We start from the raw sequence: 144,179 nt of genomic DNA, 5'->3' as shown, positions 1-144,179 counted from the left end.
GATACACCGTTGGATTGTATGCAATCGCAGAACGCCGCCATTACTAGTAAAAACAATTAAAAAAAATAAAAATCCCTAAATCTATCCCCTATTTTGTAGACGCTATAACTTTTACGCAAACCAATCAATATACATTTATTGCAATTTTTTTACCAAAAGTATGTAGCAGAATATGTATTGGCCTAAACTGATGAATAAATTAATTTTTTTATATATTTTTTTGGATATGTATTTATAGCAGAAAGTAAAAAATATTGTTTTTGTTTTTAAATTGTCAGTCTTTTTTTGTTTATAGAGCAAAAAAATAAAAACCACAGAGGTGATCAAATACCACCAAAAGAAAGCTCTATTTGTGGTAAAAAAAAGGACATAAATTTTGTTTGGGTATAGCATCGCATGACTGAGCAATTGTCAGTTAAAGTGACGCAGTGCCATATCTATATATAATATTGTTTTTTGTTTTGTGTGTCACGTTACCACAACACCATTAATATCTTGTATTTTTTTAACCTCAAGGAGGTTGGTTGGTGTCATTGTGCCCCTTGTTAATTTGACATTGTATTTAGGAAATGTACCTGCCTACTTACAAAAAAACTGTCCTTTTTTAATTAAAACACATAGGCAAGTATTTGTGAATCTAAAATAGCCATTTATTATGGGTCATAATAAAAAATAAAGAGGAAGGCAACGCTGGAGAAACTTGTGAAATTGGCAAAGCCTTTGTACCCCAGGGCACACATCAACTATTTTACAGCCAAAATTGGTAGCATGAGGAGTCCATATAATAGTGAGCACAATCCGATCCTGGACTACAAGAGATCAGGAACAGCAGCAGATGACATATATGTCCCCAGGCTGTGGTCATACAACAGCCTGCATCTTTTGTCAGACCAGACTGAACTCAGGTCATCACACTTTTGTCTTCCTTCCACTCTTCCTTCCAGGCTTGCTTCCAGGCTGTGGTTTTGGAGTTGTGGTAGGAGGTGGAGGAGGAGGAAGAGGATGGTCGAACTCACACAGGTGGGTTTTGGTTGTGAGTTGGCTCCTCAACCCCTCATTTAGGGACAGATACATAATTTCCTCACAGATGAGGCGTTGGACCTCTTCCATTTCCTGCATTTTGCATGCAGCCATGGAGGCAAAAGCCTCTTGAAGAGTGGGGGCGGTTCTGAGGGCAGCATTAGCCTCCCGAATCAGCCTCCTCCATGTTACTCCCCTTCCTGGGCCTTTTGATTGGAAGGCAGAGGGGGGACCTGGGATTCAGTCAGGCTGCTGGGCTGGGCCACCTCCTTGTTGCCACTTACCCCCACCACCTCCTGGCTGCCACTTTCCCCCACCACCTCTTGGCTGCCACTTTCCCCCGCCACCTCCTGGCTGCCACATTCTACAGCCTCCTGGCTGTCACATTCCACGCCCTCCTCCTGGCTGAGGCTTTCCTGTGTATGAAAAAGGGACATAGTTTTAGTTTTTTATTCGTCAATCACACACAATTTTCAGCTCATGACTGTTGCAAATTGAATGGTAACAAAGAGAAAAGACTATCGTTCTGACCTCAGCATTTTTCATTCTTGTCCCAAACATTTTTGGCCACTACTGTCTATTGATCTGTAAAACACTTTATTAGATCAGTAATTAGTGATCAATAATAACATCTAGTTAACATCATTAATTTTACAACACTTCGCCACTTCTTCCTGGCTGGAAGGCCCAGGTTGGATGTCGGAAGCCTCAGCTGGGGTGGAAGGAAGCGTGGAAGGAAGAGTGGAAGGAAGGGTTGAGAGTGATTGCCTGACTTCAATCTGGTCTGACAGAAAACGCAGTCTGTCATAGTACCCCAGCCTGGGGACATAAATGGCATCTGCTGCTGCTCCTGATCTCATGGAATCCTGGACCTTATTGCGCCCTATTATAAGTGCTCCTCAGCCCACCAATTTTTACCTTCAAATAGGGGATGGTTGCCGTGGGAATCTGTGGCTTCAACAACTCCAGCAGTTTCTCCAGTGCTGCCTGCCTCTTTTGTTTATGATTATAATGCGGATGTTTCACCAGCCACAGACAGGGCAGCTCCCTGTACTTGTCTATGAATAGGGGGAGGAAGTTGTGATCATTGAAGCCATCCATTTTCTCCGCAAGACACAACACAAGACAAACCCTAATGTCAGGGTAAACTCTCCTAATTTTGTCCCAAAATAGGCCTCAATTTAGAAGCAGTATAGGCCACTGATGCACCAAGTTAAACTTGTACCTTCGTTAAAACGATCGGTGCTTCCGCTACTCCTTCCTCCGCTCACAGATCGTACGCGCGACGCACGCGTGTTACCCTTTATATACACTGCACATGCGTGAAACTCCGCCCCCGACGTTCTTTCTAGTCTATTCCCCGCCCCTTTTCTTTCAGCGCAGTGGGAGAGCACATGGCGAAGAAAGAGCAGGTGCATGCAGACAGCAGCAGCAGCAACAACGAAAAGCCGGAGCCACGGATGTCCCGATCCCGGAGGAGATTTAAGGCTTCAAATATGTCCTTTTTAAAGATGGTGGAGATGGTGGACATCTTGAAGAGGGCCAACTATGATGGGAAGCATGGACCTTACCCAAACCCAAATGTAAGAAAGGCCAAGATCATTGCTAAAGTTGTGAGAAGTCTGCACAGGAATTTTGGGGTAAGACGATCCAAGGATCAATTGAGGAAACGCTGGTCAGACCTGAAATTGAGGGAGCAGGATCAGTACAGAAAGATCAAGAGAGTTTTTCAAAAAAGTAAGTAGTTGTCGTGTGTTCCCATTATTATTATTACTTGCATTCTGCTCCATGTGCTTTTCTTTACTGTTGTACAGTTTAAAATGACAACTTTCAGGTTCGTGGGCACAGTAATCGTTCATCGTAAACATTGTTCGTTTGCCCACTAATACAATGTTTTTGACAGATCCAGGTTAACTACATTTGTTCAGGCCTATTTGTATTAAAAGAAGTTTATGGCATTGCTGTCTAGATGAGTTTGTACTAGAGAGAAGAGTAAGGCCTCAATTGCAGATTAGTAAGAAGCTCGTACAGGTCCCATCATCCCGAAATTAGATAATGAAAGGGATATAGGGGTGGAGGCGTGAAGGCAGTTGCTGCTACTGTCTATTCACGTGTGCACCCCCAGAATTGGAGATTGGGACTATCTCGGTACTAGATAATAATATACAGTTGCAAGAAACATTAAAAAAATTATATAAATTTTAATAATTGAAATACAAAATTACAAAAATAATATATACATACAATCATAAAATCAAAAATATATACCACAATGAATACAGTAAATAACGAGTGAAGCCCGCAAATTTTCTGTAAGGGGGGGTATACAAGACTTTTATCTCGACCGGTTTCACGGTCAGAACCGCTTCTTCAGGAGGAACAGGTCTATAAGGTAATTTGGACATCTTTAATTCATGAACACATTAAACATATGCAGCAAACATAGGTAATCACAGAAGTAATTATAAACCATAATGCAAAGGAGGTAAAATTGAGGACTAGCTCACCCACTCAGTCAGGTTCAGTGGGACAGCGGGACCCAACACAATTCCCCCCACGGCGGACACGGGGGATTATGAACAGACTCTGGTTTAATAAAGAATAAATAAAGAAAATATAATGATTGAGGTGAAAACACTATCATGTGGGGGGAGTGCACACCCAATGGGAAGGAAGGTGGAACAGGAGTGGTGGCGGTAGGGGAGGGAACGGGGATGGGAGGGGAGGAGAAGGGGGGGAGGGGAAAGGGTGATAGGGGGAGAGAGAAAAGGGAGGGGAAGGGGGAGGGGGAAAAGGAAGGAGGGGAGAGGAGGGGGGAAGGAGAGAAGGAAGGGGGGGGAGGAGGGGGCAGTGAGTGGGGGAGGGGGGAAGGGACAGTGAGGGGGGAGACAAGAGGAGAGGAATGGGATGTGAAGGAAGGGAGGGGGGAAAAAGGAGAGGATAGGGGAGCAGTGAGGGATGAGGAGTGAAGGGGACAGAAGGAGGAAATGTGGAGGAACACCAGGTATAGAAGTGCTGTGGATTATAAAGTATAAGGGGCACTCACCAGGTATTTAGTGAGCCAGAAAATACGCACATGAGCTGTGTATAATGAGAAGTGCTGTAGGCGGGTAGCATCAATAAATAACATAGGAGTAATCCGGAATTAGGTAATTGAACCTCAGGATTTTGGGGTTATAGTGATGCTGGGCACAATGAAGTATGGCCACTTCAGCTAAAAAGTAAATAAAATAAAACAGTATGACCAGCATGGACGGATCACAGCTCCGGGGGTCAGAGGTGAAGGGGGGATGATAAGGAACACACATGGGGGGGAGAGAAGACAAGAAACCCTGCAACGCTGGCAGGGGTGTAGATGTAGTAGGAGAAGATAGAAGGCAATGAGGGAGGAAGAGAGATGTCACATCCCTGTGAAGATTACAGGGACATGTAGCACATAGGAGAAGGGAAACCAGGAGATAGTGAAGAGCGCATCCCTGCACCTATTGCAGGTGCACGCTGACGCTGGAAACAGAACAAGAGTGAGGGGATGGAGGGAGGCTGCAAACATACGGAGCAGTGACACACTGACCTTTGGAACGGTGATCCATTCATGCAGCTCAGTGCAGGAGTCCGTCAGCTCGAACAGGGGTCCTGTTGGGGCCGCTAAAAGGGCTCCCCAACCCGGAAGTCAGAGCACGCTGACGTGGGCAGCCTCTGACGTAACCGGGTCTGTTTGCCCGCACTGCGCAGGTGCACGATCCCGTGCTACTGCGCAAGCGCGCGCTGGTGTCAGAGGCATATCGATCCAAGACACACAGTGCAAGCAGACATAAACAAGGCTGCCAGGGCAAACACATGTCCGCCAGGGGGAGAGGAGACAAGGATCCCGTATAACACCACCACCACTGAGAGGGAGGGAGAGCGCATCCTCTTACAGCAAGGAATAACAACAGGAATCAATTAAAAAAGGGGATATAAATAAATGATCAAAGAAAATAAACTATATCGATTACCATCAAGAGTGGGGGGGGGGGGGAATGGGAAGGAGGGGGGGAAAGGAAGGGATACGGAACGTAAGGAAGGGAAGGGAGGGAGGAAAAGAAGGGAAGGAGAAAGGGGGGTGGGGAGGGAAGAAACGGGAAAGAGGGAAAGGAGAGAGTGGGGGAGAAATTGACGAGGAAGCCCAAGGTTGTCACAAAAAAGGTTTGCAAGATACCATCTCATTGAGGCCAGGGGGGAGGGTGGCATTAAGCCGCTCAATCCATAAGGTCTCCCTCTGAAGGATTGTACGGTCCCAATCGCCTCCCCTGGGATTGGGTTGTACCACCTCGAGGACAAGAAATTGGACAACAGAGCTGTCAAATTTGTGATATAGACCAATGTGTCTACCGATCGTGGTCAATTTACCATTCTCGAAATAATAAAGGTGGTCACCAATCCTCTGTCTGAATTCTCGGATGGTTTTTCCAACGTAAAAAGCTTTACAGGTACATAACATCAAATAAATCACCCCTTTCGTGCCGCAATCAGCAAAGGTTCGCGGGACAAGGAGCTCTCCGTTGGGTAAGATGAACTGCTTGCCCTCGCAAACCCAAGGACAGCGGGGGCAGTCCCCACATCTAAATGTACCGTTAGGTCCTGTCCTAGGGGGTTTTTCGGAAGTGTAGTGGCTGAAGGTTAGTTGGTCCCGCAAGGAACAAGCCCTGCGGAACACTAATTCCGGGGTAGGCCATACATATTTAGCTAGAGTATGATGCTCAGCCAAAATATGCCAATTCTTGGTTAAGATGTACAAAGCACATTGTGATGTGCTGAATAAGTGGTGATGAATCTAACGGTATCATTTGGGGGGGGTTTTGACTGTTAAATAGTAGGGAATTGCGAGGACATGACAGAGCTCTGTTGTATGCTTTTCTAAGATTGGTAGAGGAGTATCCTCTTGGGCTAGGACTAGAGTGAGCACTGGTGGCAAACAGAACAGTATTGCCGGCCGTAGGTTTACGGTAAAGGTCCGTGCCTAGGGTGCCATCTTGTTGTTTAGTGATGTTCAGATCTAGAAAGGAAATCTGATCTGTATCAATCTTAAAAGTGAACTTGAGATTTAGGTCGTTGATGTCTAACTCATGGAGGAACTGCAAAAGTTTGTCCCTGGGTCCAGTCCATACCAATAATAGATCATCAATGAAACAGTACCACAGAAGAATGTCATCTAGGAATTCAATATATCTATCGTCCAAATGGATGTGCCTCTCCCAACCGCCTAAATAGAGGTTTGCGTAGGCTGGGGCACAGGAGGTCCCCATCGCGACTCCTTGTGTTTGCAAAAACAATTGATTGTTAAAGGTAAAGTAATTTTTCTTTAATATAAAGTGTAATAACGCAAGCACAAAATGATTGAGAGGCCATGTGGTAGTATCCTATTCAAACAGAAAGGAACCAGCCGTCCGTACGCCCTGCTCGTGGGGGATACTGGAGTAAAGTGCCTCAATATCGACAGCCACGAGCAGGGCGTCAGGAGGGATCTGGATTCCTTTAAGGCGTTGCAATAGGTCAGTGGTGTCTCTAATGTAGGACGGGAGGCTGTGGACATGTGGCATCAAGAACGCGTCCACAAATTTACTGGCGTTATCGGTTAAAGAACCTATCCCCGAGACTATGGATCTTCCTGGGGGGTTCGGACATTTTTGTGAGTCTTGGGCAGGCAATAAAAGGTAGGGACACCAGGAAATTTAGGGACCAGGAACTCCAGAGTGTCTTTGTCAATGAGGCCTGTAAGATAGGCCTCAGTGCAAAGAACCTGGAGTTCCTGTGCAAAGGACGATACATGGGATTGGGTGATGGGTAGGTACCAGTTACTATTATTGAGAATGGCCAGGCACATGGATTGGTATTGATTGTGTGTCATGAGGACGATGTCACCGCCCTTATCGGACTGTTTTATGACGACATCCGTACGTCTCTGTAAGGATTAACATGCTATAGTTTGGCTGGGGTTGAGGTTAGAGGGAAAATCAGGCCATTATTGTTTTTTAAGGTCTCTGATAGTGGCTTGGAGAAAGGCCCAGATCTCCGGACAGGTGTTGAGATCAGGGAACCTGCGAGACAGTAATAGAAAGGGTTGGAATCGTGAGACTTGGTTGGGGGTGACAGTCCGACCGGAGAGATTAAGTGCAGGGGTGTGGTGAGAAGGGGTCCCCAAAGAGGACACTCTCTGAGAAGTATCGATAGGGGGCCGGGCATCCTGAGACGGGCCGGGATCCCCCGTATCCCCCTCATCAAATAGGAGCATGAGGTCATGGAGCGCCCGAAACTCCTCCATACTGAAGTGTCTGGTGCGCTCCGTGAGCTCACGCTCCAAGTTGAGATTAGTGCGGTCAGTATCGTAAATAAATCTAAATGTGAGATTTCGTGCAAACAGGTATAGGTCCTTAATGGTCTCGGTGACTTTGAGCGCATCGAGGGGACAGAAACCTAGACCCAGCTGCAATAACGAGATTTCCTCGTCGGTCAGCATATAAGGAGTGAGGTTTATGACATTGAGGTTGGTGTACTAGAATGAAATGCAAACTTGATTCAGTGTAAGGAGAGGACATTCAGGAGCTGTTTACACATCTGGACACAGGAGCGCTAGTGTGGGACACCGGAACACCCTTTTTAGGGTGTCCCACACAGGTGCTCCAGTGGATGCTAGGAGTGTCTTCATGTGTGAAAATTGTACAAAAAAGGTAAGTATTCCATCTTTATAAAGGGAAATAAATAATATCTTCAGCTTGGAACTCTGTCAAAAAAAACAATTGTACAACACTTCCAAGCAATGTTTCATATTACTATTTCTCGCCTCAAATATCTGCGTGCTGAGTATACCTTTTTTTGATTCACATAAGGGAGAAAAGACTTGGGACATCTGAGGACACCAGTGACCCCCCCACCTCCTAAGGAAAAGCAAATCCCCACACCACAACCAGAAGATGTTGAGGAAGGAGAGGTTTATGAAGTGGGCAAAATAGTGACCACAACAGGTGAGTGTCTGAGACCACAGCTTCAGGTAATAGATCGATGCCTGCATATTTATAATACATGTTGTGTTTTTGAATTTTAGGTGGTGTGGATGTTGTGGAAGAAGAAACTCATTTCACAAGTACAAGTGCACAGATCCTCATCGGGGAGATCATGGTGTGCAATCGTGACTTACAGAAGATCAAGGAAGGCATCAATGATGTTGAAAAAACACTCAAAAACATCACTGATGTTTTAGGCAGAATATAAAACACACCTAAATTCTTCAATTTGTTGTTATTTTGAATATTTTTTAAACTTTTTGGAAGTATATTGAAAGCCAAATTTTGAAGATGTACACAGTGTGTCAACATGTGCTATCTGCCATCACGGGATATCAATGTATGCCTTTTGTGGGTGCAACCCCTTCCTCGCAACTCAAGTAGCTGAGAGGAAGGGGTTGCACCCCCGAAACACGTCCATTGATCCCCCATGATGGGAGCTAGCACATGTTGACATTAGGCATGGGATCAGGAGGGAAATCCCCATTTTGTCTCCCAATTTGTGTGCAGCTTCAAAATTTGGCTTTCACAGGGGTGACATCACCCCATCTGATGAAGGCAAGATCAACACAGTTTGGACATACTAACTAATGTCTGATATTGCCTTCAATTTATCAAAATTGAACTTTGTAAGTTCCTGAGTTGTGTATTGTTTTATGGTTTTAAACATGCCTGTTTATCACAAAAAAGGCTATTTTGTAATGTCAAACGCCAAAATATTATGTCAAAAATATGTTGGTTTGTTCAAAAACCCTTTTCTAACACACATGTAAATGTGCACAAAAAGTAAACATTTTTCTAATCAACAATGTGTGGCTTCTTCTTTCAATGCTACATAGCATTTTTTTTAAGTAAGTTGGTGTTTACAGTCAGTGACAATATGGGTTATTTACTAAAGGCAAATCCACTTCGCACTACAAGTGCACTTTCAGTGCAGTTTCAGTGCACTTCCAAGTGCACTTTTGCAGTGCACTTGTAGTGCAAAGTGGATTTGCCTTTAGTAAATAACTCCCACAGTGCTTTAACATTTGCCACAATCATGCCATTTTCGTGACTTACCAAAATTAATTCATGGTGCTGAAAATGATAAATATTTTTATCATTAATGCATTGCATACATTAACAACAAAAACAAGGTGTGTGTGTAGCAGACCCACAACATAATAGTTCGCTGAAGAAGAGATTGTCACCTCATGTATCAAATAAATTACATTTGCACTGTTGAAGAAAATGGCCAAAAAGAATAGCCCATTGGATAATATAAGAGACAGCTAAAAGAAACACAAGCAGTAAATCAAAGGAAATATTATTTCAGTTTAACTAAAAAATGTATTTTTAAAATGTTTATGAAAGATTTTCTGGCATATCAATGGCCCCCCTACCCGCAAAGTACTCCATATATTTGATACGGACCTCGCGGGCGCTTTGGGGGGGCAAGCCAGGACGGCCAGCTTCAAGCGCCGTCAGGGTTTGTTCGTTAAGTCCGGTCTCAGGCCCAACTGAGGCAACATAGTTCATTAAATTTCTTCTTAAATAGTTGTGGAGAATGCAGCATGCAAGGATTATATGGTTCAGTTTATATTCCGCCATGTTGATTGCCATAAGGAATAGGCGGAACTGGCTGGCCATTATTCTGAAAGCATTCTCCACCACTCTTCTGGCTCTGGCCAGCCGGTATTTAAAAACCCTCTGGTCCAGGGTGAGAGTTCTCATCGGGAATGGCCGCATCAGGTGATCACCCAGCCCAAATGCTTCATCAGCGACAAAGACAAACGGGAGTCCTTCCACGTTCTCTTCAGCAGGTGGCAATCCCAAGCCACCGTGTGTAGAACTCTGTCTGGGCGATGACTCCACAATCCGACATCCGGCCATTCTTCCCCACATCCACATAGAGAAACTCATATGTCGCAGACACCACCGCCAACATCACAATACTCTTAAACCCCTTGTAATTATAATAGTATGACCCTGAGTTGGGGGGTGGCACGATGTGGACGTGTTTCCTATCAATTGCCCCTTCGCAGAAAGTCCCACCGCTGGCAAATTTGGAAGCCACAGTCTGCCATTCCTGTGGCGTTGAAGGAAACTGTGGAGTCAGTTTGCACATAAACATTGCAAGCAGATTAGACACAAACATTCTTGGCCAACATCAGTATAACATTTATTTTAAAGAGTATTTAAAGACAAAAATATAAGGTCCACTTATCACATTCCTGGGGGGGGGGGATATGTTTTGGACAGGTAACCCTCTCCACTTCATTGAGAGCTGAATGCATAAATAATGTGTTTTACTTTGGCCAGCCCCTCCCTACTTACACTATTGGCAGCCCACTAGACAGGTAAGAAGTGTAATAATATAAAAATATAAATACACACTGTACAAATTGAAGCACTTTTTTATTTATTTATTTATTTATTTTTGGTATCGGTTGACTTAGCGGTTGGGGGGAGGGTTCCAAATGATTTTGGGACCCAAAAAAAAGCCCCTGGCACTCTGCATGAATTTAAGGACACAAATAACATTTGTACACATTTTAGGGGGGTGTTTAGGGTAAAGCACTACTATGGAGCTGACAAAATACATCGTTAAGTGACTAGGCTAGGTGTGTATGGGCCCAGGATAGCATGCTGGGGAGGTTAGTGAAGGCAAATATGCATGAAGGACAAAAAAGGAAGTTTAAAAAATTCAAGAATGCATAAGAACAAAGGGGACATTCACAGCATATTACAATCATGGTAATTAGGGAATGATGAAAGAAATACAATACATTAGCAAACATTAAATACATAGAATGTGATGTTAAAGGAGAAAATTTAGCCTAATATAGTCCTTCTGCAGGACCTGAATGATGGCAGAACAAGTCTGTGGAAAAATGATGCCCAGAGCCTGGGGGGAGATACCTGTCGAGAACTGCAGTCCTGCAGACTCCCTGTCGTCAAGTACCACAACGTGGCGACTAGCCTCTGCTCGGGAGTGATGGCTTGCCGCATGCAGGTGTCCATGCCTGTTAATATAAGGGGATAGCAAAGCCAGCAAACGGTGAAAAACGGGGTCCGTCATCCGGAGATAATTCCTGAAATCATCAGGATTATTCTCACGGATCTCTCGCAACAAAGGCATATGAAAGAATTAGTCACGCTGGAGTAACCAATTCTTTGTCCATGAACTCCTCTCCGCCCTGTTCATGGACTGGGCTTGGGTCAAAGTAAGAACCCCAACACCAAGCCCCCACACAGCACGAACTTTACGACAAGTACGTACCCGCAGCATGGCTTCAAAACGGTCAGCTGGCCAGAATGAACTAACAGAATGCACTGAAAATCATAAAGGCCAGAGAAGAGCGAGTTGAAAATCAGAAACGAGTGAACAAGAACGCACTGTGAATCAAATACGTACTATAATAATACGCACTGAAAAACAAATGCGAACTGACTACATGCACTGAAAACCAGATACAAACCCACAAGCACAAACCGAAGAGCAGTAACGATCGGAAAAGCACAAGGCTGAAAAGCACGAATTGTCTCTCACCAAACTTCTTCTAACACAAGATTAGCAGAAGGAGCCCAAAGGGTGGGTGGCGCACTGGCTATTGAAATTCCCTTTTCTAGTGCCGTCGTACGTGTTGTACGTCACCGCGTTCCTGACGTTCGGAATTTCTGACAAGATTTGTGTGGCTGTGTGTATGCAAGACAAGTTTGAGCCAACATCTGTCTGAAAAAAAAAACATGGATTTTGATGTCGGAATGTGCGAACATGTGTATGCGGCATAAGAGTACACAGGAGTACACAGGTTATGACTACACCCGTTTTCTATTTTGCACCTGATGGGAAATCTTCCAATGGGGACACTAGTTCTGGTGATCAGGGGGTTCCCAAGGAATTGCCTTAATTTCTCACACTTCCTGTTTGGCTATGGGACAGGAAATTAAGGGGAAATTACCAAAATGAGATACAAATGGCAAAAAAACATCTCCCTTGCTTTATCCAAGTTTTGCCTATAGTTCTACTTTACCTGTATTTAACTATTTTAGCTTCTGCACCTATAAGCCCTTATGAACTACAGTGACATTTACATTTGAGCAAAGGACTGATTAATTCAGCAACGTTTACATTGATTATACTAAAGAAACACATGCGCCGATTTTTTTGCCGGGATTTCTCCTGTCAAAAGTGTCATGAAAAATGTCTTATCTACAGAGAAAAAGATGTAACAGATTAAAAAAATGTTTGCTAACTTGCCAAAGATAACATTGTTACAACACATTCCATTGAGAATGCCTGCAATCACTGGTTGCATGCATCAGTTACACATTAGTACGGAAGCTTCTTATTCACAAATAATAATACAGGCAGAATGGCTGTGGTAGGGGAGAAGGACCAGGATGAGCGTTGGGAGAAGGACCACAGTGACGAGGGATACCCAAGCTTTAAGTATTTGTTACATCCAAGTCCTCAATTGGTTAAAAAAAATAAAAAATGTTTTCAATGATTTTATGGCTTTAAGAAAAAAAAATGGTTTTATTTACATAGTTTATATATTTCAGTAAGGTCTCCCAATAGTCCTATTAGCATTTGCGCGACTTTTTTCAGTTTAAACACAGACTAATAGGGAGCAGTGTGCACTTTCACATTTATCATGGTGAGGCATTGGAGGTTTCCTTACATTTTTTTATTAATAGTAACTTACTGTTTATTCAACAGTTCTCTGTGCCAGGTGTATTCCTTGACTAGATCTTACTTGTCCTCATGCAGATCAAAGCTACAACTTTCTCTTACATAAACTAGATGACAAACATCTCAGGCTTGGTTCACACACAGCAGGGTTCCGGTGCGTGCTGGTTCCCCATTTCAGGTCTGATTTCAGCTCGAATTTTGGGCTGAATTCTGGCCTGAAACGGACCAAAAGACGCACAACGTCCCGCTGCGGAGATATGTGAACCAGATCCACAGAGAGCCAGTCAAAATCTCCTGTTATTGTGAAATGGATGCGGGAATTCGCAATGCTGTGAACCCAGCCTCAAACAGCCAGAAATGTGATCTGAAACACAAATGACATGAAATGAGAAAAAACATCACAGTTTTTTTTTCCTGAGAACAAACTTTTCAGGAAAATATGATAGAAGGGGGAAAAGTAGCATAAAACCTTGCATGTAGCAACAATGATTTTCTTGAAATTGTCTGACCAACAGATGATCCAGCAGGCATCTTTAAGATACCAAGGAACATATGATTCTAATGGCAATATAGAAACTGATGAAAACCTTGAAGTAAGGTGCTATTTTTGCATATTGCTATGAAGAAAAGTACTGCATATCTGGGGAAAGCAGATAAAGATCAGGCAAAAAATTTCAGCCTCACTAATTGACCTTTCATTCATCAATGGTATGGGTGAGCAAACCGATCTGCATGAGTCAGCGGTGATGACAGATTAGGCCGTTTTGCTTGGGGCAGATAATAATAAGTGATCCACGCCACTTTGATTCACACCATTTTGCAGCCGCAGAGCATTTGTTGTAACACTGTCTTCAACTCAAGAAACAGCTTTTCCAGCTTGGAATTTTTCCCATATATAAAACACAGCTCACAGAAGCAGGCTGCCATTTTAGGTATGCCTGGAAAGCCCAGGTGCTGAGTACATAGCATGGCACAGCTGTAATCTGTTTAAAAAAATGTTTTTCTAAGCTCAGTGATTAAGGATATATAAGAAAATTGTGCCTCAAAAAAGAAATACCAAGTGAATATAGCTAAATGCTATAAAATGTTACTGATAATTGCATAGGTGTGCACCCCAAAGCTTAAACACACATGCGTATGTGTGTGTGTATATATATATATATATATATATATATATATATATATATATATATACACAGTATCTCACAAAAGTAAGTACACCCCTCACATTTTTGTAAATATTTTATCATATCTTTTCACGTGGCAAGACTGAAGAAATGCCACTTTGCTACAATGTAAAGTAATGAGTGTACAGCTTGTATAACGGTGTAAATTTGCTGTCCCCTCAAAATAACTCAACACACAGCCATTCATTTCTAAACTGCTGGCAACAAAAGTGAGTACACCCCTAAGTGAAAATGTCCAAATTGGGCCCAATTAGCCAATTTTCCTTCCTTGGTGTCATGTGACTCATTAGTGTTACAAGGTCTCAGGTGTGAATGGGGAGCCGGTGTGTTAAATTTGGTGTTATCGCTCTCACTCTCTCATACTGGTCACTAGAAGTTCAACATGACACCTCATGGCAAAGAACTCTCTGAGGATCTGAAAAAAAGAATTGTTGCTCTACATAAAGATGGCCTAGGCTATGGAAGATTGCCAAGACCCTGAAACTGAGCTGCAGCACGGTGGCCAAGACCATACAGCGGTATAACAGGACGTGGCACACTGCATCAAACTGGTCTGCATGGCTGTCATCCCAGAGGGAAGCCTCTTCTAAAGATTATGCACAAGAAAGCCTTCAAACAGTTTGCTGAAGACAAGCAGACTAAGGACATGGATTACTGGAACCATGTCCTGTGGTCCGATGAGACCAAGATAAACTTATTTGGTTCACATGGTGTCAAGCGTGTGTGGCGGCAACCAGGTGAGAAGTACAAAGACAAGTGTTGTCTTGCCTACAGTCAAGCATGGTGGTGGGAGTGTCATGGTCTGGGGCTCCATGAGTGCGGCCGGCACTGGGGAGCTACAGTTCATTGAGGAAACCATAAATGGCAACATGCACTGTGACATAATGAGACAGAGCATGATCCCCTCCCTTCGGAGACTGGGCCGCAGGGCAGTATTCCAATATGATAATGACCCCAAACACACCTCCAAGACGACCTCTGTCTTGCTAAAGAAGCTGAGGGTAAAGGTGATGGACTGGCCAAGAATGTCTCCTGACCTAAACCCTATTAAGCATCTGTGGGGCATTCCCAAATGGAAGGTGGAGGAGCACAAGGTCTCTAACATCCACCAACTCCGTGATGTCATCATGGAGGAGTGGAAGAGGACTCCAGTGGCAACCTGTGAAGCTCTGGTTAACTCCATGCCCAAAAGGGTTAAGGCAGTGCTGGAAAATAATGGTGGCCACACAAAATATTGACACTTTGGGCCCAATTTGGACATTTTCACTTAGGGGTGTACTCGCTTTTGTTGCCAGCAGTCTACACATTAATGGCTGTGTGTTGAGTTATTTTGAGGGGACAGCAAATTTACACTGTTATACAAGCTGTACACTCACTACTTTACATTATAGCAAAGTGTCATTTCTTCAGTGTTGTCACATTAAAAGATATAATAAAATATTTACAAAAATGTGAGGGGTGTGCTCACTTTTGTGAGATACTGTATATATATATATATATATATATATATATATATATATATACTATATTGCCAAAAGTACAAAAGTATTGGGATGCCTGCCTTTACACGCAAATGAACTTTAATGGCTTCCCAGTTTATGCCCTGCACACACGGTCGGACTTTCCGACGGAATATGTCGATGGGAGCTTGTTGTCGAAAATTCCGACCGTGTGTGTTCTCCATCGGACAATTTTCCATCAGAATTTCCGACACACAAAGTCTGAGAGCAGGCTATAAAATTTTCCGACAACAAATGCCGTTCGCGTAAATTCCAACCGTGTGTGGACAATTCTGACGCACAAAGTGCCACGCATGCTCAGAATAAATTAAGAGACGAAAGCTATTGGCTACTGCCCCGTTTATAGTCCCGGAGTAGGTGTTTTACGTCACCGCGTTCAGAACGATCGGATTTTCCGACAACTTTGTGCGACCGTGTGTGTGTGCAAAACAAGTTTGAGCCAACATCCATCAGAAAAAATCCATGGATTTTGTTGTCAGAATGTCCGATCAATGTCTGATCGTGTGTACAGGGCATAACACAAACGCATTTGTGAGGTAAGGCCCTGATGTTGGATGATAAGGCCTGGCTCGTACGCTCCGCTCTAATTCATCCCATGTTTTCTTTTGGGTTGAGGTCAGGACTGTGCAGGCCAGTCAAGTTGCTCCACCCCAAATTCACTCATCCATGTCTTTATGGACTTTGCTTTGTGCACTGGTCCGAATCATTCGGTGAAGGGTGAGTATGGCGTGGAGTTGGTTTTCAGGGGTTGGGCTTGGCCCCTTAGTTCCAGGGAAGGGAACTCTTAAGGTATCAGCATACCAAGACATTTTGGACAATTTCATGCACCCAACTTTGTGGGAACAGTTTGGGGATGGCCCCTTCCTGTTCCAACACGACTGCCCACCAGTGCACAAAGCAAGGTCCATAAAGATATGGGTGGTGGAGAATTAATTAGTGCAAAAATTCACATTATAATAGTAACTAAAACATATAGAATTAAGTGTAACAACCTAAAAAATAAAAATTCCAAAGTGCTATAATGGTGTGAACCTCCCAACTAAAAAGTTGTTGTACTTGAAGATAATTTGTATTGCAATTATCTGTAGAGGGGTTTCCACCATCCCTGCTAAGTTTAAAAAAAAATGTATGTCTTATTCTCATTTTGATGTGTATTACATGTGTATTACATGTGAAATCACATATCACTGGAATTATTGCACTTGAAGTTAATCTGTATGGCAAATATCTATAGGAGGGGTTTCCACCATCCCTGCTAAGTTTCATTTGTTATGTCTTGTTTTCAGTTTGATGTGTGTTATATGTGACGTTACATATCACAGTGACCGGTATTGTGCTAATACTATAGTTAATTGAGATTTCCATACATGTTAAGTTATTGATCAGTAATTTGTGGTGTGGGAACACATAACAGTGCTTAGCGGCAGGCCTTTTACTGACACTTTTTTATTTTACCTCCAGTATTTTATTGTAAATAGTAGTGTGGTGATTACAGTCCATTGTTGACTCCCGTAGGTTCCGCGGGCGCATACAGTACCTGGTGCATTGGAAGGGTACAGTCTGGAGGAACGCTCTTGGGTCTCATCCTCGGACATACATGCCCTTGTCCTCCTCTGTGATTTCCATAGACTTTTTCCCCTCAAGCCTGGTGGTCCTCCGAGGGGAGGGGTCGTTGAAGAGGGGGTACTGTCAGGACTGGGCTCAGCCCTTCCTTCTCTGAGCTGGCCGCTCAGCTGTTGGCTAATTGCCAGCTCATATCTCTCCACAGTGACTCACTTGTTGATATTCTGCTCATCAGTCCTGCTTACTTAAGCCGTCAAGCCCAGATGATCTCTGCCTTCGCCTTGGTCAACATCACAGAGACTTTCTCCTGCGCTCCTGTTAAAGACGTGCTTGGCTGACAGTCCTTCTGGCTCCAGATCCTGCTTGCTGTTCCACTACGCTGATTCCTGGCTTCCTGACTTTCTGGCTTGTCTGACTATCCGTTCCGGTTACCGAACTTTGTCTATGTTTTGACTACGTTTGTTCTATCTACTTTTATTATTAAACAAGTGGGATTTAACTGTACTTCTGCCTCAGTCTGATTCATGGTTTCTGACAATTTCACAGCAGCCCAGCGGGCAGATCTCGGGAGACAACCAACATGCGGCTACACTAACATGCACGGGTTGATTAGGGTGTGCCCAGGCACACCCGACACACCCCGTGCGCACGCCTATAGATAATTGTTATCCAGACTGGACCTCTATTTGAACAATGTGTCTGTGTATTCAGTACTAACCATGGGTCAACAGCATTTGAAAAGAGTTTTGTCCATTTCAACACTAGCCGTTTACATGCAGGCATCACAACAAAATCCCTTTTACTTTTAACCTCTGGCATTCCTAGGCACAATTTATTGCTAAGGAGTCCTTAATTCTCTGACTTTAGATAAGCCATACCATGGATCTAAATCCCATCTACCAGTGGCACTACCCACTGAAAGCTCTCATTGCAAAATATATAAATGAATAGTTAAACGGTATGTAAGTGTGGCTTAGTTCTGAGGAATACACCCTGTGAAAAAGTGTGCCTAACACCTAGTACACATGGGCCAAATGTCATGTGGCATCAGCCAGTTCCACAGAAACAGGTCAACATTCGGCCCGTGCGTACTGCGTACTGCGGCTGGTCCGACACAAGCCGGCCGGCTTCTGTCAAAGGAGCATTACTAAAAATCTGCAATTGGCTCCCAATCAGCGTTCTCAGCCAATAGCTGAGAGTGCTGACCAGAGTGTTCTGGTGTGGGGCAATCCCTACTGTCAGAACACAGTAGCACAGCAGGGGAGATCGCTGTACTAACATCACATAGATAGTACAGCGACTCCTCCTGAGCTGCCAGTTTTTTTTTCGTTCAGCCCTGCTGGGTTGTACAAAAAAAACAATAGTAGTGTGTACCAGGCTTAAGGCTCACTGGGAATTCAACATATGACTTTTAGCTTTGCAAAGGCATAGCAGACATAATACAAAAGGCTAGGGCAGGATTTCTCAACCAGGGTTCAGTGGAACCCTGGAATTCCTTCAGGTTGCTAGGGGTTCTTTGAACATTGAAGAGTTTCTAGCTCCCAGTTATCACTGATATCAATTATATTTTTAGTTGTGTGTAAGGGGGCAGTTTTTCCACTTGGTTAACACTGACCATTAATATAAGTGGTCCTTCTCCCATTGTCCACCAATGTAATGGAGCACTACACCATCTGCCAATATAAGAAAGCACTTTCCCAATGTAAGTTGCACTACCGTTTTCAGCGTTGGTGTTTCTTTTGTGGCTATAATTATTTTGTTCCATTTCATAATTGTTACTACTTTCTTATAGAGCAGGGATGGGTCAAATGTGCAAGATACACTACATTCTTTTATGTATTATTATATTTACAACTCATGAAGTATGCAAATGTGCCATGAGCTAGAGATGTATTCATTTTGCAGGGGTTCCTCAAGACATGAAAATTATCTGAAGGGTCCCCTAGTATTAAAAAAGTTGAGAAAGGCTGTGCTAGGGTATTCAGAGCTGTTATTTTGTTAATAGACTTTCTGACTAAGGTTGATCATTAATCTCTTACTGTTTCCTCCGGTATCCTTTTATATTACCACCCTTTGAACTCCAGTAAACAAGTATTTATATCACATCCGAATGCTTCAATTGATCTTCATCTAAGGAAGCCACCAAAATAAAATGATATGTTACAGGATCTCCTTCTCATTAAGCACAATAAAATACAGCATAAACATTTACTTTGTAATATAATGTTTTACTATGCCCACAAGAGAGAGAGAGAGATTTATTGTACATATACACAGTATATATTATAAACTGTATATACACATATAAATCATCCAAGCAGATCCACTGATATGACAATGATATTCATTCTGTAGTAAAAGCACTGCAATGTTGTCACCCTGTGGACTCGGACATGTAAATGTGTGTGAACGATGACTGGCTGCGCAGGAGGCTGGAAGCTTTTTTTTAATTTAAAAAATACCAATGGAGTCACTTTAGGATTTGTGTTTAACAATTACATTCTACCAAACCCATAGCAAAAAAAATGCATACTATGATTATTACTGGAACTTTTTGGAAAAAAATTTATAAAATACTAACGGAGAACAATTACATTCTACTAAAGAAATTTTTTTTTTTTTAAAATTGCATACTAAAATTATTATTGGTACTCTTTGGTACATATGTATTGTACATTCAAATCAGCCCCTGCCCTCAAGACACTTACAATCTAAGGTCCCTAACTCACATTCATACAATGCCTTGAAAAAGTATTCATACCCTTTTACATTTTCCACATTTTGTCATGTTAGAACCAAAAACATAAGTGTTAAGGCTAGCCAGAGGCTAGCCTGTATTTGTGGGAGGAGTCTGAGAGGGCTATTTAAGCCTCCCCCTCTGACAGGCTAGGGCTCGTCTGCGTTTCTGGGTTGGTTGCACGTCACTTCCGGCCTCCTTACAGAGCGGCAGTCGGCCGCAGCCATGATGTCCCTGCCTCTCTTATAAAGAAAGTGACACATTTTTTTTTTTTTTTTTTTGCACAAAGTTGTCACTAAATGATATATTGCTCACACAGGCCATGGGCATATGTGGAATTGCACCCCAAAATACATTTAGCTGCTTCTCCTGAGTACGGGGATACCACATGTGTGGGACTTTTTGGGAGCCTAGCCGTGTACGGGGCCCCGAAAACCAAGCACTGCTTTCAGGCTTTCTAAGGGCGTGAATTTTTGATTTCACTCTTCACTGCCTATCACAGTTTCGGAGGCCATGGAATGCCCAGGTGGCAAAAAACCCCCCCAAATGACCCCATTTTGGAAAGTAGACACCCCAAGCTATTTGCTGAGAGGCATGGTGAGTATTTTGCAGCTCTCATTTGTTTTTGAAAATGAAGAAAGACAAGAAAAAACATTTTTTTTTCTTTTTTCAATTTTCAAAACCTTGTGACAAAAAGTGAGGTCTGCAAAATGCTCACTATACCTCTCAGCAAATAGCTTTGGGTGTCTACTTTCCAAAATGGGGTCATTTGGGGTTTTTTTTTGCCACCTGGGCTTTCCATGGCCTCCGAAACTGTGATAGTCAGTGAAGAGTGAAATCAAAAATTCACGCCCTTAGAAAGCCTGAAGGCGGTGCTTGGTTTTCGGGGTCCCGTACGCGGCTAGGCTCCCAAAAAGTCTCACACATGTGGTATCTCCGTACTCAGGAGAAGCAGCAGAATGTATTTTGGGGTGTAATTTCACATATTCCCATGGCATGTTTGAGCAATATATCATTTAGTGACAACTTTGTGCAAAAAAAAAAAAAATTTTGTCTCTTTCCCGCAACTTGTGTCGCAATATAAAATATTCCATGGACTCGACATGCCTCTCAGCAAATAGCTTGGGGTGTCTACTTTCCAAAATGGGGTCATTTGGGGGGGTTTTGAACTGTCCTGGCATTTTATGCACAACATCTAGAAGCTTATGTCACACATCACCCTCTCTTCTAACCACTTGAAGACAAAGCCCTTTCTGACACTTTTTGTTTACATGAAAAAGTTTTTTTTTTTTGCAAGAAAATTACTTTGAACCCCAAAACATTATATATTTTTTTAAAGCAAATGCCCTACAGATTAAAATGGTGGGTGTTTCATTTTTTTTTTTCACACAGTATTTGCGCAGTGATTTTTCAAACGCATTTTTTGGGGAAAAAACACACTTTTTTACATTTTAATGCACTAAAACAAACTATATTGCCCAAATGTTTGATGAAATAAAAAAGATGATCTTAGGCCGAGTACATGGATACCAAACATGACATGCTTCACAATTGCGCACAAACGTGCAGTGGCAACAAAATAAATACATTTTTAAAAGCCTTTAAAAGCCTTTACAGGTTACCACTTTAGATTTACAGAGGAGGTCTACTGCAAAAATTACTGCCCTCGATCTGACCTTCGCGGTGATACCTCACATGCATGGTGCAATTGCTGTTTACGTTTGACGACAGACCGCCGCTTGCGTTCGCCTTAGCGCAAGAGCAGGGGGCGACAGGGGTGCTTTTTTTTTTTTTTTTTTTTTTTTTTTCTTTATTATTTTTTTGCTTTTTTATCTTATTTTTAAACTGTTCCTTTCTTTTTTTTTTTAATCATTTTTATTGTTATCTCGGGGAATGTAAATATCCCCTATGATAGCAATAGGTAGTGACAGGTACTCTTTTTTGAAAAAATTGGGGTCTATTAGACCCTAGATCTCTCCTCTGACCTCAAAGCATCTGACCACACCAAGATCGGTGTGATAAAATGCTTCCCCAATTTCCCAATGGCGCTGTTTACATCCGGCAAAATCTAAGTCATAAAATGCTCGTAGCTTCCGGTTTCTTAGGCCATAGAGATGTTTGGAGCCACTCTGGTCTCTGATCAGCTCTATGGTCAGCTGGCTGAATCACCGGCTGCATTCTCAGGTTCCCTGTTGAGACAGGAGAGCCAGAGAAAAACACAGAAGACGGTGGGGGGGGGGGGGCATTCCCTCCCACGGCTTGTAAAGGCAGTCTAGAGGCTAATTAGCTGCTAGGATTGCTTTTACATGAAAGCCGACCGCTGGCTGAAAAGAATGATACCAAGATGATACCTAAACCTGCAGGCATCATTCTGGTATAACCACTCAAAGTCGTGAATGGCGTACCTGAAGACAAAAAAATGGTTAACAATAAAGCACAGTAAACGGTAAAGTATAAAAAATTGCATACCTGAAAAACAAACATGATAAAACATAATAACAATAAAACATTGCAGAATAGAATACAGTAAAAAAGAGCAGAACAATAGAGAGAGAATAGAGACAGAGAGAACAATGAAACGACAACTATTTTTTTTAATTTTATATATATATTTTTTTTTTTTTTTACACTTTTTTTGTAACTAACTTTTATAACTGTAACCGGTTCCAGGTTCGGGTCTCTCAAAATGCGATGGCATCTTGGGAGACCCTGTGAAAGTGTGCCTATTCTGTGCAATGCTGTACCCTACGCTAATACTCAACTAGTGAATAGTAGCGTTCAAAACATTCACCAATGCAAAGACCAGGATTGTCAGGACAGGAGGGACAATAATAGCGGGTGTCACGCCTATATCCGCGCTTGCTGCAGACACAACATCTTTTTTGGGGGGGTTCGCTGGGTAGGGGTACTCGGGAGGACATAAAGAAAATGCCTCTCATGCAGCCGACTGCATTTGGTTGGGGATGTGAATGGGGGAAGTATGGGCGCTGCAGAAGTGGTGGGTTCCCAATTAGGATTGGCGAATACAGCAGGAAGGGCACTATGGGCACGACGGGCCTGTGTTCGTCTTCTTGGTGGCAGCGGGACACTACTTGTGCTTGCCACCTCACCAGCTTGAGCTGCACTTATGGGACTCGCCACGTCACCAAATGTTACTGCAGTGCGGGTTTGACTACGACCGGGGTGTACTAGGCCGCTGGCGCTTGCCAGTTCACCAAAACGCTACAAAAAAAACTGTTAGCGATCGCAGGGATCAGGCCTGACTCTGCGAACGCTGCAGTTATGCGTTTAGTGTTTTGTAAGTGACAGTGATCGATCGTTACTGCACTTGGGTGGGCTGGGCTGGGCAGAGGGGCAAAACGCAGGTGCTAGCAGGTATCTGGGCTGATCCCACTAACACTGTGTTTTTGGGAACCCTAAACTGCTGGGGATGCTAGTATAGATCTGATCGGATCAGATATTGATCCGTTCAGATACTATACCACTAAGGGAGGTGTATGCTGCGTGCGTGGGTGTTAGTGGTACTGGCGCTAACCTGACGCTGCCTGGGGCTGGTGCTTGCCAGTTCACCAAAATGCTACCAAAAAAACTGTTAGCGATCGCAGGGATCAGGCCTGACTCTGCGAACGCTGCAGTTATGCATTTAGTGTTTTGTAAGTGACAGTGATCGATCGATACTGCACTTGGGTGGGCTGGGCTGGGCGGAGGGGCAAAACGCAGGTGCTAGCAGGTATTTGGGCTGATCCCGCTACCAGTGCGTTTTTGGGAACCCTAAACTGCTGGGGACGCTAGTATAGATCTGATTGGATCAGATATTGATCCGTTCAGATACTATACCACTAAGGGAGGTGTACGGTGCGTGCGTGGGTGTTAGCGGTACTGGCGCTAATCTGACGCTGCTTGGGGCTGGTGCTTGCCAGTTCACCAAAATGCTACCAAAAAAACTGTTAGCGATCGCAGGGATCAGGCCTGACTCTGCGAACGCTGCAGTTATGCGTTTAGTGTTTTGTAAGTGTCAGTGATCGATCGATACTGCACTTGGGTGGGCTGGGCTGGGCCGGGCGGAGGGGCAAAATGCAGGCGCTAGCAGGTATCTGGGCTGATCCTGCTAACACTGCATTTTTGGGAACCCTAAACTGCTGGGGACGCTAGTATAGATCTGATCGGATCAGATATTGATCCGTTCAGATACTATACCACTAAGGGAGGCGTATGCTGCGTGCGTGGGTGTTAGCGGTACTGGCGCTAATCTGACGCTGCCTGGGGCGACACATATCACCGCCGGGCGATCAGGGGGCTAAACCCTTATTCGGTAATAAACGGCGGGTGCCCTGACACTATAAAAAATAAACGAACTAACCAGCGTCTCCCGTAACGGTTATACGGTGATCAGTGGTGAAAGGGTTAACTAGGGGGCAATCAAGGGGTTAAAACATTTATTAGATAGTATATGGGGGTCCCTGTCGCTATAAAACGCTGACGGCGAACCTAAATATTTACGTCCCTAACTAGCGGAACCAGTGACACTAATACAGCGATCAGAAAAATGATCGCTTAGTGACACTGGTGACGGGGGGTGATCAAGGGGTTAAAACTTTATTAGGGGGGGGTTAGGGGGGTACCCTAGACCTACAGGGGGCTAACCCTAACTGTCCTAACACTGTAACTGTCACAAACTGACACCAATGCAGTAATCAGAAAAAAAAAAAAAAACTGCTGGTGTCAGTTTGTGACAGGGGGGGAGGGGTGATTGGGGGGTGATCGGGGGCGATCGGGGGGGGAGGATCGGGGTGTTTTGTGTGCCTGGTATGTTCTACTGTGTGTGTGTGTGTTTTCACTCACATTACAGTCTTCTCTCCTCGGCGCCGGAACGGAAAATACCGAGCCGAGGAGAGATGACATCATTTCCTTTGCTGCTGTTTAGCATACAGCAGCGATCTGATTGGCCGGCGGCGATCGCGAGGGGGGGGCCACGAACGGATGGCCTCCCCCTCACCTCCGATCGCCGGGGGACAAAAGAGGACCGCCTCGGGCACCGGGGGGGGTCCGATCGGACCCCCCCACCCGCGGGAGGCAAATCACGTGTATGTACGTGATTTTGCCTGCCCGTGCCGCCTTGCTGACGTACATCGGCGTGAGGCGGTCCTTAAGTGGTTAAGCACAAATGTCTGATAATTTTATGGAGAGGACTAAGAAGATATAACCATGCCAATGGTGCAGCAGAAAACATAGCACAGTGAGGAAGGTTTGTGGTCCAGGATGATAGGACAGTCAAAATTAGAAGTGGTGCCCCACCCACAGTTGCGGAATGCTGGCCGCCTGCATACCGGAAGCAGTGAGGCCGCTTTATGGGGGCGCCATGTCCATAGTGGCGCACAGATTGCACGGCTTTCCTAAATCACCACCAATATGTGTGTAATTTAATCTCAGTATAAATACAGCTGTTCTGTGAAGCCCTCAGAGGTTTGTTAGAGAACCTTAGTGAACAAACCTTATAATAATGGCCAAGGAACACACCAGACAGGTCAGAGATAAAGTTGTGGAAAAGTTTAAAGCAGGGTTAAGCCTTGTACAAACGATCGGATTGTTCGCCAACAAAACTGTGGAATTTTGTCCGAAGGGCGTTGGCCCAAACTTGTCTTGCATACACACGGCCATACAAATGTTGGCTAACAATTACTAATGTAGTTACGTTCTAGATGTACTACGAGCCGATAAAAAGGAAGTTCACTAGTCATGCGCCACCCTTTGGGCTTCTTCTGCTAATCTCGTCTTAGTAGAAGTTTGGTGAGTGTCGATTTGCACTTTTCAGCCTTGTGCTTGTCAGTTCGTTTCTGTTTTTCAGGTCTTTTTTGATTTTCAGTGCGTGCTTGTCAGTTTGTTTCTGAACGGCCATTCTTCTACTAGGCATGTGGCGTTCTCGTCGGAGAGATCATGCTATTATTGGGCTTGTAGTTATTGCTTTGACCCAAGTCCAGTCCAGGAACAGGGGGAAGAGGAGTTCTTGGACCAAGAATTGGTTGCTTAATCGTGACCAATTCTCTCATATGCCTTTGTTGCGTGAGCTCCAGTAGAATAATCCTGATGATTTCAAGAATTATCACGGAGCACTGTTCAATCCATCATCCAAAAATAGAAAGAGTATGGCACAACTGCAAACCTACCAAGACATGGTCGTCCACCTAAATTGACAGGCCGGGTAAGGAGAACATTAACCACTTCAACCCTGGAAGAATTTACCCCCTTCCTGACCAGGTCATTTTTTGCGAAACGGCACTGCGTTGCTTTAACTGACAATTGTGTGGTAATGCAATGCTGTACCCAAACAAAATTGACGTCCTTTTTTTTCCCCACAAATAGAGCTTTCTTTTGGTGGTATTTGATCACCTCTACGGTTTTTATTTTTTGCGCTATAAACAATAAAAGAGCAACAATTTTGAAAAAAAACACAATATTTTGTACTTTTTGCTATAATAAATACCCCCCCAAAAAAAATTTCTTCATCAGTTTAGGCCGATATTCTTCGACATATTTTTGGTAAAAAAAAAAAATGCAATCAGTGTATATTGATTGGTTTGCACAAAAGTTATAGTGTCTACAAAATAGGGGATATATTTATGGCATTTTTATTTATTTTTTTTACTAGTAATGGCGGTGATCAGTGATTTTGTTATCGTGACTGCGACATTGCGACGGACACATCGGACACTTTTGACACTTTTTTGGGACCGTTGACATTTATACAGCGATCAGAGCTAAAAATAGCCACTGATTACTGAATAATGTCATTGGCAGGGAAGGGGTTAACACTAGGGGGTGATCAAAGGGTTAACTGCGTTCCCTAGTGTGTGTTCTAACTGTGGGGGGGATGGGACTGACTAGGGGAGGAGACCGATCGGTGTTCTTACTTAGTTGGAGCACACGATCTGTCTCTACTCTCCTGAGAGAACTGGGATTTGTATGTTTACACAAACACAGATCCCGGTTCTCGCTCTGTCACAAGCAAACGCGGGTGCCCGGTGGTCATCGTGCCCGCAGGGGCACGCGTGCCTGCTAAAGCGCATTAAAGAGCCGACGTACAGCTACGACGGCTCTTGCGGGGGAGCCAACCTGCTGCAGTATAACTGCGGCAGCTGGTCCGGAAGTGGTTAATCAGAGAAGCAGCCAAGAGGCCCATGGTAACTCTGGAGGAGCTGCAGATATCCACAGCTCAGGTGGGAGAATCTGTCCACAGGACAACTATTAGTCGTGCACTCCACAAATCTGGTCTTTAAGGAAGAGTGGCAAGAAGAAAGTCATTGTTGAAAAAAATCCATAGGAAGTCCCATTTGGCGAGAAGCCATGTGGGGGTCACAGCAAACATGTGGAAGTCAGATGAGACTAAAATTGAACTTTTGGTCTAAAATCAAAACTGTGCCAGGATTTATACCCACTATCGCATTTGAGTGAGTAGGGCTGCTCTGCAATTGCCCTGCAACCATGGACAATGCATGCAGTTGCAGTGCACCAGTGCAGGGTTCAAGTAGTCGAAACTGTTAGTGAGGAGCAGTGTTGTCAACTGTCAGTGTTTTTACTGGTAGCCAGTAAAAAACAGGCAGTTTTCTCCTGCCAGTAAATGCCAGTGACAGGAAAAGGGTCCCAGTAAAAAAAAATATGGCTGTGACTCTCGGATCAGAACTGTGCATGCACGGTCCAGAGCCGGCCAAGACCATCTGAGTGCCTGCTAAAGGGCGTTCGGGCAGCTTTGGTGGGGGGTGGGTTTGGTGGAGACGGTGCCTGAGCGTGTCGTGAGATGTCATGGTGCAAGGGAACTGAGCCGAGCAATCGGAGCCTAGTGTGTGGGTCTACGGGATGGGAGCAAGGCAAGCTGGGAGCGGGACTGTCAGTGCTGTTTAGACTGGAGTGGACTAAAGGGACCACCTGGCCTGTCATGTTGGTGAGGTGTCATCATCATCTGTGCTACTGCACACTGCTATCAATGTGAGAGTCAAATTTATGTGTTTGCCTTACCGTTCTAATTTCTTGCCCTCCTGAGTCCTGTCTCTGAGCTAATTACTTATTATATTGAAAATAAAATAATAAATATGTTTTTTGCCTGAGGTGCTTTACAGGCGCTATAGCGCTAAAAATAGTGCTTGCAATGCACCTCTCCTCTCACTCCGGTGTGAAAGCCCCAGTGCTTTCACACTGGAGCGCTGCGCTTGCAGGACGCTCAAAAAAGTCCTGCAAGCTGCATCTTTGAAGCGCTGTAGGAGCAGTGTATACAAAGGGTTAAATGTGTGCCTAACCAGTGTTTATGTGAACTGTGTTGGGTGCTTTTACTAGCAGAAGAGATGGAATTTATTTCCCTGCTTTGCAGATAGAAAAACTCCATCCCTCCCCTCCTGTAAGAACGGTAATCTGGCTTGTTTACATAGGCAGATCGCAGTTCTGTGTCTCTGCCTGACGATCGGCAGGTGCCAGTGGACATTGAGTACCCGGCACCCGCCCATCAGCTTAAGATGGCCCTGCATGCGTGTAATCGCATGCAGGGCCATCTTAATGCAAGGGCAATCCTGGGCACTGCCCAGGGGCCCCAGGTCAATGGGGGCCCCACAATAATCTTGCATTGCATCATACTTGCCAACTGTCCCAGATTTGCTGGGACAGTCATGCTTTTTACTGAACTGTCCCGATATGGTCGTGTTCCGGGAAGCGTCCCAGAACCTATACTGTGCCCTCATGATCCCAGTATTGTGCCCTCCTGACCCCCCCTGTACTGTGCCCTTCTGCATTCCCCCTGTACTGTGCCCTCCTGACCCCCCCTGTACTGTGCCCTTCTGCATTCCCCCTGTACTGTGCCCTCCTGACGCCCCCTGTACTGTGCCCTTCTGCATTCCCCCCTGTACTGTGCCCTCCTGACGCCCCCTGTACTGTGCCCTTCTGCATTCCCCCCTGTACTGTGCCCTCCTGACGCCCCCTGTACTGTGCCCTTCTGCATTCCCCCCTGTACTGTGCCCTCCTGACCCCCCTGTACTGTGCCCTTCTGCATTCCCCCCTGTACTGTGCCCTCCTGACCCCCCTGTACTGTGCCCTTCTGCATTCCCCCCTGTACTGTGCCCTCCTGACCCCCCTGTACTGTGCCCTCCTGACCCCCCTGTACTGTGCCCTTCTGCATTCCCCCCTGTACTGTGCCCTTCTGACCCCCCTGTACTGTGCCCTTCTGCATTCCCCCCTGTACTGTGCCCTCCTGACCCCCCCTGTACTGTGCCCTTCTGCATTCCCCCCTGTACTGTGCCCTCCTGACCCCCCTGTACTGTGCCCTTCTGCATTCCCCCCTGTACTGTGCCCTCCTGACCCCCCTGTACTGTGCCCTTCTGCATTCCCCCCTGTACTGTGCCCTCCTGACGCCCCCTGTACTGTGCCCTTCTGCATTCCCCCCTGTACTGTGCCCTCCTGACGCCCCCTGTACTGTGCCCTTCTGCATTCCCCCCTGTACTGTGCCCTCCTGACCCCCCTGTACTGTGCCCTTCTGCATTCCCCCCTGTACTGTGCCCTCCTGACCCCCCTGTACTGTGCCCTCCTGACCCCCCTGTACTGTGCCCTTCTGCATTCCCCCCTGTACTGTGCCCTTCTGACCCCCCTGTACTGTGCCCTTCTGCATTCCCCCCTGTACTGTGCCCTCCTGACCCCCCCTGTACTGTGCCCTTCTGCATTCCCCCCTGTACTGTGCCCTCCTGACCCCCCTGTACTGTGCCCTTCTGCATTCCCCCCTGTACTGTGCCCTCCTGACCCCCCCTGTACTGTGCCCTTCTGCATTCCCCCCTGTACTGTGCCCTCCTGACCCCCCTGTACTGTGCCCTCCTGACCCCCCTGTACTGTGCCCTTCTGCATTCCCCCCTGTACCGTGCCCTTTGTGTTGACTAGTCTTTGATTTATTGAATGTTTTCCTTTTGTAAAATCGATTTTATTGAAAGTACTGATGAATATATGTTTAATTCTATCAACTATTTATACTTTATTTTTCAAACGTAGGTGTGTATATTGGGGCAAGCTGGTAGGCCCCAGTGCATTACTTTACCCAGGGGCCCATGATGCTATTAAGACGGCCCTGATCCCCCTACCCGGAAGTGCGGGATCATGTGTATATATATATATATATATATATATACGTGATCCAGCGCACAAGCACAGCAGCTGCCCTGCAGCAGTAAAATTGCTTTAGGGTGGACGGCAAGTGGTTATATCACATTGCTAATTGCATATTGTATTTGTAGCCTAAATACTGAAATGTTTGCCTAAAGAGGAAGTAAACCTCCCTGTATTCTTTGTACCTAAAGGTAACCCTATAATAAGGCTTATCTATAGGTACCGTAAATACCTCCTAAACGTGTGCCATTCAGGAGATATTTACTGATATTTACTGTATACCCCGCCAATGATGTCATCGGCACATGCGCTCTGAAGGAACGGCCGGCCACCTGTGCTGTTTCTTCAGAAATGTGTGCCACTGACCGGTGGCTACCGCGTGCATGCGTGGGAGTGATGTCACGCGGTTCCGGCCAGTCACACAGCCGGAGTTTGCGGCTCCGGAAAGGAAGACAGGCGAAGATGGATGCGGCCTGCAGTGGGGACGGCGCGGGCTTCGCTTGCAGATGTCACATAATGTGCTAGTATGCGATGCATACTAGCACATTATGCCTTTACTTTACAGTGAAGAAAAAAAAAAAGGGGGGGGGACTAGCATTTACTACCTCTTTAAAACTGTAATTTTGTAACTTTGGAAATGCCAGTAAAAACGTGGCTGTGCCAGTAAATTGTGGGCGTGGTGTGAGATTGTAATGTATAGCACTGGTGAGGAGGATACAGCTGCTCTCCTCCCCTTGCCAAGCACAGGAAACAGACACTGGAAACTTTATACAGTTGCAAATATGCTTGTGCAAAGCTTGTAATGGGATTTACAAACACGTTTAAGTGCCCAAGTCTTCACAGTCCACAGAAATAGTAGCTTTCTCTGTGCTACATCCCCATGTATAGTGACATGCAGTGTGCTGTATAGTGACATGCAGTGTGCAGTCCTCCCAGCCCCCTGAGGTGATGATGTGTACAATGCTTCCACCACTGCAGCGCTATTTCCTGGACTAGGCGGTACACAGGCAGTCCGTTAACAGGAGGAGTAGAGCCTCGTGTCTGCTTCGTACTATGGCTGTGCGCGCTGTGAAGGTTGGTGACGCCATTGTGTAAATACATTCCGTTCCTCGTTGTGGGGCGGAGGTGTACGGATTAGCAGTGTGTATGACTGGTAGAGTCCGGGGAATGGAGCTCTCCGGGTACTACGCTGACTAGGGACACAGGCCATGCTACCTCATTCATTCCGTGCTGTGAGGGCACCTCTCCCTCTCCTCATAGCACACTGTACAGCACGGGCTCTCCTCACATTTCCCTACATAATACCAATAAGCTCCTACCATGTCCTGTACATAGGTGGGTGACTGTGCATTACTTGTCTATGGAGTGTCCTCTGCTCCAAGAACCCTTTCTTCTTTATTTCTCATTCTGCACTTCACTTGGCTGATACAATTTTACTTTATTGTGAAATATGTTATGCCTTTCATACCGCCGGCACTCCTGAGTTTTTAGCTTTTTTAAATGCAGAATTTATCTGAAAATGGATTAAAAACTTGCATACCTCCCAGATCACTTTCTTCCTGCTTTAGGCCCCGTTCGCACTAAGGCTTGTTTGCACTAAGTTCCATTCGCACTAAGGCTTGTTCGCACTAGGGCCCGTTCGCACTAAGGCTTGTTCCCACTAGGGCCCGTTCGCACTAAGGCTTGTTCGCACTAAGGCTTGTTCGCACTAAGGCTTGTTCGCACTAAGGCCCGTTCGCACTAAGGCCCGTTCGCACTAAGGCCCGTTCGCACTAAGGCTTGTTCCCACTAGGGCCCGTTCGCACTAAGGCTTGTTCCCACTAGGGCCCGTTCGCACTAAGGCTTGTTCCCACTAGGGCCCGTTCGCACTAAGGCTTGTTCCCACTAGGGCCCGTTCGCACTAAGGCTTGTTCCCACTAGGGCCCGTTCGCACTAAGGCTTGTTCCCACTAGGGCCCGTTCGCACTAAGGCTTGTTCCCACTAGGGCCCGTTCGCACTAAGGCTTGTTCCCACTAGGGCCCGTTCGCACTAAGGCTTGTTCGCACTAAGGCCCATTCGCACTAAGGCTTGTTCCCACTAGGGCCCATTCGCACTAAGGCTTGTTCCCACTAGGGCCCGTTCGCACTAAGGCTTGTTCCCACTAGGGCCCGTTCGCACTAAGGCTTGTTCCCACTAGGGCCCGTTCGCACTAAGGCTTGTTCCCACTAGGGCCCGTTCGCACTAAGGCTTGTTCCCACTAGGGCCCGTTCGCACTAAGGCTTGTTCCCACTAGGGCCCGTTCGCACTAAGGCTTGTTCCCACTAGGGCCCGTTCGCACTAAGGCTTGTTCCCACTAGGGCCCGTTCGCACTAAGGCTTGTTCCCACTAGGGCCCGTTCGCACTAAGGCTTGTTCCCACTAGGGCCCGTTCGCACTAAGGCTTGTTCGCACTAAGGCCCATTCGCACTAAGGCTTGTTCGCACTAGGGCCCGTTCGCACTAAGGCTTGTTCCCACTAGGGCCCGTTCGCACTAAGGCTTGTTCCCACTAGGGCCCGTTCGCACTAAGGCTTGTTCCCACTAGGGCCCGTTCGCACTAAGGCTTGTTCCCACTAGGGCTTGTTCCCACTAGGGCCCGTTCGCACTAAGGCTTGTTCGCACTAAGGCCCATTCGCACTAAGGCTTGTTCCCACTAGGGCCCATTCGCACTAAGGCTTGTTCCCACTAGGGCCCGTTCGCACTAAGGCTTGTTCCCACTAGGGCCCGTTCGCACTAAGGCTTGTTCCCACTAGGGCCCGTTCGCACTAAGGCTTGTTCCCACTAGGGCCCGTTCGCACTAAGGCTTGTTCCCACTAGGGCCCGTTCGCACTAAGGCTTGTTCCCACTAGGGCCCGTTCGCACTAAGGCTTGTTCCCACTAGGGCCCGTTCGCACTAAGGCTTGTTCCCACTAGGGCCCGTTCGCACTAAGGCTTGTTCCCACTAGGGCCCGTTCGCACTAAGGCTTGTTCCCACTAGGGCCCGTTCGCACTAAGGCTTGTTCGCACTAAGGCCCATTCGCACTAAGGCTTGTTCGCACTAGGGCCCGTTCGCACTAAGGCTTGTTCCCACTAGGGCCCGTTCGCACTAAGGCTTGTTCCCACTAGGGCCCGTTCGCACTAAGGCTTGTTCCCACTAGGGCCCGTTCGCACTAAGGCTTGTTCCCACTAGGGCTTGTTCCCACTAGGGCCCGTTCGCACTAAGGCTTGTTCCCACTAGGGCCCGTTCGCACTAAGGCTTGTTCCCACTAGGGCTTGTTCCCACTAGGGCCCGTTCGCACTAAGGCTTGTTCGCACTAAGGCCCATTCGCACTAAGGCTTGTTCGCACTAGGGCCCGTTCGCACTAGGACACGTTCGCACTAAGGTCCGTTCGCACTAAGGTCCGTTCGCACTAAGGTCCGTTCGCACTAAGGTCCGTTCGCACTAAGGTCCGTTCGCACTAAGGTCCGTTCGCACTAAGGTCCGTTCGCACTAAGGTCCGTTCGCACTAAGGCTTGTTTGCACTAAGGCTTGTTTGCACTAAGGTCCGTTTGCACTAAGGTCCGTTCGCACTAGGGCCTGTTCGCACTAGACCCGTTCGCACTAAGGCTTGTTTGCACTAGGGCCTGTTCGCACTAAGGTCCGTTCGCACTATGGTCTGTTGGCACTAAGGTCTGTTGGCACTAGGGCCTGTTCGCACTAAGGTCCGTTCGCACTAGGGCTGTTGAGCCCGTTTGCACTAGAGCCCATTTGCACCAGGGCCGATTTGATAGCTCCCAACTGTCCCTGATTTCGAGGGACAGTCCCTCTTTCCTCCTCATTTGTCCCTCATTTTGGTCTGATCTACCGTGTTTCCCCGAAAATAAGACCTAGCGTTATTTTCCAGGAGGGCTGCAATATAAGCCCTACCCCAAAAATAAGCCCTAGTTTAAAATGCTTGTATTGCAGTAGTATATAATGTACAATGTGTGTGTTTCTGTAATATAATTGCGGGGAAGAAAGCTCCGGCGGGTCACAGAAGAGCAGAGTGGCTCTATAACGAAGGTATTTGGCACAATTATATTACAGAAACACACACATTGTACATTATATACTACGGTAATAGAGCAGATGATAGGATTTTACAAGCATTTTAACTCAGTTCATACTGGGGATTCCTGTCAAGCAGGGAGGGAGTGGGGGAGAGAAGACAGCACATTACATGGTACGACCTACCCCAAAAATAAGCCCTATTGTGTCTTTTGTTGCTAAAATTAATATAAGACCCGGGCTTATTTTCGGGGAAACGCGGTATATATAGTTGTATATTAAATTCACTAATATCAAAGAATGAGAGATTAAAAAAACTATGTTCAGTATCCCTCCCTCAGCGCACACAGAGAAAATATTGATAAAATAATAGTCAGCAGCTACTATACTAAAACGAGATGCATCAAATATATGTCAAAGAAAAATTTCTAAAACATTAGCAGCGCTAGTGCAAAAATTAGCAAATATTTAAAAATATCAATGAAATTGCTTAAGAGTCCACTTAAACAAAGTATCAAATGGTGATCCACTCAGTGAAAGTCCATTAAGAAAAGGCAGGTGAGTATAAACTAGACGATCGTGGAAGAAAATATTAGCAGCGATCCCAAGTCTCCATCACCACACCACTTGTGCCACAGCCCTGTAGGTAATCCACTTACCAGACCCTGCTGATGCACACGCTTATCAATCAAAGGGATAATCGCTGTTCACTGGACACTTCATCTGTATTTTGCTCATTGCAAGCAATAGATTAAAAAAATCCCACATAGCGTAATCCAGTACAATAATTTATTTATTAATTTAAAATTATCCCACAAAAAAACACTCACAATGTTTACATAATATAAGGGCATGTAACATCAATACTATGTCAGTCGTGCATTCCCCTCTAACATCTCACCGCTCCCACGGTGTTCCCGGGAAGGACGGACGAGGATAAGCCGAATCTGTAGATAGCTGCGTAGCAACGTACGCTGAACATACAATTAAGACAATATATATGATACAAATGGATTTAAAATAAAGCACATACTATGTATCCATTTGTATCATATATATTGTCTTAATTGTATGTTCGGCGTCTTCCTTGGCTTCTAATGCTTGCTCCTTACTGTGATCTTCTGTTAGTGCATGTTTATTGATACCTTGTTCTGTCATGAGAGGGCGCTGGTATCTATTTTATTCCTTTTGGTTTCCTCTATATACTCTGTTTACCTAAGCCTACCAGTAGTCAAAATGGTGGCGCTTATATGTTTCCATCTTAAGTGCCTGAACGGCCCTCAGTTAAGATGGCGCAGCGGCACTATTTAAAAGACGTACGTGATGATACAGTCACAGCATCCAATCCCCAGACGACGTCCTATCGTGATGAAACACGTAGGATGAAGCCTGTGACACTGACGTCATCACGTTTTCCTCTTTGGAGGTGATGGTTGCAGCGAGCAGAGGAAGCCTGAGGAGACGCCGCCATTTCGTTCTATTGTGATATACTGCGCATAGAAAGTTATAGTCTGTAAGTGCAATATCTTTTAGTCCATTACATTTTTACTCAAATACTACGCTATGGGAGCCTTTCTTGTTTGTCTTTTGAGTGACACGGGTCCAGCAGCTTTAGAAATCCATACAGGTTTTTGGGAGACAGAATTCCCTGGGCTTGGTGAGACCACCTTGATGGTCTTTTGAGTCGGAAAGGAGATTACAAACTCACTTTGGGTGTCAAACCATCTGGAGAAGGGATCCTACTTCATGATTTTTCACTGATATCTTGTTTGCACATCTTTATGAAAATCTACCAGTTAACCTTTTCATCACAAGATTATCCATTTGGGACTGTGCATCAATTTCTCAATTATCACTTTTGGGACTTTGCTTTAGTTTTCTTTTCTTAGACTTTTTTTTCACCAAATGTTTTTGGTTATTGCTTACACATGTAATTCTGAAGGCATTTTAGTATTTATATGTTAATTTTTTGAGCACTTTATCATTCTATAGCTACCTCATAGCACGATATTGGTGATTATATTGTTTATTAATTTGTTTGCTGTTATTCCAATTCTTCGGGTTGGAACTCTGCTTTAGTTTTTCATTTTCAGACTGTTTTCACCATTTCAGAATTTTGGTAGTATTTTTTTCCCTTTTTTCACATATAGTTGGGAATTTAAATTGCATTAGTGTTATACCCACATTTTATTTTTATGATTTTTAGTTTTGTATTCCAAACTTTTGGTGCTGACAGCTTTTTTTAATTCACTTTTAGTTTATTATATTTATTTCTAGCGCAGCGTTTGACCTTTGGGTCTTTTTTTACATCCATATACCTCTCTTACTGTATATACCATCCTGTGCAGCCATATGCCATCCTGTACATCAATATATTTCTCATATACCATCCTGCACATCCATATACCTCTCCTATATACCATTCTTTACATCCATGACTTCTCCTCTATTCATCCATGTACCTCTGTACAGGGGTGTTTCATGAAATCAATGGGCCTGTGTGTAAGATCATAAGTTGGGCCTCATTGCTCTGGTGTGCTTAGTGTGGTGTGGACATGGGTTTCTTTGTGCAAAGGGCTTAACTAGGATCGTAAAAGACCCAGGGCAGTTTTGGGTGCTCCAAGGATAGAATCCATGCGGCGTGCTACGCACGAACAGTGTGTGTGGCTGACAGCGGCGAACAGAGAGTTGTGTTAACAGTCGGAGGGGCTTAAAGGGGCATGTGCCACAAGTAAGACTCACAGACATGTATAAAACTCAGCACAATCATTTTGTTTACACTGAAAATAGACAGAGAGCCAACATAATTCCTGAGACAGAAGAACGTCATTAAAATAGTCAGGGACTGCTTAGAAACCAGCAGCTGTTGACACTAAACACTTTGGTGAAAAGAGTGTAATGCACAATGTAGTGTATATCGTGCAGGGGTGTGCAATGGACAATATAGTGTACAGTATATATAGTGCAGGAGTGTGTAACGAACTGATTCTTCCATCCTCAGTTTCCCCCAGTTTAGTCTGCCACCAGTGCAATCCCCCCCCCCCCAGGTCACTCTCTCCCCCAGTACAATCCTCACCAGGTCACTATGTCCCCTAGTGCAATGCCACTAGGTCAGTCTGTGCTCAGTATCAGGATTGGGCCCAGAGCTCAGCAATAAAAGATATACCCAGGACCTTGTTTTTTTTTTTTTTCTTTTCATTCTCAAAGAAAAGGTGCAGGTACTCGCCCTCCATATTGCAGTACAGGGTTCAGGAGTGTGCAAAACACAGGGCTTAAGAGTATGCATTGCACAGGCTGCAGGGCACAGGAGTGTGTATTACACAGAGCTCAGGAGTGCATATGGCACAGAGCACAAAGCGCTGGTGTGCATATCTCACAGAGGTCAGGAGTGCGTATTGCACAGAGCATAGAAATGCAGGGTTCAAGAGTGTGTAACATAAAGAGCACAGGAGTGGGATCCAAACAGACAGCAGAGGGTTCAGGAATACGTATTGTAGAGGTCGACCGATATGGGTTTTTCTCTGGCCGATGCCAAAGCCAATATTTAGAAATCGCGGTGGCCGATATATAATGCCGATTTTTTTGGGCCGATATATTAGGCCGATCACACTAGGGCGTTTTTCAGGCGCTTTTGGGCTAAAAATTGCACCTGTAAAACGGCTCCCCTGCAGTCTCAGTGTGATATCCCGAGTGCTTTCACACTGAGGCGATGCGCTGGCAGGATGTTAAAAAAAAAGTCCTGCAAGCAGCAACTTTGGAGCGGTGTATACCGCTCCTCCACCACTCCTGCCCATTGAAATGAATGTGCACCGCTGCCGAAGCGCCTGCAAAGCGTTTCGGCAGCAGCGCTTCAGGGGCGCATTTAACCCCTTCTTCGGCCGCTAGCTGGGTTATAAGCGCCCCGCTAGCAGCCGAATAGCGCCGCTAAAATGACGGTAAAGCGCCGCTAAAATTAACAGCATTTTACCGTCAACGCATGCCCGCTCCAGTGTGAAAGCAGCCTTAAGTAATAAGTGATACAGAAATTTTTTTATATTTAAACATTTATTAAACAAAACAAACCTCCAATCAGTTCACTTGTATGTAGAATTTAGATAAAAAAAAAAAAAAACTATATCTTAAATATTAAATACACAAAAACAGGTAATCAAAACTTTTGGACGAAAAAAAATGGGCTAACTTTACTGCTTTTTTTTTTTTTTTTTTTTTTTTTTTTTTTTTAATTTCATTAGTGTATTTTTAAAAAAAAAATTGCGTTTGAAAGACCGCTGCGCAAATACCGTGTGACATAAAATATTGCAACCGCTATTTTATTCCCTAGGGTCTCTGCTAAAAAAAATATATATAATGTTAATGCCGATTAAGTAAAAAAAGCCAAATATCGGCCGATATATCGGCCAGCCGATATATCGGTCGACCTCTAACGTATTGTATGGGTGTTGCGCTCAGGTTTGATTGTTTTGCTGGGCAGAGCAGTGCATGGAGTAGAGCAGGGGTGTCCAAACTTTTTTTCAAAGAGGGCCAGATTTGATGAAGTGAACGTGCGTAAGGGCCGACCATTTGCCTGACATTCTTTGAACCAATAAAATTTGGTCTAAGTGTGTTTGTCCGAGCACTAATACACTGCCCAACAAAAATTCTCTTGCCATTGTGGCTGTGTGTGGTGAAGAGATGAGCTTGTATTATTTGGATATTTTATATATATACACACACACACACACATTTTTTATTTTATTTTCATACCCTGGCAGAATTTATGATTTATTGCCCATTTTTCAGAGAATATGAATAACACAACTTTTCTTTCACTCATGGTTAGTGTTTGACTGAAGCCATTTATTATCAATCAACTGTGTTTACTCTTTTTAAATCATAATGGCAACAGAAACTACCCAAATGACCCTGATCAAAAGTTTACATACCCCAGTTCTTAATATCGCGTATTGCCCCCTTTAACATCAATGACAGCTTGAAGTCTTTTGTGGTATTTGTGGATGGGGCTCTTTATCTAATGGTAAAGCTGCCCATTCCTCTTGGCAAAAAGCCCACAGTTCCTGTAAATTCTTGGGCTGTCTTGCATAGAGGTCGACCGATATGGGATATTTAGAAATCGCGGCAGGAGATGGCCGATATATGATGCCGATATGTTAAGCCGATTTTCTTTTTCCCCTTCATCTCATAAATTCTAACAGTTAGACCCCTTTCACACTGGGGTGTTTTTCAGGCGCTTTTGGACTAAAAATAAACTGTAAAGTGCCTGCAAAACGGCTCCCCTTAGTCTCAGTGTGAGAGCCCGAGTGCTTTCACACTGAGGCAAAGCGCTGGCAGGATGTTAAAAAAAGTCCTGCAAGCAGCAACTTTGGAGCGGTGTATACCGCTCCTCCACCACTCCTGCCCATTGAAATGAATGGGCACCGCTGCCGAAGCACCTGCAACGCGCTTCGGCAGCAGTGCTCCACAGGCGCATTTAACCCCATCATCGGCCACTAGCTGGGTTATAAGCGCCCCGCTAAAATGACGGTAAAGCGCTGCTAAAACTAGCAGTATTTTACCGTCAACTTCTGCCCGCTCCTGTGTGAGAGCAGCCTTAAGTAATAAGTGATACAGAAAATGTCTTACATTTAAACATTTATTAAACAAAACAAACCTCCAATCTGTTCACTTGTATGTATAATTTAGATTTAAAAAAAAAACCTATATCTTAAAATATTAAATACACGAAAACAGGTAATCAAAACTTTTGGACAAAAAAAATGGGCTAACTTTACTGTTTAGTTTTTTTTTTTAAATTCATTAAAGTGTATTTTTTTTCCAAAAAATTGCATTTGAAAGACCGCTGCGCAAATACCGTGTGACATAAAATATTGCAACAACCGCCATTTAATTCCCATGGGTCTCTGCTAAAAAAATATATATAATGTTTGGGGGTTCTAAGTGATTTTCTAGCAGAAAATACAGGATGTTTATTTGTAACCAACAAGTGTCAGAAAAGATTTAGTCTTTAAATGGTTAAACTAAAAACTCCTACACAGGGGAGTTCAGTTAATTGATAAGTATAAACATTGTATCTCTTTGCTTCTTTTCTCAGACTTGGCAGGCTGCCCAGATAGGAGAGACAAGTTGCTCCAGGGGAAGACTTCAGGCAACTTGCATTGACTTCTATTACAGAATTCATTTGCAAGTCGCGCTGAAGTTTTAAATCGGCCTTTTTTTATCAGCACAATCGGCCCATGCCGATTAATTAAAAAATGCCAAAAATCAGCCGATTATATCAGTCGACCTCCAGTCTTACATGAACTGCACGTTTGAGATCTCCCCAGAGTGGCTCAATGATATTGAGTTCAGGAGACTGAGATGGCCACTCCAGAATAGAGCTGCACAATTAATCGCTAAAATATCATGATCTCAGTTCAAACCCCCCTGACGATCTCTATTGCAGAGTTTGCCGATTATTTCATATAACAAGTGGAGAGACTAATCTGCTCACTCAGCTGTCAAAAGAAAACATCTGGGCAGTCTGCCAAGTTTTTAACATGAAACATTGTAACTAACTCTTCCTTCTTAGATCAAAGGGATAAACTTCTGTGTAAAGAAAAAATCCAGGCAGTCTGCCAATTTTTTAACATAGTGTAAATGCAGGAAGTTTAACCACTTAAAGTCTAAATCTATTTCTGACACTTCTTAAGTTAAAATCAATATTTTTGCTAGAAAATTACTTGGAACCCCCAAACATCATATATATATTTTAGCAGAGACCCTATTTTATGTCACACTCTATTTGCCCAGCGGTCTTTCAAACGCAATTTTTTGGGAAAAAATACACTTCAATGAATAATAATAAAAAAAAAAAGAGTAAAGTTAGCTCAATTTTTTTTTTTTGTTTTAATGTGAAAGATGAAGTTACGCCGCGAGAATCATGACAGAATGGTGATCTATCTTCTAAGCAAAAAAAATCGTCATTTTAGCCAGAATCGTGCAGCTTTACTCCAGAACCTTCACTTTATTCTGCTGTAGCCAAAGACTGGTCGACTTGGCCTTGTGTTATGGATCATTGTCATATTGAAATGTCCAAGTATGTCCCATGCGCAGCTTTCAGGCTGATGAATGCAAATGTTCCTCCACTATTTTTAGATAACATACTGCATTCATCTTGCCATCAATTTTAACCAAATTTCCTGTGCCTTTGTAGCACACACATCCCAAAACATCAGCGATCCACCTCTGTGTTTCACAGTAGTAATGGTGTACCTTTCATCGTAGGCCTTGTTGACTCCTCCCAAAATGTAGTGTTTATGGTTGTGGCCTAAAAGCTCAATTTTGGTCTCATCACTCCAAATGACTTTGTGCTAGAAGGTTTGAGGCTTGTCTCTGTGCTGTTTGATGTATTGTAAGTGGGATACTTTGTGGCATTTGCGTAGTAATGGCTTTCTTCTGGCGACTCGACCATGCAGCCCATCTTTCTTCAAGTGCCTCCTTATTGTGCATCTTGAAACAGCCACACCACATGTTTTCAGAGAGTCCTGTATTTCACCTGAAGTTATTTGTGGGTTTTTCTTTGCATTGTGGCTGAAATTTTAGTTGGTCTACCTGACCGTGGTTTGGTTTCAACAGAACCCCTCATTTTCCACTTCTTGATTAGAGTCACTGCTGATTGGCATTCTCAGTTCCTTGGATATCTTTTTATATCCCTTTCCTGTTTTTATACAGTTCAGCTACCTTTTCCCGCAGATCCTTTGACAATTCTTTTTGCTTTCCCCATGACTCAGAATCCACAAACGTCAGTGCAGCACTGGATGGAAGATGCAAGGTTCTGTCAGGAGTCCAGAAACTAATTGACCTTTTACATACACACTAATTACAAGCAAACAGATTACAGGTGAGGATGGTTACTTTTAATAGCCATTCAAACCTATTTGTGCCAACTTGCGTGCATATTATAAGGCCAAAATCACCAGGGTATGTAAACTTTTGATCAGGGTCATTTGGGTAGTTTCTGTTGTCATTATGATTTAAAAAGAGTAAACGCAGTTGATTGCTAATAAATGGCTTCAGCCAAACACTAACCATGGAGTGAAATAAATGTTTTTGTGTTATCATTCATATTCTCTGTAAGATGGCCAAGAAATCATAAATTCTGTCAGGGTATGTAAACTTATGAGCACAACTGTATATCTTTTGTGGCCCCCAATGAATCCCCGAGCACTGGTCAGGACTGAGGATGAGCTCGGGCATGTTATTTGGATATACCGTATTCATCGGCGTATAACACGCACCTTCACTTTAAGAGGGAAGTTTCAGGAAAAAAACAAAATTTTAAATAAAGAATTGTAAAGCAAGATAAGGGTCATTGCCCATCAATTCAGCCTAAACAGTGCTCATCTGCAGCATTCCCATTGCCATAAATGCAGCCTCTGAATGCAGCCTCTCCATTGCCATGAATGCAGCCTCTCCAGTGCCATGAATGCAGCCTCTCCAGTGCCATGAATGCAGCCTCTCCAGTGCCATGAATGCAGCCTCTCCAGTGCCATGAATGCAGCCTCTCCAGTGCCATGAATGCAGCCTCACCAGTGCCATGAATGCAGCCTCACCAGTGCCATGAATGCAGCCTCACCAGTGCCATGAATGCAGCCTCACCAGTGCCATGAATGCAGCCTCACCAGTGCCTTCAGTGCAGCCTGATCCATGCCCATCTGCAGCCTCAGAGGGGACAGGGAGGGGGTGGGACGAGCGCTGATGGATTACATACAGGAGAATCTCCTGTTTACTCTGTCGCCTCTTAAATACATAGTCCTGCCTCCTATGATAGACAGAACAATCGTCCAATGGCAGCCCAGCAGACGGGACTTCCTATTACAGACGCCGATGAGTAAACAGGAGATTCTCCTGTATGTAATCTGACGCCCCCCGCCCCGCCCCCTCCCTGTCCCCTCCAAGGCAGCACTGATAAATACAGTATATATATCCAAATTACCAGGGGGGCCATATTAAACCGGAATGTGGGCCGGACTTTGGACATGCCTGGAGTAGAGGGTTCAAGAATGGGTTTCAGACAGTGCTCAGGAGTGTGCATTCTACATTAATTATAAGGGTGGCCAAGTCAGGGAGAAGTCAGTGAGGAGCTCAGGTATGTTCACTCTCCCCTTCCCCCCTTCATTCCCGAGCAGCCTGCAGTGTACACAGACATTCTGTCCTGCTGCTGCTAACTGATAAAGTAATAGGCTCTCCTGCCCCTCCCCCTGCACATACCTGCAATCGCTGGGCACAGCAGAGAAAGCCTTCCTTTACACTTTAGGGACTTCTTTGCAGATGACAGATGCAGGTCACACAGAATCCAACATCCACTAAAACCTGTGTGAAGGAAGTCTTCCTCTTCTGTGTCCAGTCATCAGACAGTGCAGAGGACACTCATGAGCAGTCACACTACAGACTAGCTGTGAGTATACAGCACAGCTCCAGCAGCCAAGCTCCACCCCCTGGAGTCTCTGAGCTGCAGAAACTATGATCATAGTACCAGAACATGCGGCTTTGGCTTAGGGTTCCCGGACAGTCCGGGTTTTGAATCATGTGTCCAAGTTTCAGGCAGACTGAAACCCGGACACACCATTCAGACTGGGCTGTGGCTCCCCAAGTAACCAAGATAGTCACACACAAATCCGTTGCCATGCGGGAGCTGCAGGCGGCTGTCTGGGGGAAGGTTCGGCATCACTGGGGAGGCAGGGCATTGATGTCAGCAAGAGCAATTTGGCCACGCCCAATGTTAGCTGAGGCCCGCTATGTGCACAACATTACTCCTCTCCTTGGGGCAACCAAAGGTGTCCAAGGCCGCTAAAGTGTTCTGTTTTGGCTTGAAGAAAAGGTGGCAACCCTACTCTGACTGCCTCTGCCTGTCAGCCAGAAATAAAAAAGTCCATCGATGCTCCCACCTTTCAGGCCCCTTTGATCAAAATCATAGGGCCCTAATAAATGTTATGGACTGACTTTTACTTACTCCATGTGTACATTGTGTGTGTCAGGGCACAGTGGTCCCCCTACCCGCACACCCTGCACACATGGATGATGCACCACTGGTTTGGGTGCTATTAACCACTTGACAACTGGGCACTTAAACCCCCTTCCTAACCAGACCAATTTTCAGCTTTTGGTGCTCTCACATTTTGAATGACAATTACTCAGTCATACAACACTGTATCTTTATGAAATTTTTGTCCTTTTTTTCACACAAATAGAGCTTTCTTTTGGTGGTATTTAATCACTGCTGGGTTCTTTATTTTTTGCGCCGTAAAAGAAAAAAGACCGAAAAATCTGTAAAAAAAATACATTTTTCTTCATTTCTGTTATAATATTTTGCAAATTAGTAATTTTTCTTCATATATTTTGGCCAAAATTTATACTGCTACATATCTTTGGTAAAAATAATCCAAATCGGTGGATATTATTTGGTCTTTTTGAAAGTTATAGAGTCCAAAAGCTATGGTGCGAATATCTGAAAATTGATCACACCTGAATTACTGACGGCCTATCTAATTTCTTGAGACCCTAACATGCCAGAAAAGTACAAATACCCCCCAAATGACCCCTTTTTGGAAAGAAGACATTCCAAGGTATTTAGAAAGATGCATGGTGAGTTTTTTGAAGTTGTCATTTTTTCCCACAATTCTTTGCAAAATCAAGGTTTTTTTTTTACTTTTTTTTTTTTTCCACAAAATTGTCATATTAGCAGGGTATTTCTCACAGACCGCATATGCATACCACAAATTACACCCCAAAACACATTCTGCTATTACTCCCGAGTATGGTGATACCACATGTGTGAGACTTTTACACAGCGTGGCCACATACAGAGGCCCAACATGCAGGGGAGCACCTTCAGGCGTTCTGGAGCACCCAGGCCAATTCTGACATTTCTCTCCTACATGTAAAAATCATCATTTATTAGCTAGAAAATTACTTAGAACCCCAAAACATTATATATGTTTTTTTAGCAAAGACCCTAGAGAATACAATGGCGGTCGTTGCAACTTTTTATCTCGCACGGTATTTGCGCAGCAATTTTTTTAACGCGTTTTTTTTGGAAAAAAAACTGTTTTGTGCTTTACAAAAACCAAAACAGTAAAGTTAGCCCAATGTTTTTGCATAATGTGAAAGATGAAGTTACGCCGAGTAAATAGATACCCAACATGTCACCCTTCAAAATTGCACGCGCTTGTGGAATGGCGCCAAACTTTGCTACTCAAAAATCCCCATAGGCGACGCTTTAAAATTTTTTACTGGTTACATGTTTTGAGTTACAGAGGAGGTCTAGGGCCAAAATTATTGCTCTCGCTCTACCGATCGCAGCGATACCTCACATGTGTGGTTTGAACACCGTTTTCATATGTGGGCGGGACTTAGGTATGCGTTCGCTTCTGCATGCGAGCACACAGGGACAGGGGCGCTTTAAAAAATTTTTTTTTTTTTTTATTGTTCATTTTACTTTATTTATTTTAGTTTGATGCTTTTTTCCAAAAAAAAAAATTTTTGACCACTTTTATTCCTATTACAAGGAATATAAAGATCCTTGTAATAGGAATATGGCATGACAGGTCCTCTTTACAGTGAGATATGGGGTCAATAAGACCCCACATCTCACCTCTAGGCTGGGAAGCCTGAAATTAAAAAAAAAAAAAAAAAAAAAAGATCCTGGCTTCGATCGTAGCGGTGAGTCGGTAGAAGCACCGCAAGGCGGCGGGAAGGGGGGACGTCCCCTCTCGCCTCCCGTAAGAACGATCAAGCAGTGGAACAGCTGCTATGATTGTTCTCATGGTGTAGGGAATCGCCGGCTGAAAAAGCTGATATCTGAATGATGTCTGTAGCTGCAACCATCATTCAGATATCTCCGCACAAAGTCAAGGACGTTGTATGACGACCGGCGGGCGGGAAGTGGTTAAAACGCTTTTTTTTTTTTTTAACACAAAGTTGTCCATTTATACAATATTTCTACCACAACATGTACATGCCAAAAATGACACCCCGAAATAGATTCTCCTGCTCCTCCTGAGTACGGCAATACCCCATGTGTGAGACTTCCACAGCCTGGCCACATACAGAGGCCGAGTACAGCTGAGCATGGCTCAGCATGGCGGGGTATGGCGGGGGCATTGCGGAGTATGGTGGGGGCATTGCAGAGTATGGTGGGGGCATTGCAGAGTATGGTGGGGGCATTGCAGAGTATGGTGGGGGCATTGCACAGTATTGTGGGGGCATTGCAGAGTATTGTGGGGGTATTGCAGAGTATTGCACAGCATTGCAGAGTATTGTGGGGGTATTGCAGAGTATTGCACAGTATTGTGGGGGTATTGCAGAGTATTGTGGGGGTATTGCAGAGTATTGCACAGCATTGCAGAGTATTGTGCTGGTATTGCAGAGTATTGCACAGCATTAGTAGTGAGGGATGGCTGAGCATGGATGGATGGATGTCTCTGCGCAGCGCTGTGGGCACTACACATCCAGCCCACAGCGCTGCAGACATCCATCCATCCCCCTCCCCGCTCACAGTGTACCGATCGGTACACAGGAGGGGAGGAGAGGAACCGGCGTCATCAGATGACGCCGGTCTGTTTACATGTGATCGCACCGTCATTTGACGGCTCGATCACACGGTAAACGGCCGCGATCAGCGGCCATTTACCGGGATCCGTGATGCGCCAGGTCCCCTGGACCCGGCGGTCACGGATGTGTTCAGGTGCGCGCCCCAGGGGGCGCGCGAGAGGGGAATTCTGGGAGGACGTCATAGTACGCCCTCCCAGAGTTATCCAACCGCCCTGCAGCCGTCATTCGGCTATGGGCCGGTTGGTAAGTGGTTAAAGTGCTTCTAAAGTCAAATGTTTTTGCACGCATTAATCACTTGAAGCTTTGCACATGTTTGAGTGGTTATCCCAGCAGAGCACTTTCTTGTAAAAGCAATCCTAGATAGACCCCAAATCCTAAAAATATGACCTGTTGGGGCGCCTTAAAGACTGGAGTTGAGAAACACTGGTCTAAGAAAGCAGAAGGGACAAGTATTTAGTCACTTCCAGTTTCACTGGTTTATACAGGTCTTGGCATGATCCAAAGCTTTTAAGGGCAGAGGAGAGATCTGGGGTCTAATAGCCCCAGATGTCTCAGTAAAGAGGACCTGTCACTGCCTATTGCTATCACAAGGGATCTTTACAATCCTCTCCCTCCCTTCTTTCTCTGTCAGCTGTCAGAATACCCCAGCATCAGCTACATCTGATTGGATGCAGGCGCTGTGGCTGACAATTTTTCGTTTGGCACCTAAATGAAATACAGGCAGGGGTTAGCCAACAGGGTCACCCACTGAGTGAATTTTGGCTTGTGCATTGAGAACTGCTAAAGTTAACTCCGTGCATGACCTGCTAATGAGCTGGCCAACTCCCTGTGTGTTAAATATAAATGCTGTTGAGCATATAACCCCGCGCCACACCTATGTGATTATATACTAAGGCAGCTGCTGTTATAACTAAAAAAGTAATGCTTGATAAACACTGAATGAATTCCGTGCCTAAACAGCAATCCTATATCCCGTGATAATTTAATAAACCATATATTGTTGAAAAAGTGTCAATTTGTGAAATTAAATAAATTGATGTGATATATGTAATCCTGTGACTAATAAATAATACAACAAGAAGTGTTCTAGTCCATGTATCAAAAACAACCGCTGTGTAGAGATATTGTAACCAACACTGATGGGATCTAGTATAAGGTAACAATGAAAAACGATGTAGGATGACGGTTGGTTGATCAAGCTGTATTTGTTCCCGTGTAGATGATTCCAACAGGTGTGCGGTCAGGACTCCTGTTACACCCGTTGGAACCGTCTACACGGGAACAACTCCCTGTGTGCCTAATATCTTTTATCAACAGTTGTTAGGCATGGTAGGTGAGTGAAGCAAAAGGCTGCCACACTCACACACCGTGAATTTCAGCCTATTCAAGCTGAATTGAATGAAATGTGAACCAAGGTTACCTTTCTTGGAACCAGCCAGATGAAAAATTGTCAGCTGCTGGTGCGAACTTTAGAGGACACAGAATGGTCAAGTATATGGCTCACATCTAAATCATCTTTGCCCAATGTTATAGCATTGGAAGCAAACTACAGAGTTCTAACCCGATGGTATCTTGTACCTGCAAGAGTGGCTAAATATTCACCTAATACCTCTCAGTGCTTTGTTTTCGAGGTTGTCCAGACATAGGCACACATTTACATATATGGTGGACATGCCCATTAGTCCAAATTTTCTGGAAGGAAATTTTTGTGATTGCATCTAAAATATTCAAAAGGGTAATAAGACCAGACCCATTCATAGCTTTGCCTAATTGAAACCGGAATGGTTAACATTTTCTCAATACAAACTTATGGTCCAATTGCTAACGGCTGCAAAGCAAACAGTGGCCAAGGCATGGAGATCCCCTACGTTGGTACTGGGCCGAAAAAAATTCATAGAATGAATAACACAATGTCTCACGCCAAGATGGCAGCTATTGATCATAACCAAATCCCAAAACTTGAAAAATTATGACATCCTTGGATAAAACATCAATTTTTGTCAAATTTTAATGACTTGGTCCTTTTGCCATGGTAACGGGTTAATTGACTTATAGATTCATCCATTTATTTGCTTCATGGAAAAGCCAATGGACGATAAACTGACGAGTGGATCGACCTCGTGGACTATATCTTTGTCTTTCTATCCTTTTTCTTCCTTTTCTGTCCCTCTCCCCCCACCTTATGATCTAAGCTCTTTATCAGAATACATCTGATCTGTACACATATAACTATCATTTAATATTTATAGGTGGTATAGATTTCTCAAATACCTCCAAAAGAAATTGATGTATTACTTTCCACCTTCATTTTAGGTCTCGTGTACCTGATTATTACTGTTTAAAAATGTCATGTTAAATATTTATATAAACTCTAATGTAAAACAATGAGCTTACTTTATATATCCTTGTAAATGTACTTGATACATCTTTATATTACTGTATGTTCAATAAACCTTTTTGACAAGGAAAAATTGTCAGCTGAACAGGGTTTGCATCCAGTAAAATGTAGGCACTGGTAAGCTGGCTACACATTATACAATGGTCTTGTACAATTTTCCTTTAAAGTGGAGGCCACCCTGAACAAAAAAAATTGCACCAAAAATCCTAAAAAAAAAAAAAAAAAAAAAAAAACATTTGGAAAAAAAAAAATGTTATACTTACCTGAACCCTTGTTGCTAGGCAGTCTTCCTAATCTGCCTGTTCCTATACCGCGGCGTGTTCTGCTCCTAGCTGAGCGGCCCTGTTGCCTTCTGGGAACTGTGTGTGTTCCCAGAAAACCACGGGGCCATTAACAGATCGCCGCGCCGCAGGAAACTGGCAGTGAAGCCGCAAGGCTCCACTGCCTGTTTCCCTTACTTAGGATGGTGGTGCTGGGACACGAGAGCCGAGGGACGGGTCGGCCTCGGGCAGCCGACACCCAGGACAGGTAAGTCTACATATTTAAAGTCAGCAGCTACAGTGTTTGTAGCTGCTGACTTTAAAAAAAAATTTAGCTGGCCAGAATCCTGCTTTAAATTTACAAAACCCATAAAAAAGAGGTCAAACCTGAACACTTTCAAATTGTATGCAATCAGGCAGGCTCTTGCACTACATAGTTAAAGGGGAATCTAAAAAACGTTGTATGATTTGTAGCCAGCTATAGGGTATGCTGAAAGTGGCAGGTGAGATTTGTCCATCCATGCCATTTAGAGTAAATGGAGGCTGAATGAATAAAGTCAGCTTAAAAGTAAAGTAGGTGTTATCCTAATTTACAGCCAAATTGGGATAACGCCTACTAGAGTTGCACAATTAATCGTTAAAAAATTGCGATCCTATGTAACAAGTGCAGAGCCATTCTCTGCTGGCAAAGTTTATCACAACATTGCACAGCGCTAAGATAAAAAGAAACCTAGTATCATTTGGTTCTTTTTAGATCAAAGGTATGAACTTCGGTCTGTAAATGAGGTCAGGTTTACCACTTAAAGAGGTTATAAACCCTCACGTTTTTTTTACCTTAATGCATTCTACTCGGTCCCGCCTCCCGTGTCACTGGATTTGATTGACAGCAGCGGGAGCCAATGGCTCCCGCTGCTATCAGTGTATCCAATGAGGACCCGAGACAGCGGCTGGAGCTGCTGTGCTCGTCCCTATCACTGGAACGATCGGGTTCAGATAAGAAAAAGGGGAGGTCTGGGGGGCAACTTTTGTGCTGCCCCCAGACCCCCCCTTTTTCTTATCTGAACCCGATCGTTCCAGTGATAGGGACGAGCACAGCAGCTCCAGCCGCTGTCTCGGGTCCTCATTGGATACATTGATAGCAGCGATGCTGTCAATCAAATCCAGTGACACGGGAGGCGGGACCGAGTCCTGCTGTCTGTATCAACTGACGCAGCAGCAGGACTCGAAGCGAGCCCGCACGAGTGCCCCCATGAGAAGCAGTTCTCCGTGGGTTTCACTCGAGAAGAGGAGGAGCCAGGAGCGCTGCGGGGGGGGACCCCAGAAAAGGAGAATTGGGGCCACTCTGTGCAAAATCCTTGCACAGAGGAGGTAAATATAACATGTTTGTTATTTTATAAAAAAGATTTGGACCCCTAAAAAAAACAACAAAGATTTAGGCAGTTTTCAGGTGTTTTAGCGCTAAAAATAGCATCTGAAAACTGCCTCTTCTGCAGCCCCAGTGTGAAAGCCTGAGTACTTTTACACTGGGGCGGTGCGCTTGCGGGACAGGAAAAAAAGTCCTGCAAGCAGCATCTTTGGGGTAGTGTAGAAGTGCTGTGTACAGCGCTCCTACACCGCCCCTGCCTATTGGAATGAATGGGCAACGCTTCTGAAGCGTCTGTAAAGTGCTTCGGACGTGCACAACACGGACGGTTTTAACCCTTTCTTTGGCTGCTATCAGCGGTGAAAAGTGGCCCGCTAGCGGGCGAAAAGCGCTGCTAAAACTACGGTAGAAGGCTGCTAATGGACTCGCGTCCCCAGTGTGAAAGCAGCCTTACAATCACTTTAAAGACTAAACCATTTTCTGACACTTGTTGCTTACAAGTTAAAATCAGTATTTTTTGCTAGAAAATTAGAACCCCAAATATTATTTATAAATTTTTTAGCAGAGACCCTAGGCGGTCGTTGCAATATTTTATGTCACACCGTAGTTGCGCAGCGGTCTTTCAAATGCAATTTTTTGAGGAAAAAATACATGTCAATGAATTTAAAAAAAAAAAAAACTAAACCGTAAAGTTAGTCAATTTTTGTTGTATGATGTGAAAGATGATGTTATGCCGAGAATTGTGATCTTTATTCAAAACTAAAAAACTGTGATTCTCATTTTATCCAGAATTGTGCAGCTCTAACACCTACTTTATATTTGTTTCATTTCCTTATTTGCATAGCATAAAAAATGCAGCTTATCTTTTTTAAATTCCCTATTCTGGACCCTCCAGCAAAGAAAAATCCTAGGTAATTCTCTTTGAGTGGACTGGGCAGCTGTGTTTGCTATAATTAATCCTGACTGTACTGTACAGCTCTTCTTCATTATCAATTGTAATTACATCTGAACACTGTCTGCTCTAATAAAGGTCTAAAGGTGTAGGGACTGGTCTTCTTGCATTGTATGTTAATGAGGACAGATTTGGGACAGGCTCACTCTGACATTTGCATTCAGCTATGACACCTCCTCCTGAGAAACCTCATAAAAGGTAAGAAATAAAAAAAACAACAAACATATAATGGGGTTTTCTCAAATTCGACTACAAAGTCAAATCGCAGACTATTTGTGTGTAATCTACAAATCCCTGTGTCCGATATGACAACAGAATATAGAAGAACATGAACTGAAAATTGAGCCTGGGTGCAAATCTGTCTGAGCTGGTCACTCTCACTGGCACTAAAAGTGAGAAAAGATTCAACATTTTAGGCACTTGCCAGAGCAGGGATCAACTGGGTAAATTTATTTTGTGTGTAGAGGACAGCAAGTAAACCTCCCAAATCGGACATGTATGTGTCATTACCTCTATTTGACCTTTGATCCCCCGCTTGTAGTCCCTGTACAGGAGGGCTGGAGTGTGAGGGGAAGAAGCAGTACAAGGAGCCAATCAGCTCATGTGCTGACAAGGGACACTCTGATGGGAATTAAAAGTAGAGTGACAGAGAGTTGAGCCCATCACTGTGCTGTTTCCCTTATCACTGTCCAGTTACAGGCTGGGGAGATTCCAGGATGATCTGGGCTCAGGGGAAGTGGATTGAATAATGCTGGCCATCAGACTGAGGATATCTAGTGTAAAAAAAAAAACTGCAAGGGAATCTCTGGATTAAAGATGAGTATAGCAGCAAAAGTTGTTTTTTATTTTATACTTTGGGCTATTTTTTTTTGCTTGGTATAGAAGATGTTGCTGGCTTTCCTATGATATTTGTCTTTTGTGATTAAAGTTCTTAATCAAGTGTTCAATTAAAACGTCTTTAATAAACATCTTTTAATCCAAACGTTGTTGTGCAAACCCCTTTAAGGCATTATTCACATGTGCATACTTAAGCGTACACCCGTGTCCGCATGGATGCACAGGTGTTCTATGCATCCACATGCAGGCAGTCCCATTCATGTCAATTGGGATGCAGCGGTGAGTTCAGGGACATCAACACGGATGTGAAATTAGGAGGAGCAGCTGTGTCCGTGCAGCCACTGCATCCCAGTTGACATGAATAGGACTGCATATTTGGGGATGCACAGAGCACCATCACATGGGTATGCACTTAAGTACGTCCATGTGAACAAGGCCTAATGCTACTTGTCTAATTCGCACATTCTGTCTTTAGATTACCTGTCACCAGATGTGGAAATAATTGACTTGCATTTGTTTTTTGTTTTTTAACAGATTGGAATAATTGGTGGCTCAGGACTGGATGATCCGGATATTTTGGAAGGCAGAACTGAGAAGTATGTTGATACGCCGTTTGGCAAGGTATACACTTTTGCTGATCCAGTGTTAATGAAGGTTTCTCAAATTTATATGTATGTAATTAAATGTTAAAGGGCTCTGCCATTTATTTTATTTTTTCAATTACTGTTGCTTTGTCACATTAGATTTTCACCACACAGTTTCCTACACTGTTATTAAAAGATAAGCGCAGAACAAAAAAACAAAGCCCAACTTTTCCTCTCCCTAACCCCTTATATATGCAAAGCCAAGATGCACACCACCTCTCCTGCAGATGCATACTTACAACCCCCCCTGACGAAGGCAGCATCCTGTCCTGTGTGCTAGAAACCAGGGTTACCTAGGACTAAGTTGGAAAAGCTGCCTGATTCCTAGCAACTGAGGATGCTAGGTGGGAGGGGCCTCCTGCTTCCTAGCAACCGAGGGCTCTAGGCAGAAGGAGCTGTCTGCATCTTAGTAACTTAGGGCATTAGTTAGAAGGGATCAACTGTGTCCTATCATCCTAGGACACTAGGCAGAAGGGGCCACCTGCGTCCTAGCAACCTAAACACTAGATGGCAGTGTCCTAACAAATAAAGTACATTTATGCTGTACTGTGTAAATGTAAGCACAGACATTGCATGCGTATGTTGTGTGGACAACATAGTTCAAATTTTTTAATAGTATATTTATAATTAACCCATTTGTTATACCCATTCTCTTGGGAAGATCCCCATTCAGAGAGGATATTAAAGTGGTTGTAAACCTCAGACATATAATATGAACAAAGCATATCCCTCTATAGTATGTATGGTAGTATATCTCAATCCAGAACACTAAATGTAATTTTTTCTGCTGCCTCATTCCTCTGCTATCTGCACTTTTCACAAGTTTTCTTGACACCAAGAGGTAAAAGGTTAACGGGAGGGAGCTTCAGCCTGTGAGTGACAGCTTACCTTTGTTCCTGTGTGCTGTGTAAGCCTGGGTTCACACATGTGCGGTGCGAATTGAAGCTCAGGTTTCACTGCGAAGATAAAAATCAGTTGTTCAGAGGTTTCTCTGCGTTTTAGCTGTGGATCAGTGAGCAGGGAGGGGAGGGGGGAGGTGTAGTGAGGAGAAGGAGAGAATTCATGTTCAGAACGCAATGCATCTGCGAATCAGATGCGTTCCCATAGAAGATAATGGGCTTGTAATTCGCACCGCAATGCCCAAAAAACGCACACGTTTTTTGTGCAATGCACATTGCAAATGCAATGCACATATGTGAACCAGATACATTCAAATTAATGTATTTTAAAATGTCCTGCGAATTGGATGCGGTGTAAGCCACATCCAATTCGCAGCTCAGACAAGCTGTATAAATTCTGCATTATTAAAGAAGAGAAGACTGCATATAAACAGTTACAACTTGTGCAGGATATTTGTTTCATCTCTGTGTATCACCTAAGGCCAGTCACTTCACTGGGTATATGTAAGAGTTTACAACCACTTTAATGAAATGTGTTTTATTTTTTTTCTGTGTAAGTCCATACTCTGGACATGGTTATAATCTCTAGGAGCAGATTGCACAAAGCTATTGGGGATCCTAAATTGATAATTAAAGTGGTTAACCAATTAGAGAGATAATAGGGAAAGCTTGTGCACAGCAACAAACGTTCCAACTTCCTGCTATGTTACATTAACTTCACTCTCACTCACAGCAGCTTCAGCCCTGAGGAGATCGTAAGCTCCAGCGAGCAGGGCCCTCTGTTTTCTACTGTATTAAATTGTATTGTAATTGTACTGTCTGTCCTTATGTTGTAAAGTGCTGAATAAACTGTTACCGCTATATAATTCCTGTATTATAATGATATCTATGTTAGTGTTAGACCCCTTCACACTGAGCCGCCCCGGGCATCAGCGGTAAAGCAGTGCTATTTTTAGCACCGCTTTATTGTCCTTTTAGCAACGCTATTCGGCCACCAGCGGGGCTGGTTTTAAGGGGTTAAATCCGCCCACAAAATGCAGCGGCACTTTGCCGGCGGTATGGCTGCGCTGCCCCATTGTTTTGAATTGGCAGGAGCGGTGGAGGAGCGGTGTATTCACCAATCCTACACTGCTGCAAAGAAGCTTCTGGCAGAACTTTTTGTGACTCCCTGCCAGCGCAGCGCCCCAGTGTGAAAGCACTCAGGCTTTCACACTGGGTTTGCAGCTGTGGCTTTTTTCAGGCGCTATGCAGGTGCTATCTTTAGCGCCTGAAAAACGCCTCTAGTGTGAAAGGGGTCTTAGAGGTAGTGTAAAAACAGTCATAGAATTCAGAACATAGTACTGGAAAATACCCAATATCTAAAATACGCTTTTGTTTATCAACCATTCAACTCTAATGCCCCGTACACACGGTCGGATTTTCGGACGGAAAAATGTGTGATAGGACCTTGTTGTCGGAAATTCCGACCGTGTGTAGGCTCCATCACACATTTTTCCATCGGAATTTCCGACACACAAAGTTTGAGAGCAGGCTATAAAATTTTCCGACAACAAAATGCGTTGTCGGAAATTCCGATCGTGTGTACACAAATCCGACGCACAAAGTGCCACGCATGCTCAGAATAAATAAAGAGATAAAAGCTATTGGCCACTGCCCCGTTTATAGTACTGACGTACGTGTTTTACGTCACCGCGTTCAGAACGATCGGATTTTCCGACAACTTTGTGTGACCGTGTGTATGCAAGACAAGTTTGAGCCAACATCCGTCGGAAAAAATCCATGGATTTTGTTGTTGGAATGTCCGAACAAAGTCCGACCGTGTGTACGGGGCATAACTTGTGTATCAAAATCGACAAATTCGAACGTTCTAGACAGGTAAATAAATTTGCTGCACCACTTTTACAACACACGAAAGATCCAAAATCTGTCTGTGCCAGTCTTTATGAATTTCAGGGATTGAACATTAAACAAATGTAAGTTTTTACATTTAGGTCTCCTAAGTATGAAAAAAATAATATTCAGAGTATTTTTAAAGACACAACATACAGTATAGGCTAACATGTAAAGTGATAAATTAAAACTTTTTGTCTGCAAAGCAGTCAAAGAAATTTCCGCTGGGTAAACTGGTGGTAACTAAAGTTTAAAGCTCTGTTCACACCTTTGCAGGTGTGAGCGAGCACTTGAGCATTTCTGTGTTGCATCTAGGGCAACCAATTAATTTTAATGGGCTGCCCTGTGCACAAGAACTGCAAAAAATAAATGCCTGACCCTTTTTTGAAAGGGTCCCTTGTTACCACGTGTTTTGGCATGTGTGCATTAGCAGGGTGTGTGGATGCCATTTAGAATTAATGGTACTGCCTTGCGTATTCAGAAGGGCGTTTTTGTGTGTGGTGGGAAAGAGCACAATTTTGCACGCATTTTTGGAACACACTTGTGAACCTAGCTTACAGGTTTGATTTTTTTTTTATTTGGGTCCCTTGGACCTATTTAGACTTTCTATCTCTGTTGGTATTGGGCTTTGTAGGCAGTGCCAGTGGGAATACTGATGTTTTTGGACCAGCTATTAATGTAACATCCAGAAAGTTGATTTTTGCAATGAACACACTGTTAGCAGTTGCTGATCTCTCCTATCAGCTTTCTTTTCAATAACACTTGTAACATTTCTATATTTGTATATTTAAAAATATTTAATGTTATTGATTTAGGTCATGCACCTGTGAGGGCCATGTTTGCCCAAACAGGATGCACAAGTTCCATGCATTTGTGTGCAGACAGTTCCATTTATTTCCACCTGGGAACAGTGACTGCATGAACACAGCCTCAGCTCCCAATTTGACAACCATATGCATGCCGGTGCATGACCCAGAACTCATACTGTCTGCATTTGGGGAAACACACCTTCACAGATGTCAAATTGGGAGCAGCAGCTGTGTCCATACTTTCGAAGCTGCTGGCTCCTGCTTTCTCATTTCTGCTTTCCTGAACATCCAGTCTTCACAGGAAAGAGTGGACAGTGGAGTCCCCAGCCAGTCTGTTAGCTTGCAGAAAGAAGGAGCAGGGTTATGGGAACGTGTGATCTATTGATGCACACAGTGTATAGAGACACAACTCTAATCTCTGTATGCAAGGGTGGCCCCATAGGATGCTGCAAGAGAAAGAAGACACCCTGATACAAGAAACCTGGGGCAGCACTCATGGTACCAGTTTAAACTCAGTATAGGCAAGAATTAAAGGATAAAACTGAGGTTTTAAGATCACTCTAAAATAAGCATTTTTACTACCGCTAGTGATTTTGTATCACTTCTGGGTAGGTCACATGACTGGATCTTTTGTGTTGCATTTTAACTACACAGACTCGGATAAAAAAAAAAAAAAAAACACTTTACATTATATAGTATATGTTTATTTAAAATAACTAAATAAGACTGTCCCCACAGTATCGGAAGTTTGCCTGTATATGTGTCACATAAAAGCTGTTGCAGTTCTAGTCATCATTGATGTTTCTTAGCTCAGAAGAATTATAAGGGTATATTGAGCAAGCAATACAGAAGAAATGCCAGAGTGTCTAGCTATAATGACTAAATATAACTTTTATTGGTATTTCATAAGGCCTAAAAGCATTTTTTAGTATGGTATCGGTAACTGCCGAAAGCCACCCAAGTCCTCAATATAGGAATGAACTTCTTCTGACATACCCAGCAACCATAATAATTAGCCTTTGAGGTAGCTCATATACGTTCTATGTGCACAGCACCATCTAGTGTTTGCTAGATCTTTTGTGAATTGTAAAACCTATATAATATATATATATATATATATATATATATATATATATATATATATATATATATATATATATAATGTGTGTGTATATGTATGTATGTATGTATATATATATATATATATATATATATATATATATATATATATAATTTTTTTTTTTAATAGCATGTTCTACTTGACTGCATTGTATAGTGGTTTTGCACAGAGCAGCCATGATTCTTCTCTTCCCGGGTCCCCCACTGGCCCTCCTCCTCTTTGTGTGTCACCATAGGAAGCGTCTTCTTATGATGGCACACCTGCAGGCTCGATCCTGAGTTGTGCTGTCTGTGTCCATAGACAGCGGGGTTCAGTGCCACCCCCGCTCCCTCGTTACAAGATTTGATTGATAGCGGCGGTAGCCAATGGTATCAATCTACTCTGTGAGGCAGGGGCTGCGAAGGGACATAGAATCCATTACTGGCGTTTTCCAGGTGTTTTTGTGCAGTTTTGCAGCTTTTTAAAATGGTTTTAGAAGCATATTGCAAGCGTTTTATAGCTTCAGGCATTTTTGTTCAGCCAATAGAAATCAGTAGGGGTGGAGAGCTGCTGTTTGAGCAGAAAGCGAGCGACAAAACGTTCGTAAAACACAAAAGTCAGGCATTTCTATTGAAGTCTATGGGGCCAAAAACGCTTGTAATTTGCCAAAAAGCAGCTTGTGTGCTTTTTTGAGTGACAGGCATCTTGCTTCAGGCGACAGAAAGCTCAGATGTGAACAGGGGCTGTTGAAATGAATGGAATTTGGCTTGTTGAGTGTTTTAGAGCTTCAAGCAGAAAATCGCTCAGGTGTGAACAGGATCTCGGGTAAAAAACCCTCTGCCTTTACAACCACTTTAATCTTATGAGCTCCTATATTTCCTAATGATCTACAATGTTTTATGTAGTTCTCTGATACAGTATTTCTTGAGGAATGTGGAGAGAAGCCAAATATATACCTTTTTTTTTCTGCCTTTTTAAAAGGTGGACATATCCGTTTCAGTCAGGTGTTTAGCCCACACTTCAATACCAGATTTGATCACAGTACTGCAAATACAATATGAAATTGCAGCTCTCTGTCCAAAGAAAATGTAGCTAGCTGCCAGAGGCGGAACTCCATCCCATCGTTGTACAATAACATTTCAAATTTAACCACTTGCCAACCAGCCGCTGTCATTATACTGCGGCAAGTTGGCATGGCTGCGTGAATCGCCGTAGTTGTACGTCGGCCACTTTAAGACAGATGGGGAGGTGCGCGCGCGCTCCCGTAACGCCAGAGCCAATGCACGTGGCCGGCTGCCACAATGTCTGCTGACCACTCGTGATCGCTCCACAGAGAGCCAGAATGGGAATCTGTGTATGTAAACAAACAGATCCCCATTCTGACAGGGACATAGAGAGAGATTTGCTGTTCTGAGTGATCGGGAACAGCGATCTCCCTCCTCCTCCAGTCAGTACACTCCCTCCACAGTTAGAAACACCTCCCCAGGGAACACTTAACTCTTTGATCGCCCCCTAGTGTTAACCCTTTCCCTGCCAGTGACATTTATACAGTAATCAGTGGGTATTTTTGGCTCTGATCATTGTATAAATGCCACTTATCCCAAAAAAGTGTCCTATCTGTCCGCCGCAATGTTGCATTCCTGCTAAAAATTGCAGCTCACTGCCATTACTAGAAACATTAAAATCACTCATATTTTATACCAAGCGATGTTTGTGAAATCAATAAACAATGCTTTTTTCTTTTCCCTTAAAGCCATCTGATGCCTTGGTCTTAGGAAAGATTAAGAATGTGGACTGTGTGTTACTTGCAAGGTAACGTTAAAGTATATTTTCTATATCATGTTCATGACTAAAATAATGCAAGTTATACAAGTCTTTCAAATATTTGACTTTATTATTTTTAGTCAGGTAAATCTGTAATATGATTTTAGTATTTCAAATTTACTGCTTGGAGCCAATAGGTGCCCAGAACACATTTCATTCTCCAGGGTTTACTGCAATGCTTTGAGTATGGAGCTGAACAGCAGGATAAAAATAAAAAAATGTGCCGTTAAAGGCATTTGAGGAGGTGCACACAAACCCCTCTTCCTTTCCTAGGAGGAACAGAGCTTATCCAGATTATCAGTCTAGTCCGTTGGTTTGTTGCAAACTCTGAAGCATTGAAGTACGCTGTAATACGCGTTTGTAAAATAGCTGTGGTACATCTATTTAAATTCAAAAGCATGTAAACAAAAACTTTATGAACTTGAGCTAAATCAACGTTAGTTTTCCGTTAATTCTTTCAAACAATTTGCTAATCATGAGTATATCAAAGGGTAAGAAGCCATAAAAGTCTGGGCATACGGTGTATGTAAATACTGACTACTGCTAAGAAGTTGATGCATCATCCTGCCCTCTCCTGCCCCTGATGCCTAAAAGGGTGAGATGTGGTACCATGTGGGGTCGTTCATTAGCTGTTTAAATGAAAGTGGTAAAAACCCCAAAATGTAATATACTACAGCGTACCAATCCTTTGATTTGGTGGCTGCATTAGCTTTTGTTTTTGGGCTCTTTTTCCTTTATTTCACCTGGTGATCCTGCCAGTAACATCCTTTTGTTTGTAGATTTTTTTCTCCCAATGAAAGGTTTTCTTCCTGTTCAGGTGGTCACTGTTACATTTTAGGATTTTCTGTAACTTTTGCAGATCTGTGAGAAATAGTGGACTAAACTGCCTCCATAGTGAAAACTAAAGGCTAGTACAAAATTTGCAGGAAGAATACCTCCCAATGGACTGAAAGGATATGTGTTGGTAGAACACTGGACCCCAGGATAGGCAAATGTCCAACTTTAACCACTTCAGCCCCGGAATTACCAGAGCACTTTTTGCGATACGGCACTGCGTCGCTTTAACTGACTATTGCGCGGTGGTGCGACGTTGCACCCAAACAAAATTGACGCAATTTTTTTCCCACAAATAGCTTTCTTTTGGTGGTATTTGAACACCTCTGCGGTTTTTATTATTTGCTCTATAAACAAAAAAAGAGCGATAATTTTGAAAAAAAAGCAATATTTTTTACTTTTTGCTATAATAAATATCCCCAAAAAATATATAAAAAAACACATTTCTTTCTCAGTTTAGGCCGATATGTATTCTTATATTTTTCTTAATTTTGGTAAAAAAAACGCAGTAAGTGTATATTGATTGGTTTGCGCAAAAGTTATAGCGTCTACAAAATAGGGGATAGATTTATGGCATTTTTGTTATTATTATTTATTTTTTTTATCAGGATTTGGCGGCGATCTGCGATTTTTTTTTTTTTTTTTTATTATTTTTATTGTGGCTGAGACATAGCGGACACATCGGACACTTTTGACACTATTTTGTGACAATTGTCATTTATACAGCGATCAGTGCTATAAAAATGCACTGATTACTGTGTAAATGACACTGGCAGGGAAGGGGTCAGTGGCGGCTGGTGAAGTTTTGGGATGGGGGGGGGGCGCAGACCCCCCCCCCCCTTCCTTTTTGACCCCTCCCACTTCCCATAAGCCCCATCCCTTATAGAATCCACCCACTCTGTCCCCTGTATCCACCCGACGTGTCAGGAGTATACAGTTCAGCATCACGGGACAGAGTATACAGCCCTAGCATCACTGGGCAGGAGTATACAGCCCTAGCATCACTGGGCAGGAGTATACAGCCCTAGCATCACTGGGCAGGAGTATACAGCCCTAGCATCACTGGGCAGGAGTATACAGCCCTAGCATCACTGGGCAGGAGTATACAGCCCTAGCATCACTGGGCAGGAGTATACAGCCCTAGCATCACTGGGCAGGAGTATACAGCCCTAGCATCACTGGGCAGGAGTATACAGCCCTAGCATCACTGGGCAGGAGTATACAGCCCTAGCATCACTGGGCAGGAGTATACAGCCCTAGCATCACTGGGCAGGAGTATACAGCCCTAGCATCACTGGACCTTCCTCCATCATCACCGACTGCAGATATACATCATCTGTCCTGTATACAGCTATGTATACAGTAACAGGACATGCTGGTAGGTTAATTAGATCCCGTCTAAATTGGCCCTAATATGTGTATGAATGTGTGGGGTCAGTGGATGGTATAATGCATCCATCTTCGCTATCCTCATCCTTGTATAATACACCCGTCATTGCTATCCTCATCCTTGCATAATACACCCATCCTCATCATCGTATAATACACCCATCCTCATCCTTGTATAATACACCCGTCATCGCTATCCTCATCCTTGTATAATACACCCATCCTCATCAACCTCATCCTTTTACAATACACCCATCCTCATAATTCTATAATAAACCTGTCATCATCATCCTCATCTTTGTATAATACACTCATCATCCTCATCCTTGTATAATACATCCATCCTCATCATCCTCATCCTTGTATAATACACCCATCATCGCTATCCTTATCCTTGTATTATACACCCATCCTCATAATTCTATAATACACCTGTCACCATCATCGCTATCCTCATCCTTGTTTAATACACCCTTCCTCATAATTCTATAATACACCTGTCATCATCATCCTCATCCTTGTATAATACACCTGTCATCACTATCCTCATGCTTTGTATAATACACCCATCCCCATCCTTGTATAACACACCCATCCTCATCATCCTTGTATAACACACCCATCCTCATCATCCTTGTATAACACACCCATCCTCATCATCTTCATCCTTGTATAACACAACCATCCTCATCATCTTCATCCTTATAATACACCTGGGTTCAGCAAACAGTTGAATTCTAAAATAGTGGATACTTCTAATCTAGAAGCATGGAGCACCAGCCCTGGTTTTATGAGATGATCCTTCTCCTTTAGCCTGGGTTCACGCTGATGCGATGTGGGAACCAGTGCGATTCCAGCGTCGGTTCCCGCATCGCATCTCTCCCGTAGGCAGTTCACACTGCCCTCTGTAAACCACTGCGGGTGTCATTAAAATGTTAATGACACCCCCAGATCAGTTCACAGATCGCAGTGTGAACTGTGAACTCGCACAGAAATCGCATCGCATAGGTGAGAACACCCATACAATCCGATTTCAGTGTGGGGGAAAACAAGTCTCCACTTTTTTTTCTGCGAATCTAATGCAAGTTCAGCCATACAACTGTATAGCTGAACTCGCATTTCTCACAGACATCGCATGTGATTCGCACCGCAGTGCGGGTGCATATCACATGCGATGTCTTAGATCGCAGTAGTCTGAACCTGGGCTCATACCCTACCTCCAGTAGATAATAAGAGAAACCAAAACAAATGCAGGTAAGTAAAGGGTTAACCTCCTCACCTGATAACAGAACATTCACTGCACACTAAGGCTCAGACTTATTTACTGCTGGGACAGTATAACTGTAACTGGAGACAAGTTCAACAAACAGTGAGATAGCTGAAGATAGCAACACTTGGATGGCAACTGTCACAGGGGGAGATCAGGGGAAGATTGTGTCTCTCCTGCAATAAATAAGCAGTTAGCTGTTATCACATGAGTGAGTGAAAGGTTTACTTCCCTGCATTTGCTTGTTACTAAGAGGATGATCTGCTCCAACTCCCAAGTTCATCCCTCAATTCCTGCATCTATACACAGCCTCCTCCGTCCATGCCAAGTTACTGCCCTGCATAGGGGCTTACCTCTCTGCCTATGGAGCCGCGCTGGCAGTCTCAGTCCTCCATTTGTGTCCACTCCACACTGCAGTGAGCCGGGAAACCGTTAGTGACGCGGGTGTGCTGAAAAAAGCAATGCCCACTGTCCTCCGATCCCCGCCAATTAAAATGTAGGAAGGGAGGACAGAAGCAAATCGGTGTAGAGTCGGAGTGTGTGCGGGCGCATCGTTTGCGCCCTGCACACGCCCTAAACGCGGGCAAATCGGCTCCCCATAGACCACCACGTGTCCGGCGCCCGGACACTCTTAAAGGGCACTTTTTTTTTTACAGCTTGGGGGGGGGGGGGGGCGCCCGTGCGCACCCTAAGGACGGGCTGCCACTGGAAGGGATTAAACACTAGGGGGCGATCAAGGGGTTAAGTGTGTCCTAGGAAGTGATTCTAACTGGGGGGGATTGGCTACCACTGACATGACAGTGAACACTGCTCCCGATGACAGGGAGCAGTAGCTCCCTGTCATGTCACTAGGCAGAACAGGGAAATGCCTGGTTTATATAGGCATCTCCCCGTCTTGCCACTCCGTGACATGATTGCGGGCCCCTGGAGGACATCGAGTTCGCGGGACCCGCGGGCATGGTCACAGAGTACGTGGCGGGTACGCGCCCACAATGCTGCGATTTAAAGGGGGCGTACCTGTACGCCCATTTTCCCAGCCATGCCATTGTGCCGACATATGTCATCGCGTGCTGGTCGGCATGTGGTTAAGAGGCAGCTCACTGTCCACCGTAGGTGTCCTATAGGCTCCCTGGAGTAATCTGGAGTGCAGCAAAAAGATAATTAAGCCACAAAACTTAAGTGAGTCCAGTAAGATTTTGTTTTTAATAATAAAAGATAAAACAGCGAAGGCATTTTTTGGGGCCCTTCATCAGAGCTTGAATGCTTATATATACTTACAGAAATACTGGACAATAGTTGCAAGTCTAACATAGAGTAAGATACTGCTTTGGGTCCTTAGATAGACTCTTTTTTTTTTTCAGACATGGCAGACAGCATACAATTGCTCCAACAAATGTTAACTTTCGTGCCAATATTTGGGCTCTGAAAACTGAAGGCTGTTCTCATATCCTGGTCACTACAGCTTGTGGATCACTGAGAGAGGAAATTCAACCCGGGGATGTTGTTTTAATTGACCAGTTTATTGACAGGTAAGTGTAGAAACTTAAAAAGATAACAACTTTTTTTATTAAGTGTAAAAACTTGTTTACTTTTGTGTCCTGGCACCTGTAGAATTTAGGCTTGGTTCACATATATGCAAATTGTATGCGTTTTGAACCGCATCTGATTTACATGATATGTCAAATAACATTGATTTCCATTGAAGCGGTTCACATATATGCGTTGCATACACAGTGCAAATTTAAAAAGAGTCCCGCGCATTTTCAAAGCACTGCGGTGCGGTTTAGGTGCAAATTCTTCTAGGCTCATTGAGTTTTATGGGAACACTTCTGAATCGCACATGTGTTTAGTTGCATTCAGGATTCAGATCAGGATTTCAGCATAGATTGCTCTCCTACTACAGGAGTTGACACCCTTTATGTATTGGCCAGCACTGAAATCGCAGCTGTGACAAAAATCCTGAGCCTTGCAAATTTGTGTTAGAAACGCAAAAAAAAATGCACCTGAATGGCTGAACAAATGCTTTTCTTATTTGCAGTAAAAACTGACATACAATTCGCACCAGACATGTGTGAGCCCAGCCTTAGAAAATTGCACAGTATTTTCTTACCAGTGTGTTGATATATTTTCTGTTTTGATAGCGGACTAGTGTACCTGACTTCATAATACTGTCATCGAGGACCAGACCAGGCTATGATCCCAGCATGACATTATTCTATGTTGTTAGCATAAACCTGTGACTTGAGTGAAGTGCCTAAGCTGGTAATATAAATGAATTGCAGACACCCAGAGGTGCCTGAACATACTTGAACATTTCTTCTGGAGCTCTAGGCAAGCTTTAAAACCCATAGTACTCAAATAGAAGCTTCAGTTTTAAAGTTGGTGCTTGTATTTCAATTATTTCTATCCTACTCCTATTAATCTGAACTAAAACTTACATTGTAAAGATCCCCACACATTTACTTCCTTGAATTCTGTGACACTTATTGACTCTACCCTGTGAGTAGGTACTGCCGTGTCACACATTTCACAGAGCCTGCCTTCTGATCTACAGAGGTCCTGAGAGGAGGGGGTTCAGGAACCGGTACAGGAATCACAGCTTGCAGGTAGCGATGTACTAAGGTAAATGTAGTCCTTAGAAATGGAGTGGTGGTGCCTCTAAAACAACTCTTATTCAGTTATGCAATGCTAACAGCACAGGTGAAGTTAAGAAACCTATAGCAACCAGATATTTTTTATTGGTTACATCACTGAAAGATGTATTGTGGTTGCTATGGTTTCTATATTTTGCTCTTTCCCTTAACCACTTACCAACCGGCCCATAGCCGAATGACGGCTGCAGGGCGGTTGGATAACTCTGGGAGGGCGTACTATGACGTCCTCCCAGAATTCCCCTCTCGCGCGCCCCCTGGGGCACGCACCCGAACACATCCGTGACGCGCCGGGTCCAGGGGACCCGGCGCATCACGGATCCCGGTAAATGGCTGCTGATCGCGGCCGTTTACCATGTGATCGAGCCGTCAAATGACGGCGCGATCACATGTAAACAGACCGGCGTCATCTGATGACGCCGACCGGCGTCATCTGATGACGCCGGTTCCTCTCCTCCCCTCCTGTGTACCGATCGGTACACTGTGAGCGGGGAGGGGGATGGATGGATGTCTGCAGCGCTGTGGGCTGTATGTGTAGTGCCCACAGCGCTGCACAGAGACATCCATCCATGCTCAGCCATCCATGCTCAGCCATCCCTCACTACTAATGCTGTGCAATACTCTGCAATACCAGCACAATACTCTGCAATGCTGTGCAATACTCTGCAATACCCCCACAATACTGTGCAATACTCTGCAATACCCCCACAATACTCTGCAATGCCCCCACAATACTCTGCAATGCTGTGCAATACTCTGCAATGCCCCCACAATACTCTGCAATGCCCCCGCCATACTCTGCAATGCCCCCCGCCATACTCTGCAATGCCCCCCGCCATACTCTGCAATGCCCCCCGCCATACTCTGCAATGCCCCCCGCCATACTCTGCAATGCCCCCCGCCATACTCTGCAATGCCCCCCGCCATACTCTGCAATGCCCCCCGCCATACTCTGCAATGCCCCCCGCCATACTCTGCAATGCCCCCCGCCATACTCTGCAATGCCCCCCGCCATACTCTGCCATGCCCCCCGCCATACCCCGCCATACTCCGCAATACCCCGCCATACTCCGCCATACTCCGCCATACCCCGCCATACCCCGCAATACCCCGCCATACTCCGCAATACCCCGCCATACTCCGCCATACCCCGCCATACTCCGCCATACCCCGCAATACCCCGCCATACTCCGCAATACCCCGCCATACTCCGCAATACCCCGCCATACCCTGCCATGCTGAGCCATGCTCAGCTGTACTCGGCCTCTGTATGTGGCCAGGCTGTGGAAGTCTCACACATGGGGTATCGCCGTACTCAGGAGGAGCAGGAGAATCTATTTTGGGGTGTCATTTTTGGCATGTACATGTTATGTGGTAGAAATATTGTATAAATGGACAACTTTGTGTTAAAAAAAAAAAAAAAGCGTTTTAACCACTTCCCGCCCGCCGGCCGTCATACAACGTCCTTGACTTTGTGCAGAGATATCTGAATGATGGTTGCAGCTACAGACATCATTCAGATATCAGCTTTTTCAGCCGGCGATTCCCTACACCATGAGAACGATCATAGCAGCTGTTCCACTGCTTGATCGTTCTTACGGGAGGCGAGAGGGGACGTCCCCCCTTCCCGCCGCCTTGCGGTGCTTCTACCGACTCACCGCTACGATCGAAGCCAGGATCTTTTTTTTTTTTTTTTTTTTTTAATTTCAGGCTTCCCAGCCTAGAGGTGAGATGTGGGGTCTTATTGACCCCATATCTCACTGTAAAGAGGACCTGTCATGCCATATTCCTATTACAAGGATGTTTATATTCCTTGTAATAGGAATAAAAGTGGTCAAAAATTTATTTTTTTGGAAAAAGGCATCAAACTAAAATAAATAAAGTAAAATGAACAATAAAAAAAAAAAAAAAAATTTTTAAAGCGCCCCTGTCCCTGTGTGCTCGCATGCAGAAGCGAACGCATACGTAAGTCCCGCCCACATATGAAAACGGTGTTCAAACCACACATGTGAGGTATCGCTGCGATCGGTAGAGCGAGAGCAATAATTTTGGCCCTAGACCTCCTCTGTAACTCAAAACATGTAACCAGTAAAAAATTTTAAAGCGTCGCCAATGGGGATTTTTGAGTAGCAAAGTTTGGCGCCATTCCACAAGCGCGTGCAATTTTGAAGGGTGACATGTTGGGTATCTATTTACTCGGCGTAACTTCATCTTTCACATTATGCAAAAACATTGGGCTAACTTTACTGTTTTGGTTTTTGTAAAGCACAAAACAGTTTTTTTTTTTAAAAAAAGCGTTAAAAAAATTGCTGCGCAAATACCGTGCGAGATAAAAAGTTGCAACGACCGCCATTGTATTCTCTAGGGTCTTTGCTAAAAAAACATATATAATGTTTTGGGGTTCTAAGTAATTTTCTAGCTAATAAATGATGATTTTTACATGTAGGAGAGAAATGTCAGAATTGGCCTGGGTGCTCCAGAACGCCTGAAGGTGCTCCCCTGCATGTTGGGCCTCTGTATGTGGCCACGCTGTGTAAAAGTCTCACACATGTGGTATCACCATACTCGGGAGTAATAGCAGAATGTGTTTTGGGGTGTAATTTGTGGTACGCATATGCGGTCTGTGAGAAATACCCTGCTAATATGACAATTTTGTGGAAAAAAAAAAAAAAAGTAAAAAAAAAACCTTGATTTTGCAAAGAATTGTGGGAAAAAATGACAACTTCAAAAAACTCACCATGCATCTTTCTAAATACCTTGGAATGTCTTCTTTCCAAAAAGGGGTCATTTGGGGGATCAATTTTCAGATATGCGCACCATAGCTTTTGGACTCTATAACTTTCAAAAAGACCAAATAATATCCACCGATTTGGGTTATTTTTACCAAAGATATGTAGCGGTATAAATTTTGGCCAAAATATATGAAGAAAAATTACTAATTTGCAAAATATTATAACAGAAATGAAGAAAAATGTATTTTTTTACAGATTTTTCGGTCTTTTTTCTTTTACGGCGCAAAAAATAAAGAACCCAGCAGTGATTAAATACCACCAAAAGAAAGCTCTATTTGTGTGAAAAAAAGGACAAAAATTTCATAAAGATACAGTGTTGCATGACTGAGTAATTGTCATTCAAAATGTGAGAGCACCAAAAGCTGAAAATTGGTCTGGTTAGGAAGGGGGTTTAAGTGCCCAGTTGTCAAGTGGTTAATACATAAGTGTACAAATCTGTTTGCTGCCCCTGCAGCTGGAGATATCACTTCTAGTATTTCAAATAACCAGTAACCTTTTTTGACGGCACAGAGTTTGGTTCATACAGTTGGTCAGTTGCATTGCCTAAAGCTTAATCTCTAGCAGCTCCTCAAATGATCTCAGAAACACTACCATTTTTTTATGTATTAGTTCTTTGTACACATGTGTTTCCATGAGGAATAGACGTTGCTCAGTTGCAGTGATTTTTGCAGAGCAGCATGAGTGAATAGTTCCTAAATCAGGTGAGAAATATAAGGGATTCATTTAAAAAAACAGTGAGCATACTGCCACTTTAAAAATAGAAAAAAAAAACTTGCAAATTTATGAAGCCCAGCATTGTACTTAAAGGGGTTATAAACACTTGTTTGTTATTTAAAAAAAAAAAAAAGTCATACTTACCTCCACTGTGCAGCTCTATTTGCACAGAGTGGCCCCGATCCTTGACTTCTGGGGTCCCCCAGCAGCGCTGGTCGCTCTTTCCCGCTCTCCTAACGTGGACACCCGTGCGGGCGCGCTCCCGAGTTCTGCATCTGTGTACATTCACACAGAATGCAGGACTCGGCCCGCCCCCTGGCACTGCGTCATTGGAGCTAATGGCTGCGCTGCTATCAATCTACCCTTTAATAAATATTTTCCACTTTGCTTGCTTCATTAATGGGGGTAAAATGGGTATGGGAGTCACATGATCTTATGAAATCATGTGACCAAGCTCTCCTGTTTTCTGAGTTATGCCCCGTACACACGGTCGGATTTTCCGATGGAAAATGTGTGATAGGACCTTGTTGTCGGAAATTCCGACCGTGTGTAGGCTCCATCACACATTTTCCATCGGATTTTCCGACACACAAAGTTTGAGAGCAGGATATAAAATTTTCCGACAACAAAATCCGTTGTCGGAAATTCCGATCGTGTGTACACAAATCCGATGGACAAAGTGCCACGCATGCTCAGAATAAATAAAGAGATGAAAGCTATTGGCCACTGCCCCGTTTATAGTCCCGACGTACGTGTTTTACGTCACCGCGTTTAGAACGATCGGATTTTCCAACAACTTTGTGTGACTGTGTGTATGCAAGACAAGTTTGAGCCAACATCCGTCGGAAAAAATCCTAGGATTTTGTTGTCGGAATGTCCGAACAAAGTCCGACCGTGTGTACGGGGCATTATACAGAAAACAATCCAACAGACACCATAGGCTTTACAATGCACTGTGCATTTTATGGATGACGTGGTGTGGAGTAAACACTGCAGTGTCCTGTGGGTAATGTTATCCACTCTTATGCCCTGTACACACGATCGGACATTCCGACAACAAAATCCATGGATTTTTTTCCGACGGATGTTGGCTCAAACTTGTCTTGCATACACACTGTCACACAAATCTTGCAAAAGGGAAAAGCCGCTCCAATAAGCCTCCGTAATCTCTTAAAGAGTGCTGGGTGCTGGCTGTGCTCAGATCTGCGGAAGGAGAAAAACCCTGGACTGCCACACTCCATAAAAAAACATCTTTATTGAAAAAATGCAATAAAATCCAAAATGGCAAACAAAACAAAAAATGGACACAGCAGGTGTAAAATAGCTAACGCGTTTCACATTCAAAGATGCTTACTCATAGCTAAGTTTGATCAAACAACAAAAGCGCATAGAAAAGGAAGGGAGGGACAGGGTGTAACACCCAATCCCCATCAGCAGACACTTAAATGGACACACATGCCGCATGATTAAAGTTACATTCGTAACCATGAAACGCACTTGAATGTTGGAGACAATTAAACAAACAAAAAATCTGTACAGTTGTCCCAAAAATTGGTGTGGATGTAGATATAAACATATAAATGAAAACATCAATATAATATCATACAGTTAATTCATGGTGAGAATAAACCAAAAATGACAATAAGAAAAGAAACACTGAATGGAATGTCTGCTATATAAATAATGATGAACCAGCTGTCCAAACCAAGACAAGAGGTGCATCAAAATGCATATATAAATAAAAATTAAACAGTATCAGGACCATTCCTATCTGTAATTTCAATTGTCAAAAATACACAGTTATTTGTGACTGACTAAACAAAAATAACAACAACTTTTTCTGTTTCAAAAGAGAACAAAAAGATAAAAAAGCTGATGTCCATAACTGATGTACAGAAAGCCGGTCCCATAACTTTTAAATGAATGAGTATTAAATTATGAATTAAGAATTGAAAAAACCCATAGGAGAAATGTCTCTATCCTTTCAATAGGGAGAGAATGCAGGGGAACAGAGTGCTAACTCCTTGCATTGCAGGCTAATTTTTTCCAAAAATGAAACAAAACAGAAGAACCACATAGTATACTGGACACAATAAAGTAATCAGTAAGAGTGTAGGGTAGTAGGTAAAACAAAGCTAATGATGATTCAAACCAATCAGGAACATTACTTAAACTGAATAATAAGATCTTAATTTCAGTAACCTGCACAGTTTGCCAACGTCACAACAGAAATATAACTAGATTATTAGTATATAAGATCTACCCCTGTGAACACCCTAAAGCAATACTAGAGTAACCGATGCCGCTGAGAGCAATATGAATTAAACTAGACACAGCAAGATATATCGAGATAAAAGAGGGGGCTGTGACACTAGAGTCTCACTACTAGTGCTGCAAAAGGCAAAAACTGCACTAATGTGCCGCATGGTGGTATAGAAAAATATGTAAAAATATGATTAACTAGCTCAAGCGATGTGAGTTGGACTGAACACAGCAAGGTGAACAATAATAGAGAAAGAACTATGACAATAGAGTCTCACTTCTGATGCTGCATAAACGTATAGACTACACTAATGTGCCTCATATAAATGTGAAGTAGTAATCAACTTGCTCAAGTAATGTATCTATAATAGAAAAATTGCCTAAACGGAGTAGCTGTAACCTAGCCTACTGTAGATAATATAAACCACACTAATATAACCAAATAATCAGGAATAAAACAGTAAGATATAACATATACCATTATGAAAACCCTAACGCAATACCAGTGTGGTCAATGTCACTAAGAGCAATATAAGTTATTCTGGACACAACGAAGTGAACGATAATGAGGAAAAGCTGTGACACTAGAGTCTCACTTCTGGTGCTGAAAAAAGCAAAGACTACACAATAATGAGAAAGGGCTGTGACACTAGAGTCTCACTTCTGGTGCTGAAAGAAGTGTACACCGCACTAATATGCCCCATACTGATATAAAAAAATATAATTGAATTACTTCAGCGGTATGAGTTAAACTGAACACAACAAAGTGAACAATAATAGAAGAGCTATGACCAGATATACAGAAATAAAACCGTAAGATATGACACATGCTGTTGTGGACACCCTAAAACGATACAAGTGTGGGCAGTGCCCCTGGAAACAATATAGGTTAAATTAAACGCTATGAAGTGAACCATAATGAAAAAGTGCTATGACACTGGAGTCTCACTTCTAGTGCTGAAAAAAGCATAAACTGTGATAATGTGCCCCATGCTAGTGTAGGAAAATATAATTAAATTTCTCACACGATATGAGTTAGACTGAACACAACAAACTGCACTAATGTACCCCATACTGATATAGAAAAATATAATTAAGTTGCTCAAGCGATATGAGTTAGACTGAATACATCAGAGTGAACAATAATAAACAAGAGCTATAACAATAAAGTCTCACTTCTGATGCTGCAGAAAAGCATAAATTACACTAATGTGCCACATGTTAATATGAAAAAATGATTAACTTGCTCAAGTGGTATGTCTATAGTGGAAAAAACTGCCTAAACAATGTAGCTGTAACCTAGGCTACTGTGAACAATATAAACTGCACTGATGAGCAAAACGAAAACAGACTAAAGAATACACCTACTGTTGATAAAAATGGGAAACATCCCATTCAAAGTTGAGTCCTGAAGGGCATCTGCTCCAAGCTGACATATGGGTCTGAGACTATGAACAGTAGGTCATCTATATATCTACAATAATAAACTGTATCTCTGTGGCGGGGACTACCAATACCAAAGATGCGGAGCCTCTCCAACCATCCCATGTAGAGGTTGGCTAGGGACGGGGAAAATTTCGCTCCCATGGAGGCTCCGCATCTTTGGAGGTAGTACTCCCCGTCAAACATAAAGAAATTATGAGTAAGTAGATATTGCAAAGACATGATAATAAATTCCTGCATCACTGGAGAAAAACGACTGGACTTATTAAGAAAAAAAGAAACCGCTTGCAGACCCAAATCATGGGAAATGGATGAATAGAGGCTACTCACATCGCAAGTAATCCACCTGAAACCATCTTTCCAAGTCATGTTTTGAAGTTTGAATAATAGTTGTTTGGTATCCCGAAGATACCCGGGTAATTCTACAATTAGGGGTTGTAATTGCTCATCAACCCATTGGCCCAAATGCTCATTGAGTGAGCCTATGCCCGCAGCTATGGGTCTACCTGTTGTTTCTATTATAGATACATTACTTGAGCAAGTTGATTACTACTTCACATTTATATGAGGCACATTACTGTAGTCTATACATTTATGCAGCATCAGAAGTGAGACTCTGTTGTCATAGTTCTTTCTCTATTATTGTTCACCTTGCTGTGTTCAGTCCAACTCACATCGCTTGAGCTAGTTAATCATATTTTTACATATTTTTCTATACCACCATGCGGCACATTAGTGCAGTTTTTGCCTTTTGCAGCACTAGTAGTGAGACTCTAGTGTCACAGCCCCCTCTTTTATCTCGATATATCTTGCTGTGTCTAGTTTAATTCATATTGCTCTCAGCGGCATCGGTTACTCTAGTATTGCTTTAGGGTGTTCACAGGGGTAGATCTTATATACTAATAATCTAGTTATATTTCTGTTGTGACGTTGGCAAACTGTGCAGGTTACTGAAATTAAGATCTTATTATTCAGTTTAAGTAATGTTCCTGATTGGTTTGAATCATCATTAGCTTTGTTTTACCTACTACCCTACACTCGTACTGATTACTTTATTGTGTCCAGTATACTATGTGGTTCTTCTGTTTTGTTTCATTTTTGGAAAATTTGTATCTCTTCCCATGTAGCTTAATTAGCCTGCAATGCAAGGATTTAGCACTCTGTTCCCCTGCATTCTCTCCCCATTGAAAGGATAGAGACATTTCTCCTATGGGTTTTTTCAATTCTTAATTCATAATTTAATACTCATTCATTTAAAAGTTATGGGACCGGCTTTCTGTACATCAGTTATGGACATCAGCTTTTTTATCTTTTTTGTTCTCTTTTGAAACAGAAAAAGTTGTTGTTATTTTTGTTTAGTCAGTCACGAATAACTGTGTATTTTTGACAGTTGAAATTACAGATAGGAATGGTCCGGATACTGTTTAATTTTTATTTCTTTCTCGAACATCACGGGACACAGAGCCACAGTAATTACTGATGGGTTATATAGGTATCACTGGTGATTGGACACTGGCACACCCTATCAGGAAGTTCAACCCCCTATATAATCCCTCCCCCTTGCAGGGATACCTCAGTTTTTACGCCAGTGTCTTAGGTGATTAACGTGTAAAGATGTCCTGTGCTGAGCTCCAAAGGGAATATCCTAAGATCCTGTACTGGGGCAAGCCAGGCGAACCGGATCCATTCAAAGTGTCTTTTCATGGCCGAATTGAATGGTACCCGGGCCTCGTGTACGAAGAAACGAGGTTTTATACGTAATGCTTCTCTTTTTAGAGAGCTGGACCCCGCAGATCAGAAAATGGCTTTAAACTTCCTAATTTCTGGCGAGGTGCTTTATGGTCCCAGAACTGTTGGATCCCCCCAGTCTCTGACGTTTTTTTCAAACAGAGCCCACCGTGAGAGGTGAAGATTGGGTCTGTGTAAACAGCACCCTGCGGCTGGATAAGGTAAGAGGAGATTCCACAGATTTTTTGAGTTCTAGTGGCTTTTCTTCTTTAAGGTAAATGCATGCTATGCCTATTGTGACCACCGGGGGCTGCCAAGAGCACAAACCTACACATGCTGACTGTCTGTCTCAGGTGTTTTCATCGCTGATTATGTCCCAGCATCTCAAGCAGGCTGCAAACAGGTAAGATGGAAAGGGGGATTTCTCATGTTTGAATGTTCCCCCCCCCAGGCTAGAGAGGGGCCACAGGGGTCTAGAAAGTGGTTATACCACCCGGGCTCTGCGGCCTAATGGCCACCATCTCTGAAGATAGCCGTTCAGGCAGATCTTGTTACCAGCCTCCCTCCCTCCCCCCCCCCACCCATCCCCAGCCTTTCTCCAGAAGCATGACAGGAGAGTCGGCAGCACGGGAAGCGCTCGTATTTTTTCAAAACTCGAGGGGGGGGGGGGCGGTAGAGGAGGGGGCGGGACGTCAGCACAGGTGCTTAGACTCCCACTCAGGCCAGCTGCAGGCTATTAAAGGCACTCTGTACAGGTGCACTCAGCCTTCTGAGAGACACAGAGCTGACGGTCGCATGTAAGGTGGGACACAGGCATTCTCCTAGGCAGCATTTACTGAAGTAACACCAGACTGAGCATTGGGTAGCAAGGCTTTTAGCCAGACTACATCAGGCAGTGTTCATTTGTATACCTCACACCTTGTTGCTTTGCACTATGGGTAGAAGAGGTTCAAGCACCCAAGGAACCAGAGACACTAGGGGATCTCGTTCAGGTTCTGAGGGCCCCCTGTCGGCAGCATCCTCCCCCCCTAAAGATGGGCCAGGGACGGCTAGCCAGGGAGAGCCATCGGAGTCAGGGGCTACACCTGCTTCTGGCACTTCAGCCCCTGTATATATTACACAAGAGGTTTTTTCCTCAACCATTAATGGTCTAGAGGAAAGATTAATGGCCGTGATTACGTCTTCACTCAGTGGAAGAAAACGCACTAGGCTTTCCTCTGTTTCCCAAGACCCTCAGACAGAGGAGCTCTGGGATAAAGGAGATGAATCCCTTTCAGAGGTTCAGGATGGGACGGATGATTCCTCTTCGGAGGAATCAGGTGGAGAGGGACCCTCTGCGACTTCCCAAGAGGTGAAAGTCTTAGTGCAGATCCTCACTGGATTGGTCCGCTCCACATTTAAGTTGCCCATACCTGAAACTGCTAAAGAATCCTCTTCTGCTTTGGGGTCACTGAAACCTTTCCAAGCAGCACATGCTTTTCCTGTTCATACTTTACTTGAAAAGCTCATTTATTCTGAGTGGGATCACCCAGACAAACGTTTTTTTCCGCCGAGAAAGTTTTCAACACTTTATCCGATGGAAGAAAAGTTTATTAAAATGTGGGGAATACCGGCTATTGATGCCGCCATTTCCTCCGTAAATAATAGCCTGACTTGTCCTGTAGACAATGCTCAGATGCTCAGGGATCCTGTAGATAAAAGGATGGAATCCCTATTGAAGGATGTTTTCGCCTTAGCAGGATCAGTGGCCCAACCTGCAGTAGCAGCGATTGGAGTCTGTCAATACTTAAGAGACCATGTTAAGCAGGTCATCAAAGTATTACCTGAACAGCAGGCCCAGGGGTTTGCTAACCTTCCAGCGGCCGTATGCTTTGTGGTTGACGCCTTTAGAGATTCTATCGTGTAAACCTCCCGTCTTTCACTGGGATTGGTGCATATACGTAGAATCCTATGGTTGAAAAATTGGTCAGCCGAAGCACCATGTAAGAAGCTACTGGCTGGGTTTCCATTTTGTGGTGCAAGGTTGTTTGGAGAGGACTTGGATAACTATATCAAGAGAATCTCTTGTGGGAAAAGCACTCTCTTACCTGTCAAGAAGAAGAGTAAGCGTCCCTCTTTCAAACTGACTCTTTCCCCAGCGCCGGGGGCTTCAGCCTCCAGGCAGTCTCGACGGCCGCCTCCATCGGGGTCCAGAGACAAGAGTCAACCCCAGGGACAAAAGAAGTCCTGGGGAAAGAAGCCTACTAGGCAAAACACTAAGACCTCTGCATGAGGGGGCGCCCCCGCTCACTCGAGTGGGGGGAAGACTGCGACAGTTCTCAGAGCTCTGGCAGGAGGACTTCCAGGACAGATGGGTAATCTCCACGGTAACCTTGGGGTACAAGCTGGAGTTTCAGGAATTCCCCTCTCCTCGGTTCCTCAGATCAAATGTTCCCAGAGACCCAGAGAAGAAGCAGTCGCTCCTTCTAGCGTTAGAGCGACTTTTGTCGCAGGAGGTCATTATGATAGTTCCCGCAAAGGACCAGGGATTGGGCTTCTATTCCAACCTTTTTACGGTCCAAAAGCCAAATGGGGATGTCAGGCCCATTCTGGACTTAAGGGATCTGAACCGATTCCTAAGGATTCAATCCTTCCGCATGGAATCAATTCGAACAGTAGTTCCCACCCTGCAGGGAGGAGAATTTCTGGCATCAATAGACATCAGAGATGCATATCTGCATGTGCCCATTTTTCCTGCTCATCAGAAGTTTCTGCGCTTCGAGGTAGGAGGGCGCCATTTCCAGTTTGTGGCTCTGCCTTTCGGGATAGCCACTGCACCTCGAGTGTTCACAAAGATCTTGGCTCCTCCTCTGGCCAGATTAAGGGCTCAGGGTATAGCTGTCATAGCATACCTAGACGACCTGCTCTTGATAGACAGGTCGGTAGCCTCTTTGAATGGAAACTTGAGGACCACGGTCAGGTATCTAGAACACCTGGGTTGGATCCTCAACTTAGAAAAGTCTTTCCTAAAACCAGTAAGTAGACTGGAGTATTTAGGTCTGATTATAGATACAAGCCAGGAGAAAATATTTCTACCCTAGGCAAAGATCACTGCTTTGAGAGAGCCGATTCTGACAGTAAGGACCAAGAAGGGTTCCTCAGTCCGCCTTTGTATGAGGCTACTAGGGAAGATGGTGTCTTCATTCGAAGCAGTTCCCTATGCTCAGTTTCACTCAAGAATGCTGCAACACAGTATTCTGTCGACCTGGAACAAGAAGGTTCAGGCATTAGACTTTCCGATGCACCTGTCGCATGCGGTGCGTCAGAGCCTCAATTGGTGGCTCATACCCGAAAACCTGCAGAAGGGGAAATCCTTTCTACCGGTTACCTGGACGGTGGTAACAACAGATGCCAGTCTGTCAGGTTGGGGAGCAGTTCTGGAACAGGCTGCGGTCCAAGGGGTATGGTCCAAGACAGAGAGGACCTTACCCATCAACATTCTGGAGATCCGGGCGATACATCTAGCTCTAAAGGCCTGGACTATCAGGCTACAGGGTTGTCCGGTCAGGATCCAGTCCGACAAAGCCACAGTAGTGGCTTATGTCAATCATCAGGGAGGCACCCGGAGCCGAGCTGCTCAAAAAGAGGTGAACCAGATCTTAGTCTGGGCAGAGATGCATGTGCCATGCATATCGGCAGTTTTCATCCCGGGAATAGAGAATTGGCAGGCGGACTATCTAAGTCGCCAGCAGTTACTTCCAGGGGAATGGTCTCTGCATCCCGACGTCTTTTGGGCCATATGCCAAAGATGGGGGGTTCCAGATGTAGATCTCTTTGCATCCCGATTCAACAAAAAGATAGACAGATTTGTGGCAAGGACAAAAGATCCTCTTGCATGCGGGACGGATGCGTTGGTAATTCCGTGGCATCAGTTCTCACTGATTTACGCATTCCCGCCTATTCTGCTACTACCACGACTCCTTCGCAGGATCAGGCAGGAAAGGAAGTCGGTACTTCTGGTGGCCCCCGCTTGGCCCAGAAGGACTTGGTATGCAGAAATAGTAAGGATGACGGTAGGTTCCCTGTGGACCCTACCGGTACGCCCAGACCTGTTATCTCAAGGTCCAGTGTTCCATCCTGCCTTACAAACGCTAAAGGTGGTTTCTGATTTTCATTTAAACCAAGACATTGTTCTACCTTCCTTTTTTCCAGATCCCTGTTCTCCGGAAGAGAGATCTCTACATTCGTTGGATGTAGTAAGAGCAGTTAAGGCCTATCTAGGGGCAACTGCTCAGATCCGCAAGACGGATGTTTTGTTTGTGCTGCCAGAGGGTCCCAATAGAGGACAGGCAGCGTCAAAAGCTACCATTTCTAAATGGATTCGACAGTTGATCATTCAAGCTTACGGTTTGAAACAGAAGATTCCTCCGTTTCAGATCAGGGCACATTCCACAAGGGCTATTGGTGCTTCTTGGGCAGTGCACCACCAGGCCTCTATGGCTCAAATCTGCAAGGCCTCAACCTGGTCTTCAGTTCATACATTCACCAGATTCTATCAGGTGGATGTGAGAAGGCATGAGGATATCGCCTTTGGGCGTAGTGTGCTGCAGGCAGCGGTACAGGGTCCTCAGGTCAGATTGCACTCTACTTGGTCGTGGTTCCCCCCCCTCAGGTAGCATTGCTCTGGGACATCCCATCAGTAATTACTGTGGCTCTGTGTCCCGTGATGTTCGAGAAAGAAAATAGGATTTTTTAAAACAGCTTACCTGTAAAATCCTTTTCTTTAGAAGGACATCACGGGACACAGAGGTCCCGCCCCTCTTCTAATACACTATATTGCTTGGCTACAAAACTGAGGTATCCCTGCAAGGGGGAGGGATTATATAGGGGGTTAAACTTCCTGATAGGGTGTGCCAGTGTCCAATCACCAGTGATACCTATATAACCCATCAGTAATTACTGTGGCTCTGTGTCCCGTGATGTCCTTTGAAAGAAAAGGATTTTACAGGTAAGCTGTTTAAAAAAATCCTATTTTATATATGCATTTTGATGCACCTCTTGTCTTGGTTTGGACATCTGGTTCATCATTATTTATATAGCAGACATTCCATTCAGTGTCTTTCTTTTCTTATTGTCATTTTTGGTTTATTCTCACCATGAATTAACTGTATGATATTATATTGATGTTTTCATTTATATGTTTATATCTACATCCACACCAATTTTTGGGACAACTGTACAGATTTTTTGTTTAATTGTCTCCAACATTCAAGTGCATTTCATGGTTACGAATGTAACTTTAATCATGCAGCATGTGTGTCCATTTAAGTGTCTGCTGATGGGGATTGGGTGTTACACCCTGTCCCTCCCTTCCTTTTCTTTTCTATGCACTTTTGTTGTTTGATCAAACTTAGCTATGAGTAAGCATCTTTGCCATTTTGGATTTTATTTTATTTTTTCAATAAAGATGTTTTTGTATGGAGTGCGGCAGTCCAGGATTTTTCTCCTTCCGTCACACAAATCTTGTCGGAAATTCCGATCGTCAAGAACATGGTGAAGTATAACACGTACGACAAGCCGAGAAAAATTAAGTTCAATAGCCAGTGCGGCTCTTCTGCTTGATTCCGAGCATGTGTGGAAAGTTGCACGTCGGAATTGTGTACACACAAACGGAATTTCCGACAATGGATTTTGTTGTCGGAAAATTTGAGATCCAGATCCCAAATTGTGTGTGTCGGAAATTCCGATGGAAAATGTCTGATGGAGCCCACGCACGGTCGGAATTTCCGACAACAAGCTCCCGTCAAACATTTCCCGTCGGAAAATCCGACCGTGTGTACAGGGCATTACTATAAATAGCTCCTTATATTTCTCCCAGGTAATTGGACCTTCTTTTCAGTCCTCAACACTGCTATAAAAGGCAATCTTGAAGTAGGACACTGCAATATCGAGGCGGAAAAGGCATTGAAAAGAAACCAGTGCTAAAAGTCAAGCCACAGAACAGTAGAAAAGTAAGATATAGGAAAAAATAACTACAGTGTAGAAACATGATTTCTAAAAGTTAATAATATACCTTTAAAATCGTAACTGGGCTGTTAACATTTAATTCTAGCCAAATTATGTTTTGCTGTTTTGGAAACAGAGGGACAATTTAGGACCTCAGTCAGGGTTTTATTACTGTCTGGGTCTTTGCTGTGTAGATATCACTTCTTTTCTTTCCAGCGACCACATGCTTTGGAGTGGACTGACTAGTGAAAGCAGTCCCCACGTTGAGAAAGGCTCTATCTCTATCACATTCTGTATGTCTCCCTTTGTCTGTGACCACCATCACTGGTACAGGACATAAAATAAATACTTCCCAGATGGGACAAAGACAGTAATAAAAACTTGACAGAGCTTCTAACTTTTTTCCCATTTTGTCAAAAATATATGACATTTAATCGTATAAAGCAGTTATATACCGTATTTATCGGCGTATAACACGCACCGGCGTATAACACGCACCCCAATTTAGGAGGGAATTTTAAGGAAAAAAAAACTTTTAGGAGGGAAGTTGAAGGGAAAAAAAAGGGAATAAATGATCGCGCTTATGGATCTGTCTAGGTATGCTGCCTCCCCTAATATAGTCCCCCAAAGGGGTCTATAACCACAGATTGTAAGAATAAAAGGATGGTGGCGCTTCCTAGTTTGGGGAAAGGTACCAGGTGTGAGAAAAAAAGAAAACTAATTTATAATATTAGTACTTAGTGACCTGTGAATACGCGACTGGTAAACAGGCTGTTATTCACTTAACAAAGTGATCCTGCCAGAAACATGACTCATCTTAAAATCAGTGAGTGTCTCCTATTGGTAAATAAGTTTTAATGTGCAAATCTCCAAATATATACTAAATACCTAGCTCCAAAATATCCGTCCTATATATTGGTGCTGGTATATACCAAAATAAGGCCCATACCCTCAGTTATGAATCAAAGAAAATATATATGTACATTGAACATATGTGCAGAAAAATAATAACATAAACAAACAAATAATTGTACATAAGGACTTAGTAATGGTCCATAATTAGATGTAGAACCCCCCTCGGGGTTAGCATCCCAAATTAGTAAGTGCAAATATTCCAACAAATCTTGCTGCGTGTAGCTAATAGTTCATCAGATAAAGTGAATTTCCATTCATAATCGTTGACGTAAACACAGTGACTGTGAATGTTCAAAAAATTCAGTGACTGTAGGTGTTCAGACAATTCCACTTGTGACTTCCACTTGTGACTGGCACGAAGTCACAAGTGGAATTGTCTGAACACCTACAGTCACTGAATTTTTTGAACATTCACAGTCACTGTGTTTACGTCAACGATTATGAATGGAAATTCACTTTATCTGATGAACTATTAGCTACACGCAGCAAGATTTGTTGGAATATTTGCACTTACTAATTTGGGATGCTAACCCTGAGGGGGGTTCTACATCTAATTATGGACCATTACTAAGTCCTTATGTACAATTATTTGTTTGTTTATGTTATTATTTTTCTGCACATATGTTCAATGTACATATATATTTTCTTTGATTCATAACTGAGGGTATGGGCCTTATTTTGGTATATACCAGCACCAATATATAGGACGGATATTTTGGAGCTAGGTATTTAGTATATATTTGGAGATTTGCACATTAAAACTTATTTACCAATAGGAGACACTCACTGATTTTAAGATGAGTCATGTTTCTGGCAGGATCACTTTGTTAAGTGAATAACAGCCTGTTTACCAGTCACGTATTCACAGGTCACTAAGTACTAATATTATAAATTAGTTTTCTTTTTTTCTCACACCTGGTACCTTTCCCCAAACTAGGAAGCGCCACCATCCTTTTATTCTTACAATTTGAAGGGAAAAAAACTTACATTTAAATGCCCATCATTGCAGCCTTCTCAGTGCAGCCTTGCCCCAGTGCAGCCATGTCAGTGCAGCCATGTCAGTGCAGCCATGTCAGTGCAGCCATGTCAGTGCAGCCATGTCAGTGCAGCCTTCCCCAGTGCAGCCTTCCCCAGTGCAGCCTTCTCAGTGCAGCCTTCTCAGTGCAGCCATGTCAGTGCAGCCATGTCAGTGCAGCCATGTCAGTGCAGCCATGTCAGTGCAGCCATGTCAGTGCAGCCTTCTCAGTGCAGCCATGTCAGTGCAGCCATGTCAGTGCAGCCATGTCAGTGCAGCCATGTCAGTGCAGCCATGTCAGTGCAGCCATGTCAGTACAGCCTTGTCAGTACAGCCTTCCCCAGTACAGCCTTGTCAGTACAGCCTTCCCCAGTGCAGCCTTGCCCCAGTGCAGCCTTCCCCAGTGCAGCCTTGCCCCAGTGCAGCCTTCGATCCCCTGTCCCTGCTTGCTGGGCTTCAAAATCGCCGACCGCGATTTGAAAATGGCGCCGCCGGCGCCGAAATACACAGAGCCGGTCCTCGGCTCTTTCCGGCGGGTCTCGTTCACTTTCGGCTCCACTCGTAGTCCCGAGCGGAGCTATCCGAGTAGGTTCGGATAGCTCCGCTCGGGACTACGAGTGAAACCGAAAGTAAACGAGAGCCGCCGGAAAGAGCCGAGGACCGGCTCTGTGTATTTCGGCGCGGGCGGCGCCATTTTCAAATCGCGGTCGGCGATTTTGATATTTTGACAGCTCGGGATCGCAGGGGATCGGCGTATAACACGCACCTGCGACTTTCCCCTGATTTTAAGGGGAAAAAAGTGCGTGTTGTTAAATCATTCAAATATACATTTTCTACAAGTTGTTATGCTGGTAACAAATTAATGAAATAACCCATACTATCCACTAGGTGTCACCATTGCAAAATACTTTGAAGGCTGATGTGATGTTGGCAAAGCCAAACTTTATTAGAACAGTGTAATTTTCCTGTAAACTACATTTAACCAATGACCTAATGGATTCTATCCAGTATTGAAAGGTAGTTATGAGTTCTTAAGGTCAAGCTTACTCTTTGGGCCCTTTCAGACTATCGCACTCAGGTGTGTTGCATTAACACATGTTGCGTTAGGCAGCCTATTCATATGAATGAGCTGCCAGAGCAGCAGATTGCCTAAATAAATGAACAACCTCTGCTTTTTACAAAGCAGAGCACTACAACACAGAGTAATTCTGAAAAACCCCTAGGAAATGAATAATCAAACTTGCAGTCATTTACAATAATCATCTAAATCATCACTAAAATAGCTCACCAGTCCACTTAGCTCCATCGGCTACTATCACATGACAAAGTAATAGCACTTAGTCATGTGACTGGAATTAAAGGGATCTTGAATTAGGTTGAACTTACACTTATGCAGATCTTGGACCGCTAACAACTGTCAGAACACCTCATCGGTATGATTAAAGGGCATTAGCACAGGGTGCATTGCATTAGAGTGCTGTTTGCAAAAGTTCTATCTTCTATGCAATCTATAGGCAAAAGATGTAAAACAATAAAAGAAGTGTGGCTGGCTTGCTTATGACACTAAAAGGTTATGTTGCTATTACAAAGTTTGGCAAAGTTATTTGAAAGATGAAATTTAGCCTTAATGATGCAATTTCTGTTTAGCTTTATTGAACTTACCTGAGGTACCTGAGGTGCGGCAGGCAGCTGTATACTGTCGAAATCCTCTAGGCAGGGATGCTCCTTCCTCATCCTGTCTTGGAACTTATGGTGCTGCAGGTTAATAGCATCAAGTCTTCTGTGATACAGCTTTAATTTAACTGTTTGCTGTAACTGCAAAAAAAGTGCTAGCTGGAGTTTAGCTTTAATTTATTTAGTGTATCTAAAACTGCTAGTATATTGAACACTATCCTCCCAGGCACACAACGCTGCTGTTGAAAAGTGTCTCTGTGCTCCTTCATCCAGAGTCTAGGCACTCTAATACAGGAGTTGTGGTACTGGACCGATCACCAGATGAAAACAGAGGGGGGAAATGCCTAAATAAAGGAAATTAATGCAGCCACCACATCTATTACATTTTTTAACTGTTTTCCAGAACATTTACGTTCAAGACATACCATGATACCTGATGAAGCTACACTGCTCATGCACAGTGTACTCTACACAACCTCAAATACTCCTTGTGGATGCATGACATGACTATCCCAGGAGGCGTCAGGCAGGGGAAGGGGGAGGCATTCCTGCCTAGGATAGTAATGCAAAAAAAAAAAAAAAAAAAAGCCAGATCTACATTGGGTCAGTTGATACATTTTCTTGTACTTTGAGAAGGAGCAGCAAACACAGTCATTGTTTAGCACTGTGTATAGCAGGAAACAGAGCCTGAGCATATAAAACCTGTGCATAGAAACAATATTTTTTTAGCCACTTTAACCACTTCACAACCACCCTATAGCAGTTTTACTGCTACAGGGTGGCCGCTGTGCGCAGGATCATGTGTGTATATATACGTGATCCTGCATTTCCAGGTAGCAGTCGCAAATGCGTGCCGCCCGCAGTAAAAAGGCCTAGGCTTATGACATCATGCACAGTTCTCTCTCACTCTTGTGAGAGTTCGCCAGTAAGGAAGGGGGGATGAGTCATAAGAGGGCCAATGAGAGCTGCAGAGCTGTAGGTGTGTGTCTGTGTAAATCCAGGAAGTGAACAAGCAGCAGCTTCAGCTGCCCCCAGGTAAAATGGATGCAGCCAGACTTAGTAGAGGGAGATTTCTGCAGCATATTTGGCAAGTACAGAATCACAAAATATATATATATATATATATATATATATATATATATATATATATATATATATGATAATATGCAAAGTGGTTGGAGGGAAGCTTCAGAATGGCAAAGATGTTTTATTACAAATTATGTGACCACACTGCAGTTCCTCTTAAGACCAGGCCAATTCTAACACTTTTTGTTTATGTTTAAAAATCTGTATTTTTTTTATAGAAAATTACTTAAAATCTAGCATATATATTTAGCATATATACTATATAAGCAGAGGCCCTAGAAAATCAAATTGAGGGTGTGGCAATTTTTTATATATCACACGGTATTTGCACAGTGATTTTTCAAACGTATTTAAAAAAAAAAAAAAAAACACTTTGTTGATTTTTAAGGCACAAAAGCACAATGCAATTTTTTTACCGATTGTTTGTTAAAAAATAAAGGATGATATTTTAGCCCACGTAAGAAGATACCTAACATGTCACACTTTAAAAATTGCGCATGCTCTGGTACTTAGAAATCTTCATAGGCGAAGTTTTAAAAACCTTTACAGGTTACCAGTTTAGAGTTACACAGGAGGTCTGGTGCTATAATTATTTCTCTCACTGTAGCGTTCGCGATGATACCTCACGTGGGGGTGACAGGTCCTCTTTACGGAGAGATCCGGTGTCTATTAGACCTCAGATCTCTCCTCTGCTCTTCAAAGCTTCAGATCAAACTTAGATTGATCCAAAGTTTTTCCTTGCCAGTAAACAGGCCAAAACCGGAAGTGACTAAATACTCATCGCTTCTGGTTTCGTTTACCATAGAGGTGATCGGGGACATCTTGGTTCCTAAACAGCTTTATGGTAAGCCAGTGGAACCAGCGGCTTCCCTGCTGGGCTCATGATAGGATGGGATAGCCTAGAGGGAGAGCGGCAGGAAGGGGTAGGGGGCTACACCTCCTGCCACTTGTATAAACGATCCAGCGGCTAATTAGCTATTAGGATCGCTTTTACCAAACAGAGAATCGCTGGCTGAACAAAAAATACCAGGTTGATGCCTGTAGCTGCAGGCATCAAGCTGGTATAAAACTTCAAACAGATGACGTATATGTAAATATTGCGGTCTGAAAGTTGTTAGATAATAAACATACATTGATAAAAAATATTTACATTATAGTGACATGAAAAACAATATTTATAATACTAATTGAAATACTATACATTTCCTTTAAGGGGAAATTTGTTTACTGTATCAATGTAACACTTGCTAATGAAAAAAGTATGTACAGTATCATCATTATGCCTGCCTGATTTCCTCTGTCTAAAGCATGCCTGGACTTGTCTCTTCTGACAGAAGAGAAGCCAGTTCCAGGGAGGGGACACTGCAGCTGATGCTGTGTCAGCTATCTCTTAAACCGCAATAAAAGAGTAATGTATGAAAGTGCGAGACTGGCATTCATATTACACTCTGTTTATGTCTGTAACCTTAACACTATAGGCTCAGTTCACAAAAGCATAACTCATATATTATTTTCATTACCTATTTTCATTTGCATTTCTGTTCTCAAAATAGATTTTCTTAAAATTCAATAAACTACATGCATTTTATCAATTTTGCAGATATTTTGCCTATAAATACGAATTCAAAGACAATTGAATGAGCTATAGTTCTTACTTGTCTACCAAGGTACATTTATGTATGTTCTAGTACTCAAGGAATTAAAACAAGATCATATATGCAGTATCATGTTTAAAGGGGTTGTAAACCCTCATGGTTTTTCACCCTAATGCATTCTATGCATTAAGGTGAAAAACCTTCTGTAGTGCTGCAGCCCCCCCAGCAAACCCCCCCATCAAACCCCCCCCCCCGTTTTACTTACCTGAACGCTGTCTTCCTCCAGCCGGGAACAAGCACACCAACTCTAGCTGGTGTCTTGTGTCCTGATTGGATAGATTGATAGCAGCGCAGTCATTGGCTCCTGCTGCTGTCAATCAGTCAATGAATACACGCAAAAGCAAGACTCGGGAGCGCGCCCACATGGGTATCCACTAAGGAAAGTGCTTCTCCAATGTGGACAACCGATGCTGAGAGGAGCTACCAGCGCCGCGGGGAGACCCCAGTAGAGGTAGATCTGGGCCACTCTGTGCAAAATGAACTGCGCAGTGGAGGTAAGTATACCATGTTTGTTAGTTAAAAAAAAAAGTGAGGGTTTACAACCCCTTTAATGTGAAAGTGATCCTCTACAGCAGGGGTCTCCAAACTTTATAAACAAAGGCCCGGTTTACTGTGCTTCAGACTTTAGGGGGGCTGGACTATGGTCAGTGCTGTGGTCAGTAGGAGGGGGAATTGTGCCTCATAATAGATATTAGTGATAGGAATAATGCTGTATCGTTGAGGTCAGTGAAAGGAGTAATACCCCATCATTGGTGTCAGTAGGAGGAATAATGTCCCCTGGTTGGTGTCAGTGGGGAGGATAGTGTCCCACCGTTGGTGTTAGTGGGAGAAGTATTGCCCCATCATTGGTATCAGTGGAAGGAGATACCCCATCATTATTGTCAATTAACGGAAATGAGGTTTCAACATTTATATCAGTGAGTGTAATAGGATTTTAGATCTGTAGGAGGAATCCCCAAGGGCCATATTAAGGCAGGCAAAAGGCTGCAGTTTGGAAACCACTGCTCTATAGCCACAGGATCATGTTCATGGAACTGTGAAGGTACCCTCTTTTCTCCCCTTTCCCCATCATTCAATCATTGTACCCTAAAACGCTCTGCTCTGAGCATTAATGGGTTCAGAGTTGTTAGAATTCCAGCTAATATCCGAGTAAACAGCTGATTAAACACAGTCTTGAGCTTGATCAGCTTTGGCGGAGGGCAGGGGAGACAATAGGGGTGTAGTAGACCCCTGATTTGTCCAAAGAGAGAATCTGTCAATGCTATCACGTAGAGGGCTTGTTGGCTCCCTTGTGATAGCAAAAAAAGCTAAATAAAAAAGACAAGTGTTAAAATGTAAATTGTTATAATATAATATAAAATTAACAAATAAAAAATAAAAGCAACCCTGGTGCCCTGCACATACACATGACTGCAAACACACATGTAGGGCCTGGTTGTGTATGCAAACAGTGGTTGCACAACACATATTGCTGTTAACTATAAACTGATGACCTGCAGAGTCTTTTAAAGTGTGACTAATAAACAATTTTGGGTACTGCATTTTTTGCTATGTCATGGATGCATGCAATTTATGACCTGTTTGGTATCTGTTTACTTGACACAACCACTTCTTTAACCATCTCAATACAGTGCACTTTCACCCCCTTCCTGGCACCACCGAGGAGGCACTATTCCTCCTACTGACATTTTTCATGTCAATTGCGTGGTCATGCAACACTGTACCCAAATTAAATTTTTATTATTTTTTCCCCCACAAATAGAGCTTTCTTTTAGTGGTATTTGATCACCTCTGCGGTTTTTATTTTTTGCGCTATAAACAAAATAAGAGCGACAATTTTGAAAAAAACACAATATTTTTTACCTTTTGCTATAATAAATATCCAATTTTTTTTTTAAACAAATGTTTTCCTCAGTTTAGGCCGATATATATTCTTCTACATATTTTTGGTAAAAAAAATCGCAATAGGCATATATTGATTGGTTTGCACAAAAGTTATAGCGTCTACAAAATAGGGGATAGATTTATAGCTTTTTTATTATTTTTATTTTTTTAATAGTAAAGGCGGCGATCTGCGATTTTTATCGTGACTGCGATATTGTGGCGGAGAGATCGGACTCTTTTGACACATTTTTGGGACCATTCACATTTATACAGCGATTACTGTATAAATGTGACTGGCAGGGAAGGGGTTAACACTAGGGGGTGATCGAGGGGTTAATCATGTTGCTAGGGAGTGTTTCTAACTGAAGGGGGAGGGGACTCACAAGGGGAGGAGACCGATCGGTGTTGCTCTATACTGAGAACACCCACCGGTCTCCTCTCCTCTGACAGGACATGGATCTGTGTGTTTACACACACAGATCCACGGTCCTGCTGTGTTACCGGGCAATCGTGGGTGCCCGGCAGACATCGCGGCCGCCGGGCACGCACATCGGGTGCCCAGTGACACGGCGGGCGCACGCGATTGCCAGCAGCGCACGTGCGCCCCCCTGGTGGGCAGAGAAGGCGAGGGCATCATATGACGCCCTCCCAGAACGAGAGCCGCACCGCCTGGCCGTCATATGACAGCCGGCGGGTGGCAAGCGGTTAGTATTTTGCTAAAAAATTGTGTGTTGTATTTGGGTGCACTAAAACTCATGTTTGTGTATTTTTCTGAAAATATACAGTAGACAGTTGCCCAAAAATAGTGCAACGTAAAAATTTTGCAACTGTCACCATTTAATTCTACAGGGCCTCTGCTTACAGAAAATATATAATTGTTTGGGGATTTCAAGTAATTTTCTAGCCAAAGATGCAGATTTTAACATGGCTGCAAGCATTAAATAATGTGCATCTGTAGCAAATGGCTTCAAATTTTTTCAAGTGGCTTGTCACTGTGAAGAGTCTATTGAAGCCAGCAGGAATAGGAGGAGTTGGCCATAAAGTAACTTTGTGAGATAAAATAATGTCTTATGAGAAAACAAAGCTTGCATTTTTAGGAGAAAATAATTATGGGACATAATAATGAAGTTAAATCTTAGTGGACCGTGACCTTTTATAGTGTCTAAGAGCCCATTTACACTTTGGCTTTTGTGGCAATGCGTGCTAAAACACACACATTAATGCATTTACCACAACACATGGCAATATGCCCGCTCTATTTCCAGTACAATACATTGTGAATGGCACCCCAACGCATTGTATTGGAGAGCACAAGGCATGACAGAGCACACATACACCATGCATTGCGGTGTGCTAGGCTTTAATAAAAGGTAGAATTTTTCACTTGTTCTTGCTTTACTACAAATTGCTTTAGTGTGGCTTGGCCCTGTAAGATTGCTAATGTATTCTCATTCTGATTACAGAACTACCAAAAGAGAGCAGACCTTTTATGATGGGGGACCTAACTGTCTGGCAGGTGTGTGTCACATTCCTATGGCTGAGCCGTTCTGCAGTAAGACTAGAGAGGTGAGTGCTGCTATGTAAGAAATATTACTGAGTATATCCCATTGATTGTCAGGAAGGGGGCTAGGCCTCATGTACAGTGACAAGAAAAAGGTTGTGAATCCCTTGTCATTAACTGGTTTTCTGTACTAATTTGGCATTAAGGTGTCCGTTTATGAAGCAGTGAAATCTATTCACTGCTTCATTCTCCGGCATTCACAGCGAAGATCTTTCTCCTCTGTGTGCCAGTTTATGAAGCGGTGTAGATCGCTTCACCTTCTGAGGAGTGAAGCGATCTACAAACGCTTCCAACAGTGGAGAACGGCCCCTGATACTGGAATCTCGTGAGACTTTACGAGATTACAGCACCAGAAATTCACTGAAACACAAAGATGTCAGTTTATTAAGCAGTGATAAATTATCACCGCTCAATACACTGACAGACAGCATGGATTAATGTTCATAAAATAATGAGTCCCCCCTACATTATATACATATGTATATACACACACACACATTATATATACATGTATATACACACACATTTTATATATATATATATATATATATGTATATATATATATGTGTGTGTGTGTGTGTGTGTGTGTATATATATATATATATATATATATATATATATATATATATATATATATATATATATATATATATGTATACACATAAATATGACAGGGGGACATGCTTACAGTGTTGGGGGGTCTGAACGAGGCATAAGGAAGTTAAAAATCTTCCTCCTTCCCCCTCAGATCCCCCCAGATTTCCTCTTCACTCCCCGATTCACCACCTCTGAACTGGTGAACCTGGGAGTGTGAATTCTGATACAGATCGCCAGTGAAGCGGTGAGATCACCGCTTCATAAACTGGCCGTTACTGTGTCATTCAATGAGGATTCTCTGTGTGTAGAGATAATCGGCGGGAGAACAAGTTCAAACATGTTCTCCCCCGATTATCACTGTTTCATAAACTGTTTATGGACTGTAATCAGCGGCGATCCTCGGTATCACCGCTGATCACTGCTTCATAAACGGACACCTAAGTGGGATCTGATCCTCATCTAAATGACAACAATGGAACAACACATTATGCTTACGCTGATAACACACAAACAATTCTAATTTCTCGTCTTGAACACGCCGATTTAAACGTTCACAGTGCTGGAGGAAAAAGTAAGTGAACATTTGGAGTTAATACTGTCGCTCAGGGGTGTCAAACTGGCGGCCCTCCAGCTGTTGCGTAACTACAAGTCCCATCATGCCTTTGCCTGTGGGAGTCATGCTTGTAAATGTTAGCCTTGCAATGCCTCATAGGACTTGTAGTTCCGCAACATCTGGAGGACCGCCAGTGTGACACCTTTGCTGTAGATGGTCAAACCTTTGGAGCAATGACTTCAAGCAAGCACTTTCTGTAGCTCTGGATCAGAACTGCACAACTTCAGAAGGAACTTTTGACCATTCCTCTTTACAAAATTGCTTCAGCTCAGACACATTTGCAGGATGTCTAGTGTGAACAGCTTTCTTGAGGTCATTCCACAGCATCTCTATCAGGTTAACTACTTAACGACTGCGCTATAGCCGAATGACGGCTACAGCGCGGCTCGATAACTCTGGGAGGGCATACATTGACGTCCTCCCAGAATCTTGCCCCCGCACGCCCCCCTGGGGCACGCACCTGGGAACACCCATGACCGCTGGGTCCATAGGACTTGGTGCATCACTGATCACGGTAAGTGGCCGCTGACAGCGGCCATTTACCACGTGGTCGCTCCGTCAAATGACGGAGCGATCACTTGTAAACAAACCGGCGTCACGTCTGGTTCCTCTCTCCCCTCTCTGTACAGATCAGTACAGTGTGAGGGGAGAGGGGGGAAATCAGATGCTGCTGCAGCGCTGTGGGCTGGATGTGTAGTGCCCACAGCGCTGAATTGTGCCCACTCCAGCCATTCAGCCAGCCATCCATACTCAGCCAGCCAGCCATCCATCCACCCATGCTCAGCCAGCCAGCCATCCATCCACCCATGCTCAGCCAGCCATCCATCCACCCATGCTCAGCCAGCCATCCATCCACCCATGCTCAGCCAGCCATCCATCCACCCATGCTCAGCCAGCCATCCATCCACCCATGCTCAGCCAGCCATCCATCCACCCATGCTCAGCCAGCCATCCATCCACCCATGCTCAGCCAGCCATCCATCCACCCATGCTCAGCCAGCCATCCATCCACCCATGCTCAGCCAGCCATCCATCCACCCATGCTCAGCCAGCCATCCATCCACCCAAGCTCAGCCAGCCATCCATCCACCCAAGCTCAGCCAGCCATCCATCCACCCAAGCTCAGCCAGCCATCCATCCACCCAAGCTCAGCCAGCCATCCATCCACCCAAGCTCAGCCAGCCATCCATCCACCCAAGCTCAGCCAGCCATCCATCCACCCAAGCTCAGCCAGCCATCCATCCACCCAAGCTCAGCCAGCCATCCATCCACCCAAGCTCAGCCAGCCATCCATCCACCCAAGCTCAGCCAGCCATCCATCCACCCAAGCTCAGCCAGCCATCCATCCACCCAAGCTCAGCCAGCCATCCATCCACCCAAGCTCAGCCAGCCATCCATCCACCCAAGCTCAGCCAGCCATCCATCCACCCAAGCTCAGCCAGCCATCCATCCACCCAAGCTCAGCCAGCCATCCATCCACCCAAGCTCAGCCAGCCATCCATCCACCCAAGCTCAGCCAGCCATCCATCCACCCAAGCTCAGCCAGCCATCCATCCACCCAAGCTCAGCCAGCCATCCATCCACCCAAGCTCAGCCAGCCATCCATCCACCCAAGCTCAGCCAGCCATCCATCCACCCAAGCTCAGCCAGCCATCCATCCACCCAAGCTCAGCCAGCCATCCATCCACCCAAGCTCAGCCAGCCATCCATCCACCCAAGCTCAGCCAGCCATCCATCCACCCAAGCTCAGCCAGCCATCCATCCACCCATGCTCAGCCAGCCATCCATGCTCAGCCATCCATCCATCCATGCTCAGCCAGCCATCCATGCTCAGCCATCCATCCATCCATGCTCAGCCAGCCATCCATACTCAGCCAGCCATCCATACTCAGCCATCCATCCATCCATGCTCAGCCAGCCATCCATACTCAGCCAGCCATCCATACTCAGCAATACTCATCCATGCTCAACCATCCATCCCTAATCGGCAATACTTATCCATGCTCATACATCCATCCATACTCAGCAATACTCATCTATCAGCCATCCCATTCACCCCCATCCATACTCAGCCGTACCCAGCCATCCCATCCATACCTGGCCGTACTCAGCCATACTCAGCCATACTCATTCATCCCATCCATACTCAGCCATCCACATCCACGGCTCATCCATCCCCATTCATGCTCATCCATGCCACATCAGTTCTCATCCATGCCACTAGAGCGTCTCACAAAAGTGTAATAGGTAGTCAAATTAGATTTGACATTGATGCCCCTAGAACGCCTGATGGTGCTCCCTGCATGTTGGGCCTCTCTATGTGTCCAGGCGCTGTAAAAGTCTCCCACGTGTGGTATCACCAGACTCAGGAGGAGTAGGAGAATCTGCTTTGGGGTGTAATTTTTGGTATGTACATGCTATGTGTTAGAAATATTGTATAAATGGTCAACTTTGTGTAAAAAAAAAAAAAAAATGTTTTCATTTTCTTTACACATTTTCCCAGAAATGCGGCTCGATAACTCTGGGAGGGCATACATTGACATCCTCGCAGAATCTTGCCCCCTGGGGCGCGCACCCGGGAACACCCATGACCGCCGGGTCCGCATCACGGATATTTCCGTGATGTGTGATATTTCAGTTTTTCTTTTTTAATAAATCTGCAAAAATGTCAACAATTCTGTGTTTTTCTGTCAATATAGGGTGCTGTGTGTACATTAATGAGAAAAAAATGAACTTAAATGATTTTAGCAAATGGCTGCAATATAACAAAGAGTGAAAAATTTAAGGGGGTCTGAATACTTTCCGTCCCCACTGTATGTGTAATTTATGCAATGCCTGATGGGGCTCCCTGCATGTTGGGCCTCTGTACGTGGCCAGGCTGTGTAAAAGTCTCAGGAGGAGGAGTAGAATATGTTTTGGAGTGTAATTTGTGCTATGCTTATGCTGCGTGTGAGAAATAACCTGCTAATATAACAATTTTATGAAAAAGGAAAAAAAAAATCTTGATTTTGCGAAGAATTGTGGGAAAAAAATTACAACTTCAAAAAACTCACCATACCTTGGGATGTCTACTTTCCAAAAAGGGGTCATTTGGGGAGTATTTGTACTTTCCTGGCTTGTTAGGGTCTCAAGAAATGAGATAGGCCGTCAGTACATCAGGTGTGATCAATTTTCAGAGATTGGCACCATAGCTTGTAGACTCTTTAACTTTCACAAAGACCAAATAATATACACCGATTTGGCTTATTTTTACCAAAGATATGTAGCAGTATAAATTTTGGTCAAAATTTATGAAGAAAAATTACTAATTAGCAAAATTTTAAAATGGAAACTAAGAAAAATGCATTTTTTTACAGAATTTTCTGTCTTTTTTCATTTATAGCACAAAAAATAAAAAACCCAGAGGTTATGTGAAAAAAAGGACACAAATTTCATATAGGTACAGTGTTGCATGACTGAGTTATTGTCATTCAAAATATGATAGCACCGAAAGCTGAAAATTGTCTGGTTAGGAAGGGGGTTGAAGTGCCCAGTGGTTAAAGTAGTTTTAACCACTTCAGCCCCGGAAGGTTTTACCCCCTTCCTGACCAGAGCACTTTTTACAATTCGGCACTGCGTCGCTTTAACTGCTAATTGCGCGGTCATGCAATGCTGTACCCAAACGAAATTTGCGTCCTTTTCTTCCCACAAATAGAGCTTTCTTTTGATGGTATTTGATCACCTCTGCCGTTTTTATTTTTTGCGCTATACACGGAAAAAGACCGAAAATTTTGAAAAAAAATGATATTTTCTACTTTTTGTTCTAAAAAAAATCCAATAAACTCAATTTTAGTCATACATTTAGGCCAAAATGTATTCGGCCACATGTCTTTGGTAGAAAAAATGTCAATAAGTGTATATTTATTGGGTTGCGCAAAAGTTATAGCGCCTACAAACTAGGGTACATTTTCTGGAATTTACACAGCCTTTAATTTATGACTGCCTATGTCGTTTCTTGAGGTGCTAAAATGGCAGGGCAGTACAAAACCCCCACAAATGACCCCATTTTGGAAAGTAGACACCCCAAGGAATTTGCTGAGAGGCATGTTGAGCCCATTGAATATTCATTTTTTTTGTCCCAAGTGATTGAATAATGACAAAAAAAAAAAAAATTACAAAAAGTTGTCACTAAATGATATATTGCTCACACAGGCCATGGGCATATGTGGAATTGCACCCCAAAATACATTTAGCTGCTTCTCCTGAGTATGGGGATACCACATGTGTGGGACTTTTTGGGAGCCTAGCCGCGTACGGGGCCCCCGAAAACCAATCACTGCCTTCAGGATTTCTAAGGGCGTATATTTTTGATTTTACTCCTCACTACCTATCACAGTTTTGAAGGCCATAAAATGCCCAGATGGCACAAACCCCCCCAAATGACTCCATTTTGGAAAGTAGACACCCCAAGCTATTTGCTTTGAGGCATGTTGAGTCCATGGAATATTTTATATTTTGACACAAGTTGCGGGAAAGTGACAAATTTTTTTTTTTTGCACAAAGTTGTCACTAAATGATATATTGCTCACACAGGCCATGGGCATATGTGGAATTGCACCCCAAAATACATTTAGCTGCTTCTCCTGAGTACGGGGATACCACATGTGTGGGACTTTTTGGGAGCCTAGCCGCGTACGGGGCCCCGAAAACCAATCAGTGCCTTCAGGATTTCTAAGGGCGTACATTTTTGATTTTACTCCTCACTACCTATCACAGTTTCGGAGGCCATGGAATGCCCAGGTGGCACAAACCCCCCCCAAATGACCCCATTTTGGAAAGTAGACACCCCAAGCTATTTGCTGAGAGGCATGGTGAGTATTTTGCAGCTCTCATTTGTTTTTGAAAATAAAGAAAGACGAGAAAAAAAATTTTTTTTTTCTTTTTTCAATTTTCAAAACTTTGTGACAAAAAGTGAGGTCTGCAAAATACTCACTATACCTCTCATCAAATAGCTTGGGGTGTCTACTTTCCAAAATGGGGTCATTTGGGGGGGTTTTTTGCCACCTGGGCATTCCATGGCCTCCGAGACTGTGATAGGCAGTGAAGAGTGAAATCAAAAATTTACGGCCTTAGAAAGCCTGAAGGCGGTGCTTGGTTTTCGGGGTCCCGTACGCGGCTAGGCTCCCAAAAAGTCTCACACATGTGGTATCCCCGTACTCAGGAGAAGCAACAGAATGTATTTTGGGGTGTAATTTCACATATTCCCATGGCATGTTTGAGCAATATATCATTTAGTGACAACTTTGCGCAAAAAAAAATAAAAAAAATAAAAAATTGTCTCTTTCCCGCAACTTGTGTCACAATATAAAATATTCCATGGACTCGACATGCCTCTCAGCAAATAGCTTGGGGTGTCTACTTTCCAAAATGAGGTCATTTGGGGGGGTTTTGAACTGTCCTGGCATTTTATGCACAACATCTAGAAGCTTATGTCACACATCACACACTCTTCTAACCACTTGAAGACAAAGCCCTTTCTGACACTTTTTGATTACATAAAAATTTTTTTTTGCAAGAAAATTACTTTGAACCCCCAAACATTATATATTTTTTTAAAGCAAATGCCCTACAGATTAAAATGGTGGGTGTTTCATTTTTTTTTTTTCACACAGTATTTGCGCAGCGATTTTTCAAACGCATTTTTTGGGGAAAAAACACACTTTTTTAAATTTTAATGCACTAAAACACACTATATTGCCCAAATGTTTGATGAAATAAAAAAGATGATCTTAGGCCGAGTACATGGATACCAAACATGACATGCTTTAAAATTGCGCACAAACGTGCAGTGGCGACAAACTAAATACATTTTTAAAAGCCTTTAAAAGCCTTTACAGGTTACCACTTTAGATTTACAGAGGAGGTCTACTGCTAAAATTACTGCCCTCGATCTGACGTTCGCGGTGATACCTCACATGCATGGTGCAATTGCTGTTTACATTTGACGCCAGACCGACGCTTGCGTTCGCCTTAGCGCGAGAGCAGGGGGGACAGGGGTGCTTTTTTTTTTTTTTTTTTTTTCTTTATTATTATTATTTTTTTATCTTATTTTTAAACTGTTCCTTTCATTTTTTTTTTTTTTTAAATCATTTTTATTGTTATCTCAGGGAATGTAAATATCCCCCATCATAGCAATAGGTAGTGACAGGTACTCTTTTTTGCAAAAATTGGGGTCTATTAGACCCTAGATTTCTCCTCTGCCCTCAAAGCATCTGACCACACCAAGATCGGTGTGATAAAATGCTTTCCCAATTTCCCAATGGCGCTGTTTACATCCGGCGAAATCTAAGTCATAAAATGCTCGTAGCTTCCGGTTTCTTAGGCCATAGAGATGTTTGGAGCCACTCTGGTCTCTGATCAGCTCTATGGTCAGCTGGCTGAATCACCGGCTGCATTCTCAGGTTCCCTGTTGAGACAGGAGAGCCAGAGAAAAACACGGAAGACGTTGGGGGGGGGGGCATTCCCTCCCACTGCTTGTAAAAGCAGTCTAGAGGCTAATTAGCTGCTAGGATTGCTTTTACATGAAAGCCGATCGCTGGCTGAAAAGAATGATACCAAGATGATACCTAAACCTGCAGGCATCATTCTGGTATAACCACTCAAAGTCGTGAATGGCGTACCTGAAGACAAAAAAATGGTTAACAATAAAGCACAGTAAACGGTAAGGTATAAAAAATTGCATATCTGAAAAGCAAACATGATAAAACATAACAACAATAAAACATTGCAGAATAGAATACAGTAAAAAAGAGCAGAACAATAGAGAGAGAATAGAGAGAGAGAACAATAAAACAACAACTATTTTTTTTTTTATTTTATATTTTTGTTTGTGTTTTTTTTTTTTTTTTTTTACACTTTTTTTTGTAACTAACTTTTATAACTGTAACCGGTTCCAGGTTCGGGTCTCTCAAAATGCGATGGCATCTTGGGAGACCCTGTGAAAGTGTGCCTAGTCTGTGCAATGCTGTACCCTACGCTAATACTCAACTAGTGAATGGTAGTGTTCAAAACATTCACCAATGCAAAGACCAGGATTGTCAGGACAGGAGGGACAATAATAGAGGGTGTCACGCCTATATCCGCGCTTGCTGCAGACACGACATCTTTTTTGGGGGGGTTCGTTGGGTAGGGGTACTCGGGAGGACATAAAGAAAATGCCTCTCATGCAGCCGACTGCATTTGGTTGGGGATGTGAATGGGGGAAGTACGGGCGCTGCAGAAGTGGTGGGTTCCCAATTAGGATTGGCGAATGCAGCAGGAAGGGCACTATGGGCACGACGGGCCTGTGTTTGTCTTCTTGGTGGCAGCGGGACACTACTTGTGCTTGCCACCTCACCAGCTTGAACTGCATTTATGGGACTCGCCATGTCACCAAGTGTTACTGCAGTGCTGGTTTGACTACGACCGGGGTGTACTAGGCTGCTGGTGCTTGCCAGTTCACCAAAACGCTACCAAAAAAACTGTTAGCGATCGCAGGGATCAGGCCTGACTCTGCGAACGCTGCAGTTATGCGTTTAGTGTTTTGTAAGTGACAGTGATCGATCGATACTGCACTTGGGTGGGCTGGGCTGGGCTGGGCCGGGCGGAGGGGCAAAACGCAGGTGCTAGCAGGTATCTGGGCTGATCCCGCTAACACTGCGTTTGTGGGAACCCTAAACTGCTGGGGACGCTAGTATAGATCAGATCAGATATTGATCCGATCAGATACTATACCACTAAGGGAGGTGTACGGTGTGTGCGTGGGTGTTAGCGGTACTGGCGCTAACCTGATGCTGCCTGGGGCTGGTGCTTGCCAGTTCACCAAAACGCTACCAAAAAAACTGTTAGCGATCGCAGGGATCAGGCCTGACTCTGCGAACGCTGCAGTTATGCGTTTAGTGTTTTGTAAGTGTCAGTGATCGATCGATACTGCACTTGGGTGGGCTGGGCCGGGCGGAGGGGCAAAACGCAGGTGCTAGCAGGTATCTGGGCTGATCCCGCTAACACTGCGTTTGTGGGAACCCTAAACTGCTGGGGACGCTAGTATAGATCTGATCGGATCAGATATTGATGCGTTCAGATACTATACCACTAAGGGAGGTGTACGGTGCGTGCGTGGGTGTTAGCGGTACTGGCGCTAACCTGACGCTGCCTGGGGCTGGTGCTTGCCAGTTCACCAAAACGCTACCAAGAGAACTGTTAGCGATCGCAGGGATCAACCTGACTCTGTGAACGCTGCAGTTATGCGTTTAGTGTTTTGTAAGTGACAGTGATCGATCGATACTGCACTTGGGCTGGGCCGGGCGGAGGGGAAAAACGCAGGTGCTAGCGGGTATCTGGGCTGATCCCGCTAACACTGCGTTTTTGGGAACCCTAAACTGCTGGGGACACTAGTATAGATCTGATCGGATCAGATATTGATCCGTACAGATACTATACCACTAAGGGAGGCGTATGCTGCGTGCGTGGGTGTTAGCGGTACTGGCGCTAATCTGACGCTGCCTGGGGCGACGCATATCACCGCCGGGCGATCAGGGGGCTAAACCTTTATTAGGTAATAAACGGCGGGTCCCCTGACACTATAAAAAATAAACGAACTAACCAGCGTCACCCGTAACGGTTATACGGTGATCAGTGGTGAAAGGGTTAACTAGGGGGCAATCAAGGGGTTAAAACATTTATTAGGTAGTATATGGGGGTCCCTGTCACTATAAAACGCTGACGGCGAACCTAAATATTTACGTTCCTAACTAGCGTCACCAGCGACACTAATACAGCGATCAGAAAAATGATCGCTTAGTGACACTGGTGACAGGGGGTGATCAAGGGGTTAAAACTTTATTAGGGGGGGTTAGGGGGGTATCCTAGACCTAAAGGGGGGTAATATTCACTGCCCTAACACTGTAACTGTCACAAACTGACACCATGCAGTAATCAGAAAAAAAAAAAAAAAAAAATACTGCTTGCTGTCAGTTTGTGACGGGGGGGGTGATTGGGGGGGGGATCGGGGGGCGATCGGGGGGGGATCGGGGGTGTAAAGTATGCCTGGCATGTTCTACTGTGTGTGTTTGTGTGTGTTGTGCACTTACATGTCTTCTCTCCTCGGCGCTGAGCGGAAACTGCCAAGCCGAGGAGAGATGACATTACATCCTCTGCCTGTGTGAAACTACACACAGGCAGGGGAGGATTCCGATTGGCTGGGAGCGATCGCGAGGGGGGGGCCATGATCGGATGGTCTCCCCCTCGCCTCCCGACGCTCCCAGTCAAATGCCGACCGCCGCTGGCACCGGGGGGGGGTCCGATTGGACCCCCCGCCCGCGGGAGGCAGATCACGTACAGGTACGTGATTCTGCCTGCCCGTGCCATTCTGCCGACGTATATATACGTTAGGCGGTCGGCAAGTGGTTAAAGGCTCAAGGCATAACAAGTCGCACAAGTGTTAATGGAGCCTCAACCACACCTCCAAATTCATTTCATTACTTGAACTCCATGTGTGCAAACTACTGACTCCAATTCGGTTTCAATGAAGTAATTAGTCTATGGGTTCACTTACTTTTTCCTCCAGTGCTGTGGACATTTAATGGGTGTTTTCAATAAAATCATGAGAAATTAGAATTGTTTGTGTGTTATCAGCTTAAGCACATTGTGCTTGTCCATTGCTGTGACTTTGATGAGGATCAAATAACATTTTATGGTAATCACTGCAGAAAACCAGTTAATTCCAAGGCATTCATGCTTTTTTCGCCATTGTATATATGTTTTTGAGCAGAAAAAGATGAAATGCTGTATCTTATATCACAAAAAAACATGACCGTATATTTTGCTATTGATATAAAAAAATGAACAAACTGCACATTGTAAATATGTTACAAATATTTATTTTAGCATCTTGTCTTGTAGGTGTTGATAGACACTGCCAAAAAACTTGGTATTAAATGCCATACAAAGGGTACAATGGTCACCATAGAAGGACCGAGGTTCAGCTCCAAAGCAGAAAGTAACATGTTTCGTCTTTGGGGTGCTGATGTCATTAATATGACCACTGTTCCGGAAGTAGTCCTGGCTAAAGAAGCTGGGATCTGTTATGCCAGTGTTGCAATGGCGACTGATTATGACTGCTGGAAGGAACACGAAGAAGCGGTATGTCAATACTCAACTATGTACACATTACTGACTGCATGGTAAATGTATTCACTGTATGTTAATAGTGATTTATGAAAATTAGAGCGTTCCAAAAGAAAAGTATGAGTGGATATGAATTTAATAAAACTGAACACCCTGGATCTTCTGCAATACATTGAGGGAGAATTTCTGATGTGTTAATGCTGAGCACTGACAGCCTAAAGTTCACATGAACAAGATCAACTTAAAAAGTGGACTGGCAACTAGACTATAGGCATTTATGAAAAGTAAAATACCCCTCGCTGACCTCTGTAGATGCATGTTTTGTTAAGCAATGCATCCTCAATAAGGATGAGCTCCAGGGTGTTCGCACACTCCACGTGCAGAGCCCGCCAGGAAGTCGGCATGGCGCTAATCACAGGCAGTGAGACATTTTCCTATCTCTGCAGCCGCGCGTCGGGAAATGTCTCACTGCCTGTGATTAGCGCAGTGCCGTGCCGACTTCCTGGCGGGCTCTGCACGTGGAGTGTGTGAACACGCCGGAGCTCATCCTTAATCCTCAATAGTCACATTTAACAAATATCTCAGCTCACTCTGCTCCCCACCCCGTTTTACATTAGGGTTTAGAAAGCTGGACAGTCACTGCTGGGATGTGGTGCAGGGGTAGCTGAGCTGCTGAGAGAGAATATCTTTAGTTATTCTGCTGTAAACATTAGGAATAAATTGCTCCACAGTGCTTAGAGCTACAGGAACTTGTTCAAAAGTGATTCTAAAAGAACAAACATGTTATACTTACATGCTCTGTTCAATGATTTTGCACAGAGCAGCATTGATCCATTTCTTTTTGGGTCCCCTGTCAGTAGTCCTGGCTCCTCCTCCTGCTGAGTGCCCCCAGTAGCAAGCCTCTTGCTATGGGGGTACTCAAGCAGACTCTCTCCCTTGCCATGCTCTGTGTGTCCATTCACACACACACAGTGCCGCTCGGCCCCACCCCCTGTTGTCTCCTCATTGACTCACTGGCCAAGATTGACAGCAGCAGGAGCCATTGGCTCTCACTGCTGCTTGAGCCAGTGAGGAGAGAGAGACCCGGGAGAGCTGCTGCTCTGATACACATCACTGGATCCAGATAGGGCTCAGGTAAGTATTGGTGGGGGAAGCTGCACCCGGGTTTTTTTTTTTTTACCTTAATGCATAGAATGCATTGAGGTAAAAAAACTTGAGCCTTTAAAACCACTTTAAAGCTTTATTGCTTATATGTATGTGCATATAGTCCATTCAATTGTGCGACTCTTGGTGATTCTATGGACCAGCTCTCTGAGTACATCTCTTATATGCCTGAAAGACTTTTTCTATTAAATGTTCTTGCCGGGGCTTGGCTCTGCATATAAGAGGAAGCTGACTGTCCAGCTCCCGCCATACCTCGGCTTATCATTGACTATGGAGGCTTCCCATCTGCACAATTTTGCCCGCCGTCAACTCCACTACATCCAGTGAGCCGCCTGCAGCAATACCCGCACACCCAAGTCATGACAAAGAGGAAGGAGCAGCCTCCCCAAGATGGTGTCGGCTCGCTCCCCCCGCTCTCCAACAAAGACAAGTGGAGAGAGGCTGCTGTCAAATTGGAGCATTTCGCCGGTACACTGGCAAGGGAACCTTCCCCACAGCCTTCTATCGTGCTGCCAGACACTGAGGGGATCGAGCCTCTACAGCCTGCCCTAACTGCAGCAGCACCTGAGGTGACCGGGAAACCTGGGCCTGGGGATTGGGAGCCGGCAGCTGGGGAGGAGGAAGGAGACTGGGCTGCTTTAATCCCACAGGAGCTCAGCACTCCAGGAGTCCACTTTGAAGGATGTACCATATTTAATGCAGTCCAAAGCTGTAACACTACTTTGACCACCCTTATTTTACAATTTCAGCAGCTGTGAAAGAGGAGGTTACTTCGACACAATTTGCAGAAAGTGTGGAAACGCATGGTGGCTCCAAGTGGCTTTGAAATTGTGCATAACACCAATCGTATTGGCGAAGTTGAAAACAGACTGTGCAAGATAGCATAAGGATCCGGGGATTGCCTGAATGCATAGAGAGAAAAAAAATCCTACGAAGTTCATAGAAAACTGGCTCCTACATATCTCTACATCATTCTTTGCCATGGAGCTGGTGCACAGAATACCAGCTAGGCCCCTCCCTCTGGGCAACTCCCCTAGGGATTTCATACTAAAACTACTACACTACAAAGACTGGGAAGCTGTCCTGACCTTGGCCTGTATGAAAGGTAGCTTTGAGGTTAATGGGTCAAAGATCTTCTTCCCTGACTTTTCCATTGAAATGCAAAATCAGAAGGCTCAATATGTGGATATTAAGAAGTGACTCCGCACCTGCAAATACAATACACCATGCTACTGTATATCTGGCGAAATTACAGATTGTCGCTTAAGGAGAAACGCTCTTCATTAATACTCCCAAAGCGACAAAGGAACATTTGCGCGAACCACAAAAAAGTAAAATACCACCCAAGTGAAAGATGTATGAGTGTACGCATGGTAGAACTAAATGGCGCAACTCTATTGGTTTAAATACTGAAAACCTAAAATAAACTAAAAAAGGGAAGTGCGCAAATCCACTAAACCACTAGTGATAAATATAAAAAGGTGTATATATAAAAAAATATATACATAAAAATATATATAAAAAAATATATATAAAAAAACAATATGTAGGACAAAATATCAGCATTAGATATGTGAAAGGAATTACCATGCTTATACTCTCAAACAGTGTGTAATATATATATATATATATATATATAAAATTAAAGAAAAAAAGTGTCCATATAGCCTCTGAAAAAAGGTCAGCAAAGGGGAATCCTTATATAATTCTCCAGAAAATAAGGCAGATACTCTTCAATCCAACCTTCTGAGGTGAAGTGCAAGATGTAATAGTGCAAACTGCTTACCAGATATGTAGGATCTCAAGCAATAGAGATCGGAAACGCCTGTGCATTAGCCTGCCGGCAGGTCCGCTTGTAGTCCTCCAACAGCAGGGAGATATCCACCCCTTCAAAAGAACCAACAGAAGAGAACCTCACTCCCGGGAACGCTCCTTACAAAAGCAGGGATCTGGAAAGTCTCATGGAATGAGGAACAGAAGAGGACTTCATGGTGTAGTATGCTCCAACAAAATATTTATTTACGAACGGATCATACAGGTTTTAAAACCCATAAAATTTCAGCGAATAAAAAAAAGTTTGAACTAGCCGCAGTGTAAACCAGCCAGCTGTTCAGCGTGATGACGTCACCAGACTATGCTGCACCCAACGCGGCTAGTTCAAACTATTTTTTTTTTACTACAGTTTTGTCTCCTTACTCCCATTCTGCGTTTCCTTTATTCTGTGCATCTGGACTTGTACCCCTGGATACTGCAGAACCGTCTGGATTACTTGATTACTGCTCCCTTAGGGCTCAATTAGCTTTGCAAGGGCCATTATGGGGATGTCTGGCCTACCCACTGCTAAGTTCACCCAGTTTAGGCTTGCTTGTTAATTTTCTGCACTGACTTATGGCTGCTGATTTTATTTTGACTTTGTGGAACATAAGAGGGGTCACAGATCCTATAAAGAAACAAGCTATTTTTAGTACACTAGCACAATACAGATCCTGTGTGGTCTGCCTGCAGGAAACACATCTTACTAGCTACACCATCTCTATTGCAGAACAGAGCATTTCCGCAGGAAGTGAAAAAAACATTCATGAAACGCGTTGCTATAGGATGCATCCCCTTTTAATAAATTTGGTTATTGAAATATTATATAGAACAATTACTTGAATAAACTGATAATGTACAATCTATTTATATGTTACGCCTCATGTAAAGTCCCTTGGGCAAAATAACCGTTTGTGTTGTATTTGTTGAACAGGGATTTTAGGTACCAGGTAATTTTTTTATCTTTAAATGCCACATAAACACATAGTATTGACGCATGTGTGAATGAGCCCTAACAGTCTTGATTGTTGTCCCCTTTAATAATACCGTGGTTTGAGCATTCCTTCTGAACATTACATTACAAAATAAAACGCACAAACAGCTGACACGAATATATGTATCTCTCACATATACATAGAAATATTTAAAACGTGCAGTGCTCCACATAGACTAAAATACAAATACTTCTACACTGTGTGTAGAAGACCATAAATACAAAAGTGAAATTACAAATTACAAAGTGTGTCCGTGAATACTAAATAAAAATAGTGGGATTGAAAAACAATTATTTATATATATATATATATATATATATATATATATATATATTAATGATCACTGTATCAAAATCTTCCTGTATTCATATACCACATACACCTTCACCTCCACACTCCATGCAAAACAACTGCTCACCAGAATGTAAGACCTCACTCAGATAAAGAGTTCAAATGGCAAAAGAGAATAAAAAAGCAGAAAAGAAAAAGCCAAATCTAAGCGGTATCCATTAAAGGCATGGTGAAGTCCTTCCCGGAAATGCAACGTGTCAGAAGGTTTGGCTCCACCCATTAACTTCTGTCATCACACTGTAGGAGTAAGGAACTGGCAGGAGCAGGAAGCTGGATGGTACAGCACTCTTCCTATATGAATTTATTTAACCTTTTAAATGTGAGTAGTTTTCATGGGTTTGGCTTCTTCTTTTCTCCTTTTTCCACGGTTTGAGATATATTTGCCCTGAATAATTACAGAAGGTTGAGATTGGAGGCTTTCAATTTTGAGGAATGCAAAGTGCCTAAGTTATTTGAGCGGTAAGGATGTGGAATTCCCTTCCACAAGTGGTGGCCTCGGCGCGCGGGGGGGGGGGGGGGATTTATAGTTTAAAAAAACTATTAGATAAGCACCTGAACGACCACAACATACAGGGATATACAAGATAATACTGACATATAATCACACACATAGGTTGGACGTGATGGACTTTTTTCAACCTCACCTACTATGTAACTATTTGACCTCTTTATCTGAGTGAGGTCTTACATTCTGGTAAGCAGTTTTTTTGCATGAAGTGTGGAGGCGAAGGCGCATGTGGTATCCTATGAATACAGGAAGATTTTGGCATCGCATATACAAAAAATTGGTTTTGGGTCTCATTATGTTTTATTTTGTATTTACGGACAAACTTTTTATTTTGGACTTTCACTTTTGGCTTTATGGACTTTTGTATATTTGAGTCACGTGGTGTAGCAGTATTTCTATTTTAGTTTATGTGGAGCACTGCACAATTTTTTTAAACATTTTACCTTATTATCTGTAACACATGAAAAATGTAAATGCAACTATAGTATCTCAGTATTTTAATAGCGGGTGACAAATCGACTAAATGATTTATTTATGAATAGGAAATTAGAATTATTATTAAAGTAAAGATGCTGTGTATGGCTTTTATTACAGTATAGATGCTGTATGGCTTTTATTACACTGGATACCCCTTGAGGGCCAACAGTTTGTGAAAAGTTTTTTTTTTCCATACGCCATAAGCCCTATGAGGTTAGCCTAGCTTTGACAATCTTAAAAACCTCTAGAACAATATCCATGTTTTGTCAGATTTGTCATTTTTTTTAGATTTCCCATATTTGATTATATTTACAATAGATATTACTATCTTGTTATTAATAGTGCCTTGTTTTTGTCTGCAGGTGTCTGTTGATAGAGTGTTGAAAACATTAAAAGAAAATGCAAATAAAGCAACTAGTATTCTTCTGACTGCCATCCCTCAGATTGCAGCCATGGACTGGTGTGATACTCTTCAAAGCATGAAGGTACTGCTTAGGAAAATATTGTAATAACAACCAAAATCAGTGCAGCGCTTTATCAATAAATATCAAATTTGTGAAAAATCTGTGCTCAGTCATAAATTGCATAAAGAAGAAAGAAAAATATTGGCAGCCAATTATTAAACTGTGATGCCAGCCCATAAAATAAAGAAAAATATATACGCAGCACTCAAAAAAATCTTCTAAAATGCAAAAAACACCTCCTACAAAGGCATCATGTACTGCATTAAAAAGCAACCAAGTGAATAATCAGGTGTAAACGTGACCATGTGCAAATGATAAATATACAGCACAATGATAATAACAATCATTCAACAAAAATCAATCCATAATGAGTGAAAACTCCATAAGTGAATCAATCCATTCAGAAAGTGCACCGTGCATATGGGCCGGGCCCATCCTCTGAAGACATCATTGATGACAAAACGCGTCAGTGAGTGGCCTAGAAGTGATGACACCACGCATGCCTAACTGCTACCCAACTGTATTGTACGAGCCGACAGCCTGCTGCATTTGTAATCATCAGCAATATACATGCTGCTTATCTGTATTGAGGTAATTGTTGCTACTTTAGAATAAAACACTTTGAATTTTGGCGGGCTTCACTATAGCAGTTTACTTTTCCTAACCATTTTGAGTCACCTTATGGGATCTGTAATTCATTGACGGCCGATCCCCCCCCCTTGGTTGTCCAGCTGCTTTTGCCTGTTTGACCATTATAACTTATGGTCCTGCAAATCTGGTAAGAGGCTTGTTTGCGAGAGTGCTGCTGGTGACAGATTCCTTTATCTGTTTACATATGCATGGTGCACTTTCTGGATGGATTGATTCACTTCACTTATGGACTTTTCACTTATTAAGGACTGATTTTTGTTGAATGATTGTTATTATCATTGTGCTGCATATTCACCATTTGCACATGGTCACGTTTACACCTGATTGTTGCTTTTTAATGCAGTACATGACGCCTTTGTAGGAGGTGTTGCTTATATATATTTTTCTTTATCAATAAATATATCTTAACGAATCATTGCTATTTAACACGGATAAATACTGTATACAAATATGGACCACCAATTGTACGTTATCTAATAATAAGTGCCTAAAAAAAAAGCGTAAAAAATTATAAAATTAGTCCAACGGAAGTTAAATTCCTGTGAAAAGTGCAATTAGAAAAAAAAATTCATACAAAATTCTGTGATTTAAAACAAACTCTTCCATTTAACTCCACAAACAAAAAGCCTGATTCTGTGAACTAATCACTCCTCCATGCACCCATAATTGTGGTTATTTTATCACCAGTGCATGTGAATGTATGCTCATCTAAATTATAGGAGTTCTCACACATATTGGTATCTCTTCAGGTATGGTATCAGCTCATAACTGCTCCAAGTATAATGTATCCAGACCCCACCTATTCATATATAATGTCCTCCGTAAAGAATCAGAAAGATATCACATAGTGTTTTCTGTTCATACTTTATTAAAATTAGAAGAATTAAAACCACTTGCATGAAATAAAATCTTAAAGAGCTTGTGATAAAATCCTGTGTGTAAGGAATTCACCTACAACACATCCCAAACTAGCTAGCTTGACATCTCTCACTTACAACAATTTGTGCGGACCAGCTATGGTATAGTGTGATGACGTCACCAGAGAATGCTCTGCCTTAAAGCGGAGTTCCGCCCCCCCCCCCCCCCTCCAAAAATTAAAAGTCAGCAGCTACATATACTGTTTTCCAAATTTTTTACAAATATCTGAAAAGTGTGGCGTGCATTTGTATTCAACCCCCTTTACTCTGATATCCCTAGCTAAAATCTAGTGGAACCAATTGCCTTCAGAAGTCACCTAATTAGTAAATAGTTACCTGTATGTAATTTAAATCTCAGTATAAATACAGCTGTTCTGTGAAGCCCTCAAAGGTTTGTTAAAACAAACCAACGAACATAAAAAAAAGCACAAACGGAAGAAAAGAAAAGAAAAACAACAAGAGCATCTGACAATCTGGTCATACAGAAGTAGGAGCCGAAATGCAACATATTCTAGCATATAAAAATAGACAGAAATCATTGCAAAGGGCTTGAGATAGTTATAATAATAAGGGATATAGGCATACCAGTATGGTATAACAGTAGTAAAGGACCAGGTATCAGAGATCCCTGAGCCACGGCCTATCAATGGTCAATCAAGTGTATCAAAATCAGTGTTGAGAAAGGGTTAACGGACTAGCCACCCATTTACCCCAAATTTTATGAAAGGTTTTTTTCCGTTTCCGGATTTCAAAAGTCAGTTTATACAGTGGAATAGAGTCATTAATAAGTTTTAACCAGAGGGATTTCAGAGAGGTCTGTGCACTCTTCCAGGACAGTAAGATAGACTTGTTAACATAAAAATAAAGTATGCGGAGCAGTCTCTTAGCATGGGGCGATATGTGTAAGTCACCAAAAACGCCTAACAGGCAATTCTTGGGGTGAATGTTAGGGAGGCCGCTCAATGTCGAGATAAAAGCACCCACTTCCCCTCAGAAGTCCCGAACTATTGGGCACGACCAGAAGCTATGTAGGAAATCGGCCTCCTGGCCACAGCCACGGAAACAGACAGCTGAGGGCAAGAGACCCATCCTATGTAGTCTAGCTGGAGTAAGGTGGGTCTGATGAAAAATTTTAACCTGTATGATGCGGTCTCGGGAAGCAATAACAGAAGTTTTATACGTATCACTAAATTCTGACCAGTCCTCATTTACCATGGAAAAATCCATTGATGCCCACTTTACTTGTGCTTTATGAAACCTAGGGTTAAAGTCACACATTAGGGCTGCATAGTAAGTGGATACTAGTTTAGTGGGATCTGGCTGCCTAAGCATTTTTTCCAACGGGGGCAGGTCAGTGGGATCATCTAGGGAACTAAATTGGGCATGTATAGCATGTCTGAGCTGGTAGTAATAAAATAAGTATGATCTTGGTAGGTCAAATTCCAAACATAGCTGTGAAAAAGTTTTAAAACCCTGGGCATTGTACAGGTGGCATAAATATTTAACCCCTTTGGAGTACCAACGATTAGCATCCGGAAGGGAGTACAATTCCTGCAGGTTAGGGTTGTTAGGGGACTTCAGCCAAGAATGTTTAGATATCTTCTTAGTAATGTATTTGAACAATGAAAGGGAAATGGAGAGTATGGAGGTTCCAGGGCGGTCGGGGACCCAGCCTCTATATATTATATTATGTAGGGTTTCCAGGGAAGAGTTGATGGCCCCCTCCGTGGATGTACAGGCATTAGCTGGAACTGGGCTTAGCCAATCATGTATGTGCACCAGCTGGGATGCCAAATAGTATAGAAAAAAAATTAGGGAACGCTAGGCCTGCCAAGTGTGCTGGTAACCTCGGTGTTTCAAGTGCCACCTTGGGGGATCCACCCCTCCTCAGGATAGTAGTACAATCCTATCTATGCGTTTGAAGATAGCTTTAGGTAGTTTACATGGGGAGTTAGTAAGGATATAGAGCAATCTTGGTAAATAAATCATCTTAAGAATATTGGCCCTCCCCATGAGGTCCAGAGGTAAATCCATCCACTGTTTAGTCTGTTCCTGAAGGCGGACCAACAAAGGATCTAGATTATTGGTAACATATAAAGATAAGGGGGTCTGAACCAAAACTCCGAGATATCTAAAGGAGGACACCACTTGGAGGCCGGGTGAATCTGGAGAGGGTTAATCACATCTAAGGGAAAAAGGCTGGACTTGTCCCAGTTAACCCGGAATCCAGAGTAGTCCCCAAAGGTAGTGATCTCCTCCAGCAAGGCCCGCAGTGACTCATTCGTATCAGCCAGATACACCAATGTGTCATCCTCATAAAGTGAAATGCGCTCCTCTATATTAGCAATCGGAAGTCCTTTAATTAAGGGGGAGGAGCGAATGCGAACTGCAAGAGGCTCCATGGCCAGGGCAAACGAGAGGGGTGACAACGGGCACCCCTGTCGAGTGCCCCTAGTGATTGGGAAGGGATCAGTAATAGAGGAATTGACCCGAACTCGAGCTACCGGGGAGGTATAAAGAAGTTTTATCCATGCTACAACACGGGGGTCAAAGCCATACTTCTGTAACAGAAGGTATGGCCACTCCACACTATCAAATGCTTTACAGGTGTCCAAGGACATAATGGTGCGGGTAGGGGGACAGTCGTGTGGATATTGCAGATTGTGAAACAATCTACGAATTTTCATTGTAGTAGACCTGCCGGGTATAAAGCCTCCCTGGTCACTATTGACCAGGGATGCGACTACATTTTTCAAACGATTTGCTAATATTTTGGCCAGAATCTTAACGTCCACATTAATGAGAGAAATTGGACGGTAAGATTCACAATTAAGTGGGTCCTTTCGGGGTTTTAAGGAGTATTATCAGGGCCTCCCGCATCGTTGGGGGGAGGGTCCCAACATCTAGGGCTTTGTTATATGTCCGCAAAAGGAAAGGGGACAAAAGTTCTTTGAATTTTGTATACCATTCGGTCGGGAAGCCGTCAGGTCCAGGAGTCTTATGTGTGGGCATTTGGGAGATTGCTGTAGTAATCTCCTCAGCTAAGATAGGTGCCTCCAGCATATCATGTCCCTCATTTGATAAGGAGGGAAGAAATATGTCAGCTAAGTAGTCAGTCAGCTGAGATTCATCATAGTCATAGTCAGCCCTAAAGGTTGATATACAGATATACAGTTGATATACAGCTCTTTGTAAAAACATAAAAAGGAATCTAAGATATCCCCTGGGTTATCACTAACGGTACCTTGGGCAGTAATGATACGTGGTATGGAAATGGGGGAATGGTCAGGTCTGGTCAGATATGCCAAGAGACGTCCGGCTTTATCTCCATGTTCAAACGATTTGTGAGAAACATGCAACATGCGCTTTTATGTGAGATCCAGCAGGAGTTCATACTCACTGCGGCTCTGTAACCATGCCTCTCTCGTGTCTGAGGCAGGGTTAGAGACATAAGCAGACTCTGCGCGCACCATAACAGTCTCAAGTTTCTCAGTAAGCATCTGGTTATTTTTCCGTAAGATCCCCGTGATAGACATAAAGGTGCCCCTCAGAGTGGTCTTGAATGCGTCCCATTCTATGGAGGGGTCCACTTTACCCAGATTATCTTTCCAGTAATTAGAAATGCCTATCCTGCATTCCCTCTGCACTACCTCGTCCTCCAACCAGTATGAGTTCAGGTGCCACAAAGCAGGCCCCGAACCTGGAAGGAGGTTCACAGAGAGAGGGGCATGATCCGAAACTCCTCTGGGCAGATATGGAACAGCAGAAACCACAGGAAGGGTTTCCGCCGGAGCAAACGCCAAGTCCAGTCTAGACATGGTGTGGAAAGAATCCGAATGGCAGGAAAAATGTCGCTTATCCGGATGTTTCCAACGCCACACCTCTGCACCTCTGTTAGGCCGTGCACATAACCCAGTCTACAAATGAGGGAAAGGACCTACCTCCACCTCCCAGACGGTCCATTGCTGGATCCAAGACCGCATTAAAATCCCCCACATAAAGCAGGGGGCCGGGGGGGTCTATTCAGTAGTTGGAGTAACAATTTGGAGAGTACCTCCACTGAAAACGGGGGGGGGGGGGGGGGGGGGATATAAATGTTCACCAGCGTAAAGGTTACAGTGGAAATCTGTAAAGTAAGAACAATAAACCGCCCTTTAGGATCTGTTTATATTTTATCATCTCAGCTGGGAGAGATTTGGCCAGTAGGATAGATACCCCCCTGGAGTAGTTAGTGTTAAAGCAAATGCCCTACAGATTAAAATGGTGGGTGTTTCTTTTTTTTTTTTCACACAGTATTTGCGCAGCGATTTTTCAAATGCATTTTTTTGGGAAAAAACACACTTTTTTAAATTTTAATGCACTAAAACACACTATATTGCCCAAATGTTTGATGAAATAAAAAAGATGATCTTAGGCCGAGTACATGGATACCAAACATGACATGCTTTAAAATTGCGCACAAACGTGCAGTGGCGACAAACTAAATACATTTTTAAAAGCCTTTACAGGTTACCACTTTAGATTTACAGAGGAGGTCTACTGCTAAAATTACTGCCCTCGATCTGACCTTCGCGGTGATACCTCACATGCATGGTGCAATTGCTGTTTACATTTGACGCCAGACCAACACTTGTGTTCACCTTACCGCGAGAGCAGGGGGGGACAGGGGTGCTTTTTTTTTTTTTTTTTTTTTTGTTTTGCAGCCGACTGCATTTGGTTGGGGATGTGAATGGGGAAAGTACGGGTGCTGCAGAAGTGGTGGGTTCCCAATTAGGATTGGCAAATGCAGCAGGAAGGGCACGACGGGCCTGTGTTTGTCTTCTAGGTGGCAGCACTACTTGTGCTTGCCACCTCACCAGCTTGAACTGCACTTATGGGACTCGCCACGTCACCAAGTGTTACTGCAGTTCTGGTTTGACTATGACCGGGGTGTACTAGGCCGCTGGTGCTTGCCAGTTCACCAAAACGCTACCAAAAAAGCTGTTAGCGATCGCAGGGATCAGACCTGACTCTGCGAACGCTGCAGTTATGCGTTTAGTGTTTTGTAAGTGACAGTGATCGATCGATACTGCACTTGGGTGGGCTGGGCTGGGCCGGGAGGAGGGGCAAAACGCAGGTGCTAGCAGGTATCTGGGCTGATCCTGCTAACACTGCGTTTTTGGGAACCCTAAACTGCTGGGGACGCTAGTATAGATCTGATCGGATCAGATATTATGCCACTAAGGGAGGTGTACGGTGCGTGCGTGGGTGTTAGCGCTACTAGCACTAACCTGATGCTGCCTGGGGCTGGTGCTTGCCAGTTCACCAAAACGCTGCCAAAAAAACTGTTCGCGATCGCAGGGATCACGCCTGACTCTGCGAACGCTGCAGTTATGTCTGTTTAGTGTTTTGTAAGTGACAGTGATCGATCGATACTGCACTTGGGTGGGGTGGGGTGGGCTGGGCCGGGCGGAGGGGCAAAACACACGTGCTAGCAGGTGTCTGGGCTGATCCCGCTAACACTGCATTTTTGGGAACCCTAAACTGCTGGGGACGCTAGTATAGATCTGATCGGATCAGATATTGATCCGTTCAGATACTATACCACTAAGGGAGGCGTATGCTGCGTGTGTGGGTGTTAGCGGTACTGGCACTAACCTGACGCTGCCTGGGGCAACGCAGACCCTATCTGACCCTAAAACCTAACTTATATCATCGCCGGGCGATCAGGGGGCTAAACCTTTATTCGGTAATAAACGGCGGGTGCCCTGACACTATAAAAAATAAACTAACCAGCGTCACCCGTAACAGTTATACGGTGATCACTGGTGAAAGGGTTAACTAGGGGGCAATCAAGGGGTTAAAACCTTTATTAGATAGTATATGGGGGTCTCTGACGCTATAAAACGCTGACGGCGAACCTATATATTTACCTCCTTAACTAGCATCACCAGTGACACTAATACAGCGATCAGAAAAATGATCGCTTAGTGACACTGGCAACGGGGGTGATCAAGGGGTTAAAACTTTATTAGGGTGGGGTTAGTGGGGTAGACCCTAGACCTAAAGGGGGCTAACACGAACTGCTCTACCACACTAACTGTCACAGACTGACACCGATACAGTAATCAGAAAAAAAAAAAAAACTGCTTGGTGTCAGTGTGACAAAGGGGGGGGGGTGATCGGGGGGGATGGGGGGGGGTGTACAGTATGCCTGGCATGTTCTACTGTGTGTGTAGTGTTTGTGCACTCACTCGGATGTCTTCTCTCCTCGGCGCCGGAACGGAAAATACCGAGCTGAGGAGAGATGACATCATTTCCTCTGCTGCTGTTTACTATACAGCAGCAGAGGAAGAATCTCATTGGCTGGGAGCGATCGCGAGGGGGGGCCACGAATGGATGGTCTCCCCCTCACCTCTGATCCTCTGATCGCTCCCAGACAGAAGCCGACCACCTTGGGCACCGGGGGGGGGTCAGATCGGATCCCCCGCCCGCGGGAGGCAGATCATGTACCAGGTACATGATTTTGCCTGCCCGTGCCATTCTGCCGCAGTATATCTGCGTTAGGCGGTCGGCAACTGGTTAACTGCCAGTGACAAGTTCAAGTATGGATATCAGTCAGGCATAGATCAAGAGACAAGGAATGTAGTCAGACCACATTATCTATATCCAATTGTACCATACATGTAATCAGTGGGGCTGAGATAAGAAAACAATCTAGCATAGAAAACATCTTCTGGACATGTGAATACAATAGGTATTGTTTGTGAAGGGGATGTTTAAATCTCTATGCATTAAAAATTCAATACTCTCGAACCAACTTCTGAAATACAGTGGAGACCCTAGTCTGGTTTCTAGAGGGGGGTTTCCAGTTTGGGGGCATCTATCCAAATTAGGGGATCTAGACCAGATTAAAGTTTTAAAGTTGCCTCCCAATCTAATACAACTAAAGTTTTGCAGTTAATCTAGAACCTGTTTCAGAAAAGGCTCCAAATAAATAGAATAAGTCTGTTCTGTTGGTCAAGGATAGAGGATGAAACCTTTTACCTTTTAGGGCAAGCTTTTTTTGTGTTTTTTGCCACACCTGCTTTACTGGTGGAGTCAGAAAAGAAAAAAGAATGAGGAAATATTTTAGAACCAGGATTGTGGGAACTGTCTTTATGAAAATGCATTTCTTGTACAAAGATCTCATCAGCATAGGAGGCCTTAAAATCTTTCAAGGCTTAAGCATCTCTTGCTGAGAGATTTAGGGCTTTTAACATTATAAGTTAGCCATTTCAATTACATGGATTACATTAGTTAGCAATAGCCTATAGCTGCAGATCATCGGATATATTATACTCCTTTGACAAGAAACATAGAAATGAAAGTGATTGCAAAAGCATGGTTTTTTATTTTTTTTTTAAATAACAAACATGTCATACTTAACTGCTCTTTGCAATGGCTTGGAGTCAGTTGATTAGCTATCTCGTTGTGAAGTTACGCAATGCACGCCACTGTGGTAACTTGCAAAAGGCTGGCTATAAGATTGATCTGCTAATTTTGTACGCATTTGGCGATTTGTCACTTCTACCAGTACAGCAGACACACCCAACTGACCTGTTTCAGGTAAACAATTTAAAGGATACAAATATATAAATATTATTTCTAATAAATGATCCAAAATAGTTAACAAATATGATTTGCAGTTTGACAGCTTTTGCTTTGTGTTTCTAGTGCACCGTTGAAATGTCAGTCATGCTGCCGAAACACTGATGGCTTACAGAAGCTGAAAGAGACTTCTTATCAGGGCACCAACTCTAGAAGACTAATAAATTCATGGTATTCTACATAAGCCTATAAAGCATTTTTTTTTCCAATTCTTGTCAATAGCATGCATAGGTAATGTATAAAGTGGGTTTAGAATACTGTCAAAGTTTTCTTGTATGTGAAAATAAAGCATGTAATGCCAAAAAAACTGAAATGTCATTAATGGTATATTCCGTAGTGCAGTAGAATTAAAGTAGGCCTGTTACAAGATGAAACACACTGCATTCTGTTTCTGGCCTCTTTCTGAATATGCGATTTGCCTGGCAGCCATGCACTTTTGAGTTTCAAGTAGAAGTTCACCCAAAACCTAACTAACGCAAAGCATACTCGCAGACACATTCTAAAACAAATCTATCTAGCCCTGGACATTCCTTTTCTGAAACTGAATCGGTCTGGTCTCCAGCGGCAGATGCTGTGTGCAGGAGAGAACTGACAATGCCTGGGAAGTAACGTCACCCATAGACTTACTATGGGGCTTCTTTTGTCTACCACCTCTGCACACTCCTACACACTGAAACCGCTACTGACAGCTCAGCATGGGACCAGACTGAATCGTCTGCAGAACGGGTATGTATAGCTAGTTCTTCTTTACATGGATAGATCAGTTTTAGAATGTGGCTGAGAGTAGGTTTAGAGTTAGTTAGATTTTGGGTGAACTTGTACTTTAATGCTTTGAGTCACTGAACCAGAATAATTAGGTAGAGCAAGATCTCAATTTCCCTCTTGCAGTATTCATATGGCAGGTTCCTATAGCAGTTTTTCTTGAAGGCAATTAATGATTGCAAGTTTTGACATTAAGCAGTTCAAACTATACTCTGTCTTTGGCTTTACCACGTCCATGCAGCTTGGTACCCAGATTGTAAACATGCAAGTTATAGAAGGTTTCTTATGGGCTCAAAGAGGAAACAAATACAAGATTGCACTCATCTGCTAAAACTTACTGACTTTTATTATCACGTCCTTTTTGTTGGATAGTAAGACACGCCTCTCTTCTGTGCTATACTATACCAAAGGAAATGTCAATCAAACTGTAGATGTCTACAAATTATTACTCATATAACCATTTTTTTTTTTACTTTTTTTTTTCCTTTCTAATTACAATTCTATGGCTGCATATAATATCACAATTTATAAAAAATATATTTTACACTTTATTTGGGCCAATTCAACCTAATGTCCTAGAAGCACCTATGTCCTAGATATCCATATTGCTTCTCTCTTTAGTATATCTTTTTTAGAATCGGGTACTATTCCTTCCCTCCTCAGTACATCTTGCTTACTATTGCTATTGGTTATTCTTTTTACTACCTCAAGATAGAGTTGCACGATTAATCGTTAAGAATCGAGATCGCAATGTTTTCCCCCTCACGATCTTAAAGCATTTTCCTGATTTTTCTTTGCAGAGAATTCTCTGCTCAAGCCGACAGCTGTCGAAAAAAACAGGCAGTCTGCCAAGTATCACAACATTCCTCCGCCTTGAGCTAACTATAAACGTAAGGTTTTGTTCTTTAGACCAAAGGAATGAACTTCAGTCTCTAAATGAGGGATGTTTAACCACTTAAAGACTAAACCTTTTTCTGACACTTGTTGGTTTCAAGTTAAAATCATTATTTTTGCTAGAAAATTACTTAGAACCCACAAACATTATATATATATTTTTTAGCAGAGACAATATTTTATGTCACACTGTATTTGCACAGCGGTCTCTCAAATGCAATTTTTTTGGAAGAAAATATTTTTAACTTTACTTTAATTAATAAAAAAAAAAAATAAACAGTAAAGTTAGCCCAATTTTTTTGTATACTGTGAAAGATGATGTTAAGCTACGAGAATCGTGATCTTTATTCTAAGCAAAAAAATTGTGATTCTCATTTTGGCCAGAATCGTGCAGCTCTACCTCAAGACTTTGAAAACTCTATTCCTTTTCAGACTTTGTGTGTTCTTTTATCTGCTGAGCAACAGTACATGTAAGGTAAACATATTGTATGTTTCTTTATTCAATTTTTTAGCAACTGAATGGTCTTGCCAATATAGAATTGTTTTCATGGACAAAATATTCAATATTTACCAACGTTTAGGAAGTCCGCAAACGTAATTACTTATTCATTTTATCACAATATTCCTTCATTTTGTTCTGTAAAGGATTATAAAGATATGTGCATTTTTATATTTTTTTTCTGAAATAAAACAACTATTTACAAATTGTTTCCTGTTATTCTTTTAGAACTCTAGACATTAGGACACTTTGCAAATTAGATGTTTAGGTTAAGGCCTTGTTCACACTGCTGCATTGCAAAATGTGATATGCTTTTTCTTAATCCATCATTTCTGCTATTCATTTTGCAGGGTCTTTTATATTAAAGAGGAGCTCCAGGGTCCTTCAGAAAAAAATTAAAAGTCAGCAGCTACTAATACTGTAGCTGCTGACTTTTAATATTAGGGCACTTACCTGTCCAGGAATCCAGCAGTGTCCTTACCTGAGCCAATTTATCAATTGAGTGCTGATGCCACCATCTTGACTAGAGGAAACTGCCAGTCACAGTCGGCCTCCTACTGTGCATGCACAAAGCGCTGTGTGAACGGGCTAGTTGTGGGGGGAGGGGGCTGAACTTCCAGCTCAGTTAGCCATGGCGAACTGATCCAGAAGTGGGAGACGGTACCTGTAAAAACCAGGTACCCACTCCCCCTCCCCCTTCCCCCTCAAAAGGTGACAAATGTGGAGGGGAGGAGGAGGCAGACAAGCGGAGTTTCCCCTTTTGGGTGGAGCTCCATTTTAACTTCCTAAGTGTAGGATGTGATGAAGGTACTACTGCTGTTTGAGGGAAGTAACGTAAACATTCCCTAACAGGAAATTCTAGGTAGGAACCATTTTCATTCTTTGCTAGGAACTGGGCATGTAATAGGGTGGTTCTGTGTTTACAGTAATCCTCCATCTATCATGCTTATCAGCCACTTGTTTTATTATATGCAGCTGTCAATAAAATAAGGGGAGAGATAACATGGGGCACAACTGGGATAAGCCACATTGTTCTGTGTAGTGATGGTCTCTGCCTTTTACGCAGGAATATAATGACCTACTAAAGCTGTCCATACACTAGTAAATTTCGAACAAATGTTCTCATGACCATTCATATGTAAGTTATCATCAGTGCATTCGATGACCTGACAGAGTTATGTTCCAAAGTACTTTCTACGTTTTGATTTTAGAGTAAATAGACTTTCTCAAACAAAAACCACATTCACTGTTAGAAATTACTTCACTTGTAAAAAGTTTTCTATCCTACTCCTTTTCATTTTTCTCATCGCTGTGGTCGAAAATGAACGTTGATTTGACCCCACTAACAATTAGAAAATAGAACAAATGTTCTTAAAATGACATTCTCAATCTAAACTCTACTAGTGTATGGCCAGCTTAAGAGGGAGGTATGAGTCGGCTGCTCCAGTCCCTCACTCCATCGCGGTCCTCTGAGATGCTGGTGTCGGCCGAGTCCAGGAGCAGACCAGTCTGCATATGGGAATGGGAGAGAGACTTGCAACATACATTCACAGAGGCCCAATTGGACCACCTATATAGTCTTACTCACAAGAGTTCTCTGGACACAAAGATGCAGGAGAATAGCTTTAAGCTGTTGACCCGGTGGTACAGAGTTTCTACCAGGATTTTCCTGGCAACCCCAGATGCCTACTGGAGAGGCTGTGGACTTCGGGGCACTTATAAGGATATTTAGTGGGAATGCCTGAAGCTCTGGCCATTTTGGCAAGATATTAGAGCCCATATTAAGGTAATACTGGATATTGTATTGGGTGACTCTCTCTTGGAGTCCCTGCTTCACATGCCATCCATCCCTTTCAGTCACTACCGTAAGTCGGTCCTGCCTCACCTGAATGCAGCCAGGCATCCATTCCCATCCACTGGAAAACAGTTCATGTTCCTAGCTGAGCTGATTGGATCCACTTGGTCAATAACATTATGGCAGCAGAGGAATGGGTGACGACGTGTAAGGACAGACATAAGGGATTCAATGGTATCTGGGCCACTTGGATACATTATACCTCTAATGCCTTGCAGACACCCCAGCTTACCACTTCTGGGTCCTCTTTGTCTCAATCTTTATTACCGGGAACTGAACTGATTTTGTATGATGCTGTCGTCAAATGGGACAGGCTTGCTACCGATCCATAGATTTTTGGAACGCTTTTGATATCAATATATTTGAACTCGGTTATAGTGCTGATTGTTTTGTTTTATCTAAGGGTTGTTTTTGCTGTTTCCCTTTGTGCATAACCTATTCCCAATCTCCCTGGTTTCCCTTTCTTCCTCATGTTTGATACGACATCTCCTAAACACAATCCCCAGTGTTTGGGGAAGAGATTTGAATAATTATATGATGTATGCAAAGGACTGTACCAATGAGCCTTTAATATAATTTTTGAATGATTGTGATTTGAGGTTTTGCCCTTTTGGGGTATTTCTCTTGTTTTTTTTTCTGTACACTATATGTTTTATGAAAATTAAAATAAAGATTATTAAAAAAAAAAAAAGTAGAAAAAAGGAGGGGAAAAAAAAAAAAAAATATATATATATATATATATATAAGGGCTACTCCAACAAATGCCCTAAATCCCCAGGAGAAGTTTGGACTATCACAGTACCCATACACCACAGAGCTGGAAGGAGGAGTGGGACATGTGGCAATCCATAAGCGAAAATCCCCCTCCTCTGTGCAGTTCCGTCTCAGGCTCAAGTACCGAGCGTATGGAATACTGGTTGGGTGACGAACTATATGCTTCCACCAATCGCAAGCTCACCACGGTGGGCCGCCATATAGGGATTCACCATAGGTTCAATTCTGAATGTGTAAGATTCTTTGTCCTGGAAGTGATTCCAGAAGACCCCAGAAGAGGGGATTGGGACCGTAAAATCCTAAGACGTGAGTCTATTTGGATCGAACGACTCAACGCTCTCACACCTCCCAGCCTCAATGAGGTGCATTCATACAAATACTTCCTTTAAAAAAATCTTTTCAAAGCTTTGTTCAACATTGTCCCCTCTTCTTTGTTCTAGCTGTTATTCTTTCCCTAAAGGGTTTTTTTCCGGACTGTTTTCTTCTGTGGGTATTTATGCCTTATCACTATTTTCTTGGCCCACCGGTCTTGGCATATACCCTTGTGGTGTACTAGTTAATTTCAGCTGTTTATTAATGTATACTCTGTATTGTGCATGGTTTTGCCTTTCAGATCAATCCTACTGCTGACAGAACCAAATTTGGGAGAGATTTTGCTTTTTGTAAGAACAGTTGTTTTTAATAGTGTATTTCTGATTAATCACTCATCTAATAATCTCTGCGCAGTTGGGAGAGTCGGACCCGGTGACGTTGGCGCTTGACGTAATTGCGGCGCCTCACGTTCATCCGGGTTGCCGCTTTTACTGTGACGGCAGACACCTGGGATCTTAAAAACCACAGATCTTTAATGGTAAGCTTTGTTTATCATCGAGGGATAATACCTATGGATTGCCACATGTCCTACTCCTCCTCCCGGCCCTGTGATGTTTGGTCCATTACCTTTGCTCCCTATATGAGTGAGCCTTTTGTGATCTTACACCCCTGGGTGGTTATGAGAAGTTTTTATGAATACCCTGTAATTGGATTAATTCCTTGTCACTCTAATCTTTTTTCAGATCCCTCCATACTGATTTCTCAGTTACCGAGTACTGCTAGCTTAACCCCGGGTGTCACACTACTCTCCTATTGTTGGATGGGTTTTTTCATCATCATGCCTGTGCACTTTGTGATTGGTGTTTCTTTTGGGTGCTGGTTTCTTCTCTTTCATTCCCCATACACACCTCCCTTCCTTTCCTTCCCGGTCAGTTTCCCCTTCCCCTTCTCCTTCCCTTCCCCTTCCTCCCATCCCCCTTCTTCTCCTCCTTTTCCCTATCTTTCCTCCCCCCTCCTTTTCTTTTTCTTTTTCCTCTCCCCTCCCCCTTCCTTTTCTCCCCTCCTTGTCTTTCCTCCCTTCTTTTCCCCTTCCCTCCCTTTTCTTCTTCCTTTCCCTTCCCCCTCTCTTCTCCCCCCCCCCCCCTCCTTTTCCCACTTTTTTTCCGTCTCCATTCTCCTCACCACCCCCATTTCTCCCCCCCCCCCCCCCGTTCACATTTCCCTGGTTTGTGTCACAGTGCACTACCTTGATGTCCAGACCCATGTGATACTAATTTAATCCTTGTTCATTTGTAGTCTGTCCTATTAGCCCCCCGTGTCCGCCCCCAGAGGGAACACCCATTTTGGGGTGTCTCAAAACTGCCGTCTGTTGCCCATTTGAGCATTTATTGGTGAGTTGTGCTGCACTTTGTTTAAATACTCCAATATTATTATGTCTTTGGCAATATGATTATACTTCATAAGTCTGTGTTATTATAATTCTGATTATATGTTTTATAGATGTTATGGTTGGATGCCTCCTGAGGAAGCGGCATTGGCCGCAAAACTGTTGAGGTCAACGTCTATACCCACATCAGAATGCCTCTACACATCTGTGGGGGTTTTTCAAATGTTAATTTTAATTGATAATGTTTATATGTATTTTGTGCAACAATTACCATGTTGTTTTTGTTGTAATTTGTACCTTTTTGTAATTTATATAATAAATTGTAATTTTTATTCATGCCTCTTGTACACTTGGGTACCATGATAGTCCAAACTTCTCCTAGGGATTTAGGGCATTTGTTGGAGTAGCCCTTGTATATTTTTCCCCTCCTTTTTTCTACTATATGAATACAGGATGATGGTACCCCCCTTGACATATTTTGGTAACATTTTGTGGCAATATCCCTTTACTAAAAAAAAAAAAAAAAAAAAAAGGGAGGTATGAAACACCTGAGTTTATCTGTGCTACATGTGACCACTATTTAATTAATTCATGTTTTAAATAGTAGTATTCAACATAGTGTTTAAATGCACAGCTGTTTTTGTTCTGCCTCTGCAATCTAAGCCTTGAAAGTGTGATCTCTTTAACTGACCCAGCTGTGGTAAGATAGCTTAACTTGGTTTCAGAAGCTTGGCAGATAGTGACATGATCAAAATAACATCTTGCAGATCGTAGAAAGCTGCAATCCAAAAGTTTGTGCAGACCATTACAGATGAATATCAGATAAAAAAAAAATCATAGTGTTTCTAGCTCCAGCAGAATGTAGTACATGTGGTGAATGGAGGCTAATGCATGAAGAAGAAGGGTGGAACTAACTACATAGAGCATCCCCTAGCTATAGAGTGAGGTAGGAACAATCTTATTAATGGCAAACAAGCAGACAATGCATGTGTAACATGACACTCCCCATCAAAATCTATCATTTCAAATATTAAACAATTGAGAGTCAAGTCCAAACATTGCAAGTGAAAACTCTATTTCAGGAGCACGTGAAAGGGGAGAACAAGGAGAATAATGCAAACATTAACATACTGTAAAATTGAAAAAGTCATTACAGGTGTCTTTAAGATGGCAAAAAAGACAGGTTATTAGTGTATCTTAACAGGGTAAGCCAGCAACATCCACCAGTCCTTCTTACCACCCTTTGAATCAAGTTATTGGTTTAGAAGATGAATCCTCTTCCTTTGACAAAAGAAGCACCATTTCGAAAACTGTTCAATTGAACGTCTTGTCATTGACATTACAGAGGTGTTCAGTGCAATGGTATTGGCTCCGATTTCTTTGTTAGATTAAGGGTCAACTAGTTCAAATGTAGAATCAATATAAATTGTGATGGGATCATCATTCAAGAAGTCAGGTAGGCATGACCACAAAATGTCCAGAAGTGCAAGCGGCTGGTACTGCACAGGTGTCGTGATCCCTTGGTTTTAGGTCCGTAGGCACATGAAAAAAAAAATTGATGAGTAATGTAGCAATGCTATAAAGTACAAAAATAAAAAAACGCAAAATACATGTACAAAATGTGACAGTGAATTAAAGTGTTTGTTCACCATGCCAGAGGTCTGCCAAGCAAAATAGGTGAGTTGGAAGCTTTGGTGCACGAAGAGAATTATGATTTAATTGGTATTGATGAATCTTGACTTTATTCTTCACATGACTGGGCTATTAATATTCCTGGCTAAAACAAAGGAGTGCTGGTGTCTGTCTCTGTGAGAAGTGATCTCAAAAAGCGAGTGTGAAAGAGGGCCTAGTTGATGGAGAGTGTGATGAGGCTGAAGCATTATGGGTGGAACTGCACATGGGTGTCTGTACTACCAAGGTTATCATTGGGGTTTGTTATAGACCTCCCACTGGAGATGGTTATAGACTTGCCTCCTTGCACAGATATAAAGGGCTGCAAGGGCTGGGACAGTGATAATAATGGGAGATTTTAACTACTCGAAGATTGGCTGGGGTAATGGCACTACATGAACAGTTAAAGGGCAAACATTTATAAACCTATAAGACAATTTTATATTACGATTCATAGAGGCCCCCACTAGGAATGATGCTCTGTTGGACCTGGTAATCTCAAACCATGCAGAGCTTTTTACAAATGTTCATATAAAAGAACATCTGGGTAGCAGTGACCATAACATGATTTAATTTAATGTTAGCTGCAAGCAACAAGCACATACAGGAAATATAAAAAAGTTTAACTTTAAGAGAGCAAATTTTCCAAGATGAGGGCTGCTCTCCAAGACCTAAACTGGGAGGGAATATTGGCATTGATGAACACAGAACAGAAATGGAAATTCTTCAAAAAGACTGTATGTGAATTTATTGCAAAGTATATTCCCATGGACAATAGGTTTAAAAGGCTAAAAGAAAAGAGCTTTTAAAAAATATACAAACTAAGGAACACTATCATCGTTTAAATGTTACAAAGTATATAACAGAATTTGTAAAAAGGAATTCAAGGATGCAAAAATTCAAAACAAGCAACAGATTGCAAAAGATAGGACAAGCCCCAACAAAATACTTCAAATATCCTAATAGTAAAACGGTCAGGTCTGAGCATGTAGGCTCTTTACAAAATAATCTAGAGTTGGTGACTGGGGGACAAGGAGAAAGCAAATTTATTAAATACAGAAGTTGTCAGACAAATCAGATTTGTTTTTATGAGGAGGTGAGACCTTGGACAGAGGGGTGGATGTGGTATATTTGGATTTTGCAAAAGCATTTGACACCATTCCCTACACACAGCTAATGTGTAAGGTTAAGTCTACAGGCTTGGAAAGATCAGTTTGTAAATGGATAGAAAACTGGCTAAAAAACGAATTCAGAGAGTAGTGGTTAATGATTCTTAATCGTACACACGATCGGATTTTCCGATGGGAAATGTGTGATGACAGGCTGTTAGCGGAAAATCCGACCATTTGTATGCTCCATCGGACAATTGTCAGATTTTCCGCAGACAAATGTTGGATTGCAGGCTTTAAAATTTTCCACGGACAAATGTCTGTTGTCGGATTTTCCAAGCGTGTGTACATAAGTCCATCGGACAAAAGTCCAAAGTACAAACACGCATGCTCGGAAGCAGGGTTGAGGCAGAAGCGGTCGGTCTTGTAAACTAGCGTTCGTAATGGAGAATTAACATTTGTGACGTGGCAAATTATGAAAGCTCGAAATGCAGCGCACATTCTCTTCTTTAATGTGATAATAATGAAGCTGCTTTGCTGGTGATACTGATGGAGTTATTGCAAACAAATTTTCAAAGGTTTTTTTTTTCTAGTGATATCAATAATAATATTATGCTTTTTTGGGGGGGCAAGTTACCACAACACCATTATCCTGTAGATCAAAGATACAACTATGTTGGTATCCCTTGTCAATTTTACAATGTATTGTTTTAAATGTAACTGCCTACTCCCAAACTGTCATTTGAAGTAAAACACATAGCCAAGTATTATTCTACACCATTTTTTTTTATTGTGCATTAAAAAAAAAAACAAATAAAATTAGACATGCTATATAAAGAACTTTACCAAAAAGTGCATTCTATGCATCCAAAAATATAGAAAATATAACAAATCAAATCATTAGTATTCAACCAAAAAATAAAATAAAAGCCTCATGCATGTGTCCTGCTTCTTAATATAGGGCAGTGATGGCGAACCTTGGCACCCCAGATGTTTTGGAACTACATTTCCCATGATGCTCAATGTTCCAAAACATCTCGAGTGCCAAGGTTCGCCATCACTGATATAGGGGGTCAACAATGCTAAGAGTTGGTGAAAGCAGGGGTCCATCATCCGGAGATAATTCCGAAAAACATCTGGATTATTCTCCTGGAGCTCCAGCAGCAAAGGCATATGACATAATTGGTCACGATTAATAAAGCAAGCAATTTTTGGTCCAAGAACTCCTCCTCCTCCTGTTCCTGGACTGGACTTGGGTCAAAGCAATAACTCCAAGGCCAATAATAAATAACATGTTATCTCCTCCAATTCCGCAACATGTCTGGTTGACGAAAGGCCATTCAGAAACGAACTGAAAAGCGTGAATCAACACTCATCAAACTTCTACTAACACAAAATTAGCAGAAGGAGCCCAAAGGGTGGTGCTAAAGAGCTAAAAAAACACGTAGTATGTCACTACGTTCGTGTTTGTTGGCCAACAATTCCTTGCCGTTTGTATGCAAGATAAAATCCAGGCACACGCCTTCGGACAAAAGTCTGAGGTTTTGTCTGCAGAAAATCCGATCGTGTGTACGAGGCTTTACTCTGAGTGGTCTAAGGTTATCAGTTGTGTACCTCAAGGTTCAGTGTTGGGACCCTTACTTTTTAATATATTTATAAATTATATAGGTTCTGGGATTAAAAGTACCATTTCAGTGTTTGCTGATGACACCAAGCTATGTAGTGGAATAACATCCTTACAGGATGTCTCCAACTTACAAGCGGACCTCAATGCACTGTTTAATTGGGCAACTATGTGGCAAATGAGGTTTAATGTTGATAAATGTAAAGAATGTGCATGCATCATACATACTAGGGAGTACAACTGGAGGAAGCCATAGTGGAGAAGAATCTCGGGGTTTTGGTAGATCATAAGCTTAATAATAGCATGCAATGCCAAGCTGTGGTTTCCAAAGTGAGAAAAGTCCTTTATTGTATTAAGAGAGGTATAGACTCCAGAGAGAGGGATATCATTTTACCCCCTGTACAAATCATTATTAAGACCTCATCTGGAATATGCACTTCAGTTTTGGGCACCAATTGACAATGAGGATATGTGGGAACTGAGCAACCAAACTGATAAGAGGCATGGAGGAGCTCAGCTATGAGAAAAGATTAGAGGAACTTAATTTATTTTCTCTTGAGAAGAGGAGGTTAAAGGGGATATGATCAACATGTATAAATACATAAGGGGTCCATATAGTGAACTTGGTGTTGCATTATTCACTTTAAGGTCATCACAGAGGACAAGGAAGTACTCTTTACGTCTGGAAGAAAAGAGATTTCATCTTCGAATACGGAAGGGTTTTTTCACAGTAAGAGCTGTGAAAATGTGGAATAGACTCCCTCCAGAGGTGGTTCTGGCCAGCTCAGTAGATTGCTTTAGGAAAGAACTGGATATCTTCCTAAATGTACATAATATAACTGGATACTAACATTTATAGGTAAAGTTGATCCAGGGAATATCTGATTGCCTCTCAGGGGGATCAGGGAGGAAATTTTTCCCCTGCTGGAGCAAATTGGATCATGCTTTGCTGGGGTTTTTTGCCTTCCTCTGGATCAACTGTAGGTATAGGATTGTGTGTGTATATATATATATATATATATATATATATATATATATATATATACAGTTGTATGCAAAAGTTTAGAAACCCCTGACAATTTCCATATTTGTCATTTATAAATATTTGGGTGTTTGGATCAGCAATTTCATTTTGATCTATCAAAAACCTGAAGGACACAGTAATATTTCAGTAGTGAAATGAGGTTTATTGGATTAAGAGAAAATGCACAATATGCATCAAAACGAAATTAGACAGGTGCATACATTTGGGCACCCTTGTCATTTTGTTGATTTGAATACCTGTAACTACTTAGCACTGATTAATTGGAACACACAATTGATTTGGTGAGCTCATTAAGCCTTGAACTTTATAGACAGGTGCATCCAATCATGAGAAAAGGTATTTAAGGTGGCCAATTGCAAGTTGTTGTTCTCTTTGACTCTCCTCTGAAGAGTGGCAACATGGGGACCTCAAAACAACTCTCAAATGACCTGAAAACTGAAGATTGTTCTACACTATGGTTTAGGAGAAGGCTACAAAAAGTTATCGCAGAGATATAAGCTGTCAGTGTCCACTGTGAGGAACATAGTGAGAAAATGGAAGACCGCAGGCACAGTTCTTGTTAAGGCCAGAAGTGGCAGGCCACATAAAATATTGGAGAGGCAAAGGCGAAGGATGGTGAGAACGGTCAAAAACAGCCCATGGACCACCTCCAAAGACCTACAACATCAACTTGCTGCAGATGGTGTCACTGTGTATCCTTCAACAATTCAGCGCACTTTGCACAGGGAGAAGCTGTATGGGAGAGTGATGCAAAATAAGCCTTTTCTGCACACATGCCACAAACTGAGTTGCTTGAGGTATGCAAAAGCACAGTTGGACAAGCCAGCTTCATTTTGGAGTAAGGTGCTGTGGACTGATGAAACAAAGATTGAGTTATTTGGTCATAACAAGTAGCGTTATGCATGGCGGCAAAAGAACACAGCATTCCAAGAAAAACACTTGCTACCCACAGTAAAATTTGGTGGAGGTTCTATCATGCTGTGGGGCTGTGTGGCCAGTGCCTGTACTGGGAATCTGGTTAAAGTTGAGGGCCGCATGGATTCCACTCAATATCAGCAGATTCTTGAGAATAATGTTGAGGAATCAGTCACAAAGTTGAAGTTACGCCGGGGCTGGATATTTCAACAAGACAATGACCCAAAACACTGCTCAAAATCTACTTGGGCATTTATGCAGAGGAACAAGTACAATGTTCTGGAATGGCCATCCCATTCCCCAGACCTGAATATCATTGAACATCTGTGGGGTGATTTGAAGTGGGCTGTCCATGCTCGGCAACCATCAAACCTAACTGAACTGGAGATGTTTTGTAAAGAGGAATGGTCCAAAATACATTCATCCAGAATCCAGACGCTTATTACAAGCTATAGGAAGCGTCTAGAGGCTGTTATTTCTGCTAAAGGAGGCTCTACTAAATATTGATGTGATTTTTCTGTTGGGGTGCCCAAATTTATTCACCTGTCTAATTTTGTTTTGATGCATATTGCGCATTTTCTGTTAATCCAATAAACCTCATTTCACTACTGAAATATTACTGTGTCCTTCCGTTATTTGATAGATCAAAATGAAATTGCTGATCCAAACACCAACATATTTATAAATGACAGTCATGGAAATTGTCAGGGGTTCCTAAACTTTTGCATACGACTGTGTGTATGTATGTATGTGTGTATATATATATATATAAGAGCTGCATGATTAATCATTAAAAAATAGTTTGTAGACCCTATAACTTTTGCGCAAACCAATCAATATACACTTATTGGGATTTTTTTTACCAAAAATATGTAGCAGAATACATATTGGCCTAAATTGATGAATACATTCTGATTTTTTTCAAATTTTTTATTGAATATGTTTTATAGCAGAAAGTAGAAAAAAAATTTTTTTTTTTTTTTCAAAATTGTCAGTCTATTTTTGTGTATAGCGCAAAAGAAAAAAAATGCAGAGATGATCAAATACCACCAAAATAAAGCTCTATATGTGGGAAAAAAAGGACAGAAATTTTATTTGGGTACAGCGTTGCATGACTGTGCAGTTGTCGGTTAAAGTAACATAGTGCTGTATCGCAAAAAATGGTCTGGTCGTGAAGGGGGCTAAATCTTCCAGAGATCAAGTGGTTAAATACTGTGGAAAATAAATACATGTCCTTCAAATCAGTTTCCAGTCTATAGAAGTATTCCTTTCAGTATGATAATATTGATAACTCCACAACATGAATAACGCACTCCAATGTGAAACACTGTAACTGATGATCTTCCTATATTTGAACACCACATGCTCCTTCCAGTCTCCCAAAACTCACATCCATTTTGGAGAAAAGCTCCTGTATTTGGTATAATCCTAAATCCTCCCAGGTCACAGCTCACAGGATCAAGGACAATTCCACCTCAGTCCACAGGATAATGAAGTAGTAAAGGCCTCCTCAGAGTTGCACCCAAAAACAGCAAATCACAGCATTCTTAAAAATTAAAATTCTTATTTAAATACCTAATTAAAATCATATTAAAATTACATGACGTACATCAAAAAATGACGAATAGTTGTATATGCATATAGAAATAGCCAGTTGATATGCTAACGCTTGATGCGTTTCATGAAGCAACATTTATTTGTAGGATATCTTATAGTAATAGGATATCCACCAACCATACAACATAAGTGCGATTATAAAATCCTTCTCCAGCAAAAAACAATGGGGGACAATGGAAAAGTACCATGAGAGGCATCTTGTTGGAGCTGTATAAAGGGCAAGAGACCACCAAACAGGAACGACACATTGAGGGTTACTGGCCAAGGTGTGAAACATATAATAGGTAGCTAGAAGCTGCCATTAAATCCTAGAAACAGGCCACAGACATCAAGAGTGGTAACAGCCATCACCACAGCCCCCATAAATAGAAAAATAGTAAACTTATACAAGCATCATACACACAACTTTTTTATTTGTGGTGTAATGCTGTTTGGGAGCATGTACAGATATTTAAAGATGCAATGATTGTGTACACTGCATGTATTACTGGATACTGTTCAGGACAACCAGGTCTACCAAACCACACTGTTTTTTAAATGAAATGGACTTTGTAATTAAAGCGGTAGTAAACTGACAGAAAAATCTTTAAAAAATGGGCCCCCTGCAGGTTTAAGTCAGCTGCATATTAGCACATTATGGCAGACTTACCTGGCTACAGAGCCTTCCAGCGCAGCTCTGTCACGGTTCCCCATCACTTCCATCTTTACCCAGTCTTCCAGGTTATGGACTCTAGCTGTATAAATGGTCGGGGCCGCAACAACACCATTCCCATGCAGGAGCTATGGCCTGGCACAGAGCTCTGAAGGGACGGCATGGGTATACCGTCCCTTCAGAGCCCATGCAGAGCCCCTTCAGGGCCCCTGGAAGACGTAATCTTGTTACGAAACGCCGCGTAGGGCGGAACGGAGCGACGTGAACGCGTCATCCCCCATCGCTGTTGTGTACCAGCAGGACGGGCTGTCTGTGGGCATCCGGCCGGTGCCCCAGACTCCTCTTCAGTCGTTCAACATTTCGATTATACATGTGAGTGTTTACATATTTTACTCAATAAAACCATATGATTTTACACTATTGGAGTTATCTTTTTCACTCATGGTCAACCTCGCTGCCGAGAGTTTGATGCCCTGCTATTGTGCCGCTGATCCATCTGACATCCAGGCCCCCATTATCCCATCGGAGCATTACTATCCGGTTCCTTGATGGTGGTTCGGAACTTTTTTTTACAGCCAGACCCTCTGTAGTGGGGGGTCATGGGTTTCTGGTAAGCAGCCAGTATCTCTATTGGTGGTGGTGGAACAAACACCTTATTTTTAATCATCAAGATTGTTTCACATCTCAATCAACACTTGGGTGACCTATCCCATTAATTGTATGGACTTTAACATAGCATTCTATAATTTGCACTATTGCACATGAAAATGCACTTTTGTACGTTCATTTAATGCATATGCATAGTGATGTGTATTGTATGCATGTTTCATATACCTTTCATGAGGTTTTGCACTGTATGATGGCTGGTTGTCATTTATATAAATTGTTTCATTAGCGCAGTTCCATTTTTTCATTGTTTATCTTATGTTTGTGTTACACATAGGAATTTGCAGCTTTATTTTTTGTTTACATATTTTTACCTATGCACATTTTTTTTCTTTCCTTTTTTCTAAACATTATTATATCGCAGTTTTACCAATTTTTAGAGGTTGTGACTGCATTAGTTTTCTTTTTTAGGCTTTCTTTCCTTTATTTTCACCTGGCGATCTAACTACCAAGTCTGTTGTTTTTCAACAGGACAAGCTGTCCCGCAGATATACCAGTAAAAGGGTTGAGATAAACCATTTAACATTAACAGGGGTGCTTACAATGGTCAGATTTGTATTTATTTATTTAGGTAAAACCCTTACAGACCCCCCCCCCCTCACAGCTATTCATTGGGGAGATTAGTATGCTGCTGTTTCTACTCCTCCAGCTCTTATGTCTAAGGAACAGAGATTATGTGATCACTTATAAAAAAAAAGAGGAAAAAGTGTCAATTAATAATGTTTTTATATATATATATATATATATATATATATATATATATATATATACACACACATTTAAGTCTGATCAGACCAGAGCACCTTCCTCTATACATTTTGGGAGTCTCCCACATGCCTTTTGGCAAACTCAAAACGTGCCATTTTGTTTTTTGCTGAAAGTAATGGCTTTCTTCTGGCCACTCTGCCATAAAGCCCAACTCTATGAAGCGTACGGCTTATTGCATCCTATGTACAGATACTCCAGTCTCTGCTATGGAACTCTGCAGCTCCTCCAGGGTTACCTTAGGTCTCTGTGCTGCCTCGCTGATAAATGCCCTCCTTGCCCGGTCCGTGAGTTTTGGTGTGTGGCCATCTCTTGGCAGGTTTGCTGTTGTGCCATGTTCTTTCCATTTGGTTATGATAGATTTGATGGTGTTCCTAGGGATCATCAAAGATTTGGATATTTTTTTATAACCTAACCCTGACTTGTACTTCTCAACAACATTGTCCCTTACTTGTTTGGAGAGTTCCTTAGTCTTCATGGCAGTGTTTGGTTAGTGGTGCCTCTTGCTTAGGTGTTGCAGCCTCCGGGGCCTTTCAAAAAGGTGTGTATATGTAATAACAGATCATGTGACACTTAGATTGCACACAGGTGGACATCATTTCACTAATTATGTGACTTCTGAAGGTCATTGGTTGCACCAGAGCTTTTTATGGGCTTCATAACAAAGGGGGAGAATACATACGCACATGCCAATTATCATTTTTTTATTTCTGAAAAATAGTTTTATGTATATATTTTTCTAATTTTACTTCACCAACTTAGACTATTGTGTTCTGATCCATCACATATAATTCAGATTAAAAAAACAAAAGAAACTAAAGGCTGTAATGTAACAAAATAGGTAAAAAGCTAAGGGGGTGAATACTTTTGCAAGGCACTATACATTGTTAACACCAAAATAGAGCCCAAAACACAGTGGACACAAAAAAAGTATTACAAGAGTGTGCCGTGTTTAGGAGTGCGTTACGCTCAGAATGCAGAGTTCAGGAGTGTGTTACGCTCAGAATGCAGGGTTAACCGCTTGCCGACCAGCCGCCGTCATTATACTGCATTACGTCGGCTCGTGGGATCGGAATAGTGTGCAGGTGCCCGCTGCACTGCGGGGGTGACAATGCTCGTGGCCGACGGTCGCAATGACCGTCGGCCACGAGCGATTGCGGGCACGAGAGGCAGAACAGGGAAGTGTGTGTGTAAACACACAAATCCCTGTTCTGTGAGGAGTGACAGATCGTGAGTTCCTAATAGCTAGGAACCACGATCTGTCATTTCCTCTAGGTCAGTCCCCTCCCCCTACAGTTAGAAACACACACAGGGAACACAGTTAACCCCTTGATCACCCCCTAGTATAAACCCCTTCCCTGCCAGGGCCATTTTTACAGTGATCAGTGTATTTTTATAGCAATGATCGCTGTATAAATGCCAATGGTCCCAAAAAGGTGTCATAAGTGTCCGATGTGTCCGCCATAATGTCGCAGTCCCAATAAAAATCGCAGATTGCTGCCATTACTAGAAAAAAAAAAATAATAAAAATGCTATAAATCTATCCTCTATAGCTTTTACGCAAACCAATCAATATACGCTTATTGCGATTTTTTTTTTTTTACCAAAAATATGTAGAAGACTACATATCGGCCTTAACTGGGAAAAAAAATTAGCTTTTTTTTAAAAAAAAAGGGGATATTTATTATAGCAAAAAGTACAAAGTATTGTGTTTTTTTTCAAAATTGACGCTTTTTTTTGTTTATAGCGCAAAAAATAAAAACCACAAAGGCGATCAAATACCACCAAAAGAAAGCTCTATTTGTGGGAAAAAAAGGACGTCAATTTTGTTTGGGTGCAGACCGCCCAATTGTCAGTTAAAGCGATGCAGTGCCGTATTGCAAAAATGCAGGGATCAGGAGTGCATTACGCTTAGAATGCAGGGATCAGGAGTGCATTACGCTCAGAATGCAGGGCTCAGGAGTGCATTAATTACGCTCAGAATGCAGGGATCAGGAGTGTGTTACGCTCAGAATACAGGGATGGGGGGGTGATGTGAAGTGCGGTAGAGGACACTGCTACGGGGATGGCCATCCCCGTAATAGTGTCCACTGCTCCTTCACATCACCCCACACACACACACACACACACACAGTAGTGTCCTCTTCCCTCCCATAGCATCCTATGGGAGGGAAGGGGAAGACCGAGAAGCAGCACTGTTCTATACAGGGGGCAGGAGCAGGAGCTGGCAGAGTGACTTTTAATATTAACAAGCTGGTTATTCGTTGTTTAGGACCTAGCAACCAATCACCTGCGGGTTAACTTGAAAAGTTAACTTGGCCAGCTCCTCCCCCACCCTCCGTCCTGGGCTGTGCTGCCTCTCGCTTTTCGCTGTTTACAGCGCCAGAGGAGGCTGGAGGGGAGGGAGAGAGAGAGAGAGAGAAGGGCTGGCACTAGCAGTAGCGGGGTCAGCAGTGCAGACCCGTTCCCAGTCTACCTGTCACCTACCTGTGGTCAACAGCCCGCGATCGACGGGTTGCCGACCCTGGCTCTATGGCTTCCTGGGTCAGTGGGGAGGCTATCAGATTGGATGCCGCCACTCCAGGTGACTCTGGCAGCCATCTTGGGTTAGACAGAGCCTATTTAAGGCCCAAGCTCCCAGGTTTGGCGCTCATTTCATGTATGGGTAGTGTAGGGACAGGTCCCCTGGCTGATGGGGACAGTGAATAGCAGCAGGGAGAGGTTCCAGGCGAATAGGGAAAGGATGCCATCCTTCTGAACACCTTACTATTTGTGCATTGACTGGCCAGGCCACATTCCACCTCTCAAGACAGATGGTGCCGGCATACCCAAGACCTGCTTTGCTACACACTGCTGTTGCATTCTGAGAGTGTTTGTTATTTAGAAAAAAAAAAGAAAATTTCCTTTACAATCACTAATTTTTTTGCCTTTGAGTTTAATACCACTTTAAGTATGTGTGATTTTTTGGGGGCGGAGGGGGGGCCAATGCAAGTTTAAGCAGACCTTAGTGCCTATGCTTTCAAGTACCTCACAAAATCAGCATCATGCAAACTAGACCTGTTTTCTTGTGGTGTAATGCTGTTTGGCTGGGAGCTTCTACAGATATGTATAGATACAGTGCATTTAGTATAATCATTGTTAGGTAAAACCAGTGCTGTCAGACTGAACTGTTTAAAATGTAATGGCCTTTGTCATTTAAATAATCCTAGTTTAATTAAGTATGTCTAAGTGTATTTTTATTGGCGGTCCAAACCAGGATTTGAGCAGATCTCAGCATCCATACTTATTAGCAATAATAGTCCAGGCTCTACAGTGTCCTTATGGTCTGTTGTATCATTGAAATTAGGGCAGGTTAGAACATAGCCTCATGAAATCCTGGTAAATAAATACAAACGACGACTCCTATCAAATTGGCTGTTGCCCATATCGTGTAAACTCTGGTTTTCCTATAAGTACTTGCAGAAGTATTGCTGTAATCCATTCCCATCTATTTCTTTGGTATTCACCAGTATTTAGAGTTCACTTCCACTTTCCTTGAGATTGTTTTCAACTTTTAAGAATCCACAAAGTGGCTTCTTTAGACTGAAAAGAGACATCCCTGACTCATCAGGGGATTTTCAGAAAATTGCAGAGGCGTATTCTTTACAATTCAATTCTAAGAAATCCATACTGCCTCTCTCTCAAAGAACTGAAAGTACTCCCCTAGTATGAAACCACAACGTACAGAAGGTCATTCTGAACAGAAAGCTGGGGACGGCTGCTCCTCTGGGGGTACATTGCTTCCAGATTGTGTCTCCCTCCGCTGGTTAGCCAATGCCAAAGCTGCGAGCCCCCGTCATTGAAGGAGGTACTGGAACATCAGGTTATATTTCAGTTGCTGTATATGTTGCTCATGTGTATGCTATAGAAGTAGATAGCTGATGATGAATTGAATATACAATGCTGTGATTTCAGATTTTTTATTTGTTTGCATATTTGACACTTAAATGACTCAGATCATCAAACACATTTTATTATTACACAAAGATAACATGAGGAAAAACAAAATGCAGTTTTTAAATGATGGTTTTAACTGACAATTATGCAGTTGTTCGACGTTGTACCCAAACGAAATTTGTGTCATTTTTTTCACCACAAATAGAGCTTTCTTTTGGTGGTATTTGATCACCTCTGCGTTTTTTTTTTTTTTGCGCTATAAACAAAAAAAGAGCAACAATTTTGAAAACAAAAACAATATTTTTTACTTTTTGCTATAATAAATATCCCCAAATTTAAAAAAAAAAACAAAAAAAAACAAAATTTCTTCATCAGTTTAGGCCAATATATATTCTTCTACATATGTTTGGTAAAAAAAAAAAAAATCGCAATGAGCGTATATTGATTGGTTTGCACTAAAGTTATAGCAATTGCAAACTATTGGAAAGATTTATAGCATTTTTATTATTTTTTTTTTTATACTAGTAATAGCGGTGATCTGCGATTTTTACTCAACCCAAGTGCACCAGAGCTTGAGGTCACAAACTGATGGCCGGACATTCTTCTTTAGGATTTTCTGATAGAGCTCAGAGTTCATGGTTCCATCAATTATGGTAAGTCGTCCAGGTCCTAAAGCTGCAAAGCAGCCCCAGACCATCACGCTACCACCACCATGTCTGACTGTTGGTATGGTGTTTTTGTTGTGAAATGCTGTATTAGTTTTATGCCAGATGTAACGGGACGCACACCTTCCAAAAAGTTAAATTTTTGTCTCAATGTAAACATCCCTTGTAATAGGAATATGGCATGACAGGTCCTCTTTACAGTGAGATATGGGGTCAATAAGACCCCACATCTCACCTCTAGGCTGGGAAGCCTGAAATAAAAAAAAAAAAAAAAAAGATCCTGGCTTCGATCGTAGCGGTGAGTCGGTAGAAGCACCGGAGGGCGGCAGGAGGGGGGGACATCCACTTTCGCCTCCCGTAAGAATGATCAAGCTGTGGAACAGCCACTATGATCGTTCTTATGGTGTAGGGAATAGCCGGCTGAAAAAGCTGATATCTGAATGATGCCTGTAGCTGCACCCATCATTCAGATATCTCCGCACAAAGTCACAGCCGGCGGGGCGGGAAGTGGTTAAAACGCATTTTTTTTTTTTTTTTTTTTTTTTACACAAAGTTGTCCATTTATACAATATTTCTAAAACATAGCATATACATACCAAAAATGACACCCCAAAATAGATTCTCCTACTCCTCCTGAGCATGGCTGAGCATGGCCGAGCATGGCTGGGTATGGCTGAGTATTGCAGGGTATGGCGGGGTATTGCAGAGTATGGCGGGGTATTGCAGAGTAGGGATGAGCCGAACACCCCCCCGGTTCGGTTCGCACCAGAACCTGCGAACGGACCGAAAGTTCGCACGAACGTTAGAACCCCATTGACGTCTATGGGACTCGAACGTTCGAAATCAAAAGTGCTCATTTTAAAGGCTAATTTGCATGGTATTGTCCTAAAAAGGGTTTGGGGACCCGGGTCCTACCCCAGGGGACATGTATCAATGCAAAAAAAACTTTTAAAAACGTCCGTTTTTTCGGGAGCAGTGATTTTAATGATGCTTAAAGTAAAAAAAAAAAAAGTGAAATATTCCTTTAAATATCGTACCTGAGGGGTGTCTATAGTATGCCTGTAAAGTGACGCGTGTTTCCCGTGTTTAGAACAGTCCCTGCACCAAATGTCATTTTTAAAGGAAAAAATCTCATTTAAAACTGCTTGCGGGTTTAAAGTAATGTCGGGTCCTGGCAATATGGATGAAAATCAGTGAGACAAACGGCATGGGTACCCCCCAGTCCATTACCAGGCCCTTTGGGTCTTGTATGGATATTAAGGGGAACCCCGCACCCAAATTAAAATAAGGAAAGGTGTGGGGCCACCAGGCCCTATATACTCTGAACAGCAGTATACAGGCTGTAGGTTTGTTGTTAAGTAGAATCTCTTCGTAATTTTGAACGGGTACATTTTTAACGTGTTTAGCTCCAGCCAAAAAATCTTTTTTAAGCTTTTTGGAAAACATAGGGAAGGGTTATCACCCCTGTGACATTTGTTTTGCTGTCTTTCCTCCTCTTCAGAAGATTTCACCTCACTTTTTGTCCCAATGGATTGGAAAGCATCAGTGGAAAGGAGAAATGTTTTTCCCATATTAACTCTTACAGGAGAGAATTTCCCTTCCTAGGGGTAGATTTATTCTCACTTCCTGTTGTCTCCTTCCGTTTGCAAGTAGGAGTCGTTTGTAAGTTAGTTGTTTGAAAGTAGGGTCCTGCCCTATATACTCAGCAGAAATTTGGGCCTTAGGTGTTGCTGTGGCCACAACACTGTAAGCCCTCACTTGGCCCTGCTGTGAAATATTAGATCAAGAATTGTAATTACATGCCCCTGTTGAACAGGAGCTGAAAAATTGGGCCTTAGGCACTGGTGCTGGTGCCACAACACTGCAACCCCTCACAGACACACTAGTTGGAACGCAGGAACGAGCTCTGCTGCAAAGTATTGCATCAAAAATTGTAATTACACGCCCCTGTTAAACAGGGGCAGAAAAAATGGGCCTTAGGTACTGGTGCTGGTGCCACAACACTGCAACCCCTCACAGACACTCTAGTTGGAACGAAGGAACGAGCCCTGCTGCAAAGTATTGCATCAAAAATTGTAATTACACGCCCCTGTTAAACAGGGGCAGAAAAAATGGGCCTTAGGCACTGATGCTGGTGCCACAACACTGCAACCCCTCACAGACACTCTAGTTGGAATGCAGGAATGAGCCCTGCTGCAAAGTATTACATCAAAAATTGTAATTACACGCCCCTGTTAAACAGGGGCTGAAAAATTGTGCCTTAGGCACTGGTGGTGGCGCCCAGAACCAAAAATGTTCAAGCTATCAGCGTGATGATTGAGGAGGAAGAGGATAATTACTCAGGGATAGTCACTCAGCATCAGCATAGGCAGTCTTTGAAGGGATCTGAGATTTCAAAAAAAATTATTCGGTTACATCAGCATCAGGTGCTTGGTAGCTGGTGGTGATCCAAGACTGATTCATTTTTATGAAGGTCAGTCGATCGACCGAGTCAGTGGACAGACGCACCCTGTGATCGGTTACCACGCCTCCAGCAGCACTGAATGTGCGTTCCGAAAGAACGCTGGATGCAGGACAGGCCAGTAGCTCAATTGCATACTGTGCAAGCTCTGGCCAGTGATCCATCCTCAAGACCCAGTAACCCAGAGGATTTTCGGTGGGAAAGGTGTCCAAGTCTGATCTTGCCCCTAGGTATTCCTGCACCATGTAAAACAGACGCTCGCGATGGTTGCTGGAACCGATCATACCTTGGGGCTGCGGACCAAAAAATTGTCTGAACGCATCGGTCAGACGGCCACCTTCTCCACCGCTCCTTCTTTGACTGACCGAAGCCTCAGCAACACGTTGTCCAGAAACAGGAGTTTGTAACCTCCCAGTCTCTGGAAACGCGTTGCACAGACCTTTCTGCAAGGCCTCCCAAAGATGTTTCATCCTCTGCTCCCTCTGCGATGGCAAGATAAGGTCCGCAACCTTACCCTTGTAACGTGGATCAAGGAGGGTTGCCAGCCAGTATTGGTCCTTCTCCTTGATACCACGAATACGAGGATCCTTACGCAGGCTTTGCAGGATCAGGGAGGCCATGCAGCGTAGGTTTGCTGAGGCATTCGGTCCGGAGTCCTCTGGGTCACTAAGGACAACATGGTCCGCAGCCACCTCCTCCCAGCCACGTACAAGTCCATGTGTTTCTTGGGACTGATCCCTTAAAGACTGCTGCTGATGCTGAGTGCCAGGCTCCACCTCCATACTGACACAATCTTCCTCCTCCTCCTCCTCCTCCTCGTCCTCTTCCTGTGTGATCGGCGGGCACGCAGGAACACTGTCTGGATAAAGGGGGCCTTGAGAGCTAAGGAAGTCCTCCTCTTCCTGCCTCTGTTCTGCCTCAAGTGCCCTGTCCATTATTCCACGCAGCGTGTGCTCCAACAGGTGGACAAGGGGGACAGTGTCACTGATGCATGCACTGTCACTGCTCACCATCCTCGTGGCCTCCTCAAATGGTGACAGGACAGTGCATGCATCCCTGATCATGGCCCACTGGCGTGGGGAAAAAAAAAAACCAAGCTCCCCTGACCCTGTCCTGGTGCCATAGTCGCACAGGTACTCATTGATGGCCCTCTGCTGCGTGTGCAGCCGCTGCAGCATGGCCAACGTTGAGTTCCACCTGGTGGGCATGTCACAGATTAGGCGGTTCTTGGGCAGGTTAAACTCCTTTTGGAGGTCCGTCAGCCGAGCACTGGCATTATATGACCGGCGGAAATGCACACAGACTTTCCTGGCCTGCCTCAGGACATCCTGTAAGCCCGGGTACCTGCCCAAGAACCGCTGCACCACCAAGTTAAGGACGTGAGCCAAACAGGGCACATGGGTCATTTGTCCCTGTCGGAGGGCAGAGAGGAGGTTGGTGCCATTGTCGCAAACCACCATTCCTGCCTTAAGTTGGCGTGGCGTCAACCACCTCTGAACCTGCCCCTGCAGAGCTGACAGAACCTCTGCCCCAGTGTGGCTCCTGTCCCCCAAGCACACCAGCTCAAGCACCGCATGGCATCTTTTGGCCTGCGTACTTGCGTAGCCCCTTGAACGACTACGGAGCACCGCTGGTTCCGAGGAAGAGGCCATGGAGGAAGAAGAAGAGGAGGGGGTGGAGGAGAGAGGTGTGTCACAATCATTAGCATTTTGGAGGCGTGGTGGCGGAACAACCTCCAACACTACTGCACCTTGTCCTGCATCCTTCCCAGCTGCCAGCAGAGTCACCCAATGCGCCGTGAAACTTAGGTAACGTCCCTGTCCATGCCTGCTGGACCATGAGTCAGCGGTAATATGCACCTTACCGCTGACCGCCCTGTCCAGCAAGGCATGGACATTGCCTTCCACATGCTGGTAGAGAGCCGGAATCGCCTTCCGTGAGAAAAAGTGGCGTTTGGGTACCTGCCACTGAGGAACCGCACATTCCACAAACTCACGGAAGGGGGCAGAGTCTACCAACTGAAAAGGCAGCAGTTGAAGTGCTAGCAATTTTGCCAAGCTAGCATTCAACCGCTGGGCATGTGGATGGCTGGGAGCAAACTTCTTTCGGCGGTGCAGCAGCTGGGGCAGGGAAATTTGCCTGGTACAATCTGACGTCGGTGTACCAAAATCAGATTGCCCACAAGTACTTGGCTGTGACACACCTAATTCTACACCTTCATTCCTCTCAGTGCAGGTCTCAGAGAGGACTGAAGGTCTAGTGGGGTTGGAAATCTCAGCTGATGAGGAGCAAGGAGAGGTCCTCTTTGTTCTTTGGTGTGGGTCTTTTAGATACGCTTGCCAACGAACTGCATGGCAGGTCAACATATGTCTGGTCAAGCATGTGGTACCCAAGCGGGAGATGTTTTGGCCACGCGAGATACGCTTGAGACATATGTTGCAAATAGCAGCGGTGCGATCTGATGCACTCGTCTCAAAAAAGGCCCACACCAAAGAACTTTTTGAATAACGGGCAGAGACTGCAGCGCCCTGCACATGTGGAGCTTTAGGGTGTGATGCAGTCAATGTGCTGCCCTTAGGCTGGCCCCTGGAGGGCATCCTGCCTCGTTGGTGATGTGCCGCCTCCTCCTCCTCCTCCTCTCTCCTATCAGGCACCCACGTTGAGTCAGTGACCTCATCATCCCCTCCCTCCTCATCACTGGAGCAAACGTGGCAGTATGCTGCAGCAGGGGGAGCATGACTGCCAGATTGCTGTCCTTCTTGGGCACCCCCTCTGTCCGTGCTCATGTTACTGCCTTCATCGAGCTCAGTATCATCATCAGAGCCTTCCAAACGCTGGGCATCCTCCTGGACCATGTACCCAACACTGTGTTCAAACAGTTCGAGGGACTCCTCAGGAGGACATGGTGGGGCTAGGGAAGGAGTCACTGATGACATTGAGCCGAGGGAAAAGGCCGCTGCTTTGCCAGACAAAGTACCCTGGGCATGGGTGAGAGAGGATGAGGAGGATGAGGACGGCTTGGTCATCCACTCGACCAAGTCTTCCGCATGTTGCGGCTCAACATGGCCAGCTGCCGAAAAAAAGGCCAAGCGTGTCCCATGGCCACGTGCTGATGAGGATGCACCGTCTCCACGACCAGCACTAGACACAGAGCCTGCGCTTGCCCTCTCTTATTGGCTTGTGACTGCCTCTCCTTGGCCTTCCAGACATACTAATGGCCTGTAGCTGCACTAAGCTAGGATATATATATATATGTACTGATACTGCAGCTAGCAAAATCAACTGCCTGCCTGTAGTATGAGAACACCACCAACCTTCTACAGGTAGCTTTAGCTGAACACTGTGAGGTGGACGCACCCCACTAACTTGTAGGTTTAGCTGAACACTGTGAGGTGGACGCACCCCACTAACTTGTAGGTTTAGCTGAACACTGTGAGCAGGACGCACCCCACTAACTTGTAGGTTTAGCAGAACACTGTGAGCAGGACGCACTGCACTAACTGTAAATAGTCTAGCTGCCTGACTGTGGTACTAATAGGATCAAAAGAACACCAGCAATTTTCTTCAGGTAGCTGTATTTACTGTAACAAGTCAAGCCTGCCTGTCAGTAAGAAGATAACAAAAAACGGATCTAGCTGAACACTGTGAGCAGGACGCACCCCACTAGCTTATAGGTTTAGCTGAACACTGTGAGGTGGACGCACCCCACTAACTTGTAGGTTTAGCTGAACACTGTGAGCAGGACGCACCCCACTAACTTGTAGGTTTAGCAGAACACTGTGAGCAGGACGCACTGCACTAACTCTAAATAGTCTAGCTGCCTGACTGTGGTACTAATAGGATCAAAAGAACACAAGCAATTTTCTTCAGGTAGCTGTATTTACTGTAACAAGACAAGCCTGCCTGTCAGTAAGAAGATAACAGAAACGGATCTAGC

General features: G+C 43.4%; 1 protein-coding gene across 1 annotated transcript; it reads left to right on the top strand.

Moving 5' to 3' along the window:
• Positions 1 to 30,801: 30,801 nt before the first annotated feature.
• MTAP (methylthioadenosine phosphorylase) lies at positions 30,802 to 116,933 on the top strand. Its single transcript, XM_073636029.1, has 8 exons — positions 30,802 to 30,947; positions 52,827 to 52,913; positions 59,387 to 59,445; positions 64,309 to 64,476; positions 90,215 to 90,317; positions 101,441 to 101,680; positions 107,335 to 107,457; positions 116,700 to 116,933. Exons 1-8 carry the CDS (start codon positions 30,927 to 30,929, stop codon positions 116,736 to 116,738), a joined length of 840 nt encoding a protein of 279 aa, XP_073492130.1. The 5' UTR covers positions 30,802 to 30,926; the 3' UTR covers positions 116,739 to 116,933.
• Positions 116,934 to 144,179: the final 27,246 nt, after the last annotated feature.

This window comes from Aquarana catesbeiana, linkage group LG01 (genome assembly GCF_042186555.1).
Source record: "Aquarana catesbeiana isolate 2022-GZ linkage group LG01, ASM4218655v1, whole genome shotgun sequence".
Taxonomy (NCBI): domain Eukaryota; kingdom Metazoa; phylum Chordata; class Amphibia; order Anura; family Ranidae; genus Aquarana; species Aquarana catesbeiana.
This window is presented reverse-complemented; position numbering and strand designations above follow the sequence as displayed.

Bases quoted from the DNA above. Each gene is read 5' to 3' on its own strand.
- MTAP (XM_073636029.1), top strand. From the start codon at position 30,927: ATGGCTGTGCGCGCTGTGAAG. The intron at 30,948-52,826 runs GTTGGTGACGCC...GTTTTTTAACAG, and splicing joins TGGCTGTGCGCGCTGTGAAG to ATTGGAATAATTGGTGGCTC. The intron at 64,477-90,214 runs GTAAGTGTAGAA...TTCTGATTACAG, and splicing joins ATTGACCAGTTTATTGACAG to AACTACCAAAAGAGAGCAGA.